The sequence below is a fragment of the Oreochromis aureus genome, linkage group 14, assembly GCF_013358895.1.
Source record: "Oreochromis aureus strain Israel breed Guangdong linkage group 14, ZZ_aureus, whole genome shotgun sequence".
Lineage (NCBI taxonomy): Eukaryota > Metazoa > Chordata > Actinopteri > Cichliformes > Cichlidae > Oreochromis > Oreochromis aureus.
The window spans coordinates 8,420,523-8,537,702 of NC_052955.1; the positions used below are offsets into that span (position 1 = coordinate 8,420,523).

General features: G+C 40.0%; 3 protein-coding genes and 1 long non-coding RNA gene across 6 annotated transcripts in view; 1 reads left to right on the forward strand and 3 right to left on the reverse strand.

Annotated features, from left to right (window-relative positions):
- Positions 1-4,117, reverse strand: part of nek3 (NIMA related kinase 3) — a 7,148-nt gene extending 3,031 nt beyond the window's left edge. Inside the window, exons 1-6 of one of the 3 annotated variants that reach the window (XM_039622301.1) lie at positions 3,777-4,117; positions 3,361-3,454; positions 3,151-3,248; positions 2,985-3,068; positions 1,122-1,189; positions 954-1,040 (exon numbers count right to left, since the gene is read on the reverse strand). In XM_039622301.1, the coding sequence (XP_039478235.1) occupies positions 954-1,040; positions 1,122-1,189; positions 2,985-3,068; positions 3,151-3,248; positions 3,361-3,454; positions 3,777-3,908 (563 nt within the window). In that variant the 5' untranslated portion in view covers positions 3,909-4,117. The other 2 variants (XM_039622302.1, XM_039622303.1) reach the window with 2 other exon arrangements.
- Positions 4,118-15,776: 11,659 nt separating this feature from the next.
- Positions 15,777-61,974, reverse strand: LOC116329284 (LHFPL tetraspan subfamily member 6 protein). The gene is made up of 4 exons (XM_031751287.2): positions 61,661-61,974; positions 60,227-60,738; positions 20,001-20,099; positions 15,777-16,720 (listed from the first exon to the last, which is right to left on the reverse strand). Exons 2-4 carry the CDS (start codon positions 60,609-60,611, stop codon positions 16,602-16,604), a joined length of 603 nt encoding a protein of 200 aa, XP_031607147.1. The 5' UTR covers positions 60,612-60,738; positions 61,661-61,974; the 3' UTR covers positions 15,777-16,601.
- A 1,894-nt stretch (positions 61,975-63,868) lies between these two features.
- Positions 63,869-87,543, forward strand: cog6 (component of oligomeric golgi complex 6). The gene is made up of 19 exons (XM_031751250.2): positions 63,869-64,003; positions 64,432-64,575; positions 67,757-67,828; positions 68,006-68,064; positions 74,286-74,397; positions 75,201-75,283; positions 75,512-75,582; positions 76,471-76,564; positions 79,125-79,253; positions 80,234-80,325; positions 80,570-80,634; positions 80,715-80,806; positions 81,197-81,314; positions 82,583-82,714; positions 82,867-83,034; positions 83,534-83,641; positions 85,241-85,294; positions 85,383-85,462; positions 87,055-87,543. The coding sequence occupies exons 1-19, from the start codon at positions 63,869-63,871 to the stop codon at positions 87,200-87,202; spliced, it is 1,956 nt and encodes a 651-aa protein (XP_031607110.2). The 3' UTR covers positions 87,203-87,543.
- LOC120432833 lies at positions 80,178-85,473 on the reverse strand. Its single transcript, XR_005608113.1, has 4 exons — positions 85,342-85,473; positions 85,155-85,277; positions 80,699-80,850; positions 80,178-80,318 (listed from the first exon to the last, which is right to left on the reverse strand). It is a non-coding gene; the product is annotated as an uncharacterized LOC120432833 (long non-coding RNA).
- Positions 87,544-117,180: the final 29,637 nt, after the last annotated feature.

The following is a 117,180-nucleotide window of genomic DNA, read 5'->3' on the forward strand; positions in this document are numbered from 1 at the left end:
TTCATGTAGAAAACATGCCCAGAAACTCTTGGTAGCACATTTTATTCAATTCATACACTCACCGGCTATTTTAGTGGGTACACGACGACCTGCTGAAAACAAGAATCAAAATGGGGAAGAAGGGAGATTTAAATGTAAATGTGGCACATTAGCGCCAGACAGGCTAATCTGTATATTTTAAAAACTGCTGATCTGCTGGGGGTTTTCTGACACAACTACCTCTGGGTTTACAGAGAATAGTCAGAAAAAAGAGAAAATATGAGTCAGAATGACTTATTGATGCCAGAGGTCAGAGGAGAATGGCCAGGCTGCTTTGAGCTGATAGGAAGGCAACAGTAAATCAAATAATCACTTACTACAACCAAAGTATGCTGAACAGGATCTCTGAACGTGCAAAATGTTGAACATGAAAATGCTGGGCCACAGCAGGAGAATGAATACACCGAGTGCCACTCTTGTATGCAAAAAACAGGAAACCGAGGCCACAATTCGCACCAAAATTGAACAACAGTAGTAGGAAAACATTGTGCGGTCTCACAAGTCTCAATTTCTGCTGCCACATTTGGATGGCATGATCTGAATCTGGCATGAGCAGCATGAAAGCATGCAAATCTCCTGCAGCACAGGTGTTCAGGTGGCAAATCTGCAGCAACTGTGTGATGCTATCATGTTAATATGGACAAAAACTTTGAGAAATGTTTCCACCCTCCTATTGAATTAAGGGAGTTCTGAGTGTAAAAAGAGGTTCTAACCCAGTCATAGAAAGCTGTACCTAATGAAGTGGTTTGTGAGCGTATATTTACATTTCTGCTTTCCTTTAGCTTTTAACGTTTCTTGTTATAATCACACATTTTCCACACACAGACACTGATCTATTGAGAAGAAAAATAATTTCATCTCTATATTGTTTGATATAAACTGGAGGATCCAGCCAAACGCTCACAGTAGCATACCTCTTATTGTTGTACGGCTTATTGTCCCAGACTTCTGGTGCCACATAATACGGAGTTCCAACATATGCATGAGCGTAAGCCTTCGAGCTGGAACAAATTTACAATCAAATTTAAAATCGACACACTCAAAATTAATTTTAAAAAGCTAAACAGTGTCAGGTTCTTTACCTGTTCAGAATACAGGCCGAGCCAAAGTCTCCAAGCTTGATTGTCCCATTATCTGTCAGGAAAATGTTCTGGGTGAGGAAATGAAAGATAAGTGATGATTTAACATGACACAAGATATAGGTACAGCCAATTATGGCAAAATGAGGTTATAACACATAGGTGGGTTGTAATGTTTCTGATCTGGATCAGCAGTAATAATAATATACACTATACTATATGGTATATAATAATAGATGGGGTTTTTTTGGCCTTTATTTTTGGCAGCACGGTAGTAGGAAGAGCAAAGGGGAACAACATGCAGGAACTCAGGAAATAGCCTAAACCCAGGATATACAGCAACGACATTGGAACGTGATTCGGACTGAAGAAGTGTAGTCGGATGGTAACAAAGACAGGGAAGGTAGTCAGAATTGAGGGAATCACACTACCAGATGGCAACATTGCAGACATAGAGGACAGCTACAAGTACCTGGGGACCCCACAGGCAAATGGGAACCATGAAGAGGCTGCAAGGAAAGCTGCAACCACCAAGTACCCGCAGAGAGTCAGGCAAGTCCTGAGGAGTCAGCTGAACAGTAGGAACAAGATCCGGCTATCAACACCTACGCCCTGCCCGTGAGCAGGTACCCTGCTGGGATAATAAGCTGGCCAAAGGAGGAGATAGAAGCCACTGACATAAAGACGAGGACGCTCCTGACCATGAATGGAGGATTCACCCCAGCACCCTGAGGCTGTATGCTAAGCGGAAGGAAGGAGGCCGGGGACTGCTGAGTGTCAGTACCATGGTCCAGGATGAGACAACGAACATCCACAAATACATCAGGAAGATGGCCCCAACCGACTGCGTGCTCAGTGAATACCTCAGGCAGCAGAAACCCAAGAAAAAGGAGGAAGAAGAAGAACCACCATGGAAGGATAGGCCTCTGCACGGTATGTACCAGAGGCCGATAGAGGAAGTGGCTGACATCCAGAAGTCCTACCAGTGGCTGAACAAAGCTGAACTGAAAGGCAGCACAGAGGCACTAATCATGGCAGCACAGAAACAAGCTCTGAGCACAAGATCCATAGAGGCTGGGGTCTACCACACCAGGCAAGACCCCAGGTTCAGGCTGTGCAAAGATGCCCCTGAGACAATCCAGCACATAACAGCAGGGTGCAAGATGCTACCAGGCAGGGCATACATGGAACGCCATAACCAAGTATCCGGCATAGTATACAGAAACATCTGTGCCGAATATGGCCTGGAAGTCCCGAGGCCAAAATGAGAGACGCCCCCTAGGGTGGACAAGAATAACCGAGTTAAGATCCTGTGGGACTTCCAGATACAGACGGACAAAATGGTGCTGCCTAATCAACTGGACATAGTACCGATAGAGAAGCAGAAGACGGGTGTAGTGATAGACGTAGCGATACCGAATGACAGCAACATCAGGAAGAAGGAACACAAGAAGCTAGAGAAGTAACAAGGGGTCAGAGAAGAGCTCAAGAAGATATGAAGGGTGAAGGTAACAGTGGTCCAAGTGGTAATCGGAGCACTAGGTGCAGTGATTCCTAAGCACAGCCACTGTCTTTGGGGCTGTTGCATATTTTTACAAACTGGGCTAAAATATGCTGATCTTGAATATCTTTTTTTAAGATGTAATTTAGCTGAAATCTGGAATTACAGAACTGAATTTGTTCAGTAAATGCTGCCGAGTGACACGAGTGTTCAGACTGAGAGAACTGAGAGAACAAACATAGGAAATCTGATACTTCTCTCTATGTTGAAGGCAGGTTTGACCTGAATGAACCAGAAGACACATTCATTAATGTACCCTGAACAAAGTAAAATGCATAAGCTAGAATACCTAGAAGTGACTGTACCTTGGATTTCAGATCTCTGTGCAGAACTCGCTGATCATGGATATGCTTTGCACCTGCGCACATTTCAGCGAACCACTTCAAGATCTGAAAAAAGAATTAAAAAACCCCATGAAACACAAGTAGGGAAGGGTAATTGTGATAATGAGTGCAGGAAGTCAGGACGTACATTATCAACACTGAACTGGTTTGACTTCTGTTGCTTAATCCTCTGGAGCAGATCTCCTCCGCTGCAGTACTCCATCACAATACACAGGAGTTCATCAGCTAAACAAACACAATCATACTTTCTATTTTGCAGTCCAAACAATCATAACTGTACGCTCATAAAAGTTTTGTAATGACTTTTAAAGCGAGTGTTGTTCGTGTGTACGATTACCCTCGAATGCCTCCCTGAAAGCCACAATATTAGGATGTTTCATTCTGGACAGCAGGATGGCTTCCCTCCTCGAATTCTCCAGTTTGGACTGATTCTATAAAAATGCAAATGCAAACATGATTGTATTCCATACAGCGCGAAACAAAACAAACAAACAAAGGCAGGCTGACAACAAACTGCTTCCATGTCTCAGTGTAAGCAGCAATCTGGCAGGTTATCAGCAAGGCGCAAAAAACTAAACTAAACTAAACTAAAATAAAATTTTCCATATCCGACCCCAGGCTGCAGCATCACGCCTGGAATTCCAACAAGTCTTATTTTACTTGAATGTTTTATAGTTTCCGGGGAAGATTTGAATCAGACTGATCCGTTTGCTCCAAACAGGTGAAGACATTCCCTCCTTTCCTTGCACATACCTTTGGCAGCTGAATCTCCTTCAGCACATATTTTTCCTGACTGCTTTTACATCGCACTAACACGGCCCGGCCAAAGGAGCCTTCACCGATCACTTTAACAAGTGAGTATTTCTCCATCGAGCTTCTCCACATAAAAGACAAAGAGGGAAAGAGAGAGAGCACACTGGGGGGAAAAAAACTAGCCACAGCGGGATGAGCCGATGGAGCGGACCCTTCACATTACTGCTTTTTTAAGCAGTGTGTGTTCGCACAGGGAATTTTTACAATACATACAGAAGAATAACGTCCCAAAATAACCTCCACCTAGACTAGTGCGGTTTATCTGGCCACTACTTCCTTATTATTATATGACGTAGGGCGAAGCGCCACTGTGCTACCCAGCGTGACCGCTAGATGGCAGAACACAACCTCTAAAACAGACTAATAGTTTCATATGTCGTGCAGTGATATTGTAAAAGTATTGTAACAAATATAGCAGTATTTTATTTTTTAAATTTTACGTTATGCATTTGCTTTACTTTGTATTATATGATATTATGATTCTATATTATAAGATATGGAAAAAAAATGTTTTTAACTAATAAAAAGTGATGTTTATAGCTGAGCAGCCATGTAATAATAACTCTTTGAATACCAACACTTGTTTCCTCGACATCATATACACTTCCAGGGAAATATAAATTTATTAATTAATCAAATAAAGTGCTGGGACCCAGTTAGGTACTGATAGTGAGCCAGTCAGCTTTACTTGTGAATCACAAGCATATTAAGCTGAAGTAAAACACGTGTGTGCGTGCAGGGTAATGACATGGAAGAAGAGGTCCACAATGATATAATGGAAATGAAAGGGACTGTCACTATTCATCATAATGAAACGACTGTTTTGATACAATAGTTCTGGGTCTAAGCTCCTTTCTGATCAGGTAACAGAAGTTTTTAAGTTTAACCCCTCAAGCAAGCAAGTCCACCATAAATGATCCTGTTTTGCATTTCTTAGCAAATGCAATACAAAATATTTGGCAACCAACCGACAAAAATGACTACAAAAAACACACGTCAAATGTTAATAATCTGACTTTGCCCCCCCCCCCCCCCCAAAAAAGCCTATTTGAAGGTAAGTAGGTATTTGGGATTTGGGAGGACAGGGGCCTGTTTACTACTATGTTACATCATCCCTCCTTTTGACAACATGCAGTAAGACTCTGAGCTGCAGTGGCCAGTTGTGTTCTAGTTTTGAAAGTGAAATATCTTCCTATTCTTCCTTGGGAGACTATTTCAGTTTCTCAACAGTTCTAGGGCATGTTTGTGTCATATCTTTTTGTTTCATTATGCATCAAATGATCACAGTGGGTGACGGGTCTGCACTGCAGGCAGGCCAGCTGAGACTTGAAGTCTTTCACCACACAGACATGCTGCTGTTATATGTGGAGAATGTAATTTGGCATTGCCTTGCTGAAATAAGCAAACCTGTTGCTGAAAAAGGTGGAATCATTTGGCAATAACGATTTATCAGTATGTCAGTGCATCCCAGTACCAGGTGGTAGCAAGCTGAATGGGAACCCTCCACTTTTGCATGTCTTTGAGCTGTAGGAGAAAGCCAGAATATCTGGAGAGAACCCACACAGACGAGAGGAAAACAAGCAAAGTCCACACAGAAAGGCTCCTGCAAGATGGATTCAAACCCAGGACCTTCTTTGCTGTGAGGCAGTAATTCAAATACAATTAATATTGACAGTAGATATTGGATAGTTTCCATTGCGCAGCTGTCATTCTTCAGTGTAGTGCTGCCTCGGGATATGAAGCTGTGAAGATTTTTATTGTTATTTATTTATTTATTTGAGCTTTTTTGGCATTCGCCTGCAGAGATGGGTTTTTTTTTAGATTCTCTTAATCCTTTAATGATATTATGTGCCACAGATAAGGAATTATTTGCCATTTTTCCATTTCTACTTGATAATATTACTGTCATATTGTTGCATTGTTCCTTATGCTGAATTCACAGGCTGATGAAGCCCCCCCCTCCCAGCTTTACTTCTAAAAGACTCAGCGTCTGCGAGATTTTTACACCCAGCCATGTTTCTAATTAACCTTGTTAGTTGTGAGATATTCCACCAGATGTCAGATTCTTTACAGAAACAATGCAATCCATCATTTTCACTTGTTTACATTCACATACATAAGCTATAATACTCTAAATATAAGATCCTGCCAGTGCAGCGTTTTGAAATCAGTCTACAGAGCATCACACCAACTTAAGCATCTTTGTGAGAGTCTGCTAATTAACTTCCATATCAGATGGCAATGAATGAACTGGTGTGTAAATGTGTAAATTGTGCAAAGAAAATAAGTGTCATTTGTAGCTCAGGAGTTGAAAGTTGAGCACACACCTCTGCTGTGCTTTAATGATCAGCAGAATCCCCCAAACAGCATCTTCTTATAAACCAAATGCCTCAGAGTCAGGTGGCTGCGTTTACCATAGAACCACAAATTATTTGTTTCATTACCTTCTGATATGTTTCCCCCTCTTTGGTATTGCTCTGGTTGCACCTATTAGCAAATAGCTGATCCTCCTCAGGAGGAAAATAAAGACAATTACGAATTGTGGTCCGACAGTTTGTTTACAGCTTCTGGATTATGCTGCACAAGCTGTTTGGGGAAATGTGATGGACATTTTTCCTTATTTTGGCACATATAATGATGTCTCATTTAGTCTGGAAAGAAGCCCTGACAAACTCTCAGTAGAGCCTATACTGATAAATGGTTGGGGGACTATATGCAGCATGGAAGAGCTATTTCTTTATGACAAGCTGTTAACTTTGCATTACATAATTTAAAGGTAAATTAGAAAACGGATGAAGTTCAGCCTCTTGCTGGCGATTTCATCTAATTCCACAGAATAGTGTTTCTCAAATAAAACTAAAAACATGCTTTAAATACAAAGTTTGTTGGCCACCAGAGGACCAAACTGTAAAAGTTTATGTTTTTCTGTGACAGAGCTATTTTACATCACATTAAACGTTTGATTTGTGAGGTAATTGCAGATTCTATATGAATGGCCTTGCTGTAGGCGTTTGTGGTATCAGACGGTATCAGATGCTGTGACTCATCTAATTTGTGCTGCTTCATAATTGATGTACGGCTGGCATGAAGCAGCTGTGGGGCAATAAAAATTAAAAATTAGCTTACAGGTTTCTCAATTCAGGATTTGGTCCCTGTATGATATGTGGACAGAATCAGGGAGGACATCAAAGTGCAATACAGTCTACAGTGCAATACAGTCTACAGTGCAATACATTTACATTTCATGTTCTTGAAAGAGAATACAAAAACACAGGCCAAGGAACGAAAATGACAAAGAAAACCTGCACGGATGACCTTCTTTCACTGTAATATATTTTAAGAGAAATTATGTCATAAAAATTTTAAGCTTCATTTAATTTTTTATGTTTGACATTATAAGTGAAATACACCTTTTGTAACAAAAAAAAAAACCTTGATGTCTTGCCAATTTAATTTCTACGAGAAGCTTATAGTATATTGAAAGCCATCAAATGTTCGGTCGTGGGAACAATTGGAAATCCATTGTCAGTGAAGGTGAATGTTTAAGTCCATCAGGGAACCATAAACCTGCATAAGATGTAATATGTAGTGTTTAAATTTAAAAAAAAAAAAAAAAAAAAAAGCAGGGCATGAAATACTGCTGCAATATATTGTAACAACAGCGCATTGCCCAGGTGGCATGTGTATGAGAAAGTTAGGACAGTAATAATAAATCTTCAAAATGAATGCTCTGAGCAGTTTTGTTTAATAAAAACAGCAAATTATAAGGAGCAAGCTTTTTTTTTTTTTAAATATTCATTGATATAAGCCACTTCATGTAGGAAATATTAAAGATGATGAGTACAATATCTTCAAACCATTGTTCCATTACCCACAGCTGTAAGCTGCTCAGCTGTTCAAACAGAATTGGATTGAATGAATTCAATCCAATGATCAGCCATCAAAGAAGCAAAACTATGTTTCAATGCACCGTGTGGGTGATGAAGGGCAGATCTAAAGTTCACCTGAATTATAAAGTCCATTTGAGAGACATAAAGCAACACTTTATTACCGTCCTTCCCCTTAGACCACAGTGCTGTCCTTCAGATAATTATCTGGGATATTTTTCACCTTGCCCCTCTTTCTTGTTACACTTTCCTCAAAGATAATTATCCTTCACATATTTTTGGATTTGAATCTTACTGAGTAAAAAGGACAGGCTAAACAGTCTAAAGAGAATATATTCCTTCACTTACTAAAAAATTAAAGAATAGATCCATTATAAGAAACTATTAAAAATACCGATTTCCTAGGTGGCTAATACCAATGCAACATTTTCAGTAGTAACTGCTTGCAGTCCAGCTATTTTTAACTGCTTGTGTAATTTAGTGTAGTTGCTTGCAGTATAGATGTTGCTGCCATCCAAAGAATCAAAAGAGACATCTGTGGGTGTTTTGTGAAACACTGTGTATCATATTTAAAGGTGAATGGCTAGGAGATTTAAAGAAGCAGTATCTCTTTGGGCGCTGGAGGAAAAAGATACGCCTGTGAGGCAGGAAAGGGAAAAATATCTACAAAATAGTATAAATGACAAAACTAAAGCTACGTAATCTAAAAATTGTAATTCATTACAGAGGTTAGTATATGTAGTGTTGTACTTTGCTTAATGCGCCCTCTAATGTTCACATCATCCTGGGTGACATTAGTGGTTGAGAGCTTCTGTGGCAGTTCAAAGAAACTTAACAGCACATTTAAGACATACAGGAAGTGGGGAAAGACATAACAATATCATTATCAGACAACTAAATCACCTAAACAGCCTCAGTGGAATGCCTAGACCTATGTGATCTCCTCAAGAATGAAAGACAAATGCATTTTTTTCCCCCAGAGATAATGAACCAAATATAGCACGGGCCACTTCTGCAAAATGAAAGAAAGTTCATAAAATGTGTATAGTAGTTCGTAATCAGAGCAGACAACAAAACAACATCCAAAAAAGGGAACACGTTTCTGAGTGTGTAAAGAGATAGACACCAAGATATCAAAGACATCGAGATGACTGATTTTCCAGGTTAGCTGGAGAACGAAACGAGGGCTGAATTTTGTCATGCAAAAGCAGTAAGAATTGACACACCTACAAATAAAACTCTGAAATATTGTGAGAAATATATCATAGACGTCATGGGATTTTGTGCTGCTGGTACACCATGTGCAGTCATGTGATGTTTTGCAGAGGCACTATTCTAGTGCTCATAGACTTGTGCAGTATTTTGGAACATTTACCACACAACCACCAAAATGCCAGAGGAAGTTACCTCATAAACTCAGAGTACCAGCATCAGGGAGCAGTTCCCGGAGGAAAATTGTGCTGCTAACAATAGCTGTTTTCTTTTCCATTCCTCTGGTCTGGTGTTTTTCACTGGGAAAGTGTATTATTTTTCACTTGATCTGGAGACAAATATCCAGCTCTAAAGCTTGTTGATTTTTGACTCTCGCTCTCTCTACTAAGTGGAATCAGGTGTGTGAGAAGTGCCAACCAGCTGCAAATCATCCGTAATCTTTCCAGCCTTACGTACGGGTCTCTGACTTCACTACTTTACCAGACTGTAGACAATCCATCTTCACCAGCCTGAGTCCAGCCACTGATGCCCTCTCATTGTACTTTCCTTGTACGTATTTCCCTCTTCTGACTGCTCCTCTCTTCTCTTTCTCTGGCTGGGCTTGACACCGCTGGGCTCCATTTCCCCTCCCTTGTCCTGCACTGGTAAATCCATAAGCTGCCAACTTCAACCTTTCTTCCTGGCCCCTGGACTCAGTATTAACTTAACATGTGAATAGCTTGCGCTTTATTGCTACACCCTACTTCTTCCTGTATTCTTCATTTTGGTTCTCTGTCCAGCCCTAACAATATCCAAGACCACTGCATGCTCACTACTTTCAGATCTTATTTTTGAACTCAGATGTTCTGACTTGTCTATATGGAGTTTCACACCTGAGTAAATCAGCTGCAACAACTTTTCAGGGACGGCTGAAATGCTTCATATATGTATCATATAAAATAGGTTCGCTGTGATTCGAAATAGAATTAAAATGGCAGTAGATTTGGAATCCTGTACTCGTGAGCTTTTGGAGACAGATAAAAGAATCAGCATGTTTCTCCTGGGAGGCCTTCTGTGCTGCAGAGGGTTGATAGCAGAGTTGATTACGCCAAACAATACCTCGGTGTTGTGACAATTTAGATAGGAGCTCAGAGAACGCTCCTCATACATCTTCTCTGCATATATCTCGTATTACAGTATAGGTTCTCTATATGGCCCTGAAAATATTTGCACTTTTTTGGATGCTGTGTTTGTAAGGAGTTGTGTTTTTTGAGTAACAAGAAGACATTAAAGATGGATTTTTCTTTTTTGCTTTTCTAGTGAAACAGAACTCTGTTCAGCCTGTAATGAAAACTGTGCCATTTCTGCAAGCTTTGGGAAGCTCTCTGTGTTTTTTTTCTTTTTCCTTTGAGACAGTGCCTAGAGATATGGTTTCAGATCTCTGGAAAATTTGTGATGCAGTAACTTTTGGTATTTAGGAACTATCTATAAAGTTCTTGTAGCCAGGTTTCACCCAGGTTTGGAAATAGGCTACTGCTAGTTTTCTAGTTTGAGTTTTGACTGAAGTGTCTTAAAAGGCGATGGCAAGTGCACACAAGGAAGACATCTGTCTGAGGATACCAATGCTTTTTCACTAATGCTCTTTTACTCCCATCCCTCAGAGCCGGTCTCCTCTTACTAGGAAATAATTTGGAAGAACTTGTGAAATGAAGTTATGAAGAGGAGAAGTGAGGCAATGTGGAGGCCATCTGAGATTTGGGTGTTTTTCTCATCATGAGAAATTGGAATGTTATTGATGAAGTGCTGCAGACATACAGCCCACAGGTTTATTTTATTACTGATGTCTGGAAAAAAATAGACAGATTTGGTATGTCTATTTATAAGAAAATGACTGGACATTTCAGTGTGGTATGAGGACCCTCATTACAGAATCTGTATATTGTTTCTTTAAAAGGTGTGACATTTTAAATCACATATTTACTGATGAATGTCTGATATTTGATCTCATTTGCAATCCAATGTAAACCAGTGACTGAAAGATCCAAGTAGGTGTGAGGTGCAACATGGTGAAATCTACAGAGAGCTAGAGCGCAACAGCAAAGCTGTCTTTTGCCCTGTGTGATATTAATGCTCATACTAAAGCTTCACTCATAACCTTACCTGCGGCCAATTTAGAATCACCAATTAGCCTAACCCTCCTAACTGCATGTCTTTGGACTGTGGAAGGGAGCTGGAGTACCCAGACAGAACATGCAGACTTCACACACACAGAAAGGCCCCAGCCAGATGGTGGATTTGAACCCAGGACCTTCTTGCTGTGACGCGACTGTGCTAACTACCACCCCACTGTGCTGCCCTAAATAGTAAAACTGATAGATAAAAACTGTATCACCACTATTCTGCATATAGATCATCCTTATCTGTCTGATACTTTATAACCACATTTTAATTAACTCTATGCACACCCATGTTAGGCCCATTTAGGTGATTTAAGTATTCTGGCTCATTAGAGGTCTTAAAAAGACAAGATATCTCTCTCAGAGAGTAAAACTTTGCACACGGAATCAATTTGGGATGTTACAACAGGAAAGGCAACAGAAAAATATTGTTTGCACTGGCTCACGATCATCTATCACCCCCAAGTCTAAATCTCATACTTCTGCAACTACATCTTCTTTTTGTTTTCAGTACCGCTGGCCTTACAAAGTGTGTAATATGTATTCTCTAAGACATACCAATTTGTCATAACATGACCTTGCAGCTGTAGCACAGAGGACTGTGGGTCAGACTGACCAAAAACTGTACTCACTCACTTACATACTGCAAAATGCTACCAAATGCAATACAAGTTTAAGTTTTATTTGTCACACACAGTATAGTCAGGTATGTACCTAACTGACTGTGCATGAGGAAAAGAAGGAAACAACCAACATAAATCTGCCAACATAAACAATAAACCAAAATGAACAACAGTGCAACCATAAGAGACGTCAAAGACTGAATGTTGGCGTAGCGGGGGAGGAGCTTGAGTCTCTGTCTCATTTAACAGTCTGATGGTCTGAGCTAGATGCTCCTCTTGTTCCCTCTGTCTTGGTCACCAGTAGACCATAGCGTCTCCCTGATAGCAACAGAGAATACAATCTGTCGTTGGGAGTTGGGGTTCCCAGCAATCATCTTCGCTCTTGTTCTACATTGTTTATTCAAGATTCCTTTCAGACTTGAGGGGAGTGGCCTTGATGGTCTTATCAGCTGAGTAACCCACCTTCCCGAGGGCCAAGCGGTCCTGTTGGGTAAAGCTTCCCATCCAGGTGATGATATTCCAGGTACCACAAGTTCTTGAGTAGGAGAAGTACAGGCCAAGGTAACTCAGTTTAGTGAGTGACCCCAAAAGGACTATTGTGTTAATGCAGGGATGAAGGACCCAAAGCTGCCAAACGGGAAAGCTTTGGTTACACAGCGTCAATCTTAAGTGATGTCGTCAAGTTATGATGTGCTGCGCAGCTGGATCACCTGTCAAACCGAATGGTACATCCACAGAACCCCTTCTCCAAAAAGCCAATAAAGTCCAAGAGGGATTTATTCATTTAGAAGGTAAACCATGTTGGAAAACACACATGGGTGTGTGTGTGTGTGTGTGTGTGTGGTCTCTGGAAGGTAAACAGAGGTACTAATAATATAGAGCAGACATTTTTCCTTGATCAAATATACTCTCTCCGTATGGGCTTTACCTTTTTACTAAGTTCAAACAAACTGCTAATTTTGAAACCCCGCTAACCAGAGCCTCCATATATCCCTGAGGGTGAACCAGCGAACCCTGAGCTGTAATCCCTCTATCCCTGTCTGTGAGCTTTGAGTAACAGCCTCTGATCCTCTTTGCTGATGTGGTTTGTCTGGTCTATGTTATCATGAATTCCCTTTACTTCCCTGCCCATATTAACACGGTAATTGTAAGATCTCTAAAAGAAGACATACACAGCTAATTGGCACTTCCTTTAAGTAGAGCAGGGACTTGTGAATCACAGTAGGAAACAAAGAACGGAAAAATGTGGGTGGGATTTTATTTGAAATTAATAAGATGGAGTAACTTCAAAGTTAGTTTACATTCTAGTTAATGTGATCCACCTGTGTAGCTGCGTTTGATGTTGTGTGGGATGCGCATTAGTACTGAAGTTGGTTGTGTAGTTTTTATTTATGCTGCCGCCTGTACATTTAAATATTCCACTACAAAATAACTGCTCTGGGGGGAAAGTGAGGGTGACACTCTGCTATCTTTCTATACAGGCTCTCCAGCTATCCTGCAGCAATATCCATTATGCAATATCTTTATGGAGATTGGTGTTATAGAAGCACAAAACCTTTTTTAAACAGGGTTGTTCTTAAGGGCAGCAATTATCTTGCCCGAAAGTGTCGGTGGAAAAAAACTAATAATTACAAGAATTAATTGATGTTGATGTATCTATCTGGCAGTTTAAGTTCAACTCTCTCAAGGTTATTTAGGACTCTCTTTCTTAAATAATTACCATGGCACCGGGAGCTCAACACATTAGAAAAACATCTTTGCCGCTGTGACAATACAGAAATGTGCTCTTCTTAAGTTGCAGTGTGTTAAGCTCTCAGGGGCGTTGTAATCCTCCTAAAATGCTGCAGTTTTAACTGCCTCTAATTTAAGCAACATTCACTATGTTGTCTTTGTTGATTTCTCCTAATGTTGTTTTTCATCTCTTGATGGTTTCCTTAAAGGTAAAAGGAAAAGTAATTGGGAAATAGACAATTTGCTTTAGGGTTCTTTTGGATCCAGTCCACGTAGTCTTTCTTTGTTTATGTTTATATTAAATTTACTTAGGCTGACCTTTAAAATATTAAAAATAAATACCCCTTTTTTGCCTTCAACACTGCCTTGGTACAGATTTGAAAAGGTGCTGGAAACATTTCTCAGGTCCATATTGACATGATGGCATCACATATCTATTGCAGATTTGTTGACTGCACGACCATAATGTGAATCTCCTGTTTCCCCACACCCCAAAGATGCTTTATTTGATTGCGATCTAGTGAACTCATGTTCACGAAACCAGATTCAGGTTGTTTGAGCTTTTTTGACATGCCTTCTTCTTGTTGGAAGAAGCTATCAGAAGATGGGCACACTGTGGTCACAAAGGGATTGATGTGGTCAACAAAACAGCTCAGGTAGACAGTGGATTTAAAGGATGCTCAGTTCGTCTTGAGGAGCTGACACAAAATCTCCTAAATCGTTACATCACCACGGCCTGTCTGAACCAGTGAAGCAAGTCAGGATGGATCCATGCTTCTATGGTTAAGCCAGTCCAAACTTCCAAATGTCCCAGAAGAAACGATGACTCAGCAGACTAAGCAATGATTTTCCTATATTCTGTTGTCCGATTTTGTTGAGCCAGTGCAAACTAGAGCCACAGTTATCTGTTCTTAGCTGACAGGAGTGGCAGCTGGTGTGGTCTTCTGTTGCTGTAGCGCATCAGATTCAATGATGCCACATTCAAAATCACCTAAATAGCCTTTTTTCTGATGCTCAGTTGAACTTTGAGATGTTGTCTCATCCATATCTAAAAGCACTGAGTTTTTGCCATGTGATTAGCCCATTAGATTTTTGCAATAGCAAACAATTGATTCGGTTAACCTAATAAAGTCAGCTGGTGAGTGTATACTACTACATTTGTGGTGACATGATCCTGCTTGTAATCATTGTATTGTATTTTGAGTACATGGCTACTTTGTTCATCATTTGTACTTGGTCTTTAAAGCTTTGGCTAACTTGTATTTGTTTGTTGACTCCATTGGGGTTTTAAATCATCACCCTCACTTACAAAAAACACAAACTTCTTTGTCTTCTGCTATCTAATCTTATTTTTAGCTCTATTCCAGCACAAATGAGGTGTCTATAAATCTGTTTGTGATTCTTAGAGCACAAAAAATATGTACAGCTCAAGGTGAACATCAGCACCAGTCAGTCTAAATTCACGTCAGTTACGTCAGTTGTAATATGTCTTCATTCAGGAGCTGATGCGAGCAACTGAATTTCTCAGCCGCCACTCATTTATCATGTTTTAAGACAATCAGCCTCTTACTTGTTACAAGACCTCAGATTGAATGGTACACCCTGTCAGTCTGAGATTCGGGTGCAGATATAAAAGAAGGAATGCTCCAACGTGACCCCAATGTGTCTGCGTCTGCTGATGAGGCATCTGGTTGACTCTCTGTAACAATCACTGCTGATATCAATCAGCACAGGAGATCAGAGAGAGGGAGAGAGCAGAATGCAGAGGAGCCATACTAATATATTAAACAGAGCAAGTACTGAGAGGGATATTTCTCCAGTGAGGATGGAGGGGAGGGGGCGTTGCCATTATCTGGGTGATGTTGAGAATTGTGAGAAAATGGGCATGCTAATGAGGGCCAAAACACATCGAGAACAGCTGCATTGTAAATGAGCTGACTTTGTGCACTTGAGCTCGGATGTGGTGTTTGTTAATCAAAGAAAGAAAAACAGAGAACAAATGGCTAAAAATAGTAACTGAAAAGCTGTGTGCAGCTCACACCTCTAATGACACGCATACAGCGGCGGTAATTGCTAAGAAAAGGTTGCCATTATTGTTATTCACACTGTGAAGGGTGAGGAGCTACGAGATAACCCCTGACATTAAACTGATGGTCCGACGGACGCAGAGCGCCTCAATTTCCCGGGGTATGATTGCAGCTCAGGCTTTGTCTGGAAGACTCTGAAGCTTTGAAGCTGAGAAGCCTGATCAAAAGGCAAATACTCTGACTAGAGGTTAGTAAATTTACTTATCAATAAGGTGGAAAAATTAAATTCACAGCACTGCCCATCCTTATCCTCTTTATTGATCAGAAAAAAAAGGACTCTCACATGCAGCGAACACTATCAAGATCAAGAAGTCATGGGAAAAAAGCTTTTTAGGAATGCACGACTGTTTGTTTTTGCTCCGGGGCGTAGACTCAAAGAAGACTTGAAAAACCAGACTTCCAATAAACATTTATTTACAAAACAAAAATAATGGCAAAGAATAATTTGAGGGTGAATACAAAATGTGATAAAATGATAAAATACATTACCATACACAATGTATATCTTATGAATGTGTTAAATAAACTATGCTTAGATTTTTGGGGTCTGAATCGAGGAAGCAGGCAGCCAGTGTCGGATTGCTTTACATTATAGGGATTATTGCATTTCTGTTTGTGTTTAAGGCAAGAATGAGTGATGAAGAGGAGACCGCAAACACTTCACGTAACAATGAGGCAATATTACTTCTGTTCATCACAGGGCGCACTATCACATAAACATTAAAGACCAAAGAAGAGGAAGACAAAAGAAAAAAAAAGAGAGGGAGAATACTCTTTTCATTAGAGAAATAGTTATGTAACAATCTTACAAACAGGATTGGTCCATACATTTTTCATTTAAGAACAGCTTTTAAGAGAAGTACCACTTTTCAAAGCCATGTGTGTGTGCTGCATTATGAAACAGTCCCTGCAGTTGTCAGATGAGTAGTGTCCCATGATGTGCAGAGCACCATAATGACTTGATGTCTTTGGTGCCTGATGTGCTGTACTGGTGTGAGTGCACAGAGTCCTCTCCCTTTTGTCGTACCGCCCGAGGTCTCTGCCTGTCCCCGTCTCTCTCATGCTCTCTTCAGTAAGGGTACTGCTTTTGCTTCTTCCCTGCGAAACAGGACAGCCAGGTGCACAGCAGCATAGCACCCGCCGCTCCTGCCCCTGTGCAGTAATACGCCCAGCCGATCTGACAGGAACCTGCAGAGGATGAAAAAAGAAAAGGTCTTTTCACCCTCTAGAAAAACATTGTAACAGATTTAAATTAATCTGGGCAAATAGGTCTTTAGCCAGTAAGACAGTCGCTTGATTTTAATGGAGAACGACACAGCTTACTCTGCATGTATAGCCCTTTTTAGGAAAACTGCCTAAGAATCTCACATCACTTCTGCGATGAAGGGGAACTCGCATGTTTACTCCACTCAGCTCAACTACACTGTAAAATTGGACCTAACAGCTCACCCATGCTTTGAATGATAATTGAGCATTACGCTATGTAAAACACAGCAAACCATTCAGACGTTAGTTTGAAATGCACAATCATTTTGTTTGAGATATATCACGAGAACTCCGCACCGCGCCTTTGATCTTGCCCTAGATCTAACATTAACGTGTTAGTGTTAATCACAGAGAATGGTGGCAACTGCTTGACATCTCTGCTCAGGCTACTATGTTTCCATCTTCTTGTGAAATACAGCTAGCACTGAAAATATGCACAAAACAGAGCCCCAATTCATGTGCAAACAGTCTGCTATGTGGGAGATGAACAATTAGAGACTTGGAGAAATGCAGAAATGGAGTCTCTGGAAATTACAGTAATGCAACGAAATGCTGAAATGCAAATAAAACCTAAACCATTAAGTGCCTCCTTTAGACACACCTTGCATAATCATCAGAGGTAATTATATGCATTATGAAATAGGATACAGTGGTTGAGTTTCTTTTGAAAGTGTTGAAAATACTTATTTCTCATTTTCTGTGGCATTAACAAAAAGTACATCCCCTCTTCTTAAATGTGACTGTAGCTTATCTATTCATTCAAATTAACGACAAGAGTATTTTCCACTTGCAAAACATATCCCATCAAAGGAATGACTCGGATCCTTCATGCTTTGCTTCTTTGGACTCAGGTATGGAAATGAACACGTACGCAGTTAATGCCTCCTGCAGCGGCATTCGGAGTTTTCAAGCACTGACTACAGCCTTCATGACTAATTAATGAGAGATGAATTAATGAAGGACGGCTTCAGATGTGGTGAAAGCGTCATTTGTCGTCACCATCTTATCATGGTGTGGACATAAATGAGACAAAACTTGAGTTGCCAGTTGCTCTGAACAAAACTTTCAGCCAAAAGCACTTGTTAACACAAACGTATATGTGCCTGTTCTTCCACAGAGGAAATAAAATGAAAACTGCACATTCAACATAATTACCTCTGATAGCGTGTGGTGATGTGTTCTTGAAATTTAAAAGGGAGAAATCTGTTTGGATTATGTGGTTTAAGAGTAGATGCTGCTAGAATGGCAGAATCGGTGTGAATCCATAATTCATATGACAGAAAATGTATTAAAAATCACAGTTAATGTTTGCTGATGGTGTTCTTAATACATCTGGCTGCTTAGCATTTATTAACTTGCAACTCTTAACTTCATATTAGCAACATTTGCATTTTTTTTTCTTGTGGCAACAGTTGGAGAGGACAGTGAAGCTGTTTGGTCTTTCATTAATCTGTTCAGAGTATCATCTCAGCAGCGACAGAGCATATCGTCATGAAATGGGATACAAATACTACAACCTGCGGCTATTTTGCCCATTTCCAGTCGGAAAATTGATTAGAATGAATAAGCAAATAAACAGTGGTTAGTTTTTTAACATTTTATTATTTATTTACAATCGCTGTGAGTGCTTCTTCATATTCTCCAGTTGCAAAAACAAAAAAACCTATGTGCTGAATTAAGTTTTAATGTTTGCATCCACTGAAATGTGCATCATACGTCTGTTGCCCGGCACCTTCTTTGACCATTATGCAGAATGGTAGAATGGATGTATAAACATAGATAATCGAGTCCCCCTGGGTATTTCAAATCCCACCTAAAAAAAGCAAGGAAAAAGTAGTGCCTGGGCAGATTTGTTTGCTTTCACTACCAAGAAATTAGCATTAGCAGAAGTTTCCCCAAAAAAGTCTGTCTTGGAGATTGATTACTGTATGTCGCTGAAGGAAAAAAGACATCCGAAAGCAAACCAAACTGCACGTTAATCAAAATGAAATTTAAACTGATCTGTTTTTCACTGACTTTTTTTTTTCATTTATAATCAAACTTGTTCACTTTTAATTTGTGTGAACCCTGGTAGAAGCTTTAGAGCTAGCAGGCCTATAAATCCTAACAGATATTTCTTCCCTCCACTATTTGTTTTGTTTTATTGGTAATAAAATTTAGTAAAGATACACATTTTTCTTCTTTTCTTTAAACTTGTAATGAAATGTAAAACGTAATATGATTGTAGTGAAGAGGATAGAAAAAATCTCATAAACTGAAGAATATTCACATGGGAGTAGACTTTAATTACCTATATCTATAGTGATAATGATAATCTGTGTCCCCTTTATTATGCAGGTCAAATGTTTTGTGCAGCTCCATACAGATTCTTTTAATTCAAAAATCTGTTTTTATAGGTTTCCCACCCCTGGACTAGTGGTTCTCTGGTGCTCTTTTCCCTACGGCACGCTTTGATTCTGGACAAAAACATAAGAGCTGAATTTTTTTGAGGTTGATTTTGGGTATTCATGGTCCACACTCAGTGTTTTTAGTGAACCCCACTAAGCATTCAGATCAAGTCAAGATCCAAGCATGTGGGTGACGAATATCAAAATGGACTGGGATGCTTCCAGGGATCCTCAGCGAGGATGAGCCTTTTCATTTTAATCCAGTGATATAAAAAAAAATCTTCATGTATTCTTGTGTTGTCTGTTAATAATATTAATCCAAGTTCCCAATAAAATATTTTACATCCAGTGAAAAACCAAACACTCTTTGATTAGTATCAAATAAAGGAGCAGCCGCAGTATGAAAAGCTTTTCCACCTCCCTCGTGTCTGATAAAGTAGCATATTACTGTCTGTGAGATAGTCCTGATAATACCAGCTGCATGCAGAGCACAAATCAAAGTATTGCTTATTCTCGGCACACATTTAAAGCTATAAAACATTTTGGAAATGGACAGCTACTGGATCTTCTGCTGTTAATTTTTCCAAATGCATTAATCAAAACAACAAGAAATCACATCTTTTTTTGACTACCAGAGAGAGACAAAAGGCAGCATGTCAACACATAAAGACAAATATCGGTCGTCTGTTTCACGTTTTCTGCGATACGTCTGTTTCTGGGAATAAAAGATCCAGCGAGCACGGCACAAATTTATGAACCATCTGTGTGTAATTAAAGCCTGTGTGTGTGATGGATCTCCCTTGCAGACATCTTACCTAGTTGAAACTGGCTTGAGCTGTTGTTGCAGGTCTGCTGTACTTCCTCGCTGTCCCATCCCAGTGGATAGAGTGCGCAGCCCGATCCTATGAGCAGACCTGAGAACGAGATGAAGAGGAGGACAGTCGGGTCAGGTGACGAGGGAATAGCACTAAAGACCGATCACCGGGGGTTCAAAAATATCACAAAACGTGGCAGCAGGCTGCAAAGACACCGTTTACGAGATAAAACCTGTAGCAAGGACAAACTCATCATCAAGGTGCTCGCTCAGCTCCTTGACGAAGGCCAGCATTGTTTTTAGGAAACCTCGCCTCTCCGGAGGGGGGTTTTATAATTTAAGAATCTTTTAAGCGCTGTGAATAAAAATGCAAAGCGCCACATGTTTTCTTATTTGTTCCATCCAGATATCAAGCAAGGTTTAATTAATTTTAACCTCAGGTTTTGTGCGGATTCTCCCTCATTATTTGGTCAATGATTTAATTAAAATGATCAAAAAGAGACAATGAGCTGTTGCTCTACAGGCATATGTGTGACCTCACCTCTGTGGTTCTTCCTTCTCCTTATCCGCAGCTTCTCATTCTTGTTCTTCCTATTATGTTTTAGCACGTATCGCCAGAGAGGCAGCGCTCACCACGTCCATCAGTTCTACCTCTGAACTAAGACTCGCAATCCTTTGGTACATGACACGGGCTGTGATTTTACCACTCTATCACATTTATACGGCAACAAAACAAAGCGCCACAGCCATGCAGCTCATAAAACTGAAACAAATGAATGAGAACATATGCAAATAACGTGGCAATTTCTCACTGAGGCAACAGTGAAAAAACAAGCATTTTTGGTACACAATAATTACTGTAAAACTCTGGAAAATCCTTGAGGGACTTCTTTATGTCAGTGATTAAAGAGACTTATGATTACGCCTAAAGCTGCGCACAGAGACAAGAGCAAAATCTAGTCAAGGCCATTACATTAAGGATTAATATCCTCAATATTTGCCTGCAGCCAGGTCTTGACAAGTTATTCCCTGGATGTCAAGGCCTGTCTCTTAAAATTACCCTGTGGGGGCCCCTGGTAGGTGGCTCTGCCATCACATTAGCTTAATCCCCTCAGATGTGTCTGCTCTGCTATCAGTTATGGGATGTGATGATGGCAGCAGAGGGAGAGACGGGAAGAAAGCGCTGCCTTCCAACATGATTACCCCTGCCATCCAGGACTGCCTTATTGCATCTAGACCAGATAACAAGCAGGAATTAGTCCACATGTTAATGAGGATGGGCTAGATAAACTGGCTAACATCTGAGGAGGAGTAGGTAGAGTGAAAGAGACATCTGTGTTGTCCCTGGTCGCAGCCAAAGGGACAAACGAAAACGGGCTGTCTATATGGCACTAGTGTTAGAAAATCAATTGGGTGAAACTCTGGCATGTTGATGAGAATGAGGGGATAGCAAAAGGCTCTGACCATGTCTGTGTCATTACAGCTCAGGATCAGAGGGGATCCAGGGATTTTAATACATAACAACTGAGCTGTTTCTCCCTCAAACCCTTAAGAAAACTTCAGACGAGTTCCTCCTTCAGACCTAAAAATACTACCTTTAGCCTGTGCACTGCAGCAAACGTGAAACAGGAGCATTTGATGTAAATCCTTATTCAAGCAGCCACTATGGATACCTGATGAGTCTAAAAACCCACTATTTTAAAAGGTACAAAAATGTATTTAGGAGGAAGGGCGCATTCACGCAGCCATTCAATTTTCTCGGTTACATAATGTTACTCAGTATGTTTTGATTCAAATTTGTAATAGCAAAGACTGTAAAGCATGCCAGCATGATAATGTATTCATGATTAATATTTAACATAATTTAAAATTCTCTTTCAAGTGTTGTGTAATGCAGAGATAGAGCAGCATGTAATCAAACTGAATTTCCTTGCAGCAAAATGAGAGAAGGTAAAAAAAAAAAAGAAAGAAAAAAGAGCAAAAAAAAAAAACCCCGACTTTATTTCCCAAAGATGTTATTATTCTATCCAGTGAGGTATAATATTTCCATTTGAAAAATCAAACTTGATGGCAATTCTCAATCATACTTTGGTTAACACGTTTGCTAAAATGATCAAAACCATAAAGTTGCTCAGCTCTGCAGCAGGCACCAAACAGAGTAGAATGGGAAAAGAAAGACTTCATTGCATAGTTTCCACATCAGGTCAGATTATGATGATGACAGTGAATGCTGGAAATTGCTCCAAGACTACGGGCGGGAGGGGAATTATTGCCACAACAAAGACTGGAGCTGAGTTCATTGTGTAAGCGCCTAAAATCAAAGGTTTCCATGTGAACTGTCACTGTTGGCTGTTGTTTTTTGGAAGTAAACTCCCAGAGTCTGCAACGCTGCAGTGGCTGAAATCAATGTGAGCGCTCACATGTTACCGTAACACTATTAAGACAGTTACTGTGGGAGCAAATGAACAAAAAATATGGGCACACTGCTAAGGTGTAAATCAGTATCATATGAGGTCCCACGTTTCTCTTTTGGCTTTTATTTATTTGATTTCTTTATTTTTTTTTCCCTCACGATGGCTAATTCCATCAAATCCCATCCTCCACACTCACTACGTGGGTTATTGAAAACCAGAGGTAGGGGGGCTGGTGACTGGGATGTAGGAAAAAGATTACAGAGAAAGAAAAAAAACAAAAACATTCTTTCACATAATGTTCATGAGCCAAGCTGTTAGAAAGAAGTGTGCTGTTGTGAGAGGCAGCTACCTCGGGCTCTCCTTCTGCATGCATGCTGTTATAGTCAGATACTTCTCATCCTTCTTATTATCCCGTCCTAAGCTAACACTGCTACACCCCGATCTGCACAAACACACAGTTGGGGATTTGTGTCAGTTAGCGTGTGGTTGTCAGCTATAGATATGCTTCTCGACCTTTTGTGCCTTTCCAAGTGAGACTGAAGATTTCCTTTATTGCAACTTTTCTTAAATGTTTCAAAATGTTCTCACATTTTGTGACCTAAATCTAATGTCCTGAGTCGTGGTGTGAAACCTACTCAAGTTACAGACACACGACGGTCACAAGCACTAAAGCTAATTAACCATAAACAGCATTTTACTGCACGGAACTTCACGTTCTCTTTGCTGCAAAACAGATTCTTTGAGAGAATTTAAAAGTCTTGAATTCCGAGTCGTTTCGTTTCATTGAGGTCTTTGAGGTATTTCAGAGCTTTTCCCAAAGCACAGAAAGGAAATCGTCTCTTTCAGACAACATGAACAGCAGATGGTCTCATGATGAAATCGTTGCAGGACTCCGCTATAAGCTGTCATGAGAATAGTTAGTGGAATAAACCACAAGTCTGTCACAGAGCCTTTGCTGCAGCTAGATGACACTCTGAGACTGACAGAAAGGATGACAAATATGAGAAATATACAACAACAGCTTGCATCGACACACAGAGGCAGAGGCAGGCAGAGGGAGTTATCACACCTAATACGAAAAAAAAAAATAAACTGACCCGCTGAAATGTCTGTGCGATCAAATCTACCTCTTAAGCAAAGAATTAGCGAACATAAAAGTTCCATTACAGATACGAACTATTCTGTAGCCTGTCACTTTAATAACCACTCAGATTTCCTCCTGTAGCTTTCAGCATGTGGAGCAGATTTCTCTTCACAGATGGGGTGATGGTGACAGGAGGTTATGTCAGAGAGAGCTTTTGTGCATGCACTGCTTATGAACATTGTAACCACTGCGAGGATTTTTAGTGTAATGTTATGATTAAACTATAATAGTCCATATATGCTATGAATGATCGTTGTACAGCATTTATCTCTATTGATAAATATTCTACCACATTATGTAGAATATATGTTGATGTGCTTTGTGTTTCTTTACTGTCTCTATAGATACTCTCTCAAACTTGTCCACTTGATTTTTTATACTGTGTTCAGCTGGTACCTGTTCAAGCTTTTTACTGAACTTACTACAGTAATAGGGTCCAAACAGCAGAGCTGTTGGATAAACCATAGTATTCCTGCATTGGTCTCTTCTTTCTTCTTTTAACATTTAACGCTCTCTTGAGTGCCACCCATAGGTCAAAGTTGGAGGTGTGATTATAAGCATAACTATGGAAGCCCGTTTTCGCCACTAAAAAGAAAAAAGTATCCATAACTCGAAATTTCGACTTATTAACTCAAAATTTTGAGAAAAGTAACTCAAAATGTCGAGTTAGCGCTGCCAATCAGTAATCTATGTGAATTACGTCGTTTCCTTTTTACCCGGAAGCTGAAGCCCTCAGCTACAAATGCTACAGCTAAGCTACCAGTATTACAGCGTGGCTCCACAAATGATGAAATCCTTGTGTTATTAGCTGAATCACATGGCTTTCCTATCAGCAAATGTACTCTCGAAAGCGCCAATTTGTTGCGATCCGGTTTTGAGTGTGCATTCCTCTGCGCCATATCTTTCAGGGTAACAAGAAAATGACGTCATTCATGTAGATTACTGATCGGCAGAGCTAACTCGAAATTTCGAGTTATGGTTCCTTTTTTTTTTTTTTAGTAGCGGAAACGGGCTTCCATACATAACTTTTGAAACACATATTTGGTTTTCAAAAATGAGATATTAGTTTAGAGTATCCTGCGACATCAGTTTATGGTATGTTGGAAATTTTGTTTGTACATTTTTACAGGCTATGATATTTTTCTAGTCTTGACTTAAACTGGAATAGACTGTCTTCAGATTGGATTTTACAGGCAGGTTTTTAAAAAATTGCCTTTTTTTTCCCAGTCTTTGCCAAAATTGTTACAGATGATCTTCAGACGAAGCCACAATAAAGTTGTCTGAAGCATCTTTGGATTTTCTTAAATGTTTGTTTGTTACAGCAATAATCAGCTAAACAGGAGGTCACATTATATCTCCACAACTGTTCTGTGCATTATTGCAAAACCTGTAGCCCTTCCTGGTATTCTCCCTCCAGCAAATGTGTCCTTTCACTACTGGGGGGTAATGAAATGCGCTTCCCTAACAGCCACACTTTGAACATAATGATATCAAATTGTCATGGCAACTGTGCCCGGCTGAACTACTAGGTCCACTAGTCGTTGCTTGAGCTCATATTTGAAAAGTTTTGCACTGATCTGCATGCATGCTTTTTTAAAATTCAGTTTTATCTACTGCTCCAGTGCAACTGAAGTCAAATAAACTGTACTGAAAAGCCAAATTTGTTACTTAGTGAGCTTGGGTTTTTTTTTTTGTTTTTTTTTACCCTCACTATTTCAGCACTCCTCTAAGCTGTCATGATAGGGTAGTTAGTGGAATTCACCAGAATGCTGTTGCAGAGGCAAGGCAGGAACTCATAATCTTTAGAAATCTGCCAGCACCATCATCCACAGACCCCGTGTGTGCTTTCCACAGAGGTGATTAAGGATCCAAAGAGCTAGCTTTCTTTAGCGGCATCAATCATGACCTCAGGTCAAATTTAAAGATTCCCCTTAGCTTTCCGGGAGATCAGGAGAGGTTCAAGTGCGTCTCTATCTGGGAGGTATGTTTGTTTGCCTTACTGCATTTCGCCAGCAACCACTGTTTGTAAAGCCTTTTCCCCCCATTTTTGGAGTTTTGTTTCAGTTGCTTTGGCAGCCAGCTGATGCTTTATAAGCTTCAGGGGTGGATGGGGTGAAGAAGAGGAGTGAATAGTGAGTGCAGTGCAGAATATATGAGGCCAGGCAACTTATTCATGATCGAGTTTCAATTGATCTCCGTGTGGTCATTATTGGAATGACTATGTCAGGGCTAATAGCTTGTCTGAAAGGCTCTTCTATGAACTTGAAAGAGTTGGGTTAAATGGATTTAACCAAATACAATCAGCCTCACATATCAGTGTACAATCCAGAAAATCTGCTCTAATATAGTGATCTTTCTTCTGCCTCTGCTTGCCTCAGATTTCATCATCACAGTTGAGCACTTTTTTCAAATCACATTTTTGCCGGCCTAAAAAGCATACAGAGAAGTGTTTTATTCCATCACGGCTAAGCCATTGTTCCCCATCTTTTTTTCTCTGTCAATGCTTTTTTACCTGAATGAAAAACTGCCCCCTTTTCATATCCCCCCACATTCTCTGATTCAGGCAGTGCTGATGCCTTTTGTCAAGCTTTCTTGCTCTCTGTCAAGACCCAAGGAATTTCTTTACCCTCTTTCATGCCCCGAGACAATACCATTCAAGGTTATCATTCAAGAGGCCAAAAAGGGCAGGGGGAAAAAATGCAGAGGCTAAAGCTGGAGAGAATTTTTGTGGCCAGGGAATTGGAGTGAGGATGTGCCTGAGTGAGCTGGCTTAATGTAAGACAGTCCCTTTTGGGCTTGGAAGATCATCCAAAAGAAGCAGGGAAATGTAAGAGCAACCACACCTGGGAAGACAGTCTTGTTCTTCTATTTATACACCCTTTGCTCAGCATATGTGTTAGACTTTTACTTACCAGAAACATGCCAATGATGAAAAAACTACACGATCAATAAACTGCTTCATTACTCCAGGAAATGCATGAAACGTGACTCTAGCCACATTGTCATTCTCTCCGTGTTTATCTTCCAGAGCTATAATGAAAAGCAGCCAGGGGTTCAGAGTGTCACATCAGCCTAAAGAGGCCAGTGTGACTAATCTGTTCACAGACCCGTCCCTGCATGTCGAGGCATGAATTCTCTTTCATTTAAAACACAAGACAAACAATAACATGTACCGTTTCCCTGCCCGCTTTTTAAAAAGAATCTTATTTTGATTGGCTCCGTCATTCAAGTTGGACTGGCTTAGTCATTTTTAGCAGGGCTTGCTCCTGTGTGAGCATTTTTGCTGGCAAAGTTGGGGAATTTTTTGTGAGTGAGAAAGGGATCTGGAGTTTCACTTGAAAGGAGCAGTGAGATGGTTAGATGGAGGAAAAGGGGGGTGCAGAGACAGGAGGGATTTAAATAGGGTATGTGAAGTATGTGATATTTGATGTGCACAGTGAAGCATATAAATATTTGCTGCTGCTGCAAGTGACTGGCATTTGGCTTCAGCTGACTGTTAGTCTTCTGATTGGTTTTCCAGTCATTAAAAAAGTATCAAGTATTAATATTCAGTTGTTTGTTTTAGTTTATTCATGTTATTTTGTTAAATAGCTGCATACAGGGCAGCTGGAAAAGACATTGTGGGAAAGATACTTTTCCAGTTCTTTTTAAGGTGTTTTCATACTTGCACTGTTGAGTCTGTGGAAACTGAAATCTGGTTTTCTTTCCCCTTGGTACAGTCCATTTGTGCAGATGTTAACACAGCAATCACACTCAAGTACAGTGTGATCCGATCTTGATCTGACCCAGCTACCAAACTGTGTATGGTACAGTTTGAGCAACATGTCTTCCTCATACCCACATATGCTTTGCATTCTGGGAAGTGGCTGATTACCATAGACATGCAGGAGTAAATTCTCCCTGTTATCCACTAGTTACGAACATGGCACCTTCTTCCTATATTTACTTTTGTTCTCCCTGCTCCAGACACATGTGGCCAATAAGTGGATCGTGGATCGAGGGCTCTCACATGGTTTGTAGTGACACTTTTTTGATTCCCTTGGTGTTTCCTGTTTGCTAGAAAAAGCCACAACTTTACAAACTCATAATTCAGACCAGAGTAAACGAACTACAGGTGAAAAAACATCCTTACTCTGTACCCAGGGGCTGGACCATGGCCAACTTCCAACCAGAACTTCATATTCATTTAAACAGCACACACTTACCTCTGTTATTTGCACAGTTATTGTTAAAATTACAAGTTTAAAAACTACACCCTTTCTGACATCCCTACATCCATCATATTACATCATATCCTGACAATCTGTTAGACACACCAAGGACTCTAAAACTGCACCCTCTCAGCCTGGTAGGCCTGTTGTGTCCCTGCCATTATACTGAAAACAAAGACAACAGAACCATCAAGATGGTTGATGCATTAGTGTAGTTGAGTTTAAGTTAACCTAATTCATTGAATCCTTTCAGCAGAATATTAGTACTGCAGTTTTAGTTTGATCTGTAATTGCATTTATTTGTCTTTATGTATAGGAAAAAAAACCCCATCGAACCAACCACCCACTCAACAAGCTACAAATTCTAAGAAATAAGCCTTTGGAACGACTTTTTGCATCTCAAATGTCAATGTGCATGCTGCATCACATGTGCTGTGAGCCAACGCAACCGCCTTCACTGCAGTTTTTTTCTATTATGTCATTATTATACTGACAAAATCTGCCCAGACCGACATGCAAAGTATTGCCAAAGTACGACAGATGGCGTCTTCTGCCATGATGAAAGTGACAGACAGACTCACGAGGTGAAAACAGTACCTGCCACACTGTCACAGCTAATAATAAACTGAATAAATTTGTTGCCTACTGCGTGATGGTTGACTACACACAGAAACTCTGCTAGTCCACAGTCCTCTGTTTAGTTTCATGTTTCTCCATGATTTGCTTCACAATTTGAATATCAGACACAGGAAACTCTATTACTGACCCGGTCGGTGAGATCAGAGCACTGTGACAAACACGGTCTGACTATTCATTCAGAGTGTGACCATCATCTCCATGACGCACCCACCTCATCTTCTCTTTGGTATTTGCTTCCGGCCCACAAAAAAGGTCACTGATAGAAACACTCACACACCCACATTATTATTTCATGCTCATATGATGTCTGCGTGGTTTTACTTTTATGTCATCCTGCAAACCTACAAGTTTTTTCATGTATTCTCTCATTGTTTGGCTTATTCGCCTTTTGTCTGTTGAACATCAGTTGCCCTCCAGGAATGACTTTAAAGTAAGCTGAACAAAAGCGAATTAGAGTGTTTTAAATATCCATCAACAACCCTTATGCAGTTTAGTGGCTAATCAAATTAACATTTTGTGAACTGTAGCTTGATTTAGCAAGTCAATTTAGTAAGTTCCTTACATTGTCAGAGATATATAGTATATGAGATGATCTTACAGAGTTTAGTTGACAAAATTTGGACTATGCTTTAGGATAATTTTGTCATTAGTAGGCATGACAAATATTTTCTACAAGTAGAACTTAGGGCAGAGATAAACTTGTGGCAGTTAACATGTACTTATAAGTTAGGGCTGTGGAAAAAACTTGAGTAAATCAAAAACTTTAATGACTAATGACTTTAGTGATTGATGTAATCAGTTTCGATGACCAAAAATAAGTCAGAAATGATGAACAGCAGGTCTAGTTTGCCTGTGCCCCTCTGCTGTTAACTCAGTCTCATTTCTCTCCTTGTCCACCCATCAGTCAACATCACTGGCCCTGGGCGGAAAGAGCAGTTTGTGTTTTATTGATCTGTTTCAGTGCTTTTGCTAAAGGCGTTCTGTCAAGAGCTGGCCTTATCTAATCACACCATTCATTTGTCACACAGTTTCCTACTACAACCAGTAATTAATAAAAACACCAATTACACAAACAAAATTAACTTCTGCTTCATCGGGCGTGATCAAAACCTCTCTCGGTCTGCTGGTCCAGGAAAACAACGCGGTGCAGAAAATGTGCACAAGCTGAAAATGGGCTGTGCTAAATACGTAGCAAGTAACTTTCAACAGAGAACATCCTCTGGATGTGTGCGGAGAATGAGCTTTTCACACAAGGGCGTAGATATTTTCTGTATGTCTCACCCTTTCCACTGACAAACCCATGGCTCTCTGCAAGCGTAACAATGTCTCCTCTGATCTCATACTGCAAATTGGATATCATTCCCCCTTCTTTCGGCTAAGATGAGAGTGCAAGTAGGAGATATGGAAAAAAAAAGAAAGAAAAGAATTTGAGCAGCATCCAAGAGAAATTTCTCCTTTTTATTTTCCAAACACTACTCATTTAGTTTTCCTTAAATGCAATGCATACTTTAACCTTTCTCTCAAATGTAGTCACCTCTGTGCTAAAGCTAGTCCTGAAAATTATATTCATATTATATATCTTAGAAACCCTACCATTCCTGGATCACTTGACTTCTACTGTTATCAGTTTGCTGCCTCATTTTTCCCCCTAACAAAATCCAAAGAAAGATTAGCTTTTGAGCTATCTAGCAATATTTTAATGACTTATTATCACTATGAAGCTTGGTGGCAGGGTGGTGACAGTAAGCTACTTTGCTTGCACATGACACAGATGGAATCAAAGACAACTCTCAGGCTATTCTGGGCAACACTTTTTCAGCCCTTTTTCAAATCAATTTTCAGTAATTAAAAGAAAGACGAGGAATGTGCTAAATAACATGCATCTATGGCAAAGTGTTGAAGAAATGATCTGCATGGCAGCCTGGAATCTCTGTGTGTAAGTCATAGCTTTTCCATCAAGAGTCAAGTGAAGAAGAAAATGTATGTTGAGCACAACAGAGCCAAAGGTGATGAAAATCCTACTCAGGGTAGGATCTACTTTATAGGGTCCTGTGTAGCTGTTTTAACTGGGTCATATCTGATATGTCGAGTAGCTCCCTCCTCCCACTGACAGAGCCTGACAGAAAAGCTTAATGGTGTGCCATGTGTCCGAAAGCCAGCATATACCTACAGCACTGCGTTCCTCTCTTAATTACCCTTTATAATGAGCAAAAAGCGTGCTAGCACAAGGTCTTCTAGGGAGAGGCAAATGAAAGACATTGCAATCTACGCTGTAATATTCATGTTAATAGCATCCAAATATGCAATGAATGTTTTAGTATCCTCCATGCAGACACTGCCAGACATCAAAATGCCTTTGACAGTACTGGGGCTCATCATGTGAGCTGCTCCATACCGCAAACACAAAGAGCCTCCTTTCAAAAGACAATGCAACGCTTCAGGGATCAAGGAAAAACTGACTCCCAATGCCAAGTGTAGCTACAAAGTACTCCACAGCCTGTGTTTAAAGTCCCGGCCCACTACATTCACGCTGCCTTCTGGGACACACACCAGGCTAGCTTACCACCAGGGATTTAGTTGGATTGAGTTTAAGCAGCCTTACTCTGCTCTCAAAAATCAAATATTCCCTAAACTAACAGGTCACTCTCGCTTCCAGGGTTTCATTGTGTGGGTGTGATGTGAAAACCGTTCAGCAAGAGCGGGACTCTCTTAGGACCTGGGGCCAATTCTAAAGCCTTGAACATGTGTATGGATATCACCAGAACATAGATAACATATATATAAAATATGTAGTAAACAATTTCTGAAGGTAAATAAGGCTTTATACTGAAAAAAGAAAAAATGTTTCATAAGTACATACTGTCAGTTAATGTCTATTTTCAGTCCGCATGCTAAGCTAAGCTAACTAAAAGATGATGGCAGTTTTGCGTTTACCATCCACACATACAAACAACTTCAAAAGTCAAACATTTTTTTAGTGTCTTACTTATTTACATCCACCCATCCATTCTCTTCTGCTTATCCAATTCAGATCACATTATACTCCATTAAAGTAAAAAATGCCAAAGCCTGTGGAAGTTACTTTTAAAAGAAATAACTTCTTAAGCATTAATGGTGAATGGTTATATGATAAAGCTCGAGTGGCTCCTCTTTCATCTTCTGCCGTTCTATTGACATTTGAGAGCCCTTGAGGAAGAGAATAGCAGAAATGAGAACACATTATGCAACATGTCAAGTAATCTGTGAGCAATACAAAAGGGCAAATGGAGAGCCAGAGATCAGATTATATGTGGCTGTGTGTGCTCATGACATTTTGTATGATACCGAATTGGTATTGTGATCCTATAATCTTATAATATCTGGTTTATCCTGTCCACTCAAGGATGAAAAGCTTTCTGCCCCAGTGACTTCACAGATTGAAACCAAACAGATGTCAAGAAAAGGCTACTGGTTCTATTTCAGGTGAAGTTTTACCATTACAATACTTTATATTGCTATGCCATCCATGACAGTGCATTAAGTACTGAGGTAAAGTAAAGCTGATTCTCTTACATTGTAGGAGACTGTAAAGATTAAACTATAGCTTCCTTGTGAACCCCTGTATTTTGGGCAGTGCTGTTACTCACCAATGATATAATATCATCCGAAAAAAGTCCAGTTTATCGACACTGAGCGGTTGAAAAAGAGATATCACAGAGACACTTGTTTGAGTCACTTTGGTGTTAAAATCTCCGATGTGGTAAAACATGATGAAAAATACAAAGCCCCTGAAGTCGTTTCCCAAACCAGTGATTATTTTTTTCCTTCTGCATTAGACTACTAGCTAAATGTGATGACTTAATTCCTGTTTTGACATGCACGTAAATTTCATGTTCATCTTGATAAACAGTTTCTAATTTGTCAGTTAAGCCCTTAGGCAGAATAAATCAAAAACATTTAAGGTAAAGAAATAAAACCGTCTGGATGAGAATGAACTCCGACAAATTAAAACCCAAAGGGTTGGGCGATAGCGGGTGGGCTGAAAATGAAGCACTTTATATGGGTAATTATAGAAAATACAGACAACAACCACAAATATGTGAAATGGCATTGCTTTGCTTAGTGCCGCATCCATTTAGGAAAAAGCGAAAAAGCCACACTCTAATGCAGGATGATAAATGGATAGGTTATTTATCATATTTTTAAAGGAAAATGAAAAGGTGGTATACTGGTCAAGTTTCTTTTTACTATGCCTCAGACAGTAAAGCCCTAACACCTCTATTACACTTGTGCCTCCCACAACCATATGGCTTCAATCTGCAGCAGGCATTCATGCCATAAGAGCAGTGGATCATATGAATCCACACATTATAGCAAGGCCACAAGGACGAATGAAAATCAATAGTTCCCTGGGACTTTCCAATACTGCCTTTCACTGAGGAATTTATATACATATATATATATATATATATATATGTGTGTGCGCAGTAAGATGTGGGAACAATGCTCTTTAAGCATGGTTGGTTTGCTCCACTACTCATGGTGTTTTTAATTTTCCACTATCCCACTGCCTTCTGCTTAATTAACTCTGGACTAACAGCAGTGTATGCCTGGGTATCGTATAACTTGGCAGACAGACCTCTCAGTTTCTCTAAAAAAACAACATTAGGAAGACAATGCAAAGCAAAGCTAGACTCCAATTTCTCAAAATTTATTATTTCTAACTCACTTAAATGGTTTCGCAACACCCTGAAATTTAATAGTAAAGTCTAAGATTGTAGTTAAAACAAACAAAAAAGCCTGTGGATGCATAAAAAAAAAAATCAATTTTGACCAAAATGAACAAACTTGGACTCAACTGAAGGACTGAAATGCAAAATTCAGTCAGCTGCCACTTCACATATACATTAAATTGGACTAAATTACTAAATACATTTTGTAAGATTAGAGTTTCAGAGTGTACTGAAACTCTACTTTTACAAATGTTCCACAATAGAAGTGAAGCACAATGACACGGCATCCAGAAGTAATAGAAGTACAGGACAGATTTCAGTCACTTATTGTGATGCTACTCACAGGGTCCGCTAGTTGGAAAGGGTTAAATTACACCAATATCTCAAATTGTGAATACAATTATCAGTAATCTTCCTGAATTATATATATATTATATTAAGTTACCTAGGGTGTATTAGTTCTGTACAAACAGAGTTATAAAATTCAATTTTTTAAGATCCATCTGTATTCATGAACATGAACCAGTGTCTTCAGAAGCTTAAATTGGAAGATAAAACTCGGGTCCGCTACACTGATGATGTATTAGAGAACTGCTTTGTGGAATGAAACTATGAAATTTCACAGCAAAATTAACTTTGCGTCATTATAAAGCTCTCAGCGATGAGGCTCTCGCCTCCATAATGTCATGCATCCACAAAGACTCACTGTCAATAGAACTTGGGTCACAAAACATCCCCTGATTGAATCAGTTTGAGTGTCTTTGGATCAAAGAGGGGCTTGTTCCTACTCACAAATTATGACTGATTTGTCCTAGATCGTAGGTCACTGCATGTGCACAGTCATCTTTTTCTTTTTTTGTCTTGAATGTTGATTACTGTAACCCTGTTATGGCAGCTTGACTGTGACTGAATAGGCTGCTAAGGGCTGTTGAGAATGTACCACAGGACATTTCAGAGCTAGTCACTCTGATTGATTGAGCCATAAAGAGTTTGTCCATGGGGTTAACAGGACCCGGATAAAAGATTAAGAGTCTGTTGAGTGTTGATTAATGGTCGAGGATATAACCTCTGGCCAGTGGTGCTGAAAGATTTATATAAACAGGGTCTCAGCAGCAAAATATTTTACACACACTGAATTGGAGTAATCTAAAGTCAGCGAGAACAAAACAATTACAGGATATCCGCGGGACATGAGCTAAATCAAAACAGAATTGTCACAACTCTGTAATCGGACAAACAAGTGTATTATTAACTGATAGAAGAGGTAGGACAGAAGCATGCTAGGAAATAGGATGAACCATAAAAGATAACTGAAATGGAACAGCCTCACTTTCATTTTGCGTTTTCTAAGTGAGAAGGAATGTGATGACGAGGGGAGAAAAATTTCCTCTGCATATTTATACAGGACGTTGTCTGTGTCAAGCCCTGCCCCACCCCCTGGACTTGGGCTGCCTGATTAGCATTCAGAGAATTCATTAAGACACAATCGCTGGTCTATGGGAACATGGGAATTCTTGATGGAGGAGAGGTTGAGTTCAGCCCGCTGGGTAACTTACTACAGAGAAAAACACCCCATCCCCCCAAACCTGAAGGTCACCACGTCCTTACTCTGCTACTGATCTGATGGATCAGAGACACACAGCCAGTGCGGAGGAGGGGGATTGTCTTAAGATCTTTTTTTTGCACACGCTCTGTTGTTTCCAGCATCTGAAAAATGTGCACTAACTCTGCCTGAGAAAAAGGGCATGACTAAACGCTAGTCTGACTTTTGCCTTGACTACCCCCAAAGGCAATCTCCCACAGTCCATCAGTTCCATGTTATAAAAGTGTTTCCCTTGTAAGCTATAAAAAAATATAAATAAAATCTGACTTTTTTGCTCGCACACCATCCATCCTTCAAAGTTGTACCCCCACCCCAATTTCCCCAACTATTAAAATCAATGTAAAGATGAATGAACCGCAGAAACCAGGGGGACATTGGGTAGACAAATTCTTCCGGCTGCGCCAATGGGTCATACATTAGGAAGGCGAGCTTTGGTTGCAACTCAGTGATGAATCATTCCTCGGGGAAGTACTACACACTTCAGCCCGTTTAATAAAAAACACCCAAAAAGTGTCCCGCATGAAAGCTTCACAATAATAAATCACAAGCGATGCATGCAGCGACGCTGCACAAATCCAGCAGTTTGGCTTTGGTCTCCGCTCACTTCTGGACTGTCATTCTGCTGTTTCTTTCATCCCGCTGTGGTCGCTTTGATTTGCAGCACAAATATGAATCTTTTTGTCATTACCTCCTTCCTCAGAAAATGATTTCAAATTATAAGGGAATTATCCAGCAGAGGGACAAATACTTCCCCGGGGTTTAATATCACAATTTATGCTTAAGTGTTTCACTTGAAGTGGTCTCTTGATGGCTGATTAAATTTTAAGCATGCATCAGTTTTAAGGGTTTCACAGTAAAATTAATTACCAGTACACCAGTATGGGGGACAACACGAAGAACTGTTGTAAAAGTCCACAACAAATACCCCTAAGAGACATGTGTGCCACATCCTCAAGCTTCCTTCTTTCCTTTTTTTATCACTACATGGAAGAAAGACTTTGATCATCCACTGCATCTCACTCAGATGAAAACAGAGTCGGGGCATAAGAGTTGGGGTTTTCCACACGAGGGAATGCAGAGCGGTAGGAAAATGAGGTGAACAGCAGCCACAAAAAGAGAGCAGAAAACCTCCAGCAGCTGCAGCACCCTCGACAGGAAACTAAGCTGCTGAAGCAAGTGTCAAACAAAACAAATTGCTTAAACCCCTGTGACACGTTGCGAGGTCTCATGACAAGAGTGGAAATTAAGTTGCCACAGACAGAGAATGCCAAGGCTAGATCACCAATATGAAGAATAATGCTGACTCTGATAGCAGCGGTGAGGTGTGTGCATTAGTGTGCTTACGAGGTATCGCTTCACACATGAGAATTAATTCATAAATCACTATACATGTGGCTCCTTTGTCCAACAAGGGATTGGAATTCTTTTATGCACCATGTTCTGTTTTTTTGTAATGGAGCCAAAGCTAAAATAGACTTCCTCTCAGCAGGGACTAGAGTATTCTGTCTCAAAAGATCCTTTCTTCTCTCAGAACCCAGGCATGGCTGACACGAATGTGACAGCACGAGTGAGTCAACATACCCAGGCAGTGCACTTTCATTTAGGAAGGAGGGAGCGCTTCAAAGTTCAGCTTATGGAGTAAAGCAAGAATAAAGAACAATGAAGAGCAGTCTGCGCTGGCTATAAAGGCACTTTGAGATGGAGAGAAACTGAAATGGCAGCAACAAAAGAAACAATTTATGCATTCGAGTTCATGTCAAGAAGAGGAGAAAAAGTATTTAATGCCTCTGAGGTGACTCATTTATTAATACAGCAGTAATTCACTTTTTGTAGATGAGGTTTGGTTTTCAGTGTTCTTCACTATGTTCATCGTCCGTGGCGAATCCCTTCATGGAAAAACTTTGCTGAACTACAGAGTCTATAGAAAGGCAAAGGGTAAGAATAAGCCATTACTCACACTAGAGCTAAAAAGACACAAATGCAAGAAGACGTAAAAAAAGACCAAGGTTGATGTATGGGATGTATTTCAGTGAAAACTGCAACAAAGAAATGAGTGTGTTCCCATGAGTGTGTGTGACTAAGATCAGGAGCATGTTGCAAAGGTTTAAGGTACCCATTACTGCTGAGTATAGCAGCAATGGGATTAGTGGTACCCGGAGGGCACAGATGGCACCAAAATCCTCCGAGCCGTTCTGAAAAGGTCATATAAAATACAGGAGAGACACCCCCACCTACTCACCCGACCATTCACTGCTGCTAACAGATTCCTCGGGCAGGATTGTGCTCGGGCTTTTAGTCCCTCATCAATCCTCTGAATGCTCCACAATCATTCTTTTCAAGTGTGGAACAGAGGCAGGAACAGAAATGCCTTTAAAATGTCAAACGACAACAGACCTGAGTTGCAGTGTCATTGATGATATCATGGCAAGGGCTGAATTCAATGAGAAACATGTGGCACTATAGAGGAAAACAGGTTTATCAAAGCTCTTTTGTTGAAATGTTTAATAAGACATGAAATGCAAGAAAGAAAGGACAGACGCAGAGAGATGTATAAAAAGAAATCAGTTCCAATAAAGAAGAATTGAGCTGATGGGTAGCTTTTAATCCCGTTTGAAGGGCATTTTTGACCCCTTCATTTCTCATTTTCTCATTCATTTGTCTCTGTCATGGTGAATGTAGTCATGTTAGGTCTGCAGAAAGGAGGTTTGCCGTCCTCCTCTGTTGTGCATTTCCTGCCACCATACGGCTGCACCGTCCCCGGGTGCCGGCTTGTCCGCCAGGACCATATGGCAAGGCCAGCAAAGCAGGTAGTGAGCTGAGACCCTACCAGTGTCACCAGTTTTCATGTTTTCTCAAAAAATACAAATATAGAATAATGAGTTAAAATATACAGACTAAGACATATGGACCACAGCAATTGTCCCATGGATTCATGGGACAACAGGTGGGGCACGGATGTGATGCGGCTTCCAACATTTAACCTCACGAAAGTAAGGAAGGTAAGAACTTGATGTAAATCACTACAATTTATTTGATACATTAGCACTAGGGCTGGGTTTCAATTATTGATTTTCCGATTAAAATCGATTTTAGCTTGAATAACGCGATATCGATTCATTAAATCCTGAATCAATTTTTAAATATAAATGTATTTGCCAGAATCTCAGGTTAAAGCTTTCATTTCAACAACCACCAAAAAGCTAAAACAGCAAATGAGAGCAGACAAACGGATTCAACACAAAGACGTAAACACAAAGCGTGGACCCGACGCATCAGAATCTGTGAGATGTCGGCTTTCTCATCCGACGGCACGTACATGGACATGCTGTCGGGGCTGAAAGCTGACATCTCACAGATTCTGATGCAGCAGGTTTTGTCACTATCTGACCAAAATTGACTGAACCAGCTGCAAAAGAAGATCAAAACTATGCTTCACATTTGATATATATCATCATTAATTCCCTCTTACCTTTGCTGTTTTGCTTCCACCACGATAAAATCACACTTCCTGCACAGCTCTCTCTCTCTCTCAGTGCACTTCAAGAACAGTTTCCAATCTCAAATCTCAGTTTTCTGCCTTGTCTTCCTTATTACGCACCAGTCTATCGTTGTGTACAGCGCTGTAGGCCGCTGTTTTTTTTTCTTCAAAATTTACCTGAGACAAGAAAGCCTCATTTCTGCTGTTCAAAACCGAAGAAATGTAAATTCTTAAAATTATACCAAATTGCAAAATGCTTAGCTGTGTCTCTAATAAAACCTCTGTAACTTTGCTCAGCTTCACCTCAGCAGCATCAGGTAATGTTCATATGCTGATTTCAGTTTTTGATCTACTGCAGAATATTTTTAAGGCAGTTATCTGCTATAAAAAGCCAGGCCAGGAAAATCTCCTTCATGTGTTTTTCTGTTTTATCCTCAGTTACTTTGACACAAAGGCACCTGCTGTGATGCTTACACCTCTGATGAAGTCTCACAAGTGTCAGTACTGATAAATGATCAGAATTATAATATTTCTGACTGTCTGAGGCAAAATTCGATTAGAACTGAATCGAATCGGGACCTTGTAAATCGGAATCAAATCGATTATAGAAATCAGTGACGATACCCAGCTCTACTTAGCACAGACTATTTAAACTAAACTTTCTCAAATGATCCCAAGAAATGCACGGTACTGTGCAAAAGTCCTCATTTCTTCTGGCTTTCTTATAAGTAGACCTGAGCAATAGTCCTCCAGACTTTCTAAAGGTCTTTTCAAGTTTTTTCTTTGGACATTACCTGCTTTTTTGCTTATTTTTAGTCTAGTACCTGACCATTTTCAAAGGAATATTTATTTTGTTTTTTAAACCACTTCTCACTGACCTATGACTCATTCAAGTATAAAAAGGCAACTAACTCATAAGACCCTGATAAGCCAAAGATGTGTCTACACATAACAGGTAATTTAAACTCAATATAAAAACAATTCTTAATTGTAACTTTAGGGACTTTGTTACTAACAGCCTGTCACAAAAACTCATCACTTGAACCCATTTCTTTAGTTGAAGCCATAAAAAATGCCAAATATGACATGGTTTAAAATATTATTTTTGCATCGACAATGTGATTCCCAAAGAGCTATTAGCACTTGGTATATCTTGGAATATTGTGCAATGTGTCCTTGAACAACTTTTGGGGAAACTGGACAAGTGGAGGACAAAAGAAGAAGAATCAGGGCTAAAAAACTATCTAGAGCAGATGAACAGTATCTGAAAGACATGTGCTCAAAAAACAGGGAAAAATCCAACAAAGACCTGACACAGGAGCTGAGAGACTCATGTGGCTCTTCAGTTAGTCTTCTGTTCACCAAAGCCTCATTAGAAATGGTCTAAATGGAATGCAGGCTGCCAGGGAAAAAAGGCTAAAGTATGCTAAATTACACATGAACTGAACTGAAAATCAGTGGCAGCAGGTGAGTGATGAGTCCAAACCAAAATGTTTCGTTAAAATGATCATCAGCATGTACAGAATTTGGGGCTTCTCATAATTGATGGAATTATGAATGCAGAAAAACCCATCATTTTTTGATGGAACATGCAGTGCCATCTGGAAAGCATCTGATTGGCAAACGCTTCTTTTTTGCCATTACAATGATCCCAAAAATGCTGCCAATGTAGTAAAAGCATACCTGGATAGAAACACACACACAAAGGGACAGCCCACAGTCCAAACCTCAACATTACTGAAGCAGTGTGGGATCATCTTGACAAAGAATGGAAGAGAAGGCAACAACATCCAAAGAAGAGCTTTGAATGTGCTCCAAGAACCCCAGAGAATTATTCCTAAAGACTACTTAAAAAAATTACAAGAACGATTGCCTTTCAGGTTGGGTTGAAGAATACAACAACAACAACAACAACAACTTTATTTATATACCACATTTGAGACCGAAGGTGCACCAAAGTGCTTCACAAAAAGGTTATAACATAACAGATATAAGACCATAACAGAGTACAAATAAGCTAAGAAATGAGAAACGCTGGTTAAACAAAAATACAGATTAAGTAAGAAATAAAACATCAGAGCGTAATTTAGGAGATAAAATCACTGAGTATTCATAAATATAAGGTGGTACATCAATAGAAGATAAATAAAGATGGTCATTCCAAGAATTGCACAAACTACCTTATACCATATGTACTGTATATCCTGCATATACTTTCCACGTTTCAACAAATGGCTGCACTTATTCCCCTTCTTCCTTGGAAAATATAAAGAAATGAGGACTGAATCAAGACTTTTGCACGGCACTATATGCATCTTTTCATTCATTTCATACCAGTTAAATATCAGGGGCAGCTTAGTAAAGTGAGATCATAAATCAGGTCTCACTCAAAGGCAAAACAAATAAGGGACTGCAGCTGCCTTTCTCATGTCTGACCAGTTTTTGTGGGCAATTTATGAAAAGTGCTGACAAAAACTGCCACATATTTTTCCAGTTGAAGATGGAAATCTGATTGAAAGATTAACGACAGCCAAATGAGTGGTATTTTCATCCAGTCAAGGGCAGGAAGACTATATAATGAAACATGAGTGAAGGAGAGATCTGTCAGTCAAGTATTGTGCAGCTTGGTTGAAATTCTTGCCAGGCCACAACGAGCAAAGCGAAACTTGCGGCTTGGCAGTGCAACCAGACCGTTTATTCCAAAGGACAGAAATTACAAGGTGCGGTGCAAAAGTATTTTGGTCAGTACATATTGAACTGCTGGACTAAAACTCTTTTTGCACTTCACCCTGGCAACACAACACATACACTTGTCCGTCAGCTCCTCAGCTTAGGAGTTTGGGAGGAGCACCAACATCAGACATCCCCGGTTAACATTTTCCCCCGGTTGTGCTTTGTCTGAAAAATAACCTCATCCCTTTTTGGTACCAACAGTGTAAGAATGAAACCATCTTGTGGAAGGAAGTGTGAACCAACCTCCGGAGAGAAATCTTCAAACCAACTTACCCAACCCTGCTGGCCAGATGGGAAGGCGGAATATGTTTCATAATATGAAGACGAAACATTTGGACTCTGCGACCACACCTTATGCATTAAATGGTGTTACACCTCACATCTAGGGAAATGTAACTGTTGGTTAAGTCGTTTTAGTGATGACAAAAAAGAAAAACGAATAAAAATGATCAAAGACAGGATGGAATTTGACGTTCCAATTAGTAATCTGTTCACATGAGAGCCTCTCATGGAGCTCTACAGATCGCGGGAGCCTACAGTAGATTAAATGCATTATGTAGCAACTCATATCTGTGTCAAGACGCAAGGAGTGATAGAGAATCAGCACCAGCCCTGACATCTGTGACTGATTACAACTTGTAATGTTCCAGTGATAAATGTGTGAACAAGAGGCGGTGATGAATATAACACTGTTCCCCAAGGAAGAGGGACCTTTCATTACATGTCTTATTACTGTCTCTTCCTCCTGATGGCTTAATTGATCCTTATGGGCCAACAAACAACCCCCTCCTCCATCCATCCACAGAATATGATACTCAATACGAGGAGAAAAAAAAAACCCAACCACAGTAGCTTTTAACCCAACAAGCCCCTTTGTTCATCATTTAATTACAGCGCTTTAAGGCAGTGAGCCTCGTGTAATATTGAGTAGTTGCTGGACCATAAAGGTGAATGCAGCATTTTATCGCATACTTTAATTTATATTGGCCATAACTTATTTTTCTCCAGAACAGAAACCATGGAAATAGTGCCACTGGTCTGATTGGCATGTCCTACTGCCAGAGCTTCCTCTGCTGTGGTGCGTGCTAAACTGAGCGCCTTCATGGATGAATTCAGAGGAGAAATGCAAAGCATGGAAGAATAGCGCTCCTTTCTGCCCACAGAGGTTGACCACGGCATATGCTGCAGCTTATTATTCTGCTGTTTTCCATTGTATTTATAGCAAGGGGAACTTGATTTAGATCTGCTCCATGTGGTGATTTGCTGTAGGGATGGGTGCCACATCTTCCGCTCTTCTATATAATCTCCCCTTTCTCTGCTTACTGGCCTTTATTTAAAGATGGTAAGTGAGATAGCAGTGCATCGTTTCTCTCGCTCCGTCTTTCTTTGACACCAGCTGCTGCTGTGCAGTTTATGATGCTGGTTGGGAGAAAATGGGAAGGGGGGGGTAAAAAAGAATCCCTCCCACTTTCTCTGGTGGTATGCAAAGATTCCACAGGCGGCCTCCAGAGCCCCTATCCTTCCACAACCCTCCCCCAGCCTCGGCTTCCATCAACCTTCAGTGGCCTCTGAAAGAGCGGGGCAAAGAGTGGAGGTAACAGAGCTGGGGTCTAAGGCAAAGAAGAGGAACAAGCGTATTAAAAAACAGCTTCACTGTCGACTTCAACGGCTGCATCATATATAGATGTGCAGCAGGGTTTCCAAGGATTTGTTCCCACAAAGGTAACAAGTGTGGGTGGCAATTTCTTTCATTTAAATACACTCTTTGGAAATGTAGGGCAGGATAGCTGAGCTGCCAAACACGATTTTGTGATCTAATGAAGTCTTCATATAGGCGCTGTCAATAAAAAAAATAGACTAGTGAAATAAAATTCTGTCCGTTTCTGACCATTTTTGCAGGACAGGCACGAGCCCATTTTCAACTGTAATTACATTTTAGAGGAGATCATAATACCTCCTAATGGGAGGGAAAGTCATTACAATGGACAACTGGTAATGTGATCGTCTACCCATGACTGACACTCAATTCAAATCTTTCTTTAAATGCCCTTATTTCATTACCCTCTAATGTATTCTTTACTCAGTGTGCCGGTGCAGAGAGAAGTGGGGAGAGATGAGGGAAGGGACGGTTAAAGATGAGCTTCTATCTCAAATGCCTCATTTCATGGGTTATTTTTCTGCTGAAAAAAGTTCAAACTGGGGAAATTCTAATTTGATAATCAGTATCTGGCTGGTGCTGAAACAGGCAGCTTGTCTCCTTTGCCTCACTGTTAAGGCATCACGTTTACTAAAGCTGTAAAAAGCTCGACTTCCACTTGAAAGGAACAAACAGTGAGCTCGGCCTGTAGCAGCTTTGTCAGGGGCAACATGTCATTCATTTTGCCACAATTGCAAGACTTTCTGAGTGTACTTGCCAGAGTAAACAACTTACCATAAGGCTGACCGTCTGTCTTCGGCAGAAGGCAAGAACTATAACATTGTGCTCTGCACAGTTGGAACAAAAAACAGCAGCAAGGCTGTGTTCAGTTCTATTTCTTTAAAGAAAAATCGGAAAATGTTTACGGTAAGCTGTTTGTAGTTAAGAGACGGAAGAAAATGAAAATGTGGTTTCAAATTTAAGAAAATTAACCGTTCAATTAGACTGTGCAAAATTTTTCATCTGCTGTCTTCTAAAGATGTAGAGTCACATAGTGCTGCTATAACAGGCTGTAAAAGCCTCTGGCTACGATCCAATGGGTGCATTCTGTGACAGTACACACAATGCACCCATTGGACTGTAGTTTAGTGTGCATTGTGTGGAAGAAAACATAAGCAAACAAGCACACAAATGACTTGCAAACAGTTCTTTGTCTTCCTAAAATCTTTGTGAAATGGAGAGCAAACACGGATGGGGAACATCTTTGGATGTTTCTGCACCATCTGCAAGTGTTTGCATAACTGGAAGACTGATTGTTTGCTCAACATGGTGATGCCAGGACTGAAATATACAGGAAGAAAATTTAAAAAAACACATATATATATATTCAATGTTGTTTGAGCAGACATGTAGGTGTGATGTGTGAGCAGCTTCCAAAACAAACAGAAGACAAACATGACAACAGGAAACTGCACAAAGAGCACAGCTAGTGAAATTTCCCATGCTATTCGCTCATCATCACCTCAGTGTGATGCAGTATCACGCCTGCTTGTTTCCTCTGAAGAAGCTGGAGGGGATGGCCCTTTTCTCCGCAGGGAGAGAGGACAATCTCCACTTATTTTCAAATGCTCACTGACAGAGCATGTGGGAAGATACAGGCCACTGCTTCAGTGACCACCTGGAGACCAGATGAAGGCTCCGGGGTTTAGCATCCCTTGCATATGCAAGCGCAACAGGATAGGCGTGAGGATGGTCTCACGCCTGTAGCCTGTCTTGAAGACGAATGAAGCGGTGGTGCTGGGCCTTGGGGCCTCACTGTGGGTACCTCACTGTTGGGCTGGTAGATTAGGTCTGGATCGCACTTGACATGCCACGGGAGAAAACAATTGGATGGTGGGGAAAGAGAGTGGAGAGGTTTCTCTACTACAAAGTGGAGCAGCTACCGTGTGATTCTGTCCTTGTTTATAAAGATATTATAAAAGGTATATTTAATCCTTGCTAGTCAAGTAACTGATCGTTTAATAAACAAGATTTGAAATACATTTATTAGGTAAAACTATTAGCTTTTAAATAGCATTTTCTCTGGTTAATATCAGTGTGAATGGAATATCCTTGAGTAATGGCTGTTGAACAAAACAAAAAGCCTTACCTATGTTAAGCTTTCATTTGTGCTGTTTAGGCCATTAGAAAATAATAATAATAATAGATTGCCTTTCTAAGTGTTTTATATTATCATTGGAGAGACCACATTAGCAGCCACTCAAGTGACAGCAGCCTATTTTCCCCTGCTCATTTCACCACCCCCACCTACTACTCCTTCCCTGGAGATATATAGCCAACCATATACATGCCAATGAATCACACTCCTTCTCTGCACACACAAGTTGCCCTTGGTTAGGTGTTACTTATCAAGCTCAAGGTCTAACACTGGGGTAATTATCACAAAGAGCTGAGCCATGGGAGCATGTTAGACGATGATATGTTTAGCTAAGGTGTAAGGAGGGGCGGGGGGGGCTCTTTAATTGCCAGGCACAGACTGTAAGATCAATCATTTGTTGGATTTTTAAGACAAGAGACAAAAGAGGAAGGTCAATGACTGAATGTCACAGAGAGATAATGCTACACGTGAAGAATGTGGAGCGAGATGTCTGCAAAGGCAGTGAAAGAAACAATGCAGAACAAATGAGAGTAAACAGTGAGGCAACAAATGCTCCATAATTACCTCAAGTATCAAATAGTGGTGTGCCTGTTGTTCAGGAGAGGATGAAGATCTCTTTTCAGAGATCAATAAGTCCTACAGAAGCCTGGGCCTCTGGTGGAGTCTCCACCCTCCTCTCTTCCCACAATTCCCACTAGCTCCGTGTTTAACTGCCCACAGGGCTAGCTTAGGGGAGGAGGGCGAACTCGAAACAACAATGCTTAGAGCTAGGACACTAGTGAGCTTCCAGCTGGCAGATCCAAGCTTTGATCATGATTACAGATTACTGTGGTTCAGGGCAGGTGTCTTCCTGAGTAAGCGACACCCTGCTGAGGGCCCATCAATAAGCAGTGGGAAGAATGATTGTTTGAATGCTATGCCTCAACAACTACAAAACCTTTCAACCACTGATACTGCTGTACAAGCTGGCTACTTTAAAATGTTTTGTTCAGTTGCCTTCCAAGAAAGAGGATGCTTGTGAAAACCCAGGATACCTTATGGGTAGCTTTCAAAAAGGAAACTCTTTTTTTCTATGAAGGAAATCACTAACTTTTGCCCAAAGGAGTCTATAAAAACCACACCCAAGTTACTTTGTCCCATTTATGTATCTGTTTGTTATCAAAGCACACAGATTTTTACTTTGCGGTCCACGGCAGTTGTTGTTTGAAGCTTGTATTTTAGTATACATGTTTTTCTTTAAGCTGAATGTGCATACCACGGGAGACCTCCGAGCACCAGTTGTTAGAAACCAGCCAACGACTGCACAACAAAAAGTGCTCAGCTCACCTCGAGCGTTTCACTTTCATTGTCTTGGAGAAGCTAAGGATCGACCTGTAACCATATATTTGCCAACTGTCTAAAGTGTAAGCGTTTCTTTGTGCTGAAAGTGTGCAGAAATGTCAGGAAGAGAGAGACAAACACCAGCACACGAAAGCCTCAAACCCATGGGAATGCAATCTTTTAAAACAAAAAGCTCCTCGATTTCTTTAGAAACCTTGTAATTTCACATTGATTGTTTCTACACTTATCCCTCTTATTAAAATATATATTTTAAATCCTGCATTCATCATAGAAACATATTAATGCTTCAGTCAGTTAGTTATTGAGTACACAGTGAAACCTATGTTGTTTTTTTAAGTTAATTAATTCAGCAAAATGTCATGTAATTAGCAAACATATTAGCAAACATGATGCCAGAGTAAACAGCAGGATTTCCACTACCAGTAGAAGACCTGGGTGCGGCACCTTAGCATTTTTTTTCATGGCGCCAAAGGTGAATGAACAGAAAAAAATATGTTAAGACATGTTTTGCTGTTATTTATCAAGTCAAATGCTTCTGTGCTTTCATTTGCTGTTCCAAAGTATTTGAAGGAGTTAGACAGCTATCCATAGACACACAGAAACAATGGTGAAATAAGGATTAAACTATACTCATGACTAACATGTTTGCTTTTTCTGATGATTTCAGGAGAGGTCATTACATTATCATAATTTTGATATTCAGTTTATTTAGGATATTTAGATTATTGCTTTTAAAATTTCCATTTGAAAGTCTGAATATTTTGAAAGCCCATAACTCTTTAAAGGCACTTGTATTTTGTATTATACCACTGACATAAAATGACCATAAAGTTATAACATTGCAGCAATTATTTTATTAATATTATATTATCTAAACAAAAGTATTTTCTATATCAGGCTTTTTTAAAAATATATTAAGTGAACCACATCCAACAATTCTATCAACTTCAAAATACACAAGTAAAAATCCACTACATAATTTACAACGTCTTCAACAAAGCAGTATGTCGAGCCACCCGATTTTAATCAAGAGGTGCAGCTCTTGGTGCGCAATCTAATCCAAAAGTCACTCTAACCATACAGGAAGCACCTGCCAAGATACATAATAAAAATCCTACTCATATCCTCGAGGACATTTCCAGCACAGATGAGCAGCAAGTGAGTCCACATGCTTTTCAGCTGTTTCTCTACTTTCACTGCCAGGCAAAGTGATATCTAGCTCATTTCCAAGTACACTGCCCAAGAAAGTGGAGGCTAAATGATTGCAAAGCACCAGACACATCGGAGGCTAGAGAAGAAGATGCCGAGATAATAACGGACATTTACCGGCTAAAACCCAGCGGGGTATTGCAGGGTCTCTGTACACTGCACAGCTGTCTCTGCTTTTATTGCTATTTTGTGCACGCAGCCTTTGTCAGTTTACCAGCTATCTTACAGAATAACCTTGATGTTAGTGCTGTATGTGGCTGATGTTCAGTGCAAATACTGAATGACCAATGTCAAACTCACCTTTCTCTGTAATAGCCATCAGGACCGCCTCACTTTGGAGAGGTTATGCAGTTATAGAGGCAGAAAAAAACAATTTAAGGCAACATATCTTTCCTGAACAAGCTGACTGAGAGAGAAAGATGTCAGTATAGCTTGAGAGCAAACATCAGATATCAAGCCGGCAATCAAAACGGTACAACCTACGCTTTGTCCAACTACTCTCTGACTGACAGTCTGCACAGTGTTATCAGCAGGCCGGAGCACCTCTGACTTCTCGGCTCCTATTATCTCTCTTTTGCACATGACGACCCATTCAGCTTCCATCATGAGTATGACTGAGTGCTCTGTTTGTGGAAAAAAAAAAAACACCCACCCTCTGGCCAGCCACTTACTCTGTGGTTATCTTCCAGTGTCAGATGGGGAAGCACATCATGGTCAGACTAAAACATGTTGAGCAGAACAGCTTTGGAGCATTTTAATATCTGATCGAGCAGCTCTCAAAGAAAGTCAGTGATGTTAGATAAAAAAAACACTGATTTCTAACCTGACTGATTGCCAGTCCCTGAAACTATGTTGTGATGGCAAGCACTTTGCTGAATTGTCTTTAATCCTTGTAGTTTTACCCCGGAATAATCACATCCAATGCATGCTTTGTAAATGAGCCAAATTCAATTTAAGATGCTAGACTAAGAAAGCCATATCTTTAGCTTTCTTGCATTTATGTGGTCTGGCTAAAAGACAGGAGGCAGGAAAGGGAGCTGCCCTGAGGGGAATGCCAACAAAGGACTGGCATTAAGTAGCACTATCAGGACAGTTACGATAGTGACATGTTCTGTAATATTCAAGTCTTAGCTGGTAGTGCACGAGATAAGTAGATTTGAGTGATATCTCTGGCAGTGGAGCAATACGGTTCAGCTCCCAAGGGCTTGGCTCCAAATATATAATCACTTCATAATTACAAATCCTCCATTCTGCTTCACCTTAACAGGTGACACCCTGGTTTTTAGCTTTCTGTTAAAAGCTTTCTGGTTTCCTTCCAATTTGCCCATGTAATGGTGGCTAAATGGTAGAGACTGACTACAGGGTGTGGAGTCTGTAATGAGGTTTACGTATATACTACTACACAACAGCCTGGAGTTGCCTTGAAATGATGAGACCATCTGAGGGCCTGACATTCTCCCTCCCTTGGCTGCACCAAGTTATGAACAGAATCAGTGGCAAAGGCGAATCCTGGTGCAAACCAAACCCCACTGAAAATGAGTCATAGATATATAATCTCATTTATGAGATCCAAGCTCTCATTGTTTTTGTGCAGGGACCAAATGGCCCATTACAACTGAGAGAGCATACTTCTCCCATACTGGCTTCTCTTCATTTTCTCATAGGGGATCGTCTGATTGTTGAGGTTTACTCTGTACTATTCCAGTACGGAGGCGACTGTTATTGTGATTTGGCACTATATGAGTAAAACTGAACCGAAATTCCCTAAAATCCAAAAAATCATGTACCTGTAAACTGGCTGGTTGCACAAACTCCCACGCACCCTTGAATGTCCTCGATCGATGAACTCTAGGTGAATGTGAAACAGTTGAGATGAAAATTAGCATGTGTGAGGACATGGTTCTCAGCCAGAAAAGGGTGGAGTGCCCACTCCAGGTTGGGAATGAGTTGTTGCCTCAAGTGGAGGAGTTCAAGTATCTTTGAGTCTTGCTTACGAGTCAGGGAAAAAAAGGAGCGGGTAATTGACTGACAGCTTCGTGCACTATCTGCAGTAATGCAGAATGCTGTACCCCTCTGTTGTAATAAGAAAAGATCTGAATGTGGAAGCAAAGCTGTTGCGTTACCCATCGATCTACATTCCTACCCTTATCTATGGCCATGAGCTCTGTGCAGTGACCAAACTAAACAAGTTCACCGATACAAGTGAGTTTCCTTCACAGAGTTTTTGGGCTCTCCCTTAGAGATAGCATGAAGAGTTTAGTCATTCAGGAGGGGCTCAGAGCTGCAACTCCTCCACATCAAAAGGAGGCAGTTATGGTTGTTCGGCAATCTGATTAGGATGCTTCTCGGATGCCTCTTGGTTAAGGTGTTTTGGGCACATCTAACTGGAAGGCGGCCCTAGAGCAGACTCAGGACACACTGGATTATGATTATACCCCTTGGCTTGGGAATTTATATGTATAACATTTGCAAAATAATGTGAAGTAGTTGGATAGAATAGCTCAGACAGAAAAAAAAGTGATACAATTGTGTCCTTAGAAATGATCTGAAATGAAATGATTTGAAATGATCACTTCATCTTGTGAGGCTTTATTTAAAATGTCAGTCACACACAAAGCAGAAAAATGATGGTGGTCAGTGTTTGTGTCTTGTAGCTATTCACTGAAGATTGGTGTTTTCATTATGGTGGCTAGTCTATAAAGCCTGGGAATAACTCATCATCACTCAATCATTTCAACTGATCCACACCATCTCCCGCTAGAGACATCAACTCATGTGCTTGTTCAAGCATTAGCTGGATTATGTGGGCTCAGTCCCAGTGTGGTTCTAAATCAAACCCATGAAAACTCTCTCATGTTGTGACGTAACTTGAGCCAGGTCGCCATTGCCGTGGACCTTGGTGTAGATGGGCTGTTGGGCCTGGGATCAAAACACAGGGGAGTCAGAATGGGTGAGATCCAGAATTAGAGCAGACAGCAAAGTCAAAGAGTACCATTGTTCCCATACTCCCTTTGAAAAGGAGCAGAACTCTCAGCTTTCATTTTTTTAATCCAAGTATTTTGTGACATTTTGCTTTTTGTTCGACATAAAAGAACAAACAAAAAGAATGCACATGGGTGAAACAAGAAGAACGTGAAAACAAAAATGAAATCATGTGAGTAACAGTAATACAGTGCATGAACATGGCAGCATAGGAGGCGGATCCAACATGCAGGACACGCTGTCTTGCTAATGTTCTCAACTCTTGTAAGAGGTGAGGAAAGAGATAAGGTATCATGACTGATATCAGTATTCCCCACCAACCCCAACGCTGTTTGTACACTGCACCTGACCCAACTTGTCACAACAAGTCCTTGATTTAGCCTCCAATACAAGTTTATCTTTTATAAGAAACTTTCCTTTGTGACACTTTGTGTAACAGCTGCCAAACCCCAGACAGCTCTTCTGCAGAGCTGTTTTCCACAACAATCCTATATATGGTCACCTCCTGCTGATCTTCATAAACATATACAAATATGGGTAGAGGAGTATTCTGTCCCTTTTATAGCCTCTTCAAACTCTCTCAGAGATGGAAGCTTACTTTGTGCATTCCAGAGACACTGTGTTATGCTTTCAGAGGCTTATTTTGAACCGAGTGGCTCAAAATACAACCAGCCACTATGTCGTATGGTGAACTGAATGGGCGTCCCAGCTTGGGGTCTCTTATTTCAGTCTGCCTTCACAGCCTTTGTCTGCTCACGGTTAGGATAACTGCCTGAATTCAAGCTTTTTCATGCTGGGCTTTGTTTATGCCTTGCTGTTGTTGCAGTTTCTTTCTCTCTTCTAGGTTCACCTGAAGGCCAGTCAACAAGGTGCCATTTAGCTGTTGAGGCTTGACAACAATCTGCCCAAGGAGGGTAAAAATAGACTTTGAGCGCTGAACGGACTATAAGGTCGGTGGTGGATGGTGGTGGTGTAACTTAACCTGTTTATCTTAAGCAGACCCCCAACCACTACAAGACTCCAGGGATTTAGACAAATGTTGACCCTCTCTTCTCCCCTCTTCTCTTCCTATCTCTCTGTCTTTCCTCTGGTTCGGCACCCCCTGCTGCTGTGGAAACCAGATCCTGTAATGGGAAAATCCCACCCAACTGCTGCTGACCAGCTGGAATGAGAGTCTGGGAAGTAAAGGAAAACTACTTCCACCAAAACACTCAAACCTCAGCAGTCAACACAAGTACAGCCACGGGCCACAAATTGAAGATTATTCTTCAGCTTGTGTCAGCCTTTTAAAAACTGAGGCATGCACACTTTTTCCCTGAGACATAATTTCATGAGGCACAATTACATGGTTGTCATTTTATGATAATGATGGGAGTGACATTTTGCTTATTACTACACCAAGGTGCCTTTGGTGATTTTTTCCTGCTTCAAAAAAAAAAAAAAGAAAAAGAAAAGAAAAAGCTTACACAGCACATTTCACTTATATCGAACACTAAACACACAAACACTCTGTGCAGAATGTGTATTGGAAAAATCCCTGGATAAATGTGAATTTTAACACAGATAGTATAAGAAAAACTGTGAAATTTGTGCAATTTTAACACTTTCTCTTGTGGAGCACAAGTAACTAATAAAAGCCTTTCAACTTAAAATTGTACTGGGGACGGTTAGTGAGCAGAATATATTTACCCCAAATTCCCACCATTCCTTAAGGCAGACAGCAGAGGCAGGCCTAGGACTCAGCAGACAGGACATTAATAAACTCACTCACATGCAGAGTTATCTACAGGCACCCACCAGAAAATAAAAGCATACAAAAAGCAACACGTTCATGCTAAAAAATGTTAAAAAGAGTCCCATTCACACGTGCAACTACAGTCACCATATCATTAGGTGAATACAGACAAGCAGCAGTGCACAGGTGACCTCTGTCCTCCTCTGATCTGATCTTCAGCTGCCTTCTATGTCATCTTCACCTGTCCTCACATGTGTTTGAGTGACCCACTGAAGTACAGGGTCTGTCCCAGAGCTGTACACTGACCCTGATCTAATTCACCCAGAGACAGTGCTTACACTCTTCCACAAATTGACGGCTCCGGCTTGCCATGCAGCGCTTAATGCTATTTCTGGGCTTTCAGTGATAAAAAAAAATGGGAAACGCTTGGTTTCCCTAAGTCAAATTAAATGAGACACCCACAAGTCAAAGGAGGGAATTACTCACTCTGAAATGAATCTTCGCATTGGCTCTTTGAATACGCAAATTTGAAATTTAATGCAGATCCAGTTTGATGGAAAACACACAATTTAGACATATTTCTTAAGCAAAAATACACTTCTCAGTATTTTTAGCTGCCTTTTTAGTTGTAGAGTCATCTCAATACATTGAGCATATATTCTATTTTCTCACCGGCCTGCTATTTGACCTACGCAGCAGCACAAAAGAAGCACTGACCTCACATTCCTCTCACTTGGAAGAACAGGGTATAATTAACTGTAGTGTTAAAGGCATGGTGCCTCTGAGACTGTAAAACAGGGTATGAATACTGAGCAAACTATTTTATCCCATAGGGCTGAGAGCCAATCCATACAATCTATACTTATTCATTTATTCAGCCAACTCATGGCCTCGGTCTCCCTCGGAAGCGTCTAACAGGTCAAATGTGGGCTTTTCGTCCTCTTCATCTCCAATTAGACATAGCATGTGGTGATCCAGGTATGTGTTGTTGTTGTTTTTTCTTTGCATTGTCTGCTATTTGTGTTTCTGTTTAAAAGAGTTTACTCATGTACCTGCCACTTCAGTATTGCTCACTGTGAGCAAAGACCTGGGCGCTGACATCATGCATGCCCTCCACAATGTGTCATCAGTGATACAGAGGAGTGGAGCCTTTTACCATCTGTGAAGCATCTGTCTAAGCACTGATTCACCCATCCATGCATACAGTATTCACTGTTTTAGTTGTCAGTGGCAAAGATCTGAGATGTGTTAACAATTACTTTTCTGTGTACTTTGCCCTTTCTCTGACAATAGAGGAGAAGGTCCCAGAAAACAAACTTTTGATGGTCCAGGGCTACAAGTAACAAATATTACAGTCTGTGTAAACAGGAAATAAATATGTAAAGTTACGCAACTCGAGGAAGGCAGTGTTGGTAGGTCAATCCACCACTTTGGCCCAGGATGAATAATGGATGGTAACATCATCAAGTGCCATTATTAAGATAAAGCTCTAATTTGTTCAATACCAGAAAACCACATACTGTAACTAATGGCATTTCCATCAGCTCTGGCTGTTAACACACTAAACTACTATGATGAACACTGCACTCTGATTAAGTTAAGTGTTGATTAATAAATTAGTCTATAAAATGCCAGAAAAAGGTTAGGAAATATTGATGTTGATGCAGGTGAGGGTCAAATGAAATGTTTTGTTTAGGCAACAGTGAGGAACAACTACAGCTGTGAGTAGCTGGATAATCTCTGACGTTTCACGTGCTAAATTCCTTATAAATTAACAATGGATAATTGCTTGATTACCAAAATTGTTGCTGATTTTTTTTCTGTAACTCAGCTAATCATTTAATCAACTTATAGTTTAATTGCTAGGAAATTCATTTCCCCAAATCATCCATTCCCTTCAACTCTCAAGCTGCTAGTTGTCTGTTATTACAGCTGCTTCAAAGCCAGACACGAATGCAGACACAGTTATGTTCCCCGCGACAAAAAACAATCTGATATGAAGCACGCCTGCAACTACAGCAGAGAAAACAATGACTTAACAGAGGAATAGACTGAAATAACCCTTCTGTCTGTGCTTTAGTTCCCCAGACTTCCTGTTTGACAAAACCAAATCCCTGTTGAAGCTGGGCTTTCCGCTCTTTTCTATCTTTTTTTTGCCTCACTCTTTTTTTTATAACATTTGTTCACTCTTTCTGTCTTGGACCAGGTCCACTCTTCGGGTCACTGATTACTGGCGCAATCCATTTTTTTTCCTGCTTGTAGCCAACAGCAATGTACAGTGCCGCTGTGAGGAGTAGGAGGAGGCACTCGAGAGAAAGGGATGGAGAAAAAGAGGGGATGGACACAGATGGGTGGACACAAAGCAGATATAGGGGAAAGGTGAAACAGGCGTGATATAGAGAGTTAAAGACTGAGAGCACTGGAAATAATACTGAAGTACCCCCAAATTGAATGGCAGAAAACAAGTTCAGAGAGTGGAGGGTGAATGAAAAAGACAGACCTGAACCCTCCAGACAATAGACTGCCTATAGTTCACATGCTACATTTCACTGCTCTTTGACTCCAAACACTCTTACCCTGGTATTAGTGGAGCTTTGAGGCAACAGTGCACTGAGAAAATAGCTGCCAGGCTAAATGAGCGTATTACAGTGTAAGAGTGGTCTTTACTTTAGGTGATCAATCAACCCAGAGGTAGAGACTTCCACTTTATAACCATTAGAGGCCTGAAACATAAGCAGTGAAGAGCAAGACACAGTTCTAAACATCATTACACAAGACTCTTGTCCACAGTGAAAAGTCCTGGCTCCCTCCTCTTAAACATATGCTTTCTCATTAATTTTTTCCAGTGCTTACATGACAGATGAGACACTGCAGTCCATCATCATCAAATCAGACTGGAGGAGGGAGGAGGGAGGAATACAGATAGGCTTTGGAAGTAAAAAGGATAACACTGCATGTCAGGAAATATTTAAATATTGCCCAACCCCCTCCCCTGGAAATGTCTTGTGATCTGACACCATTTACACATGACTGTCAAGAGACACTGTTCCAGACAGAATATTTCCTGGGAAATGCGAGCCCCTCGTGATGAAGCCTCCCTCATATGGATGCGATTTCATTTTGTTGAACCTCTCGAAAATGAGTGCTGGTGGTGAGAGGGGAGTGGAAGCACGCATTCTGGGACTGGGTGGGATCCAGCTGGCAAGAACTCACAAAGCAGCCACAAGGACAAAGCTCCTGGCTGTGCTGGTATGGCTCCAAAACAGGACAACACAAGGCTGTGCCAAATAGCCCTTGGCAAAATTATGGAAGCCACGAAGGCTGCCCATCTGTAATTTATTTACATGTCTTTAAATTTATCACTCATGTCCATGCCCTTCATATACCCTTTGAGCTACACAGGCAGCGCAGACAGAGATGGTAGTAAATGTCATCCAGCCTCACCAACACATGAGCGGGATACCGTATTAACATGTTATATGTGACAGGTGGGTCACTTCTGTGGAAATGACAGAGATACTCAGGAAAGTGAGTGAGACAGATCGAGTTGAGTGCATTTGATGTGCTGCTTCATATTCTTCACTGACCGACATTCCACAGCAGTGTGGCCAAAAAGAGTCGCTGGCACAGAGGTTCAAACAGAGCCAATCAACCAGAAAACGAAATGGAGAAGCTATCCTGAAAAGCAACATGGCCAATTATTTGATATCACAGATCAACTGCAGCTTCAGCGGAGGCTGGTGTGGGAAGTATTCAACCAGGACGGTCAACACGTCTGTGCAAACTGCAGAGGCATGAGCCAGCGTGTCGCATGGTTTCCCTCATAAGCAAGTCCTTCTGCTAAAACAAACCGGACTAATAAGGTTTCATCAACTTTTGCTATATTCTGTTTGTACTTTCAGTCTATTTGAAGCTTTAGTCTTTTCTTCAGTTCTGCTTTGAAGAAATAAAAAAAAAAAACCCACAGAAAGAATAAAAATAAAGCTTTGCAAACACTCAAAGGATAAAACATGTCACATAAAATTGCAAGTTTATCATCTCGCTCTGGAAGACCTCACAGGGCAGCGAGGGAACAGTGATGCATTTGAAAAGCCACATTTTTCTGATCTAATTTCATCAAAGAGCTGTCAGAACCCCGGGCTAACATTTAATGTAATAGACATTAAATGTCTCTAATCAATAATAAATGCTTTTAGCCCATCCCACAGTGATAGCATTGGATTTTCTCCCTCAAACTGTGAAGAGTTCTTCATGGAACAATGACAGATAAAAAATGAGACTTTATAGATTCCCTGCTGACCACAACTTTCCCTTATAGCAGTGAAAATGCTGCGCTGAGCTATTTCTTGTTTTATATCCCAGGAGACAGTACACCTCAAAGGTCTGCACCCCCTCTGAAACTGTAGCAGTACATATGAAGTCCCCTTTTTCCCACCAAACACACTGTCCTGAGAAACTCCCTGAAAAAAGGACAAGCAGAACCTGTCATGCATTATATTGTTTGTCTTGTTGTTTCACCTTCAATTTTAGGACAGAGCAGCTCCACACACTCTCAATAAAATATAGCTTATACCCACTGGCCTTGAGTTGCTATATCTGCTGACATTTTTATCAGGAGTTATAATGACTTCAATCCAGCTGACATTTTCTGCAGGTCGAGGCAATATATCGAGAGATCGCAGGTTATGTTTTGGAACAATGCTTTACCACTGTCACTTTAGCACTTTTTGTTTTTTTTTATCAACAACTTTTTTATTTGATTGAGTGCCTTGAAATGAAGATATGACATAGTTTTCTGTCATATAAATGCAGTTCCAGTTATTAACTTGAACTGCAACAAACTGCTATGCTTTGGTCTTAACAATATGTTGGAACTAATACCTTTAAAATAATTACACGTCTTCAAATTTCCCTTTACTGAGCAACAAAGAAATGATAGGAAAGATCCTTTTGTATTTTCTTCTCTTACAAGCAACAACAATACTAATCAAGCCTTTGTTATTTCTGAACAAATGTATAACGCCAAGTATTTTCATCAGGTGTGATTAAAAATAGGTTGCTTTCCTCTACTTTGGCATCTCAGCATTGTTTTCCTGCCTATTTTGTAAAATGATTTTTAGGCTTTTAAGCTATGGTGCAGTTTGGCATCTGGGTATATCACAAGGTTATTAATCCCTTAAGGCCAGTCACACACGCTGCTTGACTTAGTCTGTCTCAGACAAGGTTTTGAGATCTGGACAAAATCCTGATATCGGACCCAATTCAGAGCACATGGTGGAGACTGAAACCTCCAACTTCAATCTGGGCTGAGAGGCAGCCCGAGGCAGGGATTGTGTGCTTTCAGACATCAGTAGATTTTAAACATATTTGAAGTTCTTCAGCGCACAGTCTGCATTGCCTTTGAATTGCACACACAGTAAGCAGGGCAACATATAAATACAGAGTGACTTTGTTAAAAAAAAAAAAGTCAATGTTGCAGCCACAAGCTCCAGGCTATTATCAATTATATCCAATATTTACTGATGCTTGGGCAGAGCAGTTATCCAGTCATAGGACTTGTGATTGTTAGTCATTAAGAATTGATAAAATACAAAATATCCAAAGAAAATTATGTGTCATATAAATTAAAAACATAAAAACACAACTTATTGTTAGTTTATTTTGGTATGGGGGAGACAGAAAATATTTAAAAGGTACAGAAGGTGTTTAAATCATAGCTTTAAAATAGCTTTCTTCCTGCTGTGTCTAGCTCCACTTGCAGCACGCAAAAAAGACAAGGCAAGGCTCTGCAGGGGGGGAACAAAATCCCCAACAACAAAATCTGAGTCAAGAATCTTAATGTTTGAATCTGTCGTCTGGGCCACAGTCGGTTTAAGTCCCCAACGCTGTATAAGACAAGACGCTACAGTGAACGCACTGGTTTGGTGCAAGTACAGGATTTATGAACCAGAGCAGTCTCCTGCTCTCATACTTTGACTCTAGCTCTGTTTCCTAGAGGAAATCTGGGCCTCAGCCATTAGCAATTAACAAGCTCTGGAACAACCTTGCCTGTAGTGAGCTGGGAATAAAACGCTGTTATAAGAGGTAAACAACAACACTAGAAACAATAACAGCCATTGTTAAAAGTCTTTCTCTCCAACTAATGAGATAAAGAACTGATTCCTTTCAACTCTAATCTGTTTCATCAGAATGAGATGAATTACAGGAAGATGTAAAGTGGATGTTTTACTCGTGCCTTCTCAGAGGTCCTGGCCTCTCTGGCAAGATGCTCTTCATTAATCAGAATGGCACCGGTATCAGAGAGCGGACCATTAGGCTCACTTCACTTTCGCTGCTTCACAAACTGTCCTTGCTCTGGCTAATCACTGATATTTGATCACACTTTTCGGCACCTTCTGCAGCTGTTCTGCTGCAGATCTTTATTTCTCAGCCAGGTTCTCAGTTAATGAGAAGCGAATGCTCGGTGTTTCAGTCATCAGGTATTTTCTGTCCTCTCTCTCTCCCTCTCAACTTCCCCTCCCTGCCTGGATATTTCAACACTTTGTTAGCGATAAAAGACAATACATGGTGCAGCCCACTGAGTTTCCCAGTTGTGTCACTTCCAATTAGCCCTTCTGAGACATCTCTGCCCTTTGGCTCACCAGCATTCGAGTTAAAAAAGATCTGATCTTCGTTGTATTGCGCGCTGCCTTGCTTCACTCTCCCACTGTCTAAATTCATGCATGTCTGGATTTGTGAGTATGAAAGAGAGAAATCGCAAGAAAGACAGACGGGGATTTTTTAATCCTATAACCAGAAATAGCAGCTTGCTGTAAGGCTCCACGTATGGGGCTGCTGTGAACTTAAAAGGAGCTTTCCTTGTATAAAAGTACACATTTCTGAATAAAGCAGCAAGCCTTCACCTTAATCATCTTCCGTATTATACATCATTAATACCGATGTTCTTAAGTAGCTAAGCTTTTTAGAACTGGGACATGGCATGTTGTGGTGGCCCTCTGTAGATTTATCCTTCAGGAAAAAACCTGGCAGCTCTGTCAAATCTGCCCGCAACCTGCTTCTATGTCACATCACTTTTTGAAGCCAAAGTGAAGTGGTGGGGATTGTAAACAGCAGAGTGGTGAGCCACAGTATGTGAGCAAACGTTTTTGAGCTAATGAGAGGACTGGAACGCCGCAGCTTCTTAAACTAGGGCAGAGAAATTCGCAGCTTCAGTGGAAGACTTCCCTCAGACCTCACGTCCCGGGAGTACACAAGTGCAAAACCAACAGCACAAACAAACAAAACTGGTGCTCTGCGAAACAGTGTCCACTTAGCGGAATCAAACAAACAGCCAATAACAGGACGTTTTCAGGGCCAAAGCTGCAGTGAGGACGCGACTCTGTCTTTACAAAAAGCAATGCCAGAGGTTTCATTTAAACTTTAGGGGCACAGAAGAGAAAGTGTGGGTATAATTTCAACAGTCAAACTACAAAAAGAAGACATAAATATGATACCAAATGTTGGCTCCACAGAAAGAAGCACGAGGAAAACAGCTGATCATAGTAAAATAAAGGAAAGTATAATAAAAATCAACTTTTTCATCATATAATTGATTCAGCATATTCACCAAAGCCGTACATGGCCAAAATGCCCACACTGTGTTCGGCACCAACACACTCGATGCGATGATGTTAATTTTTTAGTTTGTGATCTGCCACTTGTTGACACATTTTTACAAAAAATCTGTTCAATTCCAAACAACAACGAGTAGAAATTGGGTAACTTTTACTATATTAAATGTAAGTAAGTAAAAAGATATCGGGGGAGGTTTTTCATTTCCTATGCACCGAGTATCCGAGGAAGCAACGGCTTTACTGGACTGAATGCAGGTTTGCTGGCCAAGAAAAGTATTGAGATTTCTATACTGCCTTCTTTCCTTGCTGATGTGCCTGCAAATGGGTTTGAGCCAAATCTGACGAGAAGTTAATTAAAGGCATTACATCCTTCATAATCTCTATAAACATCTACATCTCAGGAGTTTACAGAAGCTCTTTAAATCATCTTTCAACAGAAAGCAAACCGTAACAAATGAGTGATCTGTTCACTTTTCATAACTGCAGTCAGAGCTTCTGCGCTGCATGCCAGCAGTCACAACCCAGTGAGCACATTGTAGAGTTGGGCTCAGAGTTGGCTGCAGGTACGAGCATGCACAAACGCACACAGACGAACACACACACGCATATAAATACTCACCACCAACAAACTGAATACCGCCAGCCACGCGACCAATTGTACGTGAGATGAGGTCAGAGATGCAGCAGCCCATGAGAGCTGTGAGCGCCACCAGCAGGAGGAGGCCACATCCCACGCCTGTCACCACAGTACAGATTCTCCATTCAAGACTTGGGATGCCGTGGAAGGAGGCGTACCTCCCACACTGCTCCAGCATCACCGTGGTCTGGCTCTCTTCATCCCTCACTGGGTAGGAGCAGCGACGGAAAGTGCCAAAGGACACTGGCTTGTCCATCTGTATTCCCAGCAGCCAATAGGGCATGAAGAAGCCAACACAGGAAGCAGCAGCGCACAGCAGGGACAGCAGGGCCCAGATAACACCTGTACATGTCAGACTAGACGCCATGGTAAACAGTCTGCAAATGGTTCACACTGAACTAACAGCAGTTATATGAGCAGTTGCTATGTTGTGGGAAGTCTTGCAGTGAGCATTTAACACTAGCAGCCTTCACCTCCTCAGTGACTCCGGGTTCCTGTCAAGAGGAAGAGAAACATCCAAACTGAGCACTGACCAGACAAATCATCTGTGTGAACAGGTTGCTGGCTTTGACATGTGACACTGAAAACAAGAAATGTGTTCCCTGGTCTTTATACACGGATCACAAACACAAGCAGAGGAAAAGAATCACAGACAGGAGAAAAATCAGGGAAATAAAGACCTTCAATTATGACATCATCAGGCAGTTATTCTCTAATCAGGTCTTTTGCTGGATTGTTAATTAGTAAGATGTGTTTTTAAAAGTCCTTAGCTAAACTGGGAACTTAGTATACTAGACTAAAGTAGACTAAAATGACATATTTCTGAATTATGATTAAAATAGATTTAAGATCTGAGAGTAAAAAACACAGTCACGATCATATTCAGGCAGTCAATAATTAATCCAAGTTTGATGAACTAAAGGTTCGCTTATTCTCCATCTCACTTATTACTCTTGGGCTTCTCTGTTTATTACCATATAGGAATTCATTGAATACATAATATATATATATATATATATATATATATATATATATATATACATACATACATATATACATATATATATATATAATAAGAAAGTAAATATGAATGATAATTAGTACATCCTATAATTGGAACAACTGGGATAACTGAGAATAACTAAAATTTAGTTTGATATTTCAAATAGTGCTAACCCCTATAATAAACTTTAAACTTAAGCTACAAACAGCATTATGACCCATACTCACAAAATCAGCATAATTTAGATGTTTAGTACAGGAAAAATAGTTTGTCTTCATGAGCCGCCACTTCTAGAACATAGTGATTTTTTGCTAGAGGTGACCTTAAGGAACACATTATCGCAGTGCCTACACTATCGGAATGAAAAGAATGAAAACAGGGCAAACACAGGGGGAAAGCAAAGGAAAGCTTACATGTTGGGAGACCTCCGAAATTAGGTGCGCTCGGTGTGCACTGAGAGCTTGTTTCCATCTGCAGACTCCAGCTGTGTTGGATCTTAAAGCAAACTTTTCTTCAGACGAGGGAAAATGCAGAAGAAATGCGTTCGGTCCTGGAATGTAAATCCAAAAAGTGACTGCAGAATTGTCTCATGAATCACTTCGTGCTCGTCAATATATGTAACTGAAAGGATGATCAATTATTTACTCCTGTGCGGGCGCACAAATGTGCGGTGCAGTCTGACTTAACTCCCGTTTCCACATTCCTCCTCGGAGAGAGAGAGAGCGAGCGAGCGAGCGAGGGAGGGCTGGAGGGGGGCGGGTCCATAAAACACTCTCAGGAGGCGACCATCAATCACACAAATCCCCACCCAGGGGCTGGACTCGCCGCTACTATCGCTCCTACAGGCTCCTGGTGCATTCACTGACCCTTTGAAAACGATGCACGTTGTCGTACTAAATCCTTCGGGATGCTCAAGATCATGAAAAGCTGTCAGTGACTTTCATGTTAAAATGTTTACCACATCTAGCTTTGCATTTGGTTAGGTAACCTCAAATTCAGGTAAATTAATGTAATATTGACTGACATTGTATGTCAGTATTTGCACTGGACATCCTTAAGGTATAGCTTAAGGAACATTACACATGTATAACTGATATATATATATATATATATATAAACATCAAGCAAGCAAGCAAACAAACAAATAATCACACTCAAAACCCCCCACACCTGTCAGGCATATGGTCACATATTTTTCATAGAATTATGGTGTACATATTTTTTTGTAATGCAATTTGCACTACTGCCTATTACAATTTCAGTCTCACTATTACTGTTCTTTTTTAATCTAGCTGAATTTGGACTTTTCTTTGGTTTTTATCATAATTGTGTATATACATTTTTGCACTCATAGTATCAGCTCATATCATCTCACAGTACAAACCTATTATTAGGCTATTATTGTCAGGCACCTGTGGCACTTTCCACTTTCCATTCAGTAATCTATCTATCTATCTATCTATCTATCTATCTATCTATCTATCTATCTATCTATCTATCTATCTATCTATCTATCTATCTATCTATATCTATCTATCTATCTATCTATCTAACAAAAACATAACATGTAGAATTATTGCTCTACAAGGTAGTGTAATAACTGCTCATAAAAAGGATCTGCAACAACCCAGTTTAATTTCTTTTGTGACCAGAGTGCATCAGCTTCTTAAACGTCCTTACTGTGCCAATTATGCATCATTACTGGTTATTTTTTCTCTCTTAAACTGAAAGCAAATGATCATAAAAATACTATAATCAGGATATTTGTGATGCATTTTTCATATATTCCATTTAAGACAAACCTGAGAGCTGGCTGCACTTTTCTAAAAACTCTACCTGGAAGTTTGTCTTTCTTTGAAAGTTTGTGTTAGATATTTCAAGCACATCTTTTATTATTTTTCCTTTGCTTTAAACTCCTTGGAGTTTTTACCCAGTATCCTAATTGCATAAAACCAAGGAAGCATTTGAACTGCCTGGTGCAGTCGAGCAAAAGCGGGTTATTCAACATTTTCAGATTAGTAATAATGTCTTGTGTTTGCTTTTCCCATTTATTCATTTCTGATTCGAGTTCATGCTTGAATTTTAAAGAGTGGAATATTGCCAGAAGCATTTAAATGCAGCATTGCTCCCTGTGAGTTGTGTGAAGGCAGCTAGATGGAGGAAGTTGTTCAGCCTGTCCTTAACACGCTATAATTCTTTACATTATTGTGTCATCCTTCATATGTGTTAACGTTAATGTGACACAGATATGACTGACGACACAAGAAACTGGAAATAATGAAGCCTCTTGGGCCCACTCTATTCCTTGTAAAAGTAAATATGACCATTTCATTCAGCGCTTGTCCCGCACTTGCAGTATTTTCGAGGACATAGCAGCCAATTAACAAAAACAAGTTTATTTAAATAGTTTAGCCAAAGCCTCTATAGTAGTTTAAAGGCACGGGAGTGTAAAAAGGGTATATAAACTTTCAAAGTCTCTATTTTAATTCCGCATTATTGCCAATATTGAGCTCACACATGATGGAACGTTGTATCGTTTCTAGTCAGGAATTCAGACGGACGTTTATTTCAAACGGACCACAACATCTCTCCGAAAGTTGACGTGGAAGTGTTTGTGTACAATGGCTGATACTAAAGTAGAAATTTCAGCTGACAGCTCGACTGCAGCACAAAATGCAAATGTGGCTTCACAGCCGAACAATCCTCTGTCGAGGAAGCTTAATAAGATATTAGAAACCAGACTTGACAACGACAAGGTAAGTGGGAAGACGTTAGCTTCTTGCTGTTTGGCTAACTAGCTGAATGTAGCAACGAAATAAGTCGTGTTTAAATCAGCCGTTCATTATTATTAGAATGATTTTTCGAAGTTAATCTTTCTAGGTGGCAGTTGATCATCTCTGACTCTATCAAAGCTCAGTAATAACATTGGTCAGATCTTTAGCTGTCCAAGACTTAGCTTTTTGCTGCATCCATTCACTTTTGTAATTCCACCAGAAAGTGCTTGTTATTTAGCTCAAAGCTGGTAAATATACACTTCAAGTGGGAAAATGCAGGCCACAAAACTATTTCCACATTTTATGTTCATTTTGAGATACGTGGATTTGTCAGCTAAAGCAGCAGATAGCTTGGGACATTACAGTTGTCACAACACTACAGTAATGGTTTTGTTGCTTTGTACTTCCAGGAGATGCTTGAGGCTCTGAAGGCGTTGTCGGTGTTCTTCACTGAAAACAGTTTACGCACCAGGAGAAATCTTCGCGGGGATATAGAGAGGCGAAGTCTGGCGATCAACGAGGAGTTTGCGCTAATATTTAAAGAAGTAAAAGAGGTGATACGGAGTTTATTATTACTGATGAGCTCTCAATGCTGTGGGATCATAGCCAGAAAAATGTATAAAATATATGTGCAGTAACTGAGGTGGGTTGGGAATTTCCACAATGAGCAGGTGAATCAGTTAATTTTTAACTTTATTTTATAAAAACAGTAAATATTAGGACTTTTAATTTCTAAAAAAAAATTTCTAAAAAAATTTCAGGGAGTGAAATTAGAGAAGAGTGATTTATTAAGACTTCTACTACTTCCAAACAATTTATCTGGGCATTCATAGTCTTTTAATACTTGATATTTTGTTCTGACAAAGAATGAGTCATTACTTTTATGTAGTTCTGTGTGCCAATGTCATTTCAAAACTAATTCATTAATACTTTTAAAGTTGCTTCTGTGGAGAAAAATGCCAACATTCAATCATAGACATCTCTTCCCTTTATTTTAAGCCCTTACCAGCAGGCAGTTACAGGTATGTGCATACTTCAAATGCCCCAAAAATAATTTAAAGTTAGTTTTTGTTCTCAAACTAAGGAAGCACTGATTCAGTTTTTTCCATTTCTGATACAAGGCTATGGTAGCCCTGAGAAATTAAAAATGCACTGTGACTTAAGAAAATATAACGATGATGATGATGATGATGATGATGATGATAATAATAATAATAACACTAATAATAATAACCTTGGTTAGACTGAGAGGCTGAGTGCATTGATAAGGTCTTAGAAGTTCTGCTATATAAGCAGGGATCTGTCCATGTAGAGCTTTATATGTTAATAACAGAATTTTAAAGTGGATTCTAAATATCATTGGAAGCCAGTAAAGGGATGCAAGAATAGGTGTAATATATGACCACCCCCTAGATTTTGTTAGCAGCCTTGCTGCTTGTGTTGTGCCCCAGATGGAGACGAGCCAATGAGGACCAAGAGATGCACGTGAAAAGTTAATTACAATAATCAAGTTTGTACTAAAAGTTAAAGATGATTGAATGACTGTAAAGTTGATTTTCATAATATTTCTGAAATGAAGGAAACATGACTGGGTGACCTGTGTGAGGTGTCGATCTATTGTTATTGGTAAGGGCGACAATGTTCTAACCAAGCTCCTTAGAAAAACTGTAGGAGCCGAGCACTAGAACCTCAGTTTTAACAGCATTAGGATGAAGGGAGTTTAAAATGTAAAAGCACTTCAAAAGCACAGACAAATAAAAAGCTCACAAAACACGCAACAGAACACACACACACACATCGAGGGTGATTTAGAGGAGACAATAACGTGAGAGAACAGCTGCAGTAAACAGCTAACAGCAAATATATATCTACAGTATTATACGACTTATTATTTATTGCATTTCCTGTTTTTCTCTCTCACAACACTGACAGATCCCCTGCTTATTTTAGGCGTGTCTCAGTAGAGTCCGTTGCATCTTTCAGTTTCTGTCACTTCAGCAGCTTTACGATGTTGTCTTTACTTCATGTTATTATCTCCCTTAAATCACTTCTGTTGCAGTTAAGGGAGCTTTGGTTTTATTCAATTTTTATTATTTATAAGATTTTTTTTAACTTATTTTTCTTCAGTTGTATTTTGTGAGCTTTTTCAGCATTTATTCAATTAACGGATGTTTTTACCAGTGGATTTGACCTCTCAGGCCACAAATACAATACACCGAGAGGGTACAGTACAATACTGATACTGTGGTATCAATATCAAGTACTGATCCAGTACAGTTGTTGTTTCAATAAACTGCATTACTTATTCTGAGGAGAGAAGAGAACTGGGAATCATTTCATCTTTTGTTTAAAGCAACAGCATATCCTACTGAACTTAAATGTAGAATGTAAATACTTCCAAGAATATAACTTTACAGAGTTGGTATTTGCTGGTAAATGATGAACTGGTAGAAGGAAAAAAAATGCATTCATGTTATTTTGTAAATTTAGTTGCACAAGTCTCATTTAGGGTAAGTTTAAAGTCTTCACTGCATATGGCTGTAATTCATGGTCATCCTAGTTTCCTCTTCCCTGCTCTTAGTCACACTATGGGTGCATCACCTCACACACACACACAACATGCTGAGTGGAGCTAAGAAGATACAGATGCGGTAAACATAACAAGATTAGGAGTGAGCGTGCCTTGAGGGCAGCCATTCCCCCAACTTCAGACCACTGTGGCCCACTTTGACATGTGAAAACTGTCTGCCATGCAGTCAAACCTGTAGTCACAACTCTGAATATCACACAAATTTAATTTCATTATTTGCATGATTTTTGGAGCCAATCCTAAAGAATTTTATTTTATAGACCTGTGCAAGGATTGGACCAAAATGACTATAATCTGATTTACCCTTTATCCTATAGAAGTAAGTCAGGTAAAATTTGAAAAGGTTCAGCTTTCAGAATTGTGTGTTTTGATCTGTTTAAAGTTTTTAAATTGCGTAAGGAAAAAAAAAAAATTTCAGTTGACTAATTTTTTTTATTTTTTTTAATGAGTTGATTCCTCACATACTTGGGGAATTTCTGTATTAGGGAAAGCATGCTGGATGTTGTCAGTTATGTCAACTCATTTGACCACAGTTAACGGTTAAAGCTTTTGCAAACATACAGAGAAAAGCTTTTAGCATCACAGATGTGAAAAGCCTCCAAACTTCTCACCTTTTGATGTGAACTTCCTCCCTGCTATGTTGGCTCTCCCATTAGAAACTGGTGCACTGCAGTTGATCTGTGGTGCTGTAAACTAAGAACTGAATTAAATGCATTGGCCTTTTAAATCAGTGGTTGTCACAACACCAGATCAAGCATTTTGAGTAAGGATCAGGCTGCTATCCAATCCAAATATCACATTAGTGCATTCCTTAATCGAAAGCTGATATCCAAGATCTGTCCTACAGACACTTTATCTCTCTTTATGCAACTCACTAGATCTTGTGCGAAAAGACTAGTTATTGGGTGAGTCACTCATCTGAGTTTAGAGCCCAGATGACTTGCAGAAATCTAGTGCCCTGTCAAATAAAATAAAAATATGCTTAAAATTTTGATATTTCTTTATCCAAAACACAAAAATGTTTGGTCTGGGCCAGCTTTAGAATTATTCTCATGGCACACTGTAGTACCACTTGTGTTTAGCTTTTTGAATGTGATCAGAGATGCATCAGTGCTGGTGTAACTGTGATTTCACATGATCTGTAGGAGCTTGAAAGTGTTCACGAGGATGTCCAGGCGATGAGCACATGTTGTGAAGAAATGACCAATAGATTAAAGGTACGTTAATCAGCTCCATATGTTTCAAAATTCTCCTGTAAGTTTAAAAAACATGACCTAGTTTAGTCTTATGGGATTGATGGCGTGTGTCAAAAATATCACTCAAGTCATTATAGAGTTTCTTTTGGGAATATAGTTATTGTAAACTCTCTTTTAAACATAATTCCTCTTCTACAGGCTGCAAAAGAGCAAACACAGGACCTCATAGTGAAAACCAACAAGCTGCAAGGAGAAAAGTGAGTAGATTTGGATGTGTGTGGAGATCAGCTATGTAACTTGATGTATATTTATGTTTTTGAAAAAGGATACAGGTGAAGAATCAATTGTGAATTGCCCTTAAGAATAAACAAAAAGAAATAGACAATTCAGTTGGATGCCTATAATTTGTACTTAATGGGTGACTGACAATCTTAATATCTTTTATCACATTAATGGATGGAATAACTTGCGTATACTTAAGTGCACTGATGCACTTAAGTAAAATTCTGCAGCAGGAAAAAGATGGTTGACTTTGAAAGTGATGGGTTTTTATTGGACCCAGGTTTTTTTTGAAAAACAGAACATGCAGGATAGGGTAGCATTTTCTTGTTTTCCCATATTTGCCTCGTACTGTTAAATGCCAAAGAGGACTTCTCCATTTAACTGGAACATGTTTTAAAAAAATACAAGTGTAGTATTAGTGCTATTCTGATTGTTTACAATATAAGATAGTATATATAAGACTGAGGGCAGCAAAAGAGGAGCAGACAATAAAAGGCCATAAAACTAAAACTAATACAGAATCCTACAAATTCAGGCCAGTTATGCTTATTACTTATTTAACACTTACTTTAAATGACTAAAGTAAAAGTTGAAATATCTCTTAATTCAGCTGACTTTACACATAAATGGTTTATAAATCTGTAACACCTCTATACCACCTCTGCAAAAAGCAATGTTCTCATTTATTCATTGACACACACCATCGGGGGCAATGGGAATCAAATCTGGACAACTACCATCTGTCTTCCAGCTGTCCTACTTACTCCAGTGTTACAGTTTCGATATCCACAAGTATGTGGGGCTCAGCTTAGTCTTGAGTTGCTTGGTGGTTTATACTGCAGTGAATACTACTGCAAGTCATCAAGGTGGGCTCCAGTAGTGGCGTGTCAACGGGTATAATCCCAGCTTTAGATACAAAGGAAGTAGAAGGTTATCACTGAAAGTTCTCTGACCGTCACTCATTTAGGTGATAGTGTTACACGTTAACATGAACTGTACTTCTGCGTCAGATCTACATTGTAACTACATTGTAACAGCATAACCGGAACCCTATTTTAACCCTATGCTGTAACCTTCTGCGACATGCATCTTCCGAGAAAGGTAACTACATGGGTCGACACAGAGCACAGCGACTTGAATGGTGTGGAAGTTTGCGGTGTAGGGGTGAAAGGAGTTTCTGGTTACTTTGTAAGTTAAGATAAATATTTCCCACAGAAGTCAAAATCAAGCTTAAATTGCGTGTTTTAGTAAGTCAGCTTTTTTAAAGTTCTGGCTTTAACTTAGTAATATTATTGCACTTAAAAACCTTACTGCACAAGACAGTTAGGTGATTCGATTTTACTGATACCTGTGATAGGTTGCTGCATTTTTAACTGTACTTTGAATATAACTGTAAAATAATTAACAGTTATGATTCAGAAGAACAAGACACAATATTAATAATCCTTACAGTCTTCTCTTATATGTAAATGTAAATCTCAAAATCAAGGTTTCGTTTTTTTTTTCCTGTGCGCTCTCAGATCTAATTGAAGCCAGACTCTTACTGGAGAGCAGCCGTCAGTACATTCCTGCGTGGGTGTGTGTGTACATTAAGATTTGCTGACAGCACATATTAACGTCTATCAGATATGCAGATCCAGTACAGCTCATGATACAGAGTCAAACTGAAGACACGCAGTGTATATTGGGTACTGTCTTACAGCTCTTGGAATACTGATGGATATTTTTTGGTTGAAAGGCTTCCAATAATTTTTTATCTAGGTTTCATTAATCTGAATTTGGCCACAAGAGTGCTGGCAGCAATGCAAAAATAAAATGCCCCCCCTCCCAACATCCTGTTGGCTGATGGCTGACAATTCGGGTGGGGTTCATTAACATTTGTGCCAGATGTGACCTCCGCGCTTAGTGACCTTGCGAGTTGACATGGAGGCAGGGGTAGAGATAATGTAGATTTCTGGCAAAAGACATTGCTGACAGCTGTGATGTACTGCGGCAATTCCATGCTCCACTGGCACAGCTTCAGGACCTCCTAGACAAAAAGGTGACATGGGAGCAGCGGCAGCAAGATTGAAGAGGAAGGAGATGAGTTCCGAGACTGAGAGCAATGAAAGACACCGGTGGGGATAAAGCCAACAGTGAGCGTGTGCAGGCAATTTTTTTAAAAACAATGTGTCGCTTTGTGCAGTGGGTCCTGTTGAAGGTGAACAGTCAGAGGTTTTACAAGAATGCCCTTCTGAGTGGCCTCTTGCCTTGTCTTTTTCTTTGCGTAGCAGTCCCGTGGGACCTGCTGTCTGTCTGTGTGACATTTTCATTTGCAGAACCGCAATGCCCCCACAACGAGATTGGACGGTGTGTGGATGCTGGGCTATGACCTTGTCTTCAGCAATTTTGTCCCAGAAGAGTTGCCAAGGGAAGTGTGCAGTCAGGCTGTCTTCCTTCAGCCACCCACCACTCAGCTCACTGCACCACCCCACTCCAGTCTTCTTGGTCTGATCTATTTCAGGTCACACAACCCTCTGCAGTCCCGAGACACTTCTTCTTTTTTTTAATGTTTTGTCCCGTTGACACTTATTATAGCAGTGCTGCATTTGCCGCACAATCCCCCATGTTTTGCTTACAGGGCAGCTCTACTGAGAGAGTGTAATCGTTTTCAAAGGTCTGCAGATGCTCCAAAATTGTATTTACTTGGCCGAGGAGGCCTATCCTCTACTGTTTGCTGTCTTATCTGCCGGTGGCACTGTGTCATTTGTCAACACTAATGAAATGGAAGGCAACAGCAGATCACTTACAGTGTGCAGAAGCAAAGGTGGGAGCAGAGAGCTCCTTTGTTTCGAGCTGGTTCTGTTCAAAGATGCTGTCAGCAAAAGCACATTAGGTTGATATGTTGTGTGCTGTTCCGTAATGAAATGTAATGCTACCCACCTGTACTGCTTTGTGTGATCATTGCTTTAGTGTGACATGTCATGGTGTTGAACAAGTTTAGACATCTCACAAACAGATGTTTCCATGTAACCGCACGAGCCAGAGCTGAAGGGCATGAACTGTTGGAGCCGTTTACTGAGATACTCGTACTTGGCTGCCTGCATGGCTAAGATTTACCTGCATTTCCGTTGTGGCAGAAACTCATTTACCACATTAATTCCGTGAGCATGTGATGAATGATCAAATATGGATCCCTGAGAATAAATGTTCTCAGTACGATGTCGGTGCAGGTCATTAATAAATACAAGAGTGCTGAAACCCCTTAGAGAACAATCAGGAACATCAATGACAACCCGTGTAAAATGACACTTGAGCGTTATTAAGACTCAGCTTGCTGCTAATGAGGACATGGCTGTGAGTATGCCTTTGTGCTTTCTGATGTAACTGCATGCTCTCTCTGATCGCTGGCACATGGCTAACAGCTTTGTGAGTGCCAAATTTCCCTGCAATTCTTTGAAATGGCCCCTGATAGATGCTAATGCATAATCGACCTACATGCTTCTGAACTCGTGAGAGACGATTGGACATTTGCTTATTAAGGAGAGCAGTTGTACTATTTCTTTTCTTTTTTTTATGCTTATATGCTTATCAGTCGTTTTTCAATTTAAGCAATATTGCAATTCTTTTTAAACAAGTCACCTTACATAAGAGCAAATGGAATTGGTAAACGGTGCTCTGCGATCAGGCTGTCAGTTTTTATAAACTTGGTGCAGCGCTATGAGCTTGGCACTGTGAGGTAATTAAGAAGGTACTGACAAGGCTGTTTATGAGCTTGTGCAGTGTTATATTGCTTAAACAATTTCCATGCTTGAAGAGACTAAATCAATTGGCCTTATTGGTAAATCTGAGCACACGCCAGCAAAGACACAGACTGTGACTTGTTTTCATCGCGTCACGTAACCTAGCTCTAATTCAATTTTGCAGGTGTTGGATATTGTTAAGAACAAAGTTAAAATATTGACTTAATTTTCTTCTGAACCACTAGCCCATAGTCTCTAGTCATACTTACAGTGTGCTGTTTCCGATTCACTCAAGTACTTTGCCTCTCTCTGGTATTCAGTAATTGCAGTCTTGAGAAGAATGTGTCATGTCCTGACAGCACTGTAGAAAATGATCCTCCTGCTCCACTGTTCCTTTGCTCTTGTTTGGTGTGTAAGAGAGCTCCCACAATCCCCCTCTTTTCACCTTGTACAGCCTCTTTGTTGTGATTTACATCCTGGAGGAACGGGTCTGTCACTCCTGGCTCGGATGTGAGGGGGCATTTCTTATCTTCTAAAGGTGAATCTGATGATGCGGGAGCAAAGTTTTTTTGTGCTGCTGCTAACATGTCTGTCAAGTTCGGCGTTTCCACACAGCGAAGACGAATTAAGGATGCGAAACAACGGGGTACGAGTGCTGCCTTAGGATGAAACGCATTATGTCGTATTTTATTTAGAATTGGAAGTTGAGTAAATAATAAGTAGTGGTTCACCCATAATAACTGAAAATAAACACGTAAGCTTCATTGTTCCCTTTCAGAAATTGCTACTGATTTTTCTTTTTGTTGTTGTTGTACATCCGTGCGTTTGTCTTTTTATTCCCTCTCTCCCATTGTGAAGATAATAACTCAAGTACCTTAAATGATAGAAATTCCATGTTTATACCACAGTATCTGACTGTAGAACAGATGATCCAATTAGATTTTTGTCAAAGCCTGCTGCATAAATTTGCATATTAGTGATAAAATCGTTTTTCTTCAGACAGCCATTGCTCCTCACCCTAAACGAGTTTACAGATTTTGAATTAACAGTGAGTGTGTTTGTGTGAGGATCAGCATGTTCACATGGAAATGGTTTCTCTCTGTTTAGTTAATGACCTTGTTAACATAGCTTGTTATTTTGGTGCGATATCAGTGTTTGAGTGCCTCTTGTTTTAATTTGTTATCTCACAGTAATGTGATGTTTTTTCACTTACTCCAGCCAATTTTCATTCCATTTCCCTCCCTTTGCCTTTGAAGTTCGGTGCATTCTCTTCTCGCAGGTACTTCTTATGCAAAACATATAGGTTTGTTCTTTTACTTTACCTAAATATTGTACTGTTAGGTGTTTCTAACAGTCTAAAGAGCTGCTTTGGACAATCTCCTAGTGAAAACCTGAAACACAAAAGGCCAGTTTATGTAGGGGTTGCTCTGCTTTATTGCTGAAAAAGTTAAAAAAACTAAACTTTTTACAGTCACCACTTACAATTTTGATGTCGACAGGTAGCTGTAATGAAGCCAGCTTTTAAAGTATGCATCCAGGCGTGCCGCTGGATCTGTTGTGTGCTGCAGCAAAATCTCAATAAAGACTTTGCTTGAGGTCCTACAGTGTGTGTGAGCCTTGGCAAGTTCTACAGAGAAATACTGAATTACTTGTTTCTGTAACAGTTTTACAACCCTTTACTTTCAGCCGGCTGAGCACTAGTAATGGCCATGTGAGACACAACTGTCAGATGGGTTCTTCTGTTCTACCCAAATAACCCAGTGATTTACTGATCTTTCTGTGCTTTTGCCAAAGAGAGAGATTATAGAGGAGTTGGCTCACACGGGGATGGAGGGAGGACACGCTGTTGTTCCACTATCCCGTGACAGAGTTCCCCATTTAACCGGGGCGGTTTCCATGGTCACTACTGTGTTAAGACACTTATCGTGACACTGATAGCGATCGCTCTGCAGTCATTGGTGACAAAACCTGGCCGGTATCTGGCTCTGTGCTTTCTTTGTGTCTCTTGTCTTTCTCTGATATTCAAGCTGCTTCACATGATGCCTGTGTCCCACCCTGCTTTTATTCTCAGTTTTCTCTGTTTGTGTGTGTATGTGTGTGAAGAGTGTGATTGCCATCTGCTGCAGGATTTTGATCATTACACCCTGTTGACAGCTTGCCCCCTTTTTTGTTAAATGAAGGCATATAAGGTCGTTTTTCAAACCTTTTTATTTGTGCAGTAAGGAAACACAAGGGGCCGTAACAAAATGCTGTGATAACACTCTTTGATGAAAGACTGAAGAAAAAAAATATTTTTTTTTTAACAAAAATCCACAAGGGTTTTATAGAAAGACATAAAACATCATGATGATAAGCAAATACCCTGCTGAACAGAAACTAAAATAGAAGTGCATCATAAGGATAAGAAAAGGTTTTATTACAGTGCAGCAGTGACAAGTCAAGGAAATGAGCAACATTTATCTCTTTTCATTCAGTCAGCGTCTGGAGGTGAGGGCTCAGGTTGCTCAGGCATTCCTCACCAAGTTCCAGCTATCTAATGAGGAGATGGCCACACTACGAGGGTCTCGAGATGGACCCATTACTGAGGTAAATCTCTACTGTCATGAACAATGAATTAAAAAAAGTGATAAATCTTATGTTTTGCAGGGGAAGGTTTAGGAGACTTAGATCGACTGTATTTCACCTCTAATTTTTTTTGACTTGTCTTCAGTAATCAGCTTTCTGCTAGAGGCTATACTACCTGCATACTCCATGAAATCTATAGTAAGATGTGAACAGTACTACAATTTCTACTGAATGCAAATACAAAAAGAAAACTGCATTATTGATCAAATGCACTTTATATTGTCCAAGTTTTTATGTTTTTTACTGAGTACAACACTTTGGTTCATTGTTGTTGTTTTTAAAATTAACTTTGTTTGACTGGCAATTATTTTGAAATGAGACAGTGCTTCTTCAGCTTCATATACATAATATCATAGTGTGTTTTAAAACGTTTTTAAAAAGCGTTGTGGTGCTTAGTACTGTTGCCTCATCGCAAGAAGGTCCTTTGTTTGAATCCACCAGCTGTCTGGGGCCCTCTGTGTTGAGTTTACATGTTCTCCCTGTGCCTCTCTTCTCTCTGGATACTCTGGCTTCCTCCCACAGTCCAAAGACTGTTTAGTTATTTGATGATTCGAAATTCACAGTAGGTTTTGTTGGCTGTCTGTCTCTCTGTGCTAGCCATGGGACGGATTAGCGACCTGTCCGGGGTGGAATAGGCTCCGGATGCCATGTGTTTTGTCATGCCCCAAAACAGCAGTTTTTTTTCCAGAATGTCAGATTGTTTTTGCAGTTCTGCTAGCATTATTGCTCAGATTACATAATATGTGTGTTGTTTATTTTGCCAGGATTTCTTCAAAGCTCTCAACCGAGTGAAGCACATTCATGAAGATGTGAAAATCCTCCTGCGAACTAACCAGCAAACTGCAGGGTAGGATGCACATTTCACTGTGTAGCTGCCTTTTGTCTCCACTTTCACTGAAATAAAAGAATGTCACTTACAGTAATTTAATCTGTGCTATATTCATCTCTATTAAATTTAATAATTTAAGTGGAAGAATTACCAGTAAAGTGTATTCACATCACTGTTGTGCTTCTGACATTATGCAGTAAGTCTCGAGTGTTTAATGTGTGGTCTTGGCTTGCATGCTTCTTCTAGGTTAGAGATCATGGAGCAGATGGCAGTGTTACAGGAGACCTCATATGAGCAGCTCTACCGCTGGGCTCAAAGTGAGTGCAGAGTAGAAATACACAAAAGGCATGTGCATGTTGTGAAAAAACAAAGAAAAGTATGATTTTCTATTGCTTTTGATCATGATGTGTTCTTTTTGGTTTCACATTTAAACAGAAAACTTTGCTCTTTCAAGTGAGAGTAATTGCGTGTATTGGATACATTTAAGGATACATGTGACTCATATCCTGTCTGTCTTTGCAAAAGAATGCCAGACCACAATATTTTCCGCAGCTTAGCCATGTGTTTTGTCACTGATGTCAAATGGATTGGAAATAAACTGTTTAGGTCACAGTAACCTCATTTGTGTCTTCATGAAATTACAAAATGTAGAGCGTCGGCTAAATTATGAGCTGCTCTACACACGCTTGTTTTGCTGTGGTTTAGACCTGCCAAAAGCCTGAAATACAGAGATTTGTCAAGTAATAGTTTGTTAACTGTGAAGTGACACCAGGTTAGAACGTTGTTTGGTCATTTTTGAATTATGTATTTTGGGGAAACATCTTTTTTGTCAGTTGTTTAAGACTGAGAAACAAATTTTATTTGCAGATACAATTTCAGATTTATCTATTTTTCCAGCTTGAGTTGAGATTGACAACAGTGGATTGTGTGTTTTGCCACAGTCTGGAAGCTTGGCTGTGTGCTTGTACTGTGTGAAACACAAGCAGAGTCACCAGATTCAGGGGAAAATAGAAGAAGACGAAAAAGACGAAAGAAAATTTGTTTTCTTCTTCTTCCTTGATTTGCTGTCCCCAGCAGGGTCGCCATGATCCACAACATTTAGCAACAAGGACTAGAGCATAACTCTCAAGACTTCAGTTGTGAAAATCATCAGATTATGCTCCAGTGGAAGTATTTCTTGTTTTATTTTCTTTCTTTCACCATAGATGAATGCAGGGGACTGACCCAGGAGACATGTGATATCAGCCCCGTCTTAACTCAAGCCATGGAAGCCTTGCAGGACCGACCTGTTCTTTACAAGTAACATATAATCACACACACTAACAGAAGCACGTCTCTGTGTTTGTCTTTCTCTTTGTGTCAGCCTGTCTTAAAGTCCTGAACCACAGGATCATATTGTGGCTAAAACATTATTTTCGATTTCATAGTAATAATAACAAGGTAGGCCACAAAATACATCTACAAACATTCATTGCAAATCCATGCAGACTTCAAAATTATGTGGTATTTTTCACAGTGACTGTATTGCATTGTGTTATTGTCTTCTTTGGGCAGTCAGTGGTGAATAGTGAGAACTAAGGGCATTGTTGTCACTGTGATCTTGGAAAGAGAAGCAAAAAGCGTCTAAGTTATAAAATGACGGCCCGATACAACCGAATGTTGCCCTCGTGCAGCCTGTAGGAGAGGAGAGGGGAGGTCTGCTAAAAGGGAAAAAACAATCCCTCTAATTATAAAAATGCTCAAATAGTCTTAAATATATGTCTGCAAATTTCTGGAAAATCCTCTATAAGTAGTATAAATTCAAAGGTTGTATTTTGCATTTCCAAATCTACATCACTCATAGTTTTTATGAGTATCCAAAAAAGACGGAAATCACTTTCCTTTGCACTCGGTTTTCCTGTCCAAAATTCACATTGTGTGCTTTTTAAAGTCAACAGACCTTGAAACAGTATAATGTACTGTGTAAGCAGTCTTTCTTTCTGTCATTGCTGATTGTTTATCTGCATCATTCCCCCTGCAGTCTACAGAAATCAGTGTAACATCTTTACCATTTTCTTGCTCATAAGCCAAAGAGAAATAGTCATCAGTCTTGGTTTTTTTGTTTTGTACAGTTACAAGTTTCCAATTCAGTTCAGTTTTATTTATATAAAGCCAAATCATAATAAGAGTTGCTTCAAGGTGCTTTATATTGTAAGGTAAAGACCCTATAATAATACAGAGAAAACCCCCTATAAGCAAGCCCTATGGCCACAGCGGGAAGAAAAAACTAATATTTAACAGCAGAAGCAGTGACGGAATCTGAAAAGTAGAGAGGGACTTTTGATTGTAACGGGGGATTTATACTTCTGTGTCAAATCTATGCTGTTAGTACGTGTTAACCACAAAACTCTTTCTAACCAAGACATAACCTACACCTTAACCCGATGTGCCCTGCCTGGAAATGCAACTACACGTTCCATTGAAGTAGCCCACAACTATTGCGAACGACCTATTCAGTACTGTCTGTGTATTTCTGGGTACTTTTTTGCTGCAGTTATTGAATTTATCAGTGAGAGAATAACAATCATTCAATATAAGGAGTTATAGTCATAGCCTCAACATAAGTAGAGGCTAAGACACAGATTTCAGCAAATTTGTGGAGGGAGATTGCTGAATGCCAGAATGTACAAAGAAATATCAAAGCTACAAACTCAAGGGGCAAATATGTTTGTCTCTGCGGAAAAAAACCACAACACAGAGTGGAGATCCAGGAGGGAAAAAAGTCCCGACCTTCTGTTTGTTTCTATTGTGGCTGACGCCAGATTCAAAACACTGGGACGTGACCACAAGGTAATTAACACATAAAACTCCATGCAAAAGCATGAATGCTTTTAACAGTGATGCCACTTATGTAGGTTATGTTGTAGGCTCTACAAAGATTGAGCGCATTAGTCTAAATCCACAGTAAGCCTGTAAATACAACTTGGACACGCATAAATATCGATGCTTTGACTGAAGCAACAGAATGAATGCAGGGGTAATGCTCTGTGTGCTCAAAATTAGCCAAATGCATTCAAATGTATAAAGGTGTGCTACGGATCAAAGAATTTCTAATTGATCAAATTTTCATCGCGTATCAGGCTAATTCATTTTGGTCACTGTCTCGCACAGTTGTGTTATTGAAGCAAATCCACTCAGACCAAAGCTAGGACTTGACACATTAATTCCAAATTAAACGTGTTAAATTGAAAAAGCTAAGGAACAAAAAAAATTAATTGCCCAGTGTTTTGGACCATGTGAGTCAATAACATTAAAACATATTACTCACAGAAAGAGGAAAAGCTTAAGGGCTGAATCAACATGTGTTTTAAACCACTGAATATCAGTATCTGCAAATAATTTATACCTTCTAGTACAGGAGAAGGTCATTCGTCCTCACAGAGAACAAATATTTGCTCATAGATTTTCCGAGGCATACCGTGAGATTAACGAGACGAGTGAAAGTTTCACACGTTTTTTTTTTTTCACTTTGTTTGTTTTTGTGGCAGACCTCTCTTGTCTGTCCTGCTTTCTCGGAAATGCACCTGTCTCTGCACCCACAAAGTTTCCAGGGTCAAGCTCTGGCTGTGGATGTTGAGGCTTAGAGAGAAGATACAAGAATTTTTGGAATCTTAAGTCAGCGCTATCTTCTGTTTAGTCTGTCACAGAGCCTGACACTGCATGGTCTTCAGAACAACCTTAAACTCTTTCCTTCTGGAAAAGCTCCCTTCACTGTTGATCTTACCAGCTGACCACACTGCAGCCTGCACAACAGTACAGCTGCTTTTTTCACATTACATTTGGTTGTTAATTATTGCTTTTTTCCCTTTTGTTTTGTAAGGTACACTCTGGATGAGTTTGGCACTGCACGCAGGTGTGCCGTGGTTCGAGGTTATATCGACGCCCTCACCCGTGGTGGGCCAGGAGGAACTCCCCGCCCTATAGAGATGCATTCACATGACCCTTTGAGGTACAACTCCCCTCACACTGTAATTTTACTTTAGGTTCTCAAACTGGATTTAAGAGTTGAATACTGCTTTTTCCAATCTTAAAAAAAAGAGTTTATTTTCATATAAGTATGATCATTTTTAAGTTATCAGGTCTGTGGTAAGTCCTTTATAGTTTAGGGAGTCTTCCCTTTATGTCAGGAATATCTAGGTCTGCACATCTCAAAAGACAAATGGCTGTTTGTCTTTAATTCTTTGATGTTGTTGCATAAATAACAGATCAATTTTTTAAAAAATTGGAAGAAAAGTTGCAGAATCTTGAACAACTATTACTTATGAAAATTCAGTTTTTGATGATATGATAAGGAGAGCTTCTCTAATAAATTATTCAGTAGAACTTTAATAAACAGACACATACAAGCCTCACACTGTATATCAAGAAATACTCTACAGTTCTTCAGAAGCACAATCATGCCTTTAAAATATTTAGGCTATAAGTATTCTAGAGCGTAAATCAATCACAGTTTGTTCCTTACTCCTTCGAATTTGGACTCTTAAAACCCAATTCAGGAAGATATTAAATGTCTATTGAATAACAGGATCTGAGTGTGCCCGAGTTTCCTGTTGTACCACACACTCCATCTTCCCCCTTCCTCCTCTGCCCAGGAGCCAAATGGGAGATTTTCTCAGAACACCAGCCATGTTTGGAACACAAAATCACCTCCACTTTATAGGAAGCACCAACAGTTCTGAGAACATCAAGTTCTTTCTCAACTCCTTATGTCCTCGCTCACACACTCGCAGTCACACAAACATACACTATAATAATTTAAGCTTAGCTTTCCTGTTTTTTTACCATTATGTAACACTAAAATTCATGCTGTGTGTTTTTTGGCTGAGGGGAGTGAAACGCGATGGCCCACTGATGTAGCTGTGACCGCGGTATGGAAAGATTAGCCTTGGCTCGGTCCATTGTTTACATGCTGTTTTGTCACCCTTTCAGGTATGTTGGGGATATGCTGGCCTGGCTGCACCAAGCCACTGCCTCAGAGAAAGAGCATCTGGAAGCTCTGCTGAAACAAGTCACTCTGCAAGGTAATGATAAATTATACAATGCACAGTTATAGTCCCATCATTTAGTTCAGGTTTCTGTCCTGAGGCTACTATGGTTGTATGATGCCAATAGGAAGTCATATAAATGGTCTATTCACTAACTATGTTATAGTTAAGGAATTATGTATTTTTTTTCAGTTGTATATTTATGAATACAGTGATTACATATACAGTGATCTGAAATGCTAATGTATTTTTTTGTCTTTGTGCCTTTTGCTTGCATTAGGCGTGGAGGATAACATGCAGGAAGTGGTTGGACACATTACAGAAGGAGTCTGCAGGCCGCTAAAAGTGAGCAATCACATCAAACAACTGGGCGGCTGTTTGTGCATCACTATTTGACTGATTTGCTCACCGTTAATGTTCCTCAGGTTCGGATAGAACAAGTCATAGTAGCAGAGCCAGGCGCTGTTCTTCTTTACAAGCTGTCCAACTTGCTCAAGTTCTACCACCACACCATCAGGTATTTAAAGTTTTGGTCCAAATAACTCAGCAGCAACCGCAGAGCTGAAATGAAAGGTTGATTAATCAGCAACAAAAACCTGAAAAACATCAATTTCAATAATGAAATAATCAATGAACTCATTGTGCAGAACAAAGAATGTTGTGGCTTTTTCGACTGGTTTTTGCAAACTGTGGAGTTAGTCTCTTTTCTATTTTATTTTCCATTAGTCATTACACTAACTTTCAGGTTTCATGCCCTTGGTTGGACAAAAGATGCTACCTTAAGCTTTTAAAGTGTGAGATTTCTTCTTTTTTTTCTGCTAAAGGACGGTAAACAAAAGGTAATTGATCATGCAAACATACACTGAATGTGGCTGTCTGATTATCTCCCTATTTGGTCTTTGTCCAGCTCAATCATTGGAACCAGTGTGGCCTCCTTGCTCATCACTATTGAGGAAATGCACTCACTCAGCAAAAAGATGTTCTTCAACAGTCTAAGCCTTCATGCAAGCAGACTCATGGACAAGGTAGCATAATCCACAGTATTGTTTTCCTTCACACATATGTGGGGAAGTGGCTGTTTAAAAAAACACTAGTGCAGACATAATAATACAGAATGGGACGCTTGTAGTGTAATTTAGAAAAGGTGTCACCACATTGTCTGTCCAGCAGAGAGCACTCTGTCTTAGTTATGTACCATATACTCTTGTGTTACACATTTACCATACAAGCAAAAGGTCCCTGGTTCGATCCCACAAGGACACACAGCTCGTTCCTTTGAGGTTGTGTCAGGAAGGGGATCTGTTGTAAAAATCAAAACATCCAGAGCTACCTGATGTGGAGACTCTTTGTGACAAGGAAGAAGCCAAAATCAGCTTTTCTAGTAACAAATCTTCGTTGATATTGTAAACTAGTTTGTAAAATACTGTGTTAGAAAGTTTATAAATAGTCACATCATCACTTTTCTTTTTTGATAAACCTTCAATTTACTATTTGTGTATGATTATAATAAATATCTGGTGAAATGTCAGTATTTATTTATTTTTTTGCCCCCTAAAAAAGATCATCGGCCTCAAAAAGCCAGTATCGGTTAGCCTCTTTAAGACATCTTAACTAAAGAAAGAGATAGAAGTTCACAATGTTCTTTCATAAAAATGTTTAAATGACAGTGTAGTGAAGTTTAGTATTGCACCATGTGGACACACGTTGTATATTTCAGCTCTACGTCTAAACCCTCAAAGACAACAAGGCTATTTCTGAACCACTTATGCTCGTAAACAATTTCGGCCTGCTGGCTGCAGCATCAAAATGGCGCTAGCTGCCAAGAAACACCAGACTTGTCACCATTTAGTCAAATTGGCATCCAAATATACCTCAGCACGAGCAGTAGCTCTTCCACATTACACGCTGGCTGTGTCCCGATCGATAGCAGTTACAAGAATTATCGCTGTAGCTTGCTGTTAATCAAATTGGAGGCCCTCAGGGTTTTGGTGTCAATTCCACCTAATGCCAGGAACACAGCTTTCTCATAATTTGCTCTATTAGTTGGACAAAGGTGGCCATGCTCAGTTCTACATTGTGTGTCCAGAGGCCAATAAAATCAAAACCCTCTTCATTAAAAAAAGCAGCTCAACCGACTGAGGATCAGTGTGATAGCAGGTTGTAGCGTTGTGTGTAGTGACAACTTGCCTGTGTGGAGGTTACAGCCTGCACACAACTAACCTTTGTGAGTGCCATTTTGGTTGTTTTTCTACTTCGCTTACATCTTGTCTTATGGCGCCGTCTGCCTGAGCAGGTGGAGCTACCACCTGCAGACCTGGGACCTACAGCCTCCCTCACTCAGACCCTCTCCCTTCTCAGGGAGGTGTTGGCCTCCCACGACTCCTCAGTAGTTCCTCTGGATGCTCGTCAGGCTGACTTTGCTCAGGTAAATACATGTTTCTGGTTTTAAAAAAATGTATTTCCTAAACTAACCTCCCTTTATTGTTGTCTATTGTAATATTTGTTTCCGTCTATTAATTTAGAAAACGTCGTATTTAACTAAGTGATTAAGGCTTTGTTTTACTTTTTCTCTCCCAGGTTCTTTCTTGCATACTGGACCCCCTCCTACAGTTGTGTACTGTGTCAGCCAGTAATCTTGGCACAGCTGACATGGCTACATATATGGTCAACTCACTGTATGTCATGAAGACCACATTGGCCCTCTTTGAATTTACAGATAAGAGGCTTGAGATGCTCGAGTTCCAGGTCTGTTCCAGTTGTAAACATACATAAATAATTAGCGAATTAGACATTGTTTTGTTCATTTTATGTATCTGTATTTGATGAATAAGTAAACACCGTGATTCTAATAACAATGATTAAAAACCATACCCTGGTATGGAACAAGACTTATTGAATCACAAGTCTCTGTTATTCCACATTACTGCATCTGTATTGTTCATTATTAATAGCTGATAATTATTCCCATCCTTTTCATTACAATCCGCAGAGGCCAAATCTTTCACTAAAGAGATCTAATTTGCTGTCTCATAAAAGGGTGTGCATCGTGCATTGTTGTTCACGCTCAAATAGTCCATCTATCCCTTTATTTTTAGCACTTTTTTTGTGTAATTGAACACCACAAGAGCTCCAGTAGAAGCTTCATTATCAACAGCACAGTGATTCTCCATTAATCACAAGTACCATTTATTCACAATGCAGGCTTGGACTCGAATTTGAAGCCACTCTCTCCCACATTTTTCAGATCGAGGCTCACCTGGACACTCTGATCAACGAGCAGGCATCCTACGTGCTGACCAGAGCCGGACTAAGTTATATCTACAACTGTGTCCAGCAGCACAGTGCTGAACAGGTCTCACACGGAGCACTTAAACACATGTTCACATGTGCTCACTTATGAGTTTATAGAACTGGATTTTTTTTCTGTCATTTCTCTTGTTAGACACGCTAATGGTCCTCCTCTTTTTTTTTTTTTTTTTTTTTAATAGTATACAGACTCCCGCAGTATTGTTTGCACTGCCGCTTTGAGACACATTTATAGGCTTTACTATTGCTATGGTTACATGACCAGTTTCTTTGTTGGGGCATAATAGCATTTCCATCAGATTTTTCAGATGAAGGCAACAGAGAAGGGCAGATTTTATCAGCTTGTATTTAAAGATGGGCTCTCCAGTAGTGTCCTGTGCAGATAGGAGCTGGTGAGCCTTCCACCCTCTTTATGACACATTTTGCCATTGGACTGACTAAGACCCATAGTTGTGGTTTAGCATGCAAGCTTTGACTCTGGGTCATGTCAGTACACACCACACCCTGCTGCTGCAGTTCAACACAGAGGTCAATCATAAACTGTGATCTTCTGCAGACTATTTCTCTGCCCGGGTGGCCTGTCTTGTTTTTTTTGTGGTTGTCTTTTGAAAAAGATTAAATCTCGCCTTTTGCACTTGATTCCATCCCAACTGTTTAACTCCTTAATACTGAGTGCTGTATTTTGGTTTTTTTTATGATGCATTAAATTTCAGAAACAAAAAAACAAAACAAAACTATGATTATAAATGACGCTTTTCACAGAGCTTGTTGCTAGCAGATGACTTTGTAGGTTCATAGTATGTCTGTTAATGTATCCATATCCCTATAAAACGACTCTTTTGCTTTGAACCTTGCACTGCTTTCTATTTGCTGGTTTTAATGTTGGCAATTTAGGCGTTTAAGCTTGACTTAATGTTACCATTCTGGATAATCAGTGGCAGCTAATTGCCTCAAAGGTATCTGCTGTTGTGTACACACAGTCAGACATTTATTTACTCAGTGTAGTTAACGTCAGGATTTAGGAAGGGCGTTTCTCTTTTTCACAAATCGAGGCGTGCATTTCTGATTTCAGTAATTTTGCAAAGATGAACTACACAGGCAGGTATTTTGCCATTCTGTGTCTTATAGGTCAATTAGAGGTTGGCTACTGACTTAAAATAGTGTCTTTGCAGATTTCAGATTGTAAATCATCTAAACCACGTATAATTAAATCAGGAATAGCTCCAACAAACCCGGTTAGGCCTTTAAAAAGGACAAGAAAGGAAGTGTCATGCACGGATGCATATTTACATTTATAGATGCTGAGATAAAGGTGACATTTTATCATGATATAGCACTTAGATCATATCATCGAGCCCTAATGTAAATCATCTTTCCAGCCAGCTCTCTAGGGGTCAGCTCAGCCATGCACAATTACGATTACCTTTTTGTAAGCATTTTAAGTTTTGGCCAGAAGAGCAGGTTTTAGGTGCTGCTCAAGGCAGCATAGACAGTACACAAAGAAACCTTTTTAGTACTGCATGCAGACATGAATAAATGGAGACCCTCCACTTCCTTACCTTTGTTCAGTTCTTCACATTGTTGCAGCTCGAGCGCTGTGACCTGGAGGTGGATTCTGAACTGACGGTTGCTTTTCTTTTCTTAGGGTGCTCTGTCCCTCCTCCCCGGCATGGACAGCTCTTCTGTGAAGGCGGCAATGGTGAGTTATGCTAAATGTGTTAATAAAGCTAAGGCCCATGTGGATACCTGATTCATGATCCCTGCTGTTATCCTTCGCATGCAAACAGGTCCAGTTTGATCGGTACTTGTCGTCCCCTGACACGCTTGTGATGCCGCAGCTCAACTTCCTGCTAAGTGCAGCCATCAAGTGAGTTTCTGTCCGTAATGTTGATAGGTGTTTTTCTGTTCACACAGAGAACAGCATACATGCAATATTCAGGCCTCAAATTAAATGTTTACCCAAATCACCTGGTGTAATAACAGAGTGGAGAGCGTTGTTCTGAGTGAATAAAAATAGAACAGGAGCATCGACCTAATAATGTTCAACATTCATTACTTACTCAGATGTAATATGATCATTACCGCATTCTAAACAAAACACTCGAATAAATGCACAGAGAGTTTGGATACTAAATTGCTGAAGCCACCAACACATCAAGAGCACGGTGGGCAGGACTGGCTGTATTTGTCTTACTGATCAGAAAAAGCACATGCTTTTAGCTCAATGCAGCTGCTACATTGGAGGGCTCTTTCTATGAGTTACGTTTACTGGAAAGTGCAGCAGGCTTGAGGAGCACTCTGTACCTCAGGTTAATGTTCTCTATTAATGGACATGGAGGACTGATGGGCAGGACGCCATTAATTAGCTTCTGGTCCATTTCTCACCCTCGCTCGTTCCCTGAAATCATCCCTCCTCTTTGTCTTTCTCCCTCTCTCCCCGCTATCGCTCACGTCCGCTCCTCTGCTCACCTAAACACATATAAACAGCCGCCTGCACTCTGAAAAACGCTCCTGGAGCCCACAAATAATGGGAATGTGATTTTAGACTCCTTTCGCTTCACTTTTTTTTTTTTTTTTCTTAGTGCACTTGGTTTGGAGTGTGTGGTGTTACACTCAGCACTGTGCCACCTCGTTCTCTGCGGGCCAATTAAAAATATGGATTCTCAAGAGCGTGAGTGGGATACAACCAAGGTGCTCCCACTGTGTGCCCGAGCCCTCTCACCAGGCTCTTCAGCCCAGTGGTTCTATCCTCTATTTCTACTGCACTGCAAATAAAATGGTCACTTAATGTTTCTTGGACAACACTGAAACAAATCCTGTCTGTAGGTAAAGAAGTCAAAACTAAAACAAAACGTAGTAATGTTCCTTTTTTGTTATTTTCCAATTATAATTAGTTCCCCAAAATATATGAAAATAATGTCTTTCACAGTATTGTAAACGCCAACATACTAACAAATAGAAAAAAATGGCTTTATTATAATATAAGTACAATTGTCAAAACTTGTTGCCAATTGTTGTTTTGTTTTGTTTGTTACTACATTTTAGAGCTTTAGAACTTTAGATGAATAGTGGCGCCAGATCTTAATTGCATAATTATGACGTCTGTAAAATTGGAACAGAAATCAGAGAAAGAGATTAAAAGTCCCTCATGTGAGCGGTATTTTCTTTGCCAAGTCAGTATGTGTTGTTGTGGCAGTCACCTGATTCTTGTGCCTTAATGCTGTAATATGCGTCCATAGATGGCAGTGTGCACCACACACTGTTGCTCTTTGTTTTGGTACAGCAGTGGCGGCACACATTGGTCACATGAAAAGACACATCTCATTCAAGGCTGACTTTATTCAGCTCTCGATCAGTGATTAATTGCAACATGCCTTCACTTGCCCGATTAAGAAAAGCTTAAATTTGACACTGCAACATTGACGGTTAGGTTTTCACGAGTTTTATTTGTTTGTGCAGGGAGCAGATTTTCCGCCAGTCGACGGAGTTGGTTTGCCGAGCCTACGGGGAGGTTTACACAGCTCTGACCAGCCCAGCTAATGCCTACAAGGACCCAGAAAACCTGGTGCCCAGATCCCCTCAGCAGGTTCAGACCTTGCTGTCCTGAGAGACACTTTTGTGCCACTTTGTTGATCTCAAATACACCAGGCGAAGCACAGGCCCAGCAAAGGTCGGGGTATTTAAAGAGCCATATAGGTTGTATAGTGTAAGAACATCAAAGTATATAAAACCAGGAGTAAAGGTGGGGTACTTTCTGGGAAATGTGGGATGTGGGTCACTGACCTCAGAGAGAGACAGGATCTGTAATATAGAGAGCATTATATGTATATGCTGTATGATGTTTTCACTGCGGCTTTCTATCTGTTTTAACACTGTGTACTCTTTGGGTTCTATAATTGTATCTGTACTGAAAATATTGAACATTATATAAAACAAAACAAAAAATAATTTAACAGGCTTGTCCAATTTTTCCTTCACTATACTGACAGGGAAAAACTAAACAGCATTGCAAGGGGGAACCTCAGAAGCTCCAGCAAAGGCCATGTTTATTTCAATCGCAGCTGTTTTAAGTTGTGGGTTTAACACAGAATTTATTTTTTGATGGGTGCAGTTGGCTTCCATGCAGTCCTTAATATGAGTTCAGTGAGACTGAATCTAGTTGCTGACCATACATTTGATCTGAGAGCAGTAATTTGTCTATACATTTACATATAAAACTAGACTGACTTTCAGCCTAAGGTGCAGTATAATTTCTCGTCATTTGTAGGCATACACCTTTAAATTAAAGTAACACTATATGGGCAAATGTATTAGGTCACACATCATTGAATTTAATAATTCTTTGGGATTGTTTTTTCTGGAGTTGTTCTGGGTCTTTTAGCTCCAGGGAAATCTTAATGCTTCAGTTTACTGAGACATTTTGGACAATTCTATGCTTTCAATTTTGTGGGAACATTTTGGGGAAGGCCCTTTTGTGTTCCAGCACGACTGTGCCCCAGCGGATAAAGGTTCATAGTAGCATGGTTGGATGATTTTGGTGTTTAAAAACAGACTGGCCCACACAGAACACTAACCTCAAACTCAATGAACACCTTTGGGATGAACCAGAATGGAGATTGGATGAAAATTCCCATAGACACACTCCATGCAAGCTGCAGTAGCTTTAAAGGTGAAGCAACTCCATAAAAATGCGAGTGGGTTTAGAACGAGATGTCATAAAATGTTGTGTAGGTGGCCAATACCTTTCTCAGTATACAGGGAGTGCAGAATTATTAGGCAAATGAGTATTTTGTCCACATCATCCTCTTCATGCATGTTGTCTTACTCAAGCTGTATAGGCTCGAAAGCCTACTACCAATTAAGCATATTAGGTGATGTGCATCTGTAATGAGAAGGGGTGTGGTCTAATGACATCAACACCCTATATCAGGTGTGCATAATTATCAGGCAACTTCCATTCCTTTGGCAAATGGGTCAAAACAAGGACTTGACAGGCTCAGAAAAGTCAAAAATAGTGAGATATCTTGCAGAGGATGCAGCAGTCTTAAAATTGCAAAGCTTCTGAAGCGTGATCATCGAACAATCAAGCGTTTCATTCGAAAAATAGTCAACAGGGTCGCATGAGAAGCGTGTAATGACAAAAACCAAGGCGCAAAATAACTGCCCATGAACTGAGAAAAGTCAAAAGCGTGCAGCTGCCAAGATGCCACTTGCCACTTCAGTTTGGCCATATTTCAGAGCTGCAACATCACTGGAGTGCCCAAAAGCACAAGGTGTGTTTGGCCATATTTACTCAGAGACATGGCCAAGGTAAGAAAGGCTGAAATACTCGACCACCACTGAACAAGACACACAAGCTGAAACGTCAAGACTGGGTCAAGAAATATCTCAAGACTGATTTTTCTAAGGTTTTATGGACTGATGACATGAGAGTGAGTCTTGATGGGCCAGATGGATGGGCCCGTGGCTGGATTGGTAAAGGGCAGAGAGCTCCAGTCCGACTCAGACGCCAGCAAGGTGGAGGTGGAGTACTGGTTTGGGCTGGTATCATCAAAGATGAGCTTGTGGGGCCTTTTCGGGTTGAGGATGGAGTCAAGCTCAACTCCCAGTCCTACTGCCAGTTTCTGGAAGACACCTTCTTCAAGCAGTGGTACAGGAAGAAGTCTGCATCCTTCAAGAAAAACATGATTTTCATGCAGGACAATGCTCCATCACACGCATCCAAGTACTCCACAGCGTGGCTGGCAAGAAAGGGTATAAAAGAAGAAAAACTAATGACATGGCCTCCTTGTTCACCTGATCTGAACCCCACTGAGAACCTGTGGTCCATCATCAAATGTGAGATTTACAAGGAGGGAAAACAGTACACCTCTCTGAACAGTGTCTGGGAGGCTGTGGTTGCTGCTGCACGCAATGTTGATGGTGAACAGATCAAAACACTGACAGAATCCATGGATGGCAGGCTTTTGAGTGTCCTTGCAAAGAAAGGTGGCTATATTGGTCGCTGATTTGTTTTTGTTTTGTTTTTGAATGTCAGAAATGTATATTTGTGAATGTGGAGATGTTATATTGGTTTCACTGGTAAAAATAAATAATTGAAATGGGTATATATTTGTTTTTTGTTACGTTGCCTAATAATTATGCACAGTAATAGTCACCTGCACACACAGATATCCCCCTAAAATAGCTAAAACTAAAATCAAACTAAAAACTACTTCCAAAAACATTCAGCTTTGATATTAATGAGTTTTTTGGGTTCATTGAGAACATGGTTGTTGTTCAATAATAAAATTATTGCTCAAAAATACAACTTGCCTAATAATTCTGCACTCCCTGTAATGTAGAAATAAAAGGCTTACTGGGTTTTGAAAATTTAACTTTTTGAACATAGGATTTCTCTGTCGATAAAACCCAAAGAATAAGGAATAAGGTTGGCCAGACTTACGCAAGTGAAAAGAATTGTCCTTAAGTTAACTTCAGTCTTAGTTATTTATAAACGCATGCACAGCACAGTTGATCTTTGTAGTATTTTTAGTCTCTTGCAACAGTAAACTTCACGGCTGGTGACATCATATAATATCACATCGCCAAAACTTTGACTCCGCCCAGCAAAAATAATCTCCAATAAAACGCCGCTGAAACTGTAAAGATAAGAATATCGATTGTGCCTGTGGTCTGAGAGGGAGCATTTCATTTCTGCTATCTGACATCAGGGTTCATGGCAGCAAGCCTGATCTTGGCAGCTCTGCCAGCACTGAGTCCCAGGATTTCCCCAGTCACCGGATGTTACTCAGATATCATTGGCCAGGACATTGAGTACTGGGAATAAATGGAATACCACAAAGTTCAGCATCTGGACAGCGTTTTTAAGTCCTTTTAAATAGCCCAGTTCTCTGTTCCAGTTCAGCAAAAAGCTGGGTTCTTGAGCGTTTTTACACAGCAGTCTTTGGCAGAAAGTGCGGTGATGTTTGAGAAGCAGGGTTATTGAATAACAAATCGCTGTTTGTGTGTAGCAATACACTGAGTGCTTGCCTTCGCTTACTCACCTGCAGATAAGTTGTATGTGAACATATGTGGGCCTGCACAGTTCAGCATGTGAAAGCTTTGCCCTTCCAATGGCTGTATTAATGAGAAAGCAGATGTGAGAGCTACAGGGTTCCTACACAGGTTGGAAAAGGATGACATTTCGTTTTAGTGATTTCTAGGTCTGAGTAAGCATGGGAAATAAAAGTACTATTGAGAAATATTTGTTTTCAGACCCATTCTCCTGTTCTGTTTCGTAAAATTCAGAATTCCCAAAAATGAAGAGACCATGTAAGCAGGACACTTCATGGCAAGATGTCTGCGAGAAAGCTTGGTGGCGGGGAAAGCAAGGCAAGAATGGCATAGTTGGTAAAACAGCTCTGGCCCATGTACAGCTGGAGTTGGAAAAATGGCCATGCTCACTGCAGTTTTCACAGAAAGTGAATTCACAAGGCCCAACAGACACTATTAAATCAACCAGATTTTTAAAACCTATTTTCTATTGTTATTCATAAGGGCGTAAAAATATGTGTTAAATAATAAGCATTGAAGATGTTGAGGTAGTGCAAGCATAAGTGAAAAAATTTGCTGTTTTTACAATTTCCCGGCCTTCTCCGGTTGATGGTTGATCTGTATGATCTACACTACCTAGAACTGGAATTGTGTGGCAATAACGTACTCACATTTACTTGCATAATAAACCTGAAAGTTTTATTTTATACTGTCTCCAAAAATCTACAGAGAAATCTGGAAATTTGAGAGTGAAAATGTTTGGCACTGGAAATGGAAAATGTGTGGAAACACCTGGAAGTAATGGAGTCAGCACTTAGAGGCAGGGAGCAGTAAGTCTGGTGGCAAGCATTCATCTCATCATTGGCAGCAGATACCAAGCTTTTGCTAGTTGAAGCGTAACACATAAAAGAATCTGGGTTAAAGGACAATGTGGAGTTTTTGTTTTTTCTTCCTCATGCTCCAGTGACTGGCAACAAACGACAGACATCAGGTGACCAGTTGTCTATTGCCTCAGCAGGAACTTTGAAAGGAAAATGAGAAATTCAAGCCGCTGTGGAAATCCTTCTGCAAATCTGTGCTCCAAATTTTGCCGCTTCCTTATTAGGAACTGACTCACCTTTCTCAAGCAAGGCGTAGTAAATAGTGGAAGTGAGAGTTGTCACGGTGTCGTGATGTTGTTCTAATGCACTGTATTTAGGAAAACAACTATTAAGTTATTACAGGATAAAATGGGGATAAATGCTGTTTACAAAATCTTATTTACTGCCTTTTTCTTCAGAAAACTAAATGCGTGATTTGCTTTATTAACAAAATACAGTACTGGGTGAATGAGAACATACTTCACCTATAGCTAAATGTCAAGTACTCTTAATGGCTTTATTTTTTCACCCATTTCCTTATTAACAAGAACAAGCAGACTCATAAAATTTCTCATATATTCTGTCAAACATGAAGAAGAGATTTGAACATGAGATTTCAGTTTTTAATTTTCATATTCATAATAAATGTATGCAAAACACTGCCGCAAATTCATCAACTTTCATGTTGACTAATATCTTTGCAAGGTGAAACAAGGGTGGATGTGTTTCTATTCACGTTTTGAATTTTCACATGAAATAAGACCAAATATTACAGATTAATAAAGTCTTGTGTTAGAAACGCTCCAGATGATTTTTTTTGGAAACCGAGGCAATGTTCAGTCAAGCAGGCGAATCGGTAAGCCGGAACAATTAAAACCACCTGCATAATATTATATAAGTGGAAGCCAGGTTCCTAAATGTTTTGGGGTTTTTCTGTGTTTGGAGGAATTATGTTTCTAATGAGGGGGTAACTACAACAAAGTTTCTTTATTTATGTGTATTTGCTTTTTTATTGTCGTAGTGAGCTCCCCATTAGCAGGATAATCCCTCCAAACACAGCAACAACAACAGCTAAATAATAATTTCTATACATAAGCATTCAATTTTCTAACCTTTAGGCAGGAAATGCTAGGTCAGCTGTCACAGCAGTTAACCTCCATTACGCACGGATTATGTCCATACTTTTTACCTCATATAGAGTCTTTAATTTGGAACATACTAAACTTTGGAGGAGAAAAAAGGCACGGCTCAGACAAGACACCTTCTTCTACTGTCTTTTCTAAAAGACAACATAGCACCCAGCTGGAAGCTGTTAGGAGATCAAGGATGAAATGATGGACTTTGCGACACTACCGAGTTGGCACACAACAGTGTTAATGAATTATCTGTTCAGGCACCTTCTTTCTCAGACTGACCTGTACACAGATGCATCATGTCCTGTGCTCCTGTTAAATAAATGCAAACTGGCTGCAGAGGGGGAACATTTTTTTTTCCTTTTTTTTAAATCCAGAAATCTAACTTATCAGTAATATAGTGTAACATAAGTAGTACTTGGAAAATGCTTTGTTTCTGGATTCCCTCCCATCGGCCAAATTCTTGGTTTGAATTGAGCCTCTCACCCCTCACCTCATATTAAGCTCATTTGACTGAAGACATTAATTATGTAACATGCTCTCCGAGCATTGTTCCATTGCTACTTCAAGCCCAGGATATGATCACCATCTTATTATGAAGCTTAACTATGCCCTCCCTCATATTAGTACTACTCGTAATTATTTCTCTGCTTTGCTTTTGTAATTTTGAGAGGTTACCTTGTGTCAAACTTCTCTCTCACTCTCTGTTTCGAGGCTATTATGTAATTTGTCTATTAGCACAGGAAGGGGAACACTGTGAAGTACTGACCTGAAACGCGAGTGCACAGTAATTAATTTTCTCTTCTGATTGTCTGCTGTTCCCATTACCCTAATCAGCATTTCATTCACTGCGCTCAACATAACACAGCGTCAGGAACTTCAAAACTACCTCAGAAGTCTGCGTTTGCTGCTTGTGATTTTGACACACAAGGCACGGTTATTAATGCGCATCCATCTGGCTATTGCTATTGACAGGCATACTCCCTAGCTGACCAGATGCATGTCCAGGTGGCCTGATAAACAAAGCATATCAGAGACGCTAACAGCACAGTGTTTGGATAGTTGTGGGATGAGAGGAGAGCGCAGAGCTGACTGGCTTGCTCCATCCAAAGATTAGCCAATGATGGAGCTGCTTTTGCCCTCACACTGTTAGAAAAGGTTGGACCCCCTGATGGTGCCCCAGAATGCTTGTACAGTATTGCGTGTGGCTGAGATACTTCATTGTGTAAGCTTTCCCTCGCAGCAGAAACATGTTTGCTTTAGCCGGCATGAACACTTTGTACAGACTCCTGATCTGAACATAAGCATGGGCAGTGATTTCCAAATTGTGTCACTAATGACCAGATTTTTCCTGTGTTGTTGTTGGATTTTAGTCACTCGTGCTGTTTGTTTCTCCACGAACAAAGAACATTTTGCAAAATTATGCACGGTACAATAGTCAAGCTCTTCTGTTTTTAAGCTTTGATGATGCATTTAGTTATTTAATGTATTTTTATATACCTGAATTTTACATGAATTAAGTAACTGATATGTTGAAGAACAGCTGATGCTTTTTGCCAAACTTTGTCAAGATCACCAGGTTTGCCACCAACATACGACCAACTCTGTGGACTTGAGAGACAGACAGACCTATTCACACGAACAGAATAGAGAACAAGAACATGTAACAAATTTAGCATGACTAATGTTTCGATGAGTAATCCAACATGCTGTCAATCATTACTCACACCAAGAACAGTGTCTTTGCTCTCATTGGTCCACAGGCAGCCGTGCTGTGCGCTTTGTCAAAGCACAGTCCCGTGACTCTCATCCTAAGGCAAAAGAATTGGGCCAAGCTGTGCTCGTGTGTTTGTGTGTGTGCAGAAGAGGGGAAAAAAAGTAGTGATTATATGAACAGGGGTTGTTCTTGTCACTGGGGTGACGGCTACAGACCAAATCAACCCAAATTCATGTGTTCCCGCTCAGGAACTGTAAACAAACAGGGCTGCAAGGACAGGCTGGAGATGCGTTACACGCGACTGTTTTGACGCCTGGGCGGTAATGCAGCGCCGTGAGGCTTTTATCCAGTGACAAGTGGCAACATCCTCATTGGTGACCCATTACTATATTCTTGCGTGGAAGCTTGAAGCATCTGTATCTCATTACAGATCGGTTACACACACATTTAGTAAACAACACCAACAGCTGGTTGCTTGTATGTCACATTTGCTTTATTCTTGTGTTTCTTAGAATTAACCCCCTTAACTCTCAAAGGTTACTTATGTATAGAACCGCTTGCCAAATTATTTTAATTCTTGTGATCTAAATTGTCAGCCTGGAGTGGACTGAGCGCCTCACTGAGTCATAAAATGCTACAGTACTGCTGAAGGGGAAAGGAAATGAAACTCTTGAAGAGATGAGTAAATTTCCTATTAATCCCATCGTTTTCTGTTAAGAGGAAGATGTTTTAGCTTCTCCTGGCTTTGCCCCTGATGTTCCTCATTCAGGTTCTTCTTAATGTATTGCTAAATTTTTTCTTTTCCTGATTGCCTAAAACCAAAATCTGTTATTTACAGTAGGATTTGTGCACTTTAACTTTTAGTTACCCTTGCAGACCAGTTCATAGTGTAGCTTTGCATTAGCCTTCATGCTTTCCAGGAAGAAAATGAATTTTAGAAATAAAGTATTGCTGTTTCAGAAAAGGATCACAAGGAGCAGTGACACAGCTGTAATGTGGTTGCGGCGGGGGGTGTGGGGGTGGTTGTGCACAAGCAGCAGTAGAGGTCTAAGTGGGAAAGAACAGAGCTCCAGTTACTGAGTAACCCTGAGCAGCAGTCCCATGCTCACCTTTCCCCTAATAGCCCTTCACCTTTCGAACCACGTGAAATGAGCCTGCATGCTGACTCCCCATAGTGTGCACACACACACACACACACGCACAGCTCACTCAATAAGAAAGCTAAGCCAGTGAGTGTCACAGCAGAACATGAAAACACTAGAGCATTAGGCAGTAGTTTTCCTTGACAGAAGACCACACAAAATAGCTTGAAGGTGGAGTGCATTATTTTTGCTGCCATATAACATAAAATGACCAGAGTGTACTGTAATGTGTCTTAATTTGGCTGTTGGTCAGCACTAATGACTCATCACTTGCCACACTGTGCTGACATTTCTGTTTTAAGTGTGCTGAAAACACCAAGCTGTTAGGTGCCATTAGGGCCACACTCAACTGACTGTCACATCACCTATAGTCAACTGGTTTTTTCCTATGTACAGTACTATGCAAAAGTCTTTATGTTTTGCTAGGAAAATGGGAAATAGGTGCACAGTTATTGAAACATTCGCTATCACACATGAAAATAAATCACAGAAAGCAAAAACGAGCTTGGCAGTCAATATTTGGTATGACCACATTTGTTCTTTAACGCAGCCTGAACTCTCTCAGGGAAGCTTTCTTGTAATTTCTTTAAGTATTCCTCAGGAATAATTCTGCAGGGTTCTTGAAGGTCATTCAAAGCTCTTCTTTGGATGTTGACTGCACTTTGTTCCACTCTGTGTCAAGATTGCTTTAATAATGTTGAGGTCTGGACTGTGGGGAGGCCAGTTCATGACTGGCAATGCTCCACTGTGTGTTTTTTTTAATCCAGGTATGCTTTTACTGCATTGGCAGTGTGTTTGGTATCATTGTCATGCTGGAAAAGGAAGTAGTTCCTAATGATGCCTTCCATATGATACTGCATGGCGGATCAAAATATTATTGTACTTCTGAATGTGTAATTCCATCAAATTGGACAAGATCCCCAACACCACCAGCTGAAATGCAGATCCAAACCATAAAAAGCCACCACTGTGGTTTACAGATGGCTGTCGATACTATTGCACCTCTTTTCCTATCTTTTGACGACAGTTTGAAACATAAATTTCAGAAATGTGAACCAAAACTTTGGATTAATCACTCCCTAAAACCTGTTGGCACTGATTTTCAAACCAGACCTTGTGAAATTTCGCATACCACAACCCAAACATGGCTTTTTCTCAGGCTTTAGTGAAAAGGAGGTGGATCAACTGAATGCCCAGATGCATCTCTACTGTCATGTGTCAGGAATTTGTAGATTTGTTTTTCCCCATTTTTATTACTTTCATACTGTTTCAGATACTGTTTATCTGCGTTTTGGTCATGTAGTGTGATGAGGACCCGCATACTGCATGTTATCCCAAGATATTCCAAGTTTTCATTTAATATTTCTAGGAAAATTACCTTGTTGGTGGAAAAACTATGTAAAAAGTTTTTATACTAAGCAATGTGTAGACACAACACTAGTTCATCCCTTGATTAGGGATGAACTAGTGTTAGGTTAGGTGCTGTTTTTCATGCTTGAATGATTTGTAAGCCTGTGTTTATTGGTTAAGTGGTTTAACAAATAACAAAAAAACATTCCTCTGAAAATGATCAGATAAAAGGATTAGACTGAAAATGGGTAAAAAAAATAAAAAAAAGCAGCCAATGTCTAACAAAAAACTTAGTAAAGACCTGAAGCTTAGTCTTAGTCTTTAGCCAATTGCTCAGGACAACTTAGAAATAATTACACAAAAGTCTGGCTCCATGGAAGCAAATTATAAATTTGAAGCGAGATCAAGGGCAACTTTTGAAGGCATGAAGAGATGCATCCGTTGGTGTATGTCACTGTTACATCTTTCTGGCTGGTGGTTTGGAAAAACAAAACAACATTCCAGCTCCAGGCACTCCTGTTTTCAGCTTTTGATCCAGCTTTATACTGACAGACTGCTATATGTCACAGAGGTCACAAAACATTACAACTATGAGTGTTCACAACCCAGATGACGTGTCGATGTGTCATACTATGTTGTTTTTTCTTTCTAATTAATTTTCTAACGACCTAATTCTTTTAATTTGAACGTGAAGCTTACTTTACTTTTGTTATTAATTAGTCACTGAGTTTCCACTAAGGCCCATCCCGACACATCTGAAATTTAAGGAACATACACAACAACTGAAAATGACTGGATGAAACAATGTGTGGGAATGTGTGTCAGCAGAAAGCCACTCCTTCTCATTGTAGTGGCTGAATGACTAAGATGTCGATGGAAAGTATTAGTCACTAGACCTACAACTCACAACAATAATATTTAGTATGAACTCGAAGTTGTCTGCGAAGGTAGATTGGTGATTAGTGGCTTTATGCGCAGACTGGGAGTGGCTGTGACAAAACTGCTAGCCTGACATCATTAATCCATCCCAGCCCACACACTCTCTACGCTAGACTGGTAAGGGAGGTGCTGGCTGAAAGACAGGCTAGTAATTCAGTCCAGGGTAAGGAACAGAACCAGAAAGATCCAGATTTGCCACACGGAAATCTTTGGTGTTGGGTAACTGGGAGCTTTTGTGATGTTTTACAGGGGAGGAAAAAGGGAGTGTACGTTCTCAGAGACTGATTTCTGCAAAGTCATTACATGCATGGTTTAAATTTCTGAATGAGTCAAAAAGAGCCGGTGTTAAAAAAAACAAAACAAAAAACCCCCCAATAGAAATATGTGAAATATGCTTTTATTGGTATTTTGTTAGTAGTAATATCTTCACTACTAAACTTCACCTACCTGCCATTTTTAGGTACACCTATTCAACTGTCTGTTAACACAAATATCTAATCAGCCCATAACATGGTATGCTTGTTGGTGCCTTATAGGCTAGTCTGACTGTTTACTGGGATTTTTACAAAGAACCATCTCTACAGTTTACAGTTTGGTCTGAAAAGACAAGATATGGTCTTCACTGTTTGCAAATCAAAAAAGACAAAAGTCAGAAGAATGAGACTGATTTGCACAGGATGGCAACAGTAACTAAAAGCATGGGTCAATCCTTCCTTGTATCAGTGGTTAAGGCTGGTGGTCGAGGCTGGGGCTGTACCAGCCTGGTTTAGATGCCACAGCCTACCTGACTATTGTTGCTCACAATGTCCATTCCTTTATGACCACAGCGTATTCATCTTCTGATAGCTGTTCATGCCACAAAGTTCAAATCGTCTTAGACTGGTTCCTTGCACATCACGATTTGGCCTCCATAGTCACTCAAGCCAATAAAGCACTTTTGGGATGTGGTGGAATGGGAGATCATGGATGTGCAGCTGACTAATCTGCTGCAACTGAATGATGCTATCATACCAACATGCACCAGAATCTCTGAGCAGTTTTTTCAGTACCTGGTTAAATCTATGCTACGAAGAAATAAGGCAGTTCTAAAGGCAAAAGGGAGTGTGACCCAGTACTAGCAAGGTGTACCTAATGAAGTGGCCTGTGAATGTATTTCGGCCAACAAAGTTTCCAAAAATCTCCATCTCTGTCAGTCAAGCAGATGAGTCATGTACTGTTTTTGCAGTAACTATGTTTTTGCAGCAATATGATGGAAATCAGGCGTCTGAATGGCATGACTTATTATAGCCCAAGCAAATTTAGGGGGAAAAACATGCACAATCAGACTGTGAAATCAGCGCATTTCTATCCAAAAACTTCAATAGCCTTGTGGAAGTTGTGAGGTCCTTAAAACTGTATTAAGTACAAAATCACTATAGAGAATTTAAACACATAAAAACATTTCATTGGTAGTGAGACATTCTTTCTAATATTAGTTAAGAACGGAAACACACAAACTGGCAAAAGCTTCATTTGACAGTGATGACTTTAATTAGTAGGGATAAATTCATAGGAAAGTGTCCTAAGAATAGCATTGACCAATCAAAAAACCCAACAGAGACCCATACACTGGACTCTAAATAATAGTAAACTGTGAAGCTGTGAATGTAATGATATTAGGGAGACACAAAGCAGGTAAGAAAGAGAAGCTGGAAAATTTCCTACTGACTAACAAAAGACAAAGACATTAAAAAAGAGGAAAATAGCTGAAAGATAAAGACTTACTCTTTCTCTGACGTGCTGATCTTCTCTCTGTCATCAATACCAAGAATAAGGCAAAAAACGAGCTTATAGGGTTTGCTTTTTTTTAATTAACAAGCATTGTGGTCAACATTGATTCAGATTTCTCTTTGCCAGAAAAGACTAGTGATAAATACCCAGCACTCATGACACATGCACTCGTGACAGTAAACAGAAAGCAAAATATGTATACCTTTTGTCTGGTTTAAAAAAATGAGGAAGGAAAGTCTTGACTTGTCTTTTCTTTTGAATCTCTTCTTTTAAGATAGTGTTTTCATGGCTCTAATGTGAGATGCACACAAAGTATCTATGGCGTTCACATAAAACTGAGTAATCATTCAAATTTACAAATCTGGCGTGAATCACTGCTGTATTGAGGTTGAAGCTCAAGTTCATGGTGTTGACTCAGAAAATGAATCATGGAACCTGCAGCGGGCCCAGATCATCTGAGCAGCTGTCCCAACAAGCTGGCTGCTGGGGCCAGATCGGGCCCTGTTTTCACAACGGCGGCAGTGGGGGAGGGGGAAAGGGGGTGTGGGGGTCACTTTCATATCATGGAAGCAAATCAAGTCTGTACAGAGAAAACAAGCTTTGGTATTTAACCTGAGAGCACAGAAGCAAAGAAAGGGTGTTATTATTGAATGACTGACTTGGTGGGTAAACTCTCCAGCCATTTCCTCCCATTCATGCACCAAAAGGTCTTGACTTTCTCTTAAATGATATCTTGGCTCCAACCTACGAAATTCTCCGGATTGATCAAGAAGTAGGAAACTGTGTTTGACTTGAAATAGGAAATCGCAGTAGGAAGTCAGATAAAATGAAAGAATGGAGGATCAAACTGTCACGAAGCACTATTTTGTATGTCTTGCAGTCTGATTTATGTGGATTTGTGATGTTCTGGCCTTTGTCTGGGCCCAACATCTGTAATGGCATAATGCCTAAGTATTACAAACATGTGTTTTCAAAGCTTTTGACATACAAGGCTTTGTTGGTTCAGATTAAGGTTACTCTTGCATCCCTAGGTAGATTTAGTTTGCCGTAGAGTCATTACTACTCACGGACATTTTTTCAAAACATCACAAGCTTTGGCTCACCAATCAGCCTGCTCAAGTAATCTGTTGTTGACCGTCAAGTATAACTGCCGAGACATGGCATCAAGAAAAAGGACAAACCATACTCAGTACATGTTAAAATCATAGTTCTGTCAATGTGAAAATGATGATGCTCCACAATTTTTCCACAAGGCTTCAAAGTTCAGTTTGATTTCCAACAGATTGCACATACTGCACATATTCCCTTTTCTGACCTCATATGAGACTGTTTTTTCTAAAATCCTTTTTAACTCATGTTTTTTAACTCAAGATAGAACTTATCACAACATTCAGCAACATTGTGGCATTCTGCACAGCAGAACAGGTGAACAGTCAGACAGGGACACAATGCTCATTCTCAAACTAAGCAAAACTGCACCATATATGTCAGCCTGAAAGTTAGTTTCTAATTGCACTTTTTTTGCTCAACATGAAAGAAAAAATTGTTTTGAGGGTATAAATTATGGTTGTCGTGGAAACAGTGTGTGATTTTTAGCTTGGCGTGCTCAGACGTGGGTGGCCCAAACATGTGAGTCAGCGAAATAGACCACTCACAATGCATCTGCTGTCACGATATGAGAGATTGTGAACTCTATGTATTTTTTTTATTCCCTGATGGGAGGCCATATGGTCGAGCCTCTTTTTCGGGTGGTGCATCCTTCAAACTCACTTTGCTTGGTTTGGGTTTCTCTAGGTTCATCTCAAAGACGAACAAACACCCAGTGAAATGAATCATAAAAAGGCGTATGCACTAACATACACATATACACAGTAAGGCTCGGGTTTTGGTAGTAAGAAGGAACAATAGGTGAGTATTGCAGCTATATAAATCATCTATAGTGTTTCCTTTACGACAGCAGTTCAGTACTGGAATCCCAGTACAAAAAGATTTTCCTTTCCTTCATTTACTCTCAATAGGCTTTTGATAGTTGATTTATTGACCATAACCTTGGACTGACCCAACCAATGGGAGCGGATTACCCTCTTTTCAGCTCAGCTGTTAACTTCTAGATAACAGGAAGTGAAAACAAAACTGAGTATAGAAAACATTTAACCTCAAGTGCATGGGTCACTTTCAAAAATTTACATTTACATGCTTTCAGTCACATGAGTCCTTTGACTTAAATAAGGTAGACCAAGCCTGACACTAATATCAGATTGCTTGTAATCTTTTGAGATCCTACAATTAACAAATGTGAATACAGCATATTTTTTGTCATTTAGAAATTAAAAAAAAATTTTTAGACAAAAACAAATACCTGAAATTCAGAATTTTTTTCTTTCTGTAGACTCATGTTTATAGTTTTTTTTAGCAGAAGTGTCTAAGTACTGGGGGCTATTTCAGCTCACTGGGATGAGCAGGGGACCATATCCCATGAGGCTGAGAGCAACAAGCCCAGGTTCAAATCTGACCCACAACCCTTTGCCGCATGCCTCTCTCTCTCTCTCCCTCTGCTTTCCTGTCACTCTTCACTGTACCCTATTGAATAAAGGCCAAAAAATGTTTTTTAAAAAACAAGTGTCTCAGTGCCTACCACATCAATAACCCAAGATCTTTACTGCAGATGCCCAACATGTTGGAATCCCAAAGACTAATGACCTTCAGATCAATCAGCCTAATGCCTATGACCAAGCACTTGGCAACGGCAGGAAGGAAAACCTCCCTTTTAACATGAAGAAACCTCCAACAGAACTAGACTGAGCTACCCGCCACAACTGGTTGTGGGTGAAAGTGAAAGACAAGCGGGCAGAGAGCTACAGGAGAAAAGGAGTGGGAGACAGAGTTTAGTAATTGCTAATGACTAAAAAGGGTAATGGAGTATAAACATATAGAGATTCAAAACTGTGAGTGAAGAAGAAACATACTTTGTGACCACTTTCAATCACCAAGTGATTGCACAGGTTGCCTGGTGGGAAGCAATCTCCAAACATTTCCAGTTTAACTCAGGTTATCATCAGTGAAGACTTGCAATAACAGCCATCTAATTTATGAACACAGATAGATCACTAACACACTGCAGACAATGAAGGTCAGTCTAACCTGCAGGTTTTAGATATCACCCTGGGTCAACACACCTGAATCAAATGACTAGTTCATTACCAGGCCTCTGGAGAACTTCAAGACATGTTGAGGTGGTAATTTAGCCATGTAAATCAGCTGTGTTGGATCAGGGACACATCTAAAACCTGCAGGACATCGGCCCTTGAGGCCTGGAGACACCCCTGGTCTAACCTAATGAGGATAGCCCATCTGGGATAATGCTTTGTATTAGGGGACTTAATTCAGCTGTTTGCCAACTGGTTATATTCTGGTTATATAATATATATCCTGCAACAGCTACAGCACCATTGTGTAGGAATTTTTGAATGATGTTGGATTCTGACTCTGTAAGTAGTTAAGTAGTACTAAGTTAATTTCCCATATGGAAAAGAAATAGTAAAAACTTATAAAAGACTTGCATAAGATGTGGCCTACTTCATATAGTGAATCATATAAGGCTTATATGTTTTACTCATGAAAGTGGCCACTTTCTCATTACTTTCATATATTGTTTTAGTAAGTATCCAAAACATACAAGTTTCATTTATATAATTTTTCAAGGATCTTATATCTGTTTTCACTCTTGTATGCTTTTCATACAAGTTTCACACAAGACAGATACAAACTTTATAAGATTTATATATATCTTTTCCATATAGGTTGTAATGTAAAGTTAATCTGTGATGCAAAACGTAACAGATTGCAAAATTGCATCTTTGCAATTTTGGCCATTTTCTCACAGATTGCAAGTAATTGCCACCTTTACAACAGTCACCTGCAAACTAACAGCACGCTGACTCTGCATTATTTTTTTCTTTATTACTGTCTTTACACAAAGTCACTTTGAAGCTGGTAAGACAACACTGCATCAATGAGGTGCAATAGCAAACGATAATATTGTATTTATATTGATGAATATAAATGAAGGGTGGACTGAAGAGGTGGACAGCTAGACGTGGGTATCCCACAGGCCAACGGGAACCATGAAAAAGATCAACCACAGCCAAAAACATCCAAACGACAGGTGCTGACAAGCCAGCTGAACTTCAATTTTTCAATTCAGTTCAATTCAATTGTATTTCTGTAATGTCAAATCAAAACAACAGTTGCTTCAAGGCACTTACAATAGAAATAGAATCCAAGCCATCAATACATGTGCACTACGAGATATCAAAGTCTCCAGCTGGAATAATAAGCTGGCCACAGAACAAGATATCTGCCCCTGAGAAATGTCAAGACATGAAGACTCCTCACAATGGAGTCACAGTGATGTCCACCCGAAATCCAGCACCCTGAGGCTCTAGGAGCAACGGAAATAGGCAGGGGTGAAGATTAGTAAGTGTCAGAGCCGGAATGAAACACAAAGCATCTGCAAATACATCAGATGACCCCCTGAGATGAAGTATGCCTCAAGCAGCTGAAGACAGACACTACAGGAAGAGGGACTATCATGAATGACCAAGCTCCTACATGGGATATACCACTGACACATAAAGCAATGGCTGACATCAATAAATCCTAGCAATGCCTTGAAACGGACGACTGAAACAACAGCACAGAGCTACTGATCATGGCAGCACAAAAACAGGCCCTGAGCACCAAACCAAGTGGCTGGAATAGTGTGACTTCCAGTTCCAGACAAAAAGCATCATCTGTTCAGCCAGTCGGACATGCAGTAGTAAAGGTGAGAAATTATTTGAAAAATCATATCAATAAACTACGCAGGGTGTGCAAAGTTTAGAATGCCTGTTCGAAAGATAAGATTGAAATTTCAATTAGAAACCTCAAGCAATGAAAATGTTTATCATGAATAATACATTTTCTGTTACTTCAAATCTCAATCAAAGAAATGCACTGATTTAAAGAATGTGCAGGAAATACGATCCTGTTGGAAGGCCCATTATCTCCTAGTTGGTGAAAATCTTGGGACACTAATGAGCTCAGGGAGTCAAAAAGGCAGCTGTAGCCTTCCACCTGCTCCCTGGCACAGGCACCCATGGGAGCAGGTTTGGATCAAGCCTTGCATGAAGCTCTCTAGTCCCAGGAGATGTTCCGCTATACAGAAAACCTTGTCCAGACTTGCCAGCTTGCAGTCGAAGTGACTCCCACAGTACAAGTCAGGCCTGTTTTCCTCTGCTTAGCCTGGAGCCTTGTAGGGGATAATTAGCAAACTTTCAAATGTGTATAACACTGGCTTAACTGTAACAACTGAGCCACCACTTGTGCAGGATAGAATATGTGTAAAACCAGTCCAGCATCTTTTTTCGCAACATTATTACACAACTTTTGAGGTCCTCAGTTGGATTTTGTCAGTGAAAATCCAACTGAATTGAATAGAGTGAGTTCGAATATGGATGGGATTAAAAAAAAAAGGAAGGAAAGTTGAGATGGCTTGGTTGGATGTATAAGTGCAGTCACTTTGGCAGAATGTATGTATATTTTTTCATTATCCACTGAGTCTGCAATTGACTGGGTTGGCGGACCATTTTAGTCTTGTTTGACTGTTTGTTTTTTATAATAAAGTGTCACTTTTAATTTTTATAAGGCTGTCCTATTGTATAAAGGTAAATATGAAACTGTAATTGATGTAAAACGTGAAAAAAAAATCCCAACAGCAAAGAATAGCTTTTTTCCACACCTTCAAAATCCACCTGATGATATAAATCATGGTATTGCTTCCTAGGACACGGCCTACAGGGACTGACAATGTCGGGCATGCATTGTATAATATTACCTCAAAAATGAGAGCTGTTCCTCGTTTTTGTGTGGCCGCGATACACCGGGCCTGTGAGCATCAGCTGGGAAAACAAGCTGAGGCTGATAACAGATCAGGCCCACATTCCACATTCCTTCCTCTGCCCTGCTGAGGGACACAACAGCCCACCAATTCTCACACACATGGTGATACCTGTAAGCATGGGAGTAAGTGTGAGGCCTGCAGAGGTGCAAGGTCGGCAGCATCTTACAAAACTCCTGCGCTTTGATTACGTATCTTATTTCACTGCTAAGTTGCACACGGCCGTGTGAATGTCTCTGCGAGAGAAGAAAACAAAAACATGGTATCTTACTCACTTTGTTTGGGGAGAGTTTAGGCAAGTCTGTTTTCAACAATGTGAGGAATGGTTTGGAACTGTAAGGTCCAGGTGCTGACAGACCTCCCTCAATGCTGAGCAGACTTTTTGGATCCATGCTGTGCAGGCCTGGCTGGGCTCGGCTGGACGACTGAGTACAGGTTGCCCAGCAGGCTGTGTTGTCTCAGCCTTCAGCCGTGGATGATAGATGGAGCTGGAAAGGCTCCCAGAGAGGGGGTGAACATGTGTGGCAAGCCGTGGCAGGTGGCGAGCGCTGACTTGACAGCAATTAAATGTACAAATCTTTGATTAAGCTCATGGGAAGGCAGTCATTAGCGACACTGAATTGACTCTCACACACATGCAATTCTCTCTTTCCCTCAAAATGTACACACAGGAACATTTTTCTGTTTGCGTAACAATAATAAAGATATGTGAGTAGGTCTGATAGCACTCATACACTGTTGGGAGACAAACGAAAGTAAAAACCCAAACCCTTGAGCCCTACACTGAGTGAATCAAGTGGTTCTGCTACAGTATTTTTCAGACCATAAGGTGCATTGGATTATAAGGTGCATTAAGCGAAACAAAACAGTCAGATAAGTCAAACTTTACTCAACTCATTCTTCTTGCTTCCTCCACTTCCGTACCATTGATTCATGTTGAATTCTCTCACAGCTGCTCTATTCCCATGTTGCTGCAGTATATTAATGACTAACCCCGTATTGTGGATGGATTATTTCAGTTGTTCTCCTGACTGAAGTTTGGTCCATTTACAGCATCCTGCAATGCGATTGCATTTGTACCAAACCACCGGGAACCCTCACATTAAATTTTATCAGTGGAAAAAGGTTAGCGTTCATCCTCCAGCTTCACTGTGTTTATGTTATGCTACCCATCATTATATAACAGCTAGTCCAACTTCAGTAACCCTACAAACGTCACTGCTGTTTAGTTTTCTGTCTTCATTTATGTCGGAAGTGATAGCAGAGCTGTACGTTTTAATTTTTTCCAGAAATCTCTCAGTCAAATCATGTTTAGTTGAGAACTAGCCAGCTAACTTCTTGCTAACTTCTAACTTAAATTTAATAAATTCTTTTTTCATGGATGCCTGGATGTTGAACTTAATTGTTACACCTGGTAAAGCAGCAACGCTGATCATTTTATTAAAGATGACAAAATTTGGACAGTTTTTAACTCTTAGTGATGTCGCAGTGTTTCTTTGACTTTGGGACCTGAAGCGGACGGAGTTTTGGACCCAGATTAGTTCGCGAGGCTAATGCTCCGACAGTCCATCAAGCGGTGCGGCTTCGTAGTTTATCAAAGTCGTACTAAAATATTTTTTGACAGATTTTTGAGCGCCGTGTACCACATAAAATCGGTTCGAGGTCAGTAAGCACAACCGGGAATTCATACATAAGGCGCACTGTCGATCTTTGGGAAAATTAAAGGATTTTAAGTGCACCTTATAGTGCGGAAAATACGGTGTGCTGTTGTGGGTTTTTTAGTTGGGAGAATTTGAGTACTTTTCTCCCCTTAGAGGGAAGGGTAGTGCAAATCAAACTTTATCCCAGAAAACATATCTGTCCTGATGTGAGTGGTCTCTCCCAGGATCACAATACCTGCATTTCTGTTTTGTAATTTAAAATTTTAGTTTAAAAATATTTGGAATCACAATTAAAATATGACTGAAATAAGATAAATTTCTGGTGCTTCGTTTTAACAGGTACATTTTATATTGCACTTTTGAAACTGATGCAGCAGTTACCACTGTTGCATCATAGCATGAATCCAGGTGGCTGGGCCCTTTGTTTGGAATTATATTATATCCTCCCTGTACACTTGTGGGTTCTGTCTGAGTATTCTCTGTCTTCCTCGTAAAGCCATGCATGACTTAGGGTAATTGGCAATTCTAAAATGGCCATAGGTGTGAATGTGAGCATGAATGTTTATCTATTTCTCTGTGTTAGCACTGTGATAGAGTGGCAACCTGTCTGGGGTGTATACCACCTTTTGCACTATGCCAGCTAGGATGGATGGATGGATGTTTAAACTGAACAAAAAATTGCTTTTCTAATGGCAGCACCAACACTGCTTGTGTCCTTGCTAAACAACGGTGCAAAAACCTGTTTTGTGCATTATTTCTCACATTTATTGGATATAAATGTTATACCACTCAAGCACTCAACTCAAAAGCACAGCACATTAAATGGAAGTGGGGCAATGAGTACTCTCCATAGCCTGGCCCCTTGAAATATGCAGTATATATGAGTTCAAGTAAGTGTGTTTGTATGTATTTGTGTTAACATCATTGGTTTTCTAATGTGGCTTCAATGCAGTCTCCATTTTCATTCTCCTTTACCATGTTTAAACTGAAAGGGAAAAAAGAAAACGTTAAATGGGATTATTTTGCCTTGTCTATCAACTGACTTGAGGTTATATGTTGAAAAGCCACAATAAATATAACATGACCATTTCCCCTTTAGTATATACAGCCTATAATACCAAACCAAACCCACATAAGCAACCTTTCACACTAAAGACAAAGCTTCACCTTTACATACAGTGTAGCACACCTAACAACACCCTTTAGAGTTGCCACTGTCTTCCTGAGGGACTCAAGAGTGGTAATTGCTATCCTCTTCCCAGCTCACTAATGAGAGAAAAGCCATTCCTTATACCCAGGCTACCACCAGCACCAGCACGTCTCATTTTTGTATGTCCAATAACCCCACTGTCTAGGAAAATGAGGAAAGCTTATAGCTTAAAACCTGACAGCTCTCTTGTGAATGTGCTCTCAACTCAGAGCCAGGTAAAAGTTTTAAAAACTTATTATGTACCTTAGCATACAAAAACACACTTTTTCATTTTTGGCAATATACAGGATTTTGCATTTAGACTTTATAAAATATATAATTTTATACTGTCAAGGATCCCATCTGTTCAGGAACTGAAAAAATATTTCCATCTCCCCTAAAAAAAAGTGGCTCCACAATTTATTTTATAAGTAATTTGTTTTTTGAAGTGCTGTAAAACAGAACTCTTTTTCTTTAGCGGCTGTTTGGTGTGCTGCTCTGCTCCTTTCATGGGAGTCTGTCACCGTGGAGATGTGAAGGTGCTCCCACCCTGCCAGAGCCAGGAGAGACTGCAGCACATCCCACTGGACCACATCCATCCTCAGAATTACACCAGTTCATCTTCATGATGAGTTAATCAGAGGTGTAGAGCTTAATGTGACACATGGTAATTATGCTGCTCCTGATGCACATTTCAGAAAGTCACAAAAACACCAAAATAAAAGCATTGAAACAAACAGCTGGGCATAGTTTATGAGTAAACTAACTTACCATCAACAAATCCTGTACATTTTTTGTTATTCATGACATCAAGCAAATAGAGGCAGACTCTAAATTTGAATTTCTAAGACATTTGTACCAAAACATGGAGTCAAATAGTCTTTAAAAATAACGATGAATGTTTACATGAATAATTTACAGATGTCCAACATTCATTATCGCAAAGAACATGCTAAACCCCCATAAATGTATCCATAAATGCTTGGTTTAGGGTTTGTGTTTATTCTTAAAAGCTTTTGTTAGATATGTTGGTTTGCAGAAAAAAGAAAATGTACAAAACCCTAAGTCAGCCTCTTAACAAAGCTGTTTCCAATTTCAATAGTGAAAAATTAGTTAGGTTATCACTTTGAAGAAGCTATAAACATAAACACAATGTGGAAACAAAATGGCAAACTCAAACTTGACCTTCATATTTATAAATGTACACAAAGTAGTCGTGCAAATCTACAGATCCTCTCAGCTTTACCAAACTCTACACTTGTTTTGAACTATGTGGTCTGCTGCATAGCCCTTATTTTTATTGTTTCACACACACAGCTCTTAGTGTCACTTTTGGCAGTGATTTTCAGATTAATAGCACTGCAACGTTTCATAGTGAATCAAGTTTTAATTCAAACAATTGAATCAAAATTTGCTTAACATGAATTTTGCTTAATAAGACTGTTAAGAATCCACTAAAATGCTACACCAGCTTTTCATCTGTATATAAATTTGCCATTAGAGAGAATCTGTTATAGTTCACAGATCATGAAATAGCATTAGCTCAGGTTGTTTAATTTCCTTTTATGGGCTTCTGGTTGTAGCTTGACATGACTGGTTAGCGGCTGGTTCTGGTACTCGGGATGTATTTCACCCTTGTGTCTTTTAAAACTTTCTGCATCCAATCTGTTTAGCTCCAAAACAGCATGAAGCTACAAATATGTAAGCCAACATTTATGAGTTAGCAACAACCAAAAAACAGACCAAATGAATGTCTCTCTTTAATACTGGACACAGTAAAAAACAATGATTAATGGAGCTTAAAGTGATATTCAAATTACATTATATTTATCTGTTATTTATAATAGTATCCAATTGCTTCAGGGAAATTGCTACCTGTGTTAAACCGATAATGAAAGAGCTTTATTTGGTTGCTGACAAATGAATAATGAGCTGATGAAACATAAACAAGGATTTCAAAAGACATATTTGTGGTTAAGACTTTTTGATGGTATTTTTGTTTTGGTTGGATGTCGCTGTCAGACCATATCACGCCATTATATTAAGAAAGACCATGTCAAGCAATCAATAGCCTTTCCTGGGTCTTGTTTCATTTCCCCATGTTTTTGTGCTCCTCCCCTCTTCTAAGAATACGCTGGCTGGCCTAATCACAGGAACCGACCCAGGCTAGAGGTGCATGCCTTTGCACATGGCAGCACAAATTAAAATGTCTCCTGCCACCCGCCTCTCTAATTCCCTGGCACTATGCCCTGGCCTGTCCCACGAATTACAACCAGACCTCGATATGCTGGAGCCAGCATGGGGCAGGCCTGCTTATTGACATGAGCTCCTCCCTGAACTCTCTAAGTCAATAACTGAGTATCTCAGAACACACATTTGGCCTGCCGCAGAGGGCTAACCTTGTAACATTGTTAGAGGCAATAGCAAAAGGACTTGGACAGGAGTTGCTTTTTTTGTCTCTTATTTACATGAAACTACAAGTTAATACCGCAACATGTGTTACAATGAGCAAGAATGAAGATTTAAACCTTATGAGGTGTACTGTGTGGTTGTTCACAGTTCTAAAGAGTGACCCTCAACCAGATTAATTCTTTTTTCTTCTCCCCTGTGTAATAACCAGATAAGTATAAAGATCTCTCCGTCAATGAAACGTGTCTCTAATGCTCAAAGAAATGCTTCAAATTATCTGACTCAGTCATAGATGTTGCTATATTTGGTCAAACCAAAAACCAGACTCTGAAAGGAGAATAGGAGAGAACAATGGTGCGCTATAGGTAGCAATACTTGAATCATAATTGTAAAAGGGTCCATTAAAGCATAAGTAAAAGTCTGGAAATCTTATTACTAATTTCCAAATGATGGCAATAATAGAATAAGAAAATTGGTTGAAGTATAATAACAGGAAGTCAGAGAGCAGCGACTGAAAAAAATAAAAATGAAAAAACGATATATATATTCCACATATTTAAGATGCAACAGAGCCTTTGAATATTTGGACTTAATTGAAAACATTCTGTTTGCGTGTTTATGTTTGCCACCACACAAATGCACTTTTATAGCCCTTTATGCACATAAAGCTTTCAAAAATAAAGCTTTGCATTTAACATTTTCAGATGAAAAAAGATGGGGAGGTTACAAGCTGAGCCTACATAACTGATAACTTGAAATGTAAATGCAAGAGTGGTTACCACAACAAAGCTGAGGCACGAAAGAAAAATACTTTTGGTTGCTCGAAAGATTTTTAAAAATAGTTTTGGAAAAAAATGCTATAAATTTGGAAAAAGAGGGGTTTGGCTCCCATTTCTTTTGCTTTGATCTCTGCTGCATGTATCACTACTTTTTCTAGCTCTTGTTGTTTTTCCGTGCGGTTACATCCTTCTCACCACTAGAAGGATGAAGAAATTAGTCCAAAAAGCAGAAACTCAAAATATGCTCTTTCTGCAAGGCAGTATTGACAATACAGTAATCTAAATTTCTGAAATTATGGAAAGGGATGATTCAAAATAAAACGATGAAGCCTGTGGACAGAGGGACAGCTCAGAGGCCCAACTGTCATCCTGAAACCCAAAACCTGACTATGATGTTGTTGATTGTATCATCAGAGAATAATCACAAAACTTGAGTGTAACAGGCATGAGATAAATCCTGTGGTTGGAACACAGAGAAAGACTGCTTCCACCTGCAACTCAGCGCCAGATTTTTCCAAACACACATGCTGCTTTGTTAGGATCAGCAATCGGTGTTTGTCAGCCACGCTGAGTGCTGTTGATGGTGTTGTTTTCAAATGTCCTGCTGATACTTGGTTCTCGCCCACACGTACCCTGGATGCATATTATTAGGTCAGGGCTCAGGTAAACGATATGTTCCTAGATAAAACGTAAACAAGCCTGAAACACTTTATGACACGCATGAGTAAAGGGGACACTGAATCAAATGCGCTAATGAATAGTTGCATCGTTAACTGAATGAGAAACTGCAGGTTCAGGATACATTGTCCTATCCCATGCCATTGAAACTCATGACTTATGGCAAAGTAACACACTTGTTCCTGCGCTGGTACACTGAAGACATCTCTTTTATTAATAAAATCTGAGATTATGAAACAACAAGTTTAAAAGTGGTATAATCCTCTAGCTGGATTGACCAGTTAACATCTGTTAGGATGATAATCTTGCTCACTTACAAGAGAAAACCAGAGAATCATAACTGATAGATGAGAGCATTCTGGAGCAGATGTGCTGCATCCGCAAGAACTAGCAGAGGATCTTTGTGGCTTCACTGGAATGAAGTTATGACTTGCAAATTGGTGCTATTATTCCAAAACAATAAAAATGTACTATGCCGAAAACTACAACCCAGAAAAATACAGTTACAGCATCCTGTGGTTTTTATATTTTAGGCAGTGTAGAGATACAAAGCCCTGATCTGTCTGTAACACTCAGGATTTGTTTCTTGATATAAAAATATATTTAAACAAATTATTTTCGTTGCATGACAGATCTCATACTAGTGGAATAAGGAAGTACAGGAAAGTATTCAAAGAAAGAGGTTATAAAAGAAAAAGCGGGATGGTTAAGAAGATGAAGAAAGTAGACAGGAGTGCTGGGAGGCCAGCTGTATGACAAAGAGAGACATAGCAAAGGCAAATGAAAAAACATATAGTGAGTTGTATGTGAGACTGGACACTAAGGAAGGAGAAGAGGACTTGTGTTGATTAATGTAGAGATCAAACTAGAAAGGATGTGCAGCAGTTAAGGGTGGTTAAGGATATAGAGGAAATGTGCTAAGGAGTGAACGGAGTGTGTTGAGAAAGTTGAAGGAGTTCTTGATGAATGAATACAATGAAAAAGAGGAGGAAAGATGGAGGAAAGTGAATTAAGAAGTGCAGTTGATAAGTAAGGATAAAGTGAGGGCACCTATGAACCAGAAGAAGAGTGGAAAGGCAGCTAATCCAAAGGGATAGCTGTGGAGGTGTGGAGAGCGGATGGCTGATTTTTTATTTTATTCTTTTTAAATCAAATTGTTTAACAGAATCTTGAGTGGATGCCTGAGAAATGAGCCATACCATGAGGCTATGGTTAAGAAGAGAGGTGACAATTAGTGAGAAGCAATATGACTTCTTGAGAAAGAGCACTAAAATTTCAATGTTTGCTTGGAGAGTGGGAAGAGTATATGGAAGATCAGACAGAACTGCACTGTGTCATTGTGGATTTGGAGAAACCATACGATAGACGTGCTAAGAGAGGAGATGTGGTACTGTATGAGGAAGTCAGGAGTGGCAGAGATGTATGTGAGGCTGATGCAGGATGCATGGGGACAATGAGACAGCAGTGAAGTGTGTGGTAAAAGTGACAGATGGTTTCAAGGTGGGGCTGGGATTAAATCAGTCCCTTTTAGTTTGCAATGCTGATGGAGAGGAAGGTAGAATGGAAGTCAGTAGGCGCAAGACAGAATGTATGTGTGTGACTAAGAGGTAGGCACACGTAACAGCGAAGATGCAATGAGTAAAGGTAGTGAAGGTAGATGAGTCTGAATACCAATGTTCAGTCATCCAAAGCCATGGATGGTGCACAATAGAACTGAAGAAGAAGAGCTCAGGCAGGAGGAAAAGAGGAAGACCTTTAAGGAATCACGAGATGAAGAACAAAATGAAGAAGAAGATGTTTGGAGTTTTGCCTGCTTTCTTTGCCTGCAAATGTTAAAAAAAAAGGAACTATTCTAAAGTGCTTTGTAATGTCTTTCTGTCAGAAATTTTTCTTTTAGCAGATTTTTTCTAGTTTCATTTAACTTATTTTCTCAACTCTGTAGATGTTTTACTCCATGTATTTTGTCTCTTTTCTCTTTCTCTTTCTCTTTTTTCCTTCTTCTTCGTCGTATTATTGCAACTTTGCCATAGAAACTTTCATGTTTACATCCTGTGTGCCTTTCAAGACTTTGTTTATTCTTGAGCGTGCCGGTGTGTGACTCTCTTACTATCATTCTGGAGGAAATACCATGAGTCGCGTGCCAGTCACAGCTAACCACAACCCAAGCTGGGTGGAGAGGGGCATTTTTCATGTAAATCATGGAATATGTCTGTGGGCGAGCCATTGCAGGCTGAGTGAACAGCCACAAATAGACTCCCATTGCATGTAGTAACAGCTTTGAGCAACACAAAGGGAGACTGTAGTAACCATTGCCTGTGGTATAGCTGGGAAAAAGGGCTCTTATTGTTTCTGTGCATTGCAGGGTTAGTCATAAGATACAGTACTGTGCAAAAGTCTTGATTCACCCCTCATTTCTTTATACTTTGCTTCCAAAAAGACCAGCTTTTCTTGTCATTTCTAAACTGGTCTTGGGCAACAGTTTTCTAGTAATTTTGAAGTTCTTTCAAAGTTTTTGTTTGGAAGTTGGCTGTGTTTTCGCTCATTATCAGTCCAGTCCCCGTACCTGACCATTTTCAGAGGAATATTTTTACATGTTTCTTAAGCCACTTAAATATGAGTCATTCAAGCATAAAAAGGCACTTAACTCAATGGTTGACTGTTTGTTTGCACACAACAGGCAACTTAACAGACATACTTGTAATTTTCCTAGTAAAATGTTAAGAACTGAGGAGTGGCTCAAGACTTTTGCACAGTACTGTATTGCCAGACAAACCAGAAGCGAATGTTTTAGATTCTCAAATTTTTTACTTATGGGTGTTCCTCCCAGCACCTGCAAGACTGAAAATGTGACTGAAAACACACCATATTTGAGATGTTAGTGGGCCGGCTCTGACACATGTTGGCCTTCAACAAAACACTTCCAGACTGTTCTGTCTAGCGCCCACTCTCCAGATTTCATACATCATTTGCTATAAGTAGAGCTCCCCAGAATATATATCTAGCGCTGCCATAATAGACACTAAAATAGAGTATGAGGTGGAAAATAATGTCAGAGGTGGTTAGCGAGGTCTTCATGAGCAAGAATATGTGACAGTACAAAGGCGCAGGGAGCAAAGACTGATGTGGAATGTAACTAACCTGGAAGCTGAAGTCATATGGGCTTAATCGGTTCCAGCGATGCATAAATTACAAAGGAGGACCAGCGATGGTCAGCAGCACGGGCAGATACTGTAAAGATAAAAAGAGAAGGAGAAAAAAAAGCAGCGTGCGTGTGTGTCATTCGTGTTGGGTATCTTATCGGTGCTGATGGAAGGGTCAAGTCAGGACACAAATCACACCCCCAGGCTGCTGTCTCTTCTCAACTTACCCAGCAGTTAAGCTACATCTGTTTCTCCTTTACTCTCTGTGTCTCCCTGTCTTTCTCTCTCAGCCTCTCTTCGGACTCATGGAAGTGTGCTTTTATAATAGTGATTTTTATTGGGCCCAAAGTACGGCTGCTTTGAAACAGTTTGATGTGATGAAGTGCAAAGGAATACAACTAGTGATGTAATTGATGCCATGCACAGGTTTTTTCAGTGGAAGATGGAAAAAGTGGCAGCTGTATTGTGTACCTTGGGAGGTAAGTTTTATTTGGCTAAAGATTACAATAGAATAGCATTTAAACAAACCACAGAATCGTTTTTGGTCACCAAGACAACACTAACAACAAAGTTTCTTGCCCTTACCAAGGAAACATTTGGAAGAAACCAAAGACAGCCAGATGGGGTCAAAGAGAACAGAAAGAAGATCTGGGCTAGCTAGAAGGAATTTAAACTAACAATAAGGACAGATGGGGAAGCATAGAAAAATAAAGGAAAAATTTTACTTTTACAGGCTTTGTGGATTAAAAAAACAATAATAACATGATAGATAAACTGTAATAAAGGTTAAAATTAGTCATTATTATGGGTGTGGCTGCTTTAACTGACAGTTAAATGCTGTCATAGGTGGCTGGGCTGCTATATCTATCTCTGAGATCACATGGGCTTACCAGTGGACATTTAGAATAACAAGTGTGCCTTGGTTGTAAATTTAGGTGAAAATAATGGGTAACTTTACAACTGCTCGATAAGTTCTCAAGATGTAGGAGACAGGCTCAGCTGATGCTGGTGGCCCATGGGTCTGTCATCCACACTGGCACTTCACTAGTTACATGCCCCTTTGCTCAATGTGCTCTGTGCCCCGAGTCTCTCTGAGACTCATTTGTATCACCTACTGAGCCCTAAGGACACACCTCTAATATACAGTCACACACACACGCACACTTGCGTGTTCAGGCTTGATAGCTGGAAAGGATAAGCGTGATAAATGAAAGACGATACAGCCTTGTTGCTAGTAGTGTTTTTGTGTTTCTTCTATATCCGGTTTGATCAGTGCATACCACACAACTTTTATTCCTGCTGTCATTTCCATCAGAACACTTTTACGCATTAATAGAATGTAAAATAGTACATTTAGAAATGGCAGTGTCTGAAAGCACAAACAAGAAGATTGTTAATGTAAAGGTATCACAAGGTGGCTTTGATAAAAGGTTGCATGTTGTTGTGAGAGTCTTATGACTGCAAATCTTACAACCCTGCTATATAATAACAGCTCAGTTTTAACAGTACAGTTTCTTTTAAATACATTCAGGCAGCAGCCCCAGTTAAAACTGGGGCTCAAGGAAATACTGAGTGGAAACTGCAGGGGAATGCAAAATCATACACAGTAATAGGAATGAACTCAATGACATTTTACTACGTCCTCACACTACATCTGTGTCCTGACATTGCCCCAACCATTTAACCACATTTTGTCTTCTGGCACCCAGGGGAACATAAGGATCACATATGCCTTTGGCAGACGTCCACACCCACATTCTTCAGCTATGTGCTCACAGGCATTCTCTTTCTCTCATCTCCCTCCCACTTTGCTCTGACACCAAACACTTGGCCCACATTGGTTTA

Bases quoted from the DNA above. Each gene is read 5' to 3' on its own strand.
- cog6 (XM_031751250.2), top strand. From the start codon at position 63,869: ATGGCTGATACTAAAGTAGAAATTTCAGCTGACAGCTCGACTGCAGCA. The intron at 64,576-67,756 runs GTGATACGGAGT...CATGATCTGTAG, and splicing joins TATTTAAAGAAGTAAAAGAG to GAGCTTGAAAGTGTTCACGA. The intron at 79,254-80,233 runs GTACAACTCCCC...TCACCCTTTCAG, and splicing joins CATTCACATGACCCTTTGAG to GTATGTTGGGGATATGCTGG.
- LOC116329284 (XM_031751287.2), bottom strand. From the start codon at position 60,611: ATGGCGTCTAGTCTGACATGTACAGGTGTTATCTGGGCCCTGCTGTCC. The intron at 20,100-60,226 runs GTGAGTATTTAT...TCTCGTTCTCAG, and splicing joins CGGTATTCAGTTTGTTGGTG to GTCTGCTCATAGGATCGGGC. The intron at 16,721-20,000 runs GTAAGATGTCTG...CATCCTCTGCAG, and splicing joins CTCAAGCCAGTTTCAACTAG to GTTCCTGTCAGATCGGCTGG.